This window comes from Dysidea avara, chromosome 2, assembly GCF_963678975.1.
Source record: "Dysidea avara chromosome 2, odDysAvar1.4, whole genome shotgun sequence".
Taxonomy (NCBI): domain Eukaryota; kingdom Metazoa; phylum Porifera; class Demospongiae; order Dictyoceratida; family Dysideidae; genus Dysidea; species Dysidea avara.
In genome coordinates this window covers 22,689,134-22,822,355 of record NC_089273.1, presented here as the reverse complement: position 1 = coordinate 22,822,355, position 133,222 = coordinate 22,689,134, and the positions used below count along the sequence as shown (strand labels likewise).

At 38.0% G+C, this 133,222-nt stretch overlaps 6 protein-coding genes and 3 long non-coding RNA genes across 9 annotated transcripts in view; 4 read left to right on the top strand and 5 right to left on the bottom strand.

Moving 5' to 3' along the window:
* LOC136246879 (uncharacterized) overlaps nt 1-847 on the bottom strand; it is a 4,212-nt gene extending 3,365 nt beyond the window's left edge. The window contains exon 1 of the mRNA XM_066038481.1: nt 616-847. Within this exon, the coding sequence (XP_065894553.1) occupies nt 616-814 (199 nt within the window). The 5' untranslated portion in view covers nt 815-847. The remainder of the gene's footprint in view (nt 1-615) is intronic.
* LOC136246880 (uncharacterized) lies at nt 573-2,427 on the top strand. The gene is made up of 6 exons (XM_066038482.1): nt 573-1,251; nt 1,304-1,461; nt 1,516-1,583; nt 1,637-1,734; nt 1,789-1,898; nt 1,954-2,427. The coding sequence occupies exons 2-6, from the start codon at nt 1,387-1,389 to the stop codon at nt 2,332-2,334; spliced, it is 732 nt and encodes a 243-aa protein (XP_065894554.1). The 5' UTR covers nt 573-1,251; nt 1,304-1,386; the 3' UTR covers nt 2,335-2,427.
* LOC136247932 (uncharacterized protein F58A4.1-like) lies at nt 911-1,376 on the top strand. The gene is made up of 2 exons (XM_066039751.1): nt 911-1,251; nt 1,304-1,376. Exons 1-2 carry the CDS (start codon nt 911-913, stop codon nt 1,374-1,376), a joined length of 414 nt encoding a protein of 137 aa, XP_065895823.1.
* Nucleotides 2,428-11,527: 9,100 nt separating the features above from the next.
* LOC136246884 (G2/M phase-specific E3 ubiquitin-protein ligase-like) lies at nt 11,528-105,797 on the top strand. Its single transcript, XM_066038487.1, has 4 exons — nt 11,528-11,637; nt 61,585-61,683; nt 82,299-82,572; nt 105,563-105,797. Exons 1-4 carry the CDS (start codon nt 11,581-11,583, stop codon nt 105,769-105,771), a joined length of 639 nt encoding a protein of 212 aa, XP_065894559.1. The 5' UTR covers nt 11,528-11,580; the 3' UTR covers nt 105,772-105,797.
* Nucleotides 42,624-43,572, bottom strand: LOC136243683 (uncharacterized). The gene is made up of 2 exons (XM_066035229.1): nt 42,941-43,572; nt 42,624-42,891 (listed from the first exon to the last, which is right to left on the bottom strand). The coding sequence occupies exons 1-2, from the start codon at nt 43,568-43,570 to the stop codon at nt 42,883-42,885; spliced, it is 639 nt and encodes a 212-aa protein (XP_065891301.1). The 5' UTR covers nt 43,571-43,572; the 3' UTR covers nt 42,624-42,882.
* On the bottom strand, nt 100,260-102,789 carry LOC136246888 (uncharacterized). The gene is made up of 3 exons (XR_010696895.1): nt 102,688-102,789; nt 101,407-101,478; nt 100,260-100,563 (listed from the first exon to the last, which is right to left on the bottom strand). It is a non-coding gene; the product is annotated as an uncharacterized lncRNA (long non-coding RNA).
* Nucleotides 105,798-121,960: 16,163 nt separating the features above from the next.
* LOC136247931 (uncharacterized) lies at nt 121,961-127,501 on the bottom strand. Its single transcript, XM_066039750.1, has one exon. The coding sequence runs from the start codon at nt 127,499-127,501 to the stop codon at nt 121,961-121,963; it is 5,541 nt and encodes a 1,846-aa protein (XP_065895822.1).
* A 4,164-nt stretch (nt 127,502-131,665) lies between these two features.
* Nucleotides 131,666-133,222, top strand: part of LOC136246877 (uncharacterized) — a 4,973-nt gene continuing 3,416 nt past the window's right edge. Inside the window, exons 1-2 of the long non-coding RNA XR_010696887.1 lie at nt 131,666-131,750; nt 132,020-132,075. This is a non-coding gene — a long non-coding RNA (uncharacterized lncRNA). The remainder of the gene's footprint in view (nt 131,751-132,019; nt 132,076-133,222) is intronic.
* Nucleotides 132,640-133,222, bottom strand: part of LOC136246878 (uncharacterized) — a 2,079-nt gene continuing 1,496 nt past the window's right edge. Inside the window, exon 3 of the long non-coding RNA XR_010696888.1 lies at nt 132,640-133,051. This is a non-coding gene — a long non-coding RNA (uncharacterized lncRNA). The remainder of the gene's footprint in view (nt 133,052-133,222) is intronic.

Here is a 133,222-nt window from a genome sequence, read left to right as displayed (position 1 = left end):
ATTTTTGTATACAGTATACACTGTAGCTATTGCAGTAACTGCTAAAGAAAGTGAAGTGACTAAGGAACAACACTATTTGAAGAATATATGCTTCTATATTGTCAAAGGATTAACAGTAGCTAGCTATATGTGTAGCATTAGGGGCTAACGGTATTTGACACTTAAACTTTATGTTAGGATTAATTTATAGCATAGCTGTCACATCTCTATACAGATTCTCCAACTCCAATACACAATATGCATTAGTACATGTGCTTGTATTATGACTTGTGCGCATGCACATTTCAATTTGTGGAAACATTAGTTAGCTAACTTCACATAAAATCCATAGTCAGATAGTAATTCTATGCTAAAGTGTTCTATTACCAAGAAAATTCCTCAACAGCAAAGTGAGATCTCAAAATTTACAGATTCATCAGTTGCCTTGCAGGAAAAACACAATAGCTAGCTATACAGTGTACAGTGTACAGTAGCTAGCTAGCTGTGTTCTTTGAAATCTCAGCTCTTACGTGAAATGCGAAGATTTGTTCACATGAAAAATAGGACCATTATTCAGTGTAACAGTTGGCACAGTATTATGTCATTGGTTCATGCATAGTGAGTCGGAATGTTCACCTGCACTCGAACCTGCTCCAATGACGTCATTCAGCACGACTTCATCGTGACCATCATCAAACTGTCTCTGTTTGCGTTGTGTCCAAGTGCGATTATTAAAATCATAATATTGCTCTTTATGCCTCTTGTAAACACGATGGCTAACGTCTTGATCACAATGGCCACAATGCCGTGTTCGTTTCCTAGGAAACGTCGCCATTTGTATTATTGTGGTCCGAGATGGTTGTCAATAGTAACCCCTAGTATTTGATGCCACGTGAACTCTGCACCTGCTAGGCAGCTGGACGTTTTTAAGATGGCAAGAAGAAGCTCGCCGGAAAGAACGCCAATCTTCTCTTTTAGTGATACACCCGAGAGAAACCGTCATCCGTCAAGAAGTGTAAACCCTAGGGACGCGTTACGGAGAATCGTGGATAGCTCCGAGTCACCTGCTTCGACTTCAAGCACCAGCCGCGCCGTTTCTGCTAATGGAGGAATATTTCGGCCAACTACCAGCACTAGTAGTAACTGCACAAGAAACGGGACACCTCCATCAACATCTCGAGCAACTACATCCACACCAATATCCACACCAAGATCCACACCTGGTCTTCACTCTCATGGAATAAGTGATAACGATCCAATTTCAGACTCAGGGTTAGTACTGCCATTGTAATGCTCAGTTGTCCAATGTTGACCATCTCAATAGGGACATCGATGTTTCACAGGCAATAAAAAGATCTCCAAGAACGGCAAAAAAAGCTGCAATCGTCATCAGCTAGAATTGAAGAGATGTTAAAGCAGCAGATGAAGGAAAAAGGGAATCCTGCTGGTATTAAGCTCACAAATGTACCCCGAGAACTTAGTGTGAGGTGCTATATAACAGTGTGCATTATGTAAACATGTCTCTTGCAATTTCAGACTCTTGTTCGAGATGTATATAAGAAAATGGTGGACGAAGAAGAATGTGAATGGAATTATGCAGTCAGGTATGAATATGTTGCTATCAATGTACGTCCATACTTTTATTGGATACGTATAGCTTTGATGATCAGTCCAATAAGGATGTAAACAGCTCAATAACCCGCAATGTCAAGGCAGTTGCTCAGGATTCCCAGTATGATGTTTCGTTAATAAAACGTAAGTATGATAGTGTGAATTTGCTATGGCCTTATGGACACATGATGTTGATAGGTGCTGCTAGGACATATTTTAAGTCACGAAAGAGTGCCCATCAAAGGGTACAAAGGGGCAAACAGCAATCTACATCTAAAGCTGCCCGTAGGCGTCAAAGAAAACATAATGTAAGGTTTAAAGCATTATTAGGTTTACTTTATAATTACCGATTGTTGTATACAGAAAGCACATGCAAGGCTGAAGGCTTTAAATCTGTCAAAGTCGATAGATGCTGAAAGAAAAGAGGAAATAAGAGCCGTTCTTACAGTGGATTTTATGTCATCGGATGAATCTGAAGTAGATAGTGTTTCTACTGAGCATCCGGACAGCAGTGGCAGCGAGGATGATCGTGAACAGCAATCCAGTAAAAAGAAACTAATTAGAAAAAAGCTATCATGGAGATCCCAAGAGTTGCAATCTGTCTTTGATAGCCTTGACAGAAAGTTAGAGCGTAGACGATCTGATCGTGCTAAGGCTATGTGCCTTGAGATTAAGGTGGAGGGTGTATCTGACAGGAGACAACCAGACAATGCCCCAGAATGGGCAATCGAACTGTTCTCATGACTCTAACATTTTGTACTTGATGTACAACACTGACTGTACATGTGTAACCTCCTTTTAGTGCTCATTTATAAAATTAATAATTTCATAAAATTATTTCAAATCTAATGCTTATAATATTTATGTATTACATGTATGTATTACATTAAGGTTGCTGACACATCTGGTAAAGGATTCACATTTGAGTAGTCACATACGCGGTTGAAATTTGGCCTACAAACAAAAAGACAATGGCTCACATATGTATTAAATAGTTACATACACACTTTATCACATGTGTAAACAACATGATCAAATATGACATACACAACAGATGTACAACATTTATACTGCAGAAGCAAATACACTTTTTTTTGTAGTGTGGATTAACCAATTACCTTAATGCCTGTCCGGTGAGTTCTTTCCATGCACTGCTGTGCGCGACTTGTATGTATGCCAGCAAACCAATGTGTTATTCGTCTCAGCTGTAAAAGCTTCGGAACGCCCCGCGCGTTTGGGATACTCAGTGTAGGCATGCAGAGGGTAGATTTATTTGTCTTGAGTTGTATACTAGGCATTAAATAAGGTAATCTTCGACAATAATTACCATAAACGATTGTCTATGCATGCGTCGCCGAACCGGCTCGAATGGGGGCGTGGCCCGACGCGAAAATCACGTCATGTAGTTTAGGTACAGGGTACTAAGCTGGATGTGACTGTTGTGGTTAATACACAAATAATGATTGGGCTGGGTGAGCGAAGTTAATACTGCATTACAAGCACTTATTTCAATAGAGCAGTCACACTGATATTGTAAGTAATTGTTTCCCACCCAGGTTGGCAACTGGAATTAGGGGACACGGGTATCCTTAGCAATATAAAACTTGCCAGTAATCAACATAGTGTCCACTGTATTGCGGTGGTGTAATAACTGAACACCATCATAAAATAAACTGCCGGGATTTACTATGTGCAGTACAATTGATCAAGTTACATATGTTTTTTGACAGTATAAGTCTAGCTGACCAGCAGGTGTGTTAATGGGTGCACCCAGGAATCATTTGTGCTATAGGCAATTACCACTTTACCTTAGGTGCCCAAAGGGTCCATTGGTGAGTTAACACTCCTTGGTCTCGGGGGCCCTGGGGTTTGAATTGTGATGGTCACGTGCACCTTTGTAGAACCCCTGTGTGTACCTTCATAGCATTAAATAGTGTGTAGTACAGGTGCCAGTGAGTTGGCTCACTGAGGAGAAAAAATATTGGTTAGCAATGAATATTAAGCCAGTGCTATGTGTGTTCTAGTAGTTGGCTGGCACTGGCATTGCTCTTTTATTTCTGTGTAGTACAGGTGCCAGTGAGTTGGTTCACTGAGGAGGAAATGTTGGTTAGTAAATAATATTAAGCACCCAGTAGTTGGCCGGCACTGACATGGCCCTAAGTAATTTTTTTTTCTGTGTAGTACAGATGCCAGTGAGTTGGTTCACTGAAGGACAAAAATGTTGGTCAGTAAAGAATTTTAAGGAAGTGGTGGGTGCTCCAGTAGTTGGCTGGCCCCTCATTTTAATTTTTGGATCAGTTCTCCCCTTCCACAAAAATAAATAAATAAATTTTAAAAAAAATCCTGTACTTCCAACCGGCCACATTGATCGTATGCAATCCACCACTGAATCACTACGTATTTTCTATATGTACAGTATCATAATGAATACAAACAATAGTCATTTGTATTAAGGTGCAAACAATGGGGTCGGTATGTGCTTGCAAATGTTAATGCCTCTGGCGGATTATGGTTAATGGTCTAATAATGGGAGGGTACTTCAGGTTTTCATTGTAATACCATTATACTACTTCTTGTATAATAATGTGGTGTATATTATGAAGTGTGGCTTGCTACAGTGGTATGTATTCAGCTATCTATGAGGGTATGACTTGAGCTGAGTTTGATATAGTATTAAATAGTGTGTGGCACAATGCTGTTCCAGTCTGGCACTGGCATGACCCTCCTTTTACTTTTTGTGTAGTACAGGCACCAGTGAGTTGGTTCACAGAATAAATAATATTTAAAAAAAAAAGAAAATTATTTAAAAAGGGTTAGTAAAGAATATTAAGCAAGTGGTGTGTGTTCCAGGGGCCTCATTTTAATTCCTTTTTGTCACAAAGCAGCCTACCCCTACTCCTCCCCTTCCACAAAAAAAAAAAAATATATATATATATAAATACCCCTGCCCCCTCCTCTCCACCTGGTTACATCGTATATGATCCACCGTTTAATTACAATTTTCTATATGTACAATATCATAACAAACATAAACAATGGTGCAGGAAACAGGGTTGGTATGTGCATTTGTACCATATGCGTGGGAATAATACAGTCTTCCACCCAAACTGTTCAGCTATACGCAGGTTCTATTACAATGAACGAATGTTCTATTAGAGAAGTCGATCGAAATGGTTTTTATGGATGTATTAAAGTGATTTTTGGCTAGCTTGTATGCTTTGGTCTTTAGATTGCATGGCAAATATTAGTACCACTGGTGGAGCAGTGTCAGTGGTCCAACAATGGTGAGGTCCAACAATGGTGAGGTCCTTCAGGTTTTCATTGTAATATAATTATTGTATCCATAAGTTATTGTACCCATGAAGTATCGTTAACAATGTAGTGTATATGGTTCTGGAAAGGTGACTTGTTATAGTAGTATGTATTCAGCTATATATGGGTCTATTCCTTGAGCCAAATTTAATATAAATGACGAGCAGACTCAAAAGATACGGTGTGTACAACAGTTTGTGGGTCTGCTATCTTCATCTGAAGTTTCTCCTTACTAGCTATTTACAGTTTCTCAATTTCACAAGTAACGAGTGGTTATATATTACTTGGCTTGTCCATTTCCAGTTTGATGGTTCCCCAGTTTGTAGGTCAGCTGTATTTGAATAACTCATATTCAGTGTAGAGGCCATAAGACTGGGCAACAATTATGCACAAAACAGTACATTGCACTGGTGCTGGATGATATATATATACCAGGATACCATGGTATTATCACTTAGCTGGTCGAAGGTATTCACTTTTCGACATGCGGGAGTGATGAGATGAATACCATTAGGTGTGTTATGCTGTGAGGGAAGCCAGACATCAGGTTTTTGGCATTTGATTGATTATGTGTTGATGACCACAAGCCCTGCCAAAAAGTGAACTGATTACAATGTAGTACGAGCCTACTATAACAGTTGGCAAAATACATTTGTAACCTGTTGGGTGCAGATAGCTTTCACTTGTGGTAGCTCTTAACTACAGAAAAAATTGCTGACTGTTTTGGGCATGAATAAACATTACCAGCTTGATGTAAAAGGGAGCAAAAATGCAATACCACCCAGCACTACATGATACAACACTGGTACTACTGCAAGGACATAACAACAGGGTAAAAGTACTAATAGTACTTAGAGGGCCCAGGTGAGCCAAAAAAGGAAAAAAATATATATACATATAACAGTATCTGTAGTTATTACTCAATATTACAGTATTGCAAGTATCGCTTAACACTGGGTACATATAACTGCTGTATGACATTATCCACTATCATCTTATTGCATACTATTCATACTTGGTTAGCTAATACCGCCAGGGACACGGATTATGAATTAGTGCTATCTTACCCACCTACCCCCTCCCCCTTACTCTCTGTGTCCCAAACTTGAAGAAAGCTCTCACCTTTGTGGTTATCAATGTTAGTACCACCTAGGTAAAATAAGGAGCTGCCTTGTAGGATTACTATAAAAAATTCTGGAGGCACAGCTACAACAATTATTATGTATCAGGAATGAAGGCAATCACCCAAAGTCCCACTTGGCCATTGGTGTCAGTGAGCATTCTCTTTCAAACACTGGTTACACTTTGTACGCGTGTGACACATATTCATGCACATGTAAAGTGTGACTACCATAATCAATGCATAAAGGTCACTTCATATGTACCTACATAAATACCTAACACTATATATTGATACCTGCAATCCGACACTGGCAGGAACTGTCAACATGTTCTCCAAACAATACACATACACACACTCCTCAAGTACAGATACATGTCCAATAATTGTCACCACTACCAATCTGTGTCACTGACAAGCACCCCAGCTGGTGTGTGTACACCCAATGTAGAATCCTGGTGGAAATTGAGTATGTAAAGTATATTTGATCAACAATTGACACATTATACACTACTATTTAACACTATGCAATACCAACAGGAATAGGCTATAACACTGCTGCACACAGTTATCGTTATTGAGGATTGTGTAGTTGTTTAAGTTTCCATTATTATTCAGACAAACACAGTTGACAGTCACCACTGCATATATATTCTCCGTAGCTAGCTGCTTATAATATCACATACACTATACCTCTAAATAATGTTACTAAATGCTGGGTTTATACCTCTTCCACCATTATCTCAGCAGTCAGTATATAGTACATCGCTAGTATATTGTCCTAATGGGTGTCCCACATTGATGCAAAGACACACGACATATTTAAGGAATGAACTATACCTGTCTTTGTTTTTGGAATTATTGACAGGGATGCAAGCACATGCAGTATGTGCTAGGGCTGAGTGATACTGCCATTTTGGTATCGCGATCAATACTGGGGCCACTATTCATGATGCTGAATAGTTCACGATACTTACAAATAAGTCAATCATAGCTGGTGCTACATAGTGTACTGCTCGACATTCCTGCAGGAAGTCTTTAAAGGTAACATCACTATCATCCTAACAGTTATTGTAAAACATTTTTGAGGTTATGTTATGGTGTTCACACCTCTCTGCAGGTTATGACTTAGAAAGATTCTTAGCCTAGTACTGCATAACAAATGGATTTTAGTAGCAGTGGTGTGCAGGCATGGTATCACGATGGTTGTTGGAAAAAATATTTCGATAACGATATTTTCAAAATATCGCGATATATCGTTAAAACGACAATACCGTTTGGCCCTAGTATGTGCAGTAAAGACTGTCCACCATTGGGATTGTTAGTGCTCCATAGGTTGGAACTCTGTTATGGCACTTTTGGTGGTTAGTAGTGCCAAGAGTGCTTGGTGGTGGAGGGGGGAGGAGAGTGTCTAACTCTCGGTATGATCCATACAAACACACTGCGCTCGAACCCTCTTACTTCAATCCATAAAACTTCTAGTAATAAATCAATACCTTTAAGTGAAGAGAAGACTGTTGATGTTTCCTAATTGAAGCAGTAGAAGTGCTACAACCTCCTTCATACAGCAAGCCATTTGTCACCTTTGGTGGCTATAGTTGATTGCGCAAGGTCTGAGCGCAGTGCGTTTGGTGAATCCACTGAAGTTGGACACTCTCCTCCCTACTCTATTATTATGTGCTCTTGGTAGTGCTCACTGTCAGTTAGTTGGCAGTGCTGAATTTGGCCTCAGCTAGCTGGATGGACTTTCATTATCATAGCCTTCACATGGTGTGGTTAAGAGAGTGCATATTAGTATTTTAGTCAAAAATAAAATATAATAAAAAACATGCAGCAAGTTATATTTACTCTTGCATAAAACATAATATATATATTGGCCACCATTGTGCAGTGCTTACAACACATTGCACACGATTACATGGACTTCCTATCTTCATTTCATTAACTCCGTCATCGATCCTATCCCCCCCCCCCCCCAATATATATATATACAGTAAATGAATAGTTGCAACACTCCCATCTATTGTTTTCTGTCTGTGGCCTAGCTAGTTCATGATGCCTCCTTAATAAGAATCGATACTTCGTTACCTACTCTTGGCCTAGTGAGGAATGGACATTTTCTACCTGGGACTCAGGTTCTTGAATCCTCTATCACATCATCTTGCACAATCATTCATTCTTATAGGTTACATCCCATCTCTGCCTTGTTATCAATGCAGGGATCTGTGTTTTGGCTAGTGGTGCAGTGTGGGCTTCCTATGTATGTACGGCTTGGAGGGAAAGGCTGTAGCCTTTCTATGGCCTTAGGAATCCCTGTGGCTTCAAAGTTGGGAACTCCCAGGTATTTTCTCCCAAGCCTCATGCAATTGGGAGCCACAATTTGTGGCTGATCATATCAATGGTCCTATTGAAAAATTGTATAGGAGAACTATGGAACCCTGCACAACTACCAAAACAACCACCATCATTGGACGGCGGTTGACAAGTGAACAATATCAGCTTGGAACAAAAGTCTGATTGTTTGTGGTTCTCTATTAAACGATCAACATTAATTATCAATATTTTGTAGGAATTGGACCAATGTCTTTTTCCCAAGGTGTGCTTTTCAGTTTTTTTTTACAAGATTTATGATCAATTCACCCTTGAAACTATTGCGTAACTGAATTAATTTGTTGAAGAAGTTGTTGTTCTTGATTCTTCTAGGCTATTTCATTATGATTCATGTTTCCTAGAGTTCAGTTTAGTATGTTTTGAGCCTTATATTGTGGGATAAAATGCTGAATCCCGCTAAAATGTATAAATTTATCTAATTTTATTATATTCATAAATCCAATAGCTACTTTTAGTATGTACTATTGTTGCAAAAGCAAGATTGAGATAATCTAATTGAACAGTCATCATGCAGCTACCTTTATATAAATCTAGCGATTCAGTCACCCTGTAGTGAGATCAGCTTGAAACCAATTCACCCTGTAAAGAGTTCAGCTACAAACAAATTACCCTAGTGATATCAGTTAGAAGCAACTTTACTCTGTAAAGAGTTTAGCTACAAACAAATTACCCAAGTGATATCAGCTATAAGCAACTTACCCTGTAGAAAATTCAGCTACAAACAAATCACCCTGTTGATTAGCCAGAAACAAGTCACCCTGTAGAGAGTTCAGCTAAAATCAGGTTACCTTGTAGAGAGTTCAGCTATAAAACATCACCCTGTAGAGAGATCAGCTACAAACAAATCATACTGTTGAGAGATCATCTACTAATAAGCCACCCTGTAGAGAGTTCAGCTATATAAACTAAAGAGATCAGCTACAAACAAGTTGCCCTGCACTGACTGAGTCCAACTACACTTCAAGTCACCCTGTAAGGAGTTCAGCTACAAACAAATCATCCCATAAAGAGTTTAGCTACATTTAATGTCACCACAAAGAGAGTTCAGCTACATTTCAAGACTCCCAATGGAGATCAGGTAAAAACAAGTTATCCTGTAGAAAAGAAATAATTCAAAATTTGTAGAATTACTGATAAAATCAAAAGTAGTTAATACAAAAGTCTGCTTTGAATGTCTTTCTCTATAGCTAAGAAAAAACACAGGTTAACCGGCCATAAGATGGCTTTGGTGTATACAAATACAAAATGGTGATATCTAATCAAAAAACAGCCAAGCTGTGTAGAAAGTTGTGGCCCATGAAGGTCGTGGTGGAAAATAATGTGAAATCCAAGGTGAAGGCCAAGAAATGGCTGTGATGGTGGGTTAATGGTAAAAATTTTAATATGGTGACAATTTAGCTATGAGACTTTTGTGCTGCTTGGGATATTAATTTCATGAGTATTAATGGATTGCCACAATTGAGCTTGGTTTATCGTTTATATAATCACTGCCCAGTTTTAGCCCATGGTACATTCGGATGTAGCTGAACAAAGTCTCCAATTGGACTACTTTGCGAATGTTTGCTGGGTAGCTCCATTGATCTGAAGTGTGAAATTGAAAGACTTATATTTAATCCATTATAATAAGGTAAACCAAGCACTGTAAAATAGCGTTTACTGTAGTAACAGCCAGGTACCTGAGCTAGTTGTTAAAAGGTTGCACAATATAACTCTTATCACAAAGTATGATTTTATTATTGGGTAGTCATTATATATGATTTTTGCAAATTTGCAGAAGTGCTTGAAATGGAAATTCAGAAATAACCGATATACAACACTAACAGACTGTGATGATTCTTCTGTAGTATTTACACCTCCAACTAAGTAAGTGAATCTAAAAGTATATTTTCTGGCTATGTTGCTGAATGAATACACGTCACTGTGTATACTGTGTATCATCCATGCACTGTTAACCTGTACACAAGTTTCATGATTAAAAGGCTGATTTATGCAATGTAGGAGCATGGTATTTGTATCACTTGTGTCACTTGTGCATGACTCATTCAAACATGAATCTGTTAGTGCTCTAAAACAGTAATGCCTGTGACCAATCTTTTGGTCAGCAGTGTCAAATATTGTTTAAATCACTAAACAGGAGATTATCAGGATTGGTTTTGCTCAAATAACCCCTTTATCAGGAAATGATTTAACCTGTTACAAGCATTATAGCAAAATAATATCTGATTTGCTGGAAAACAGCACCTTGCAGTGTAAGTAAGGAAATTTGCAACTAGTGGTATATTATTTAGCAACATCTCAATGAAGTCAAACTGCATTGCCCTCTAGTTGCAATTTTACTATTTCATATAGTAATTTTCAATTTTTGAATGTGCAATGTTATTGATAACCATGCAACAAAGTTTACAACATACAATATGTAATTTTACAGTGGTGCTATGGTTGCTACTGATGATACACCTCTAGCTACATTGCCATATACTAATGATTTTATCACTCCTGCTGATGCCTCAACTGACAGTTCCTCACATGATGAGCAACAATTAATAAATAATGTCATTTTGGAACCAACCATTGCTGAAGTTGACAATAATGTTTCTTTTGTGCTTCATGAGAACCATCAAATATTAGTTGATCGACTATTAGCAATATTTCAAACAAAATTTACCAAAATGCAGATATCTGCTATTTTGAATCTTGCTAAACAAAACATACAACTTGCTGAGGAATGCTTAATCACAGGTCCTACTTTACAAAAGATTCTAGAATTATGGCATACAAATTGTCAACATTTTCATTCTAATATGGTTGAAATCGATCAAAGTACAGAGTGTGCTGATCTTATTTCCTTTTACAGAAAAACCAATATTGATTTTTCTTGCCATTCAACAATGTTCCGGTTAAAAAATCAACCTGCCATTGACTGTGGTGGAGTTAGGCGGCATATATATACCTCAGTTCTGAAGAAACTTTCTCAAAATAATAAGTGTTACCTATTTCAAGGCCCAACAAATCATCTGCGACCATTTTACAATGCACATACTGCTGAAACTGAAATATTTAAAGTGCTGGGTATGATAGTTGGACACAGTATTATTCAAGAGGGAATTGGATTTCCTTACTTAAGTCCCCTTTGCTACTGGTACATTGCTGCTGGTAGAAAGGTAGCAATGAAACACTATACGGATGATGATACTGGTGAAGACTGTAGTTACTTTGTCACGAGGGTAAGCAATAGATAAGTTCACATACTAGCATGCATATAAATAATGGCAGAAGTAGTTGAGGTAAGGAGTGGGCTGAACAGAGCACAGAATGTGTGGCAGTAGGGGATCTGGGGGTCATAGCCCTAACTGGGTCATCTCTGTGGTACAAACCAATGGGCAACTGGAGATTAATGACCCTGTTTCTTAAAGCTACAAAAAGATGTTACTAACAAGAAATAACCCAACAACTATACTAGTGCTGAAATGATTATTTAGTTATTTGACTATTCGGTTGACATGACACTATTTTTAACACTGTATTCAAATGGGAAAGCCAGCCTTGAAACTTAAGATTGTGAATGAAGTGATGTGTTTACACTGCAAAAATTCTAGTTTAGAAAAGATAGAAATAGCTCTTAGACTTTACCTTGCTCTGTAACAAAAATTTTCAGTACTTATTCAATAGAAGTACAAGTTTAAGGTTACGGAATAGTTTAAAATGCATGGGTGGAACAAATTACAAAACCTGCTTTAAACCAAGCAGGGATAAATAATTTCAACAACTGTGTTGTGTTAGCAATACAACTAATTGTGCTTGTTTGTTTTTACTACAGAACAACGACTGTTCTTGGGTGTGTGGTCTACAATAGAGCGATGTTTTATAAAAACGCGCCGCCAAAAACCAAACTAACAGATTACTGAATCCTTATAATTTCAACACAAGTGGCTAAACAACTAAAATATCTAGGTCCTGTGGAAGCGATTTTTTAAGTTACTGGTAGTATAGACGTTTTATTGAACTTTTAGTAGTTTTTTCGGGTGAAACAAGCTCTTTGAAGGCTTGTATCCAAGTCACTTGGGAGAAACATGCCAAAAATGCTTCCACAGGACCTAAAAAATGTAATATACAGTATCACTATGCCCCAGAAAAGCCAATAGAGCCTACAGCTTTTGCTATATTTGGCGGTGGAAAAACATGGTAGTGACAGCTGGAGCTGAGCGATGTACTTGTGTTACTACAACAAATTGTAGTGTTCCACCTGTCTCAAACTGCACTGTAGCTACATAAAAAACATTAAATATGAAGGGCTTCATCTTCATTTAAAACTTTTCACGCTGCTAGACTGGTTTTATGGGCTTCTCAAAAAGTATTGATAGGCATTCAAAATTTTGAATGATTGCCCGTTATTATACCGTAACCTTAAAGAATAATCGAATATTCGGTTGTTCTGTTCATAACTAAATGAATAGTAAAAATTGCTGATCATTTCAGCACTGCACACAGCTGGACTTATTTGTTGCCAGCATTTTTTGGCTTGTAACTCACTTGATCTTGTCTCACATATTTACATGACAACCTGTAATTATACGGAAAAACTTAGTGTAAAGACTCTAATCATTCTTAATCAATAAAATATATAGTATAGTGTAGGTGCTGGTATTAGACAGTGGGTATTATCGGACACCTTGCTGTATTGTCATGATTCTCTCTTCATTAACATTTGTTTACGTAGCAAACATGTTGTATAAGTATGGGCTATAATACAAGTATGCAAAATTTATTGCAAAAATGGGCCTAGCTGAAGAACATGATGAGGTAGTGTAATGACTGTAATGATTCAATTTGCAAATACTACATACATGTAGGTAGTCTTGTTAGTGCATGTAAGTACTTAGATTCTATGTGGTTTATTAAATAATTATTATTACTGAGCATCCAGCACTACTGATGTACTCGGGAAAACAAAATCGCACATATATTACTACAATAATTAGAAACTTCAACTGAGAATTAGTCAAAGTCATTTAGATCAATTAGGAATTGTTGCAAAGAGTTCAAGTCTTGAGCTGTTCTGGATAAAAACATTTTTGCTAAGCTGTTGTAAATGTTGTAAGGAGTACTGTATGAAATGGTGCTGATGATATTGCCTGGTTTCTCTGGTCATTCAAAGATAATTGGTTGAAATAGATAAAAGAATTTGGTTGTGAAGTGCTTTGTAATATGTCTGCAGTCTTGATATTTTATGTCAAGTTTGAAGTTCAGGCCATGAGATATGTTGGAGTGTGAAACTGTATCTACTGTAATCTTTCAATACACATCTTGCTGCTCTTCTTTCAGTGTTTTCAAGTTAAAGTACATCACTGTTATAAACAGGGTCCTTTGCCCAAAATGCTTTCAGAAATTTCCCAAAAATTTTCACCTATTATGCTGTTCAGTGTTCCCAATACGCTTGTATTATGCTCCTAGGTTAGCAAAATTTCTAATAATTATCTTGGAACATTTTAATTAGTAAATGTTCTATTAGAGTGTTTCACTACAAAGTGACGGTTCTATTAGAAAGTATTGATGTACGGAGCAATGTGCACAGTGCATTTGAGTGAACTATTGCTGCTTAAAGTTTCTACTGACTGTTCTATTAGGGAGTGTTGATCTGTTTTCATGGAGTTAAGCTCCATAGGTTGAAATATCCACCTAAATGCTAGCATTATGCTGTCATAGCACTCCACCCTATTATGCTGGCATATTTGATGTAAGCCTATAGGGTCCCATACTATTGAAGCATATTCCAGTTGTGGTCTCACCATTGCTAAATATGCTGTGGCTTTCACTTGTGTAAAACAATTGCTTGGGTTTCCCTTAAGTAATTTTAATGGTCTGGATGCTCAGGCCTGTAGGTATAGGGGAGTTTCAGTCGAACCCCTATTTTAAACTAGAAGTTTTATTTTTACTTAAAGATGATTTTTTAAATTGTAATCTGTGTTCTGACATGCATTACACACCTTCCATGGCTTCTACCAGCTGAATCACATGTGGCTTCTAAGTATTAGGCCACTCCAAGAAAATTCATTGTTTCCCATTTCCTGCCTGCAAACAGATTCTCTTCCCACATGGTCAGTCATTATTGCTGTCAACTAAACATTTTATTCACTATTTATCCTATGATTGCATAACAGTGACTAGTTTAGCATTCAGAAATCCCATTTAGCTAGCTTTTCACTGTTCAAGCTCTTATTTTAACTGTATTCTTACCTATAATTTGGTTGGGAAATGGGGATCAAATTACAGCTAAGAATATAGTAGAAATATTTAAACTAAGAACCTGAACGTTCTTATTTGTAAGTTAGTTATGAATTTCGAAAATTAGTGCAAATATCTATAATGGATAATCAACCGCCTGGCAGCATGTATTTTGAGGCCAATGAAATGCATGGGAAACAAGGTTGGAGTGGCCTTAACCAAAGCACTTCAAGGTTATATGTGTAACTTGTAATCACTTTAATGAAACATGAATACAGACATTGATTTCGCTTAGGCTTCTATTATTCTACTTACAGTATCTTAATAATGTTATCCATGTTCATACTGCACTGAGATAAACGGAGATAATCGGTTTTAAACGGTTTCAAGATAAATAGTTTTAAAGAATTCAAGTCAGCATAACTCTCCAAGGATAGTAAGCACGCATATAAAATTTACACTAAAGATGCGTCACTCTATTACCTTTCAGACCACTTCAAGTACTTGTAGCTGTTTGTAGAGTTTCCCGTAAAATAAGATAGAAAATCTGAGCAGTTGGATGAATGAGGTAGTATCACGCGCAGCATAATTCATACACAAATACTGACTGTATTTATTCCGTCTATGTTTAGGTGTTGGAACTAATAGTCCAAATATTCTACCTTGGCTCAAACAAAAACAGATCACAGCCCCCAATAGTGAATAACATTAGAGTCATTTATAGATTTGAAGGTCATTTTGTCTTGTTATAAGGAGTTTTTGAAAATAGTTGTTCCAATACTGAATAAAGACAGGGTTAGAATATGTAGTATTGGAATGCTATTTTTGCTGTGACGAGTGCTCACAAAGAGGTAGAGGGTAGGGGGTAGTGGGGTGGGCAAGGGTTAGACCGCAAAATGGAGACAGACCATGATTTTAGTCCAGAGACGAGATTACAGGGCTGTGCTGGCTTCTAATCAACTACTATATGCAACTACACAAACAACTACATAATCAACCACTACTACTATTACTTTTATTCATTCACAAAAGAAAACACATGTACATTGTACAGAACAATAATGGCAATGCAAGCAAAAGCTTAAGTACAACCAATGTTGACAGATCGTAAAATGTTAATGGTCCCCAAAATAGCTGACTTCTGGAGGTTATTGAACAAGTTTTCATTGCAACCAGGGATTCTCTTTAAATAAGTTTGCTGGTCAACCGATGCAATACCTGAATTTCCAAAAATAATAGGCACAGTATCCACTACTACTATTTTTTTCATTGAACAATAATGACTCATTTGTACAATAGTCCAGAATAATATTGGTAATACAGGCATACGCTTAAGTATAACCAAAGTTAATAGATGTTAAGATATTAACAGTCCCAAGAATAGCTGCTTTTGGAGGTTATTAAACAATGTTTTGTTATAGTCAGGTATTCGCTTCAAATGAGTTTGTTGGTTAGCTGATACTACACCAGAATGGCCAATCACAACAGGAACAAGATCAACAGGTTGACCATAACACCCGGAAATCTCTCGGACAAGGGTTTGATACTTGTTCAATTTTTCTTGCTCCTTAGTTAGTACATTGATATCTGCAGGGCAAGCAACTTCAAAGAAAATTATTCGCTCTTCCTTCTTTAAAAACAACACAATGTCAGGCCGATTGGATGAAATGTGGACATCAGTGTACAAACCAAAATCCCATAAAACCTTTGCAACCTCATTTTCAACCACTGGCAAAGGTTGGTGATCATACCAGCACTTGGCAGATATTGGCAATTTGAAAGACTTACTGAGGTGCAAGTGAAGCACCCTCCCCACCATGTTATGCCTGCGAAGTAACTAGTTGGTGCCAGTACAGGACAGCCAGAAAGTATATGCTGGATTGTCTCTTCCTGTTCCTGACACAAGCGACACAAGATTGACTGAATCGGAGTGTGCATTATCTTTGCCTGGTAAACCCTAGTGCACAACACCTGATCCTGCACAGCAAAAATACTACTTTCAGACTCGCCATGGAGAGAACATTGCAGCCACTTGAAACTTCTCACAGCATCAATAGTTGAAGATTGTATGAAGGTAAAAAATTTACCATGTAATGGCTTGTCACATAGTACACTCTGAAGCTTCTTCCTCTGAGCAGCTATCACAGCAGTTTTCAATTGTCCAACCTCATAACTTAAAACATCAGTCAACAACAGAGAAGATACAACATCATCAGCCTTAGACAACAATGACTTATGTGGCGGGAACTGCATCATCAATTCACAACAGGCCTGCACTAAGTCATCCCTTGATGACTGCAGGTGATGGGACAATAAGATTAGACGCCGATGGTAAAGGTGTTCAATGTTTAGCAAGCCTCTTCCACCTAACTTATGAGGCAAATATAATCTTTCAATAGCTGATCGCGGATGATGGATTTTAGCAGCAGTAAGTGTCTTACGAACAGTAACATTGAACTGGGCATCTCTGCCTTGGTCCAATCCACAATACCAAAACCATAGGATAGTAAAGGGATACAAAAACTGTTAGTTACCTTGACTTTAAACTGACCACAAAGCAGAGACCCCCACACTAGTTTCAAACGCCTGTGCAATTCAGCAGTTATAATTGACTTACTGCAAGCATGATCAATACCTCCTGCCTCAGGAAACCCCAAATATCGATACGTTTGACCATAATCAAGCTCATTAATTTCACTTTCTAAAGTTGGTACAGGTCCAGTCAAAATTAATTTGCCCCTCCTTGCAGACAGCTTGGCACATTTCTGATAACCAAACTGCATGCCAATGTCATCAGAAAACCTCTCAACATGGTCCACTACTACTACTACTACTACTACTACTACTACTACGGATTTAATGAAATTCTACATGTATAACACATTGTACAGACAATAGTAATGATGTAACAAGCCAAAGCCTAAGCTACATCATACACAAATTAACATTCCTAAGAACGCCAACTGTTCCAAGAATGGCTGCCTACTACTACTACTACTACTACTACTACTACTACTACTACTACTACTACTACTACTACTACTACTACTACTACTACTACTACTACTACTACTACTACTACTACTACTACGGATTTGATAAAATTTAACATGTACCATTGTACAGACAATAATGGTGAAACAAGCAAAGCCTAAGTTACACCACACGTAAATTGATATTATTAAGAACATTAACTGTTCCCAATATGGCTGCCTTTTGTAAGTTAGCAAAAGTTAATTGGGTAAAGGCTGGAATCTTCTCCAAATGTCTCTTCTGGTTATTTGAAACCACTCCAGACGCTGCAAACACAACAGGAATAATCACTGACAGCTGACAGTAAGTTCTTGACATCTCTCCAGCTAATCTTTGATATTTTGTGATCTTCTCATTTTCTTTATCCAGTACATTAATGTCAGCCGGGCAAGAGACCTCTATTAATAAAATCTTCTCTGGAGTCTCCTTCAATAATACTACCAGGTCTGGACGATTGCTCGGGATGTGGGACACGGTGATGATTTCAGAGTCCCACAACATCTTGATGCTGGCGTTCTCAACCACTGGCAATGGTTGGTGAGAGTACTAATTATTGGCAATTTTGCCAATGTCAAAAGTATGACATAGATGCCAGTGAATCACCGATGCCACTAAGTTATGGCGATGGATATAACTTGTTGGTGCTAGCATTGGGAACCCTGCCATCAGATGTTGAATAGTTTCCTCATGACTGCTACATAAGTGACACATCAAAGTTGATACTGACAGATTCATTATTTTTGCCTCATACACCCTAGTCCTCATAACCTGGTCCTGAATAGCAAAGATGGTGCTTTCTGATTCACTATGTAAAACTTACAAAGCCAACGAAAACTTCTAGATAGATCTACAGGGTTGGAACCACACCAGTTAATAAACTTATCATGTAATGGCTTATTCTTCAAAGTCTCCCAACGAGACACCTTCTGACGATCACAGACTAAATTCTTTATTTCATCAGCTGTAGCCTCAGCTAGATCAATATCAACAGATAATGCTGCGACATAAGCATCCGCCCTGGAGCAGACTGATTTGCGTGATGGCAACGACACATCTAGCAGATGGCACATTTTAACTAAAGCATCATCAGATGTTCTCAAATGATGTGCCAGCAGAATGACACGGCGACGATAAAGATCCTCAACATTTGACAAACCCCTACCACCCAAGCAATGAGGAAGATAGAGTCGTTCCACAGCAGAGCGATGGATGCAGACTTCTAGATGTTACCATCATCTTACGTACCAAAATATCAAACTGTGTAATCTCAGCCACAGTCCAGTCAACAATCCCAAAGCCATATGATAGCACTAGTATACAAAAAGAGTTAGTAGCTTGCACCTTAAAACGTGCATGTAGAAAACTACTCCAGATCAAATTAAGCCTACTTTTAAACTCATTAAGTACAACATCCTTAGAGTGGGCATGATCAATCCCACCTTCTTCAGGAAAACCCAAGTAGCGATACAAACCAGCAGTCTCCAACTCAGGAATCTCAGGGCCATTCATTATAGGCATTGAGCCAGTCTGAACACTCTTTCCACTCTTGATGTTCAACTTCGCAACAGTTTGAAATTCCAAAACTCATTTGGATAGCATCTGAAAACCTCTGGACTGTATCCACCAACTTATAAAGACTCTCATCATTCCAAGCAAACAATTTTAAATCGTCCATATACAAAAGATGCATCAAGTATACATCAGAACTCACCTTATAACCATCAAGTCGGTCCAACAAATAACTCAGCGGGTTTAAAGTAAGACAAAACAGCAGAGGGCTTAATGTGTCCCCTTGAAAAATGCCACATCTGACAGACACAGTAGATAACTGCACTGGAGTAGTGTTTGGCATGTGAAGGAATAAAGTTGTCAGCCATAAAGGCAACAGCAGCTGCAAACAAATGATTAAAACCGGAGGAAAATTTAAAAAATGCAAACATTCAATTATCCAATTGTGTGGCACTGAGTCAAATGCTTTTTTATAATCTATCCATGCCACTGACAAGGAGCAATTCTTACTGTGTACCTGGTGCCAGACACGATTAGATAATAGCAGGTGATCAGTGCATCCATATTGACCCTTAGCACAGCCCTTTTGTGCAGAATGAATTAATTGGTTAGCTTCACAATGGTCAAACATCAACGAAGTTATACATCCTGTCCAGATCTTGTATACAATATTTAAGCAAGTAATAGGATGAAAGTTTTGTGGATTAGTTGGATCATTAGTTTTGAGTATCAACAGAGTTCTACCAAGAGGTAACCAGGATGGAACACTCTGCTCATCTTGTAGAAATCTATCAAAATACGACACAAATAAGAATGAACAGATCCAAATTGTTTCCACCAAAAACCCTGAATTCCGTCAAGCCCAGGGGAGGCCCAGTTCCTCAGCTTCTTCAGGGTCGTGGTAAACACATTACTATCAATACAAGGTGTCAGCACTGCATGTGAGGACTCCACAAACTCTTCCTGCAATTGGGACAACCAGGGAGTCTTTAAGTCTGCACTAGACTGCTTTTACTACTACTACTTTTTTCATTGAACAATAATGACACACATGTACAATAGTACAGAATAATATTGGTAATACAGGCATTCGCTTAAGTATAATCAAAGTTAATAGATGTTAAGATATTAACAGTCCCAAGAATAGCTGCCTTTTGGAGGTTATTAAACAATGTTTCGTTATAGTCAGGTATTCGCTTCAAATGAGTTTGTTGGTTAGTTGATACCACACCAGAATGGCCAATCACAACAGGAACAAGATCAACAAGTTGACCATAACACTCGGAAATCTCTCGGACAAGAGTTAGGTATTTATTCAATTTCTCTTGCTCCTTAGTTAGTACATTGATATCTGCACTATCTCTACTACTACTACTACTACTACTACTACTACTACTACTACTACTACTACTACTACTACTACTACTACGGATTTAATGAAATTCTACATGTACAACACATTGTACAGACAATAGTAATGATGTAACAAGCCAAAGCCTAAGCTACATCATACACAAATTAACATTCCTAAGAACGTCAACTGTTCCAAGAATGGCTGCCTTCTGCAAGGTGGCAAAAACTACTTCATTATAGGCTGGAATCTTCTTCAGATGGCTCTTCTGATTCTTTGAAACTATTCCAGAGGCTCCAAAAACAACTGGAACAACTACTACTGCTACTACTACTACTACTACTACTACTACTACTACTACTACTACTACTACTACTACTACTACTACTACTACTACTACTACTACTACTACTACTACTACTACTACTACTACTACTACTACCAATTTTCATAAAATTTCACATGTACACAAAAGTACAATAATTGATATGATATATCGGGCATACAGCCTAGGATAATCATATACTCCGTCCTCGAAGGATAGATGTTGTTTCCAGTATAATGTCCATCTGCAAGGAGGCAAAAAGTCTGTCTTCGTATGCTGGGATCTTCTTCAAATACATCCTAAAGTTTTAACATATATAATCAAAGGCTTCACTGCTTGAAGTTTCTCAGTTTACTGGAGTGGTATATCCCTAGTATATGGAACAGTTAATTGTTTGTTATTTTAGTAGTTTTTCACTAAACTCACATTTACTGATGTTTTACTGAGAGTTTAAAACTTATTAAAACAATTATGTTCCACATACTTAATGTTACTGATATTTTACTATCAATATAACTGAGTACAACTACAGTAAAGCAGCTTAACAAATTAGTAAACTAAGAACCTTCAAGCAGTGTTTATAACTGTGGTTGGCATGTCATGGTGTTGTGGATCATAAAGTATTCCTAAGAAAATTTTGTCATGCTGCAAAAGACAAGTTTGCATGAAGAATTGCGGCAAGTACATATTCAGGTTGACTTTAGGCCCTTTGTTGTTTAGTGCATAAATAATTTATAAAATGTAGTGCAGTGAGCAGAATTTGTATGCAAACTCTCTGTAGCAAAGTCATTACATCCAGCAGAATTAAATTGAAGAGGGTCTCTAATCCATGAATCTTTTATTAGGTGTTAGCATAAAGAAATATGTATCACTTTCACACATAAATGCCTTAATATTGTATCATGGAACTGTTATACGGGCTCAGGAATGCATTAAATAGAAATGGAGGTAATATATCCTTGAGTTGTTTTTTTAAAATAGGAGATAATTTTTGAAATTCTGTGATTACTGTCACAATTTCACTCTATAATTGTGTTTCAGGAATTCCCAGGATTCAGTAGATTTTGTAATTTGGTTCTGTATGTAATAAACACAGGATATAGATTTATGAGTAAATGTGGACTTAGGTAGGGTCCGCAACGCGAAAAATCGATATCTTCCAATCAACTACCTAACTATTGTCATGTGTTAGGCTAAGTGTAACTTGAATAACACCAGCATCAATGGCGGATCCAGGATGGGGCACTTGGGGCAAATGCCCCCCCCTTCAAGAAATTGCATACAAGATCGAGATACTCTAATAGAGCAGTCAATTACTCTAATAAAGCAGTCACAATGTTCATGAGGCAGTGTAGCTTACCTATGAAGCTATAAATAGGATTAATAGGATTTTATTTTTTATTTTACATAACAGACGTGATATAGTTGGTAAGGATAATTAGCTATTATTGTCGTGACCCTTTTTTTTTTTTTTTTTTTGGTCTTCAACTGGTTTTCAGCAAGTTTTTTTTGGTCTTCAACTGTTTTTCAGAAAGGTGCCCCCCCTCTTTCCAAACTCTGGATCCGCCCCTGAGCATGGCAGCCAAGTTTGCCACTTTCTTCTGGTAGAAAACGATACAAATGTCTTAAAATCACGTGATTTTTCGTTGCAGCAGTTCGTAGGGTTCTTCGTATGCCACGATATTCACTCTCAAAATTGTTCAAGTAGTCTACCATCAACTCAAAGTATTGGTGGTTTGATTATATTGGTCAGTTTCCGGTGGCAGCACGATATGTGCAGTTTTTTGGCGACAGACAAAATGTTTCTTGCTCTGGAGCACAGGACAAGCAGAGCAGCAACTGCGCCGTGGGTCAGCAATGACCAGTACTAGGTAAAGTACCTGCATGCAGAGTATGGTCATAATTGAAGCTTGTTAGCCATCTGGCTGAGCCATCTATATGCTGAAATTCGGCCAAAACGACGCGATTTTTGCAAACAAATACCACAATGGTTGATACAACAGTGAGACGGTCTTCAACAGCAAGGATACGAAGCTTATAAACACATAACAATACGGCCATCTCGCCCAGTAGACACATAAAGCAATCTAATGCATGAAATAGGCACTCACGTGATCGAAATTCAAATCGCCGAAATACCCATGAAATCGCTTTCATTTCTGAATAGGAACCATGCAGTGTACTCCTTTCGTAAATATTTGTGTTAATTGTTCACTCGGGCGTGGTCTGGGCCAGTGCAGGTATATTTTATGCTGTGATGGCATAATAGGGAGAGTCTCAGACTGCTGCGCTAATCGAGATGCTGAACCTAATGCACACAAACTGATTGCCACTTGATTCCAAGTGATTTTAAGGTCATTGGAATAGATTATGGTAGTATTTTCCGCGATTTGAATTTCGATCACGTAAGTGCTTATTTCATGCAATGGATTACTCTGTGCGTTTACTGGACGAGATAGCCGCATTGTTAAGTGTTTATAAGCTTCACATCCTTGCTGTTGAAGACTATTTCACTGATGTATCAACCATTCTGGTATTTGTTTGCAAAAATCGCGTCGTTTTGGCCGAATTTCAGCATATAGATGGCTCAGCCAGATGGCTAACAAGCTTCAATTATAACCATACTCTGCATGCAGGTACTTTACCTAGTAGTGGTCATTGCTGACCCACGGCGCAGTTGCTGCTCTGCTTGTCCTGTGCTCCAGAGCAAGAAACATTTTGTCTGTCGCCAAAAAGCTGCACATATCGTGCTGCCACCGGAAATTGACCAATATAATCAAACCACCAATACTTTGAGTTGATGATAGACTACTTGAACAATGTTGAGAGTGAATATCGTGGCATACGAAGAACCCTACGAACTGCTGCAACGAAAAATCACGTGATTTAAGACATTTGTATCGTTTTCTACCAGAAGAAAGTGACAAACTTGGCTGCCATGCTGGTGTTATTCAAGTTACACTTAGCCTAACACATGACAATAGTTAGGTAGTTGATTGGAGGATATCAATTTTTCGCGTTGCGGACCCTAACTTAGGTGTGAGTGCAGTTTTTATTGTATTATTGAATGAAGGTCAAACATTAGTTTATATTGCTGTTTTGATTCAGTGACAATCTATACCCAGGGTGTTGTTACATATAACACATAGTATGGTATTTAATGTACAAAGCAATGTAAACATATTCATGACTTTGTAGTTCATTTGTTATTATTATTATTACAGTACATAGAATTTCAATCGTCAAAAGTAACAGCCTAATTATAGAAATGCAATTGTGAAGCATGCTTGCATATTCCCACCCGTGCAGGTGATTCACCCAAGTGGCACATACAGAACCTTGTGATTTTCCTGATATGTACTGTATATGTGACTGGGCCTGCAAAAATAGGGCATGTGGGCACATGATTTTTGCCTACTCTTTCAAACTTCCTTGGATCATAACTTTTTATACCAAAATGCTATGGCAATGAAACTTTTAACAGTTAGTTAGAATTTAATTAGCTTTATGATGCAAGTTACAGAATGCAAATATTCTGTTTCAGTACTAAGTTACGACCTTTAGTGTGACAGGGTGTAGTTTGTGCCCACATGCCCTGTTTTCGCAGCCCCGGTCACATATTATATGGACTTGCATTTAGACTTGCAACCCTCATGCTTATATTAGGCAATCACTAGTAATAACTATTACAGTGGAACCTCTCTATTATGAACATTCTTTGATTCCACCTCGAAACCAGTGGGAATGTAACTTTTGTATAATGCGTAACTACCACACGAAAAAAGTCAGGTGAATTGTTGTAGTAGTTTGTTCCATCACCCATCCATTTACAATTCATTAATAAATTATTTATTCAAATGTGCATCGTTCTTTTTTTCATTTTCTTCATCATCGCATCCCATTGGTGCGATTTTCTTTCAACCATGAAGTCGTATTGTAAAAGGTTGCAGTTATCAGGGGCTTTTTACACAATGTATCTGTACATTTAATTTCGCTAAAAGTTGTTTGTTAGTTTATGAGATCGCTTTTGTGCTCTTTGAAGATTCAAACTTGCCGCCATGATGTCGATGTGTGAGGCTCCCGCCTCAATACCCAAACAGCGTGGAAGTGGGCAAGGTCATTAGCCATAGTGAGCTGACTGATTTGATGGACACTGTGCTGTCAACTCTGGGTTTAATTGTGAGTCCAGTCAGTGATTTGTTTTAAATTCACCTCGATATGCCTCCACTGACTCGTTATAGCGTTACTCCCCCATGCAGGGTTGTACCGGCGTATAGCCTGCTGTAGTGTTGGTTTGCAGTTGAAGTAATTTACTGCTACATTACCCGTGCATGTCTCTAATCCCACCCCAGCCATTTAGTGCCGGTGAAACTTCAGTGTTCACTAAAAGCCACCATCGGTGCATCACCTATTAGAGAGTTTATTTGTATTTATTATAGGTTTAACTTTGTTTGTGTAATTAGGTTATAGGTTTTCGGTACGCACATTTGAATTACGTGATAAAAAATGGCTACCATTTAAGTGACCTCGTGTTCATTGTGAGTTGCGGCTGTTAGTTTTCGAAGATAAATCACAACATCTGGCACTCAACGTAGGGCCCGAGTAGGATTAACTGCTGTATGACTGCAACTAGAAGCAGCCCGGAGGAAGTTGATAGGCACTTCGACTTTTGATGACACTCGGCTACCGAACACTTTGTGCAGAAGATTCCTTCGTCATTTAAAGCTGCCTTTGTCACAATCAATCTTCTGAACCACCTATTAAAATGCCGTTATACCATGGTAAACTCCTATCTAACAGTACCAGTAAAGGAAAGCCTGAATGTTCAATTAGTGCTGTTGTTTTTTGTGTTTTTAGTTTAGAGATTCGCCTTGTCTGATGATGAGAGATCACGTGCTATTTCGTGGAAGCTATCGTGGTGTCGTCACAAAGCTTGTTCATGAAGCTGAGGAAATTGTTAATAATGCAGACCCTTTAGACTCAATGCAACGGATCAGACTTAGTGTGATTAAACAGCAACTGGATGTCAAGTTGAATTTGTTGAATGACATGGACAAGGAGATTCTCACTCGTGAATTGGATGCTATTGTTAATGAACTTGAAGAATCGGAGGCAGTCACTGCTAAGATAATTAGTTGTAAGCAGAAGATTGAGGAGAAGTTAACAGTAGTTACTCCGGTTACTAGCACTCCCGTGTAACCCATGTTGCACGCTTCATTGCCACCACCTTCTTCTGTTGCCATGGCAAACCTTGACTGCCTAGATTGCAACTTCCCAGATTTAGGGGTGATGTCAAGAATTGGCCAGCATTCTGGGACTCTTTCAAATTGGCTGTCCATGAGAATACAGAATTATCGAAAATGGATAAGTTTAATTACTTAAATTCATTGTTAGAAGGCACAGCCTTAAAGTGTATTCAAGGGCTTACATTGACTGATGACCATTATGACACTGCCGTTGGTATGCAAAGAGAAAGATTTGGGACCCCCAACAAATAATATGTTCTCATATGGAGGGGTTAATTAAAATTCCTAATTGCACAAGTGATCGCTCTGGTGCACTTCGTACAGTACATGACAAGATAATGATCAACATTCGAGGCTTAGAGGCACTAGGAGTTACCTCAGACCAGTATGGAAGTTTCTTGATTTCTGTCATAATGACTAAACTACCAGATGAAATTTGCTTAAGAATTTCCTGTGAAGCCAGTAGAAATGATTGGAAGATCAACCCCTTACTTGACATTTTGAAACAGGAAGTAGAGGCTAAGGAAGCGAGCGATGGGTCTACAATTAGCACGATGAAGAACCCTGTTTCCCAGCCACCGCGGCGTGAACCCCCTTCCACAGGTAGTGCATTGATTGCCAATAATTACAAGGTGCATTGTGTTTATTGTAATGGTGAACACTACTAAGCTGCTTGTTCTACAATAACCAATGTAAGGGATCGTAAAGACGTACTTCTGAAGACTGGTCGTTGTTTTAATTGCTTAAGGACTAAACATAAGTCAAAGGAATACGATAGCCAAAGGACCTGTAGACACTGTCACCATCAGCACCACCAATCATTATGTGAATGGGCACACCCTGCAATGAACACTGGCAGTGGCAATACTGATTTATGCTTAACTGTCAAGTCAACTGTTTATACAAGTATCGAAGGTGTCACAAGTACGACTAACTCTAACAAGGCCAGTACTGGCAAGGGGGTTGTACTCTTACAAACTGCATGAGCCATTGCTGTAGGAGAGACCAAGATAGTGCCAATAAGAATACTTTTAGGTGGTGGTAGCCAACTGTCTTATGTCACTAAGTCATTGCAAGAACATCTAGGACTAAATCCAATCCAAAGAGAGAAATTATGAGTTAACACCTTTGGCAGTTCTTCATTTGTGGCGAACCCATGTGAAATTATCAAGGTCCCCATTCAGTATCCATATAGTAATGAAACCTTCAGCATTACAGCCTACACCTCACCTGTGATCTGCTGTCCACTTCCTCGTTTGGTTGATCCAAGTACTTTCAGTCACCTTGCACGGTTGCAATTAGCTGATGCCAGTGATTCTACGCAGCAAATTGATATTCTAATTGGATCTGACCATTACTGGTCTGTAGTGACAGGAGAGATAATCGTCGGTAACCGTGGTCCGGTAGCAGTGAATAGTAGGTTGGGTTGGCTCCTTTCTGGACCCTCAGGCAATAGTGATACTGTGAACTTCACACATTGTAATGTAATAGTGAACTGTGATGACTTAGTGAAAGTAAATAAGAATGATGACCTTGTCAATACTTTAAAGGGTTTTTGGGACACCGAATCATTTGGAGTATTAGATGATTCCCAGGATTTGGCTGATGAAGATGGTTTTCTAGTCAGATTGAAGTTTTGCCATGGCTGGTATGAAGTAAATCTGCCTTGGAGGGAATCTGGTCCATCTATTCCTGATCACTTTGACCTTTGCTTGGGTCGATTGTGGAATCTTCATTCTCGATTATTGAAATCACCTAAGCTCCTTGAGAGATATCACACAATTATCCAAGACCAAATGAATAAAGGAATAGTGGAGTTAGTCCCTGATGATTCACAAGTAGCTACAGCAACATGAAACACAGTACATTACCTCCCTCATCATGGGGTAATACGTCAGGACAAGCAGACCACTAAACCAAGAGTGGTATATGATGGCTCAGCGAAGACTAGAATGGATCCTTTATCGCTGAATGATTTCCTTGAGACAGGTCCAAATATGATTCCTCGACTATTTGATGTCCTTGTGAAGTTCTGTTGGCAGACAATAGCAGTAACTGCAGACATTGAGCAAGCCTTTTTAATAATATCCATCGCACCCCAAGATCGAGATGTTCTATATTTCTTATGGTTTAAGGACCCTCTTGATGCTGCTAGTGATATTATTACATTGCAATTTATTCAGCTGGTTTTTTGTCTACGTCCTTCCCCAGCTATTTTGGGTTCAGTCATATCGAAACATCTTGATAACTATCAGTCTCAATATCCTCAACTGATTCAGTCTATTAAGAACTCATTTTATGTCGATGATCTTATCTCCAGGGAAGCCACTGTTGAGGAGGCCTTTAATACCTACGTGGTTGCCAAGAAGTTTATGGCTGAAGGAGGCTTCAACGTGAGAAAATGGGCTTCAAATTCACCAGAATTGATGTCAAGGATTATCTATGCTGAATCTAGTTCATGTACTGATGCTACTACAGGCCAGTCGAGTGGAGGAGATAGTCACTTCGGTTTATTGTTGGGAGTGGTGACCCTCAGTCCAAGTTGCTTGGGGTTGGTTGGGACATCTGTTCGGATGTGCTTCATTTCAATTTTTTAGAATTGACTGACCAAGCAAGCAAATTTCCTCCAAGCAGAAGGTCATTGTTGAAGGTCACGGCAAGTATATTTGACCCCTTGGGTATACTTAGCCCCTTTGTGGTCAAGTTAAAGATTTTGTTTCAGACATCATGTTGTCAATGCACCGATTGGGATTAGCCGTTAGAGGGTGAGTGTTTAAGACAATGGAACGAATTTTTGGCTGAGTTCAGTATCTTAAATGGAGCTCGAATACCACGATGCTACTTCCAGAAGGGACTGGTTTTATGTCTTAGTGAGCTGCATGGATTCAGTGACACCTCTGAGCACACCTATGCTGCTGTTTTGTACACTGTATTTAAGAAATGTCTACATGGATGGTACCATCTCTATTAGCCTGGTTGCATCAAAGACACGAGTGACGCCAATCAAGAATTATCTTGAACGTCATAATACATTTACTTATCTTTCTCCTTTGCTGTAGATTAGGTAAACTGAGCTGGCTCAACATTCTAGAAACACAGGAAAGTTTAAAATAATTATTGTAACAAAATCTTGCAGCAGTTCTTTGGATACTTTCTAGTAAATTAATATTTAGGTGGGTGTGGGGGTCCCAGATGGTAGAGCCATATTCAAGTATTGGGCGCACCATGATCTTATAGATGTTACATTTGGCATGTGTAGGGCAGTTAGAAATATTGCGACGTAAAAATGCATTAACTTGCCTTTCCTTATTGGTTACTTTCAGAATATGTTCATTAAATGATAGCTTTTCATCAATTGTAACTCCCAGATATTTAGCATGTGTTACTTGTTGTATGACTGCATCACTGATGGAGTACTGGTATGTGACAGGATTCCTTTTATTAGTCATCCGCAAAAATTCACAATTGAGGGATTAAATTCCATTTGCCACAATATAGACTATTGATGTAACAATTTCAAATCCTCCTGCAGGTGGACACAGTCCGCTTCAGAATGTATAACAGAATATAATAAAACATCATCAGCATAGAGTTTTATTTTGTTGCGGACGCACTGTGGAAGGTCATTAACATGAAGTAGCAATAGTAGGGGTGCCAGGACGGTGCCCTATGGGATGCCTGATAATGCACTGGTTTCATGGCTAGTACAATTGTTCAGGATAACATGCTGGGATCGATTAGTCAGGAATGATTCAAGCCATTTCAATAGAGGACCACGTATGCCTTAGTGGTTGAGTTTGTAAAGTAAACGGGAATGAGGCACCCTGTCAAAAGATTTACTGAAGTTGAGAAAAAGAACATCGCATTGGCCCCCTTCATTAAGGCAGCTAGCAAAATCATCTATGGTAGAGATTAATTGCGACTCACAACATCTACGGTGGCGAAGCCATGCCGTTCATCACAAAGGACATGGTAAGCATCCAGGTGGTCTCATATATTAGAAACAATAATGTGTTCAAGGATCTTGGAACAGATACAGGTAAGAGATATCGGTCTGTAATTGCCACATTCAGTACGGCTGCCTTTCTTGTGAACTGAGACTATTGCTCCAGACGTCCAAATATGTGGCAGAACACCTTGATTAAGAAATGATTGAAAAATCATAGTTAGAGCAGGAGCAATTTCAGCTGAAACTTTTTTTTTAAAATGGGCGGGGAGGTTGTCAGGGCCCCCTAATTTGTGAGTTTGTAGTTTAGCGAGTAGATGTTAAACCACTGCAAGTCTCAGTTTTCCTGCCATGGAATACCGGACATTTTGATATCTGACAATGGCCCCGAATTTTCTAGCCGTGAGTTCAAAAACAGTTCATCAAGCATTATCAGATCGACTATGGTGCGTGCATCCATAAATGCCCAAAACTTACGCATAAGATTTTACACCATTCCATTCAAATTCTTATAACTTGACGCTCGCTTGCACTATTTCTGCAAATCAACTGCCATTTTATTCCTTATAGATTGGCAATTGCGATGGTACCAAAAATTTCTTTCTTGAACAATAGTAAGGTTTTAAAACATCGTTTTAAAACTAAATCATTTGTTTATACTTAGAAAACCAGCTATAACTTCGTTCCCTTTTACACTACAGTACTGGGATAAACTTCAAAAGATTCATCACGTCATGTCGCATCATGCGGTATGTAGTATCACGTGATTACAACTTGATAAGATGGCAGAGCGAGACGAAAACGCAATCAATGCAAAATGAATCTTGTCAATTAAGCGTGTGATGGAAGAGGAAAAAAGACCTTTCAAACTTCATGGAATTACTTCTATACAACTGTTTTGTGTTAGACAAATATCTTCCGTGAGATTCAAGAACATTTTACTGAAATTCTTGTGATCTTTATTGTAGGCCAATAGCTTTTGTATCTTGCTTGAAATTTGTCTTTATAAAAGTGATGTGAATGTGACTGAAATTGTTATAAATCAAGGCTACTGTTCTGTATGTAAAATATCTTCTGTGAAAAGTTGTGTCATAGAAGGGAATCTGTGCAAGAAAGGACAGCACCTTGAGATTTATGGTAGCACGGAAATTTCTCAAAATGTATATTTGATATTTAATCAACCACACCTCCAGGGGGTGTGTCATGACTTCACCCTTCAAGTATGTTATGAGTCAAGTTAGTTACCACTTGGTGTCCAACAATGATGTACTAATGTTTATCTAGAAGAAAGTTATGAGTGTTTCAAAATTTGGGCATTTAGGGATGCAGGCACCAAATGAACAACTAAATCTTTCAGGCCAAAAGCAACATACCACACCTCCAGCCCATACCAGCCACAGTCCAATGATATTGCTGAGAAAGCTGTGCAAGCAGTTAAAAGGCTAATAAAGAAGGTAACAATGATGGAAATGATCCATACCTAGCATTGCTAGAGTATCGTAACACCCCATGGTGAGATACACTTGGCTCACCAGTCCAGCGTCTAATGGGCAGACGAACAGAGACTCTCTTACCCACTTCCAGCACTTCGCTAAAACCGGAAACAACAACCCCAAAACAGTACAAAAAGAGATTCAGAAACAGTGAAGTAAACAAAAACTGTATTATAACTGAAGTGCAAAACTGTTGAAACACCTTGATATGGCAGACTCGGTACTGATGACGACAAAGTTGGTAAATGGAAGCCAGCCAAAGTGGCCAGTATCAACCAAATTGGCCCTCGTTCATATAATATTGTGACAACACAATGGCAACAATACCGCAGAAACAGAAAAGATCTAAGAAAGGTGACAGGTGGTGCAAGCATTAATACAAGTGTTGACGACTTCCTAGATTTAAATTTATTACTGGACAGGAAGCATTTGCCGATTTGTCCAAGGGACCAGCTCAAAGAAGAATTATGCACACAATAGATGCATACATACATACACATTTGAGGATACTGAAGTTACATGTATTGGTTCAAGTTGGCTAGATGATGAATTATATGATGCTAATTCAAGTGAACCGATCAGAGACATTATGATAGCTGCAAATCCATTCCGCCTGTTTATATGTTTATATTAGTTATTATTAACACTTTTAAATCGCTGTTAGATAATTATTTTGTAGATTTTAGATATTTTACTTTTGTATAACACATTGATCGGGTATAAAGGCTTTGCCTTTACCCGTATTTAATCATAATCATATTAATCATAATTATTATTAGCAAAGCCCTGCAAGGGTAACACGCTAATGTACAAATACACAATTATAAATTTGATAATAAAGTATGTAGGGATTCTTTAAATGGTTCAAGAGTCAAGCCAGTGATGTTGCTAATAGGGAGATTGTTCTATTGGGGATAGTTCTTGGGGAAAAGGAATAACAATATAAATATGTCGGTGGATACTAGATAGTGGCGATACTTAACAGGATGTTGAGATCAAGTACTAGAGTATGATTGGCAGGGTAGGTAATTTATTTATTTATTGATTAGCAAACACCCGACAGGGTTTTTACGCTAATGTACACGGTACATACACATAAGTGCCTAGTTTAAGTTACAATAACATAAGTGCCTATAGTTTAAGTTACAATAATGATTAGTACTAAGTTACAATAAGTGCTAAGTTACAATAGGTGTTAGGTTACAATTAGTGCTAAATTACAGTAAGTGGTAAGTTACAATAAATACTAGAATTACATTGAGTACTAAATTACAGTGAGTGCTAAGTTACAATAAATACAATAAGTGCTAAGTTACAGTTATAAAGTAGGAGTAGTTGATTGTTTAAATGTTTTAAGATCAATGGTAGATAGATTTGGGATACATAGATCGTTCCAATGGGGAATAGTTCTGGGTAGGAATGAATAGAGATACGTGCTTACTGAAGATTGTATATGTGACCCGGTCTGCGAAAAGGGCTCTTATAGCCTTTCCAATTGCATATATATGGTAACCCATAACTTGACTGGTGAATATGGTACAAGCCTACAATTTGGTCACTCAACAACCCTAACCTGGCAGTAGCTGTGGGTGTAATTACATGGTGATAGCTTTAGTAGATTAGGAGTTATGATTAGCCAAACATGGATAATTGGAAAGGCTATAAGAGCCCTTTTCGCAGACCGGGTCACATATGATTAAATTTCTGATCGTTATGGGCTCTAGTAGCAGTTTGATTTAATGATGGCAGATAGCGATTTGGGACTAGTAATAAATGATTAACTATCTTGTACAATAGGATGAGGTGTGCTTGCTTTCTGCGTTCTTGTAAAGATGGCCAATTTAGTTCATTTAACATGTCTGTGATACTGTCACGGTAATTTAACGGGACTTATCGATTCCAACCATGACATGTTCCCAAAGAACTATCAGAGCATCAGTCCGATATGCCAATCAATACTCGTAACTGTAACTCATACACATTACACACACTAAACAGCTTCATTCAAAAATGATCAGAGCATTGTAAGGAATTTTGAATTTATAACACATAACACACTTACTTTTGTAACAATGGGAGATGTAATGTAATTAGATGGACATGTGATATTTGTATGACATCTCATACGTTTTAACATGTGATCATTCCAGAACATTCGCAACACATTGTTACAAATTCCACTTTAAATCTGAACCTCATTTTTAAAAGATCCTGGCTACGCCTCTGATTGTACTACGTATGTTCCGAGTTACATATGACAATAATAATATACAAATACAAAAAGAAGTGAAATCTAATCCAAAACAGCCAAGCTGTAAAAAAAAGTATGCTGCCCTCAGAAAGGCTATGGTGAAAAAAGATGTGAAATCCAAGGTGGCGGCCAAGAAATGGCTGTGATGGTAGGTTAATGGTAAAAATTTTAACAGCGACAATTCAAGTGAATTTTGTGCCAAGACCAAGCGGCACCAAAATTCACCTGAATTGTCGTTATTAAAAATTTTACCATTAACCTACCATCACAGCCATTTCTTAGCCCCCACCTTGGATTTCACATCTTTTTTCACCATAGCCTTTCTGAGGACCGCACACTTTTTTTACAGCTTGGCTGTTTTGGATTAGATTTCACTTCTTTTTGTATTTGTATACCCCAAAGCCATCCTATGGCCGGCTTTGGGGCTTTTTTAACCTATCTTTTTTATTTACCACAGGAAGAAGAAAAGATGAATCAGATGTTAAACACTTTAAATATTTCTGAATTTATCAGTAAATGTACAGATTATATTAGTGAATTAAAAAAAATGTTAATTTAGAAATGGAAGTAGGGATCAAGCCATAAAAACTACTGAAACAAGTGATTTGAATGATGGCAACTATTACAACATAGCTTTGTGGGGAAATCCTTACATTGGCATCTCACCACCTCACCATATATGTTCAATGCCAAAGTAGGAATTTCCCCACAAAGCTATGTTGTAATAGTTGCCATCATTCAAATCACTTGTTTTAGTAGTTTTTATGGCTTGATCCCTACTTCCATTTCTAAATTAACAATCTTTTAAATTCACTAGTTTGTTAACTTTTTTTGGTATAGGTATATAGTTATTATTGATCTTTGGCACTGACTGCTCTATTAGAGTATCTCGATCTTGCTGCTTGCTTTATGCAAGCTGCTCAACTCTCTACAAGGTAACTTCATCTTTCTACTGGGCGATTTGTTCGTAACTTAATTTTCTACATGGTGATTTGTTTGCGGCTGAACTCTCTACATGGTGGTTTCTTTGTTGCTGAACTCTCTACAAGGTGAATTCTTCTAGCTGATCTCTCTACAGGGTAATTTGTTTGTAACTGAACTCTGTACAAGGTGCTTTTTTGTAGGTTATCTCTCTGCAGGTTGATTTGTTTGTAGCTGAACTCTCTACAGGGTGATTTGTTTCTGCTGATCTCTCTACAAGGTGATTTTTTGTAGCTGACCTCTATTCAGGGTGATTTGTTTCTAGCTGATCTCTCTGCAGGTGGATTTGTTTGTACCTGAACTCTCTACAAGGTGATTTGCTTGTAGCTGAACTACTTACATTGTGTCTAGTTTCTAGCTGATCTCTCTACAGGGTGATTTGTTTGTAGCTGACCTCTCTACAAGTTGATTTGTGTGTAGCTGATCTCCCTGCTGGTTGATTTTTTGTAGCCGATCTCTCTACAGGGTAATTTGTTTGTAGCTGAACTGTCTACTAGGTGATTTGTTTGTAGCTGATCTCTCTGCAGGTTGATTTGTTTCAGCTGAACTCTCAAAGAGGTTATTTTCCTGTAGCTGAGCTATTAACATTGTGTCTAGTTTCTAGCTGATCTCTCTATATGGTGATTTGCTTGTAGCCGAAATCTCTACAGGGTGATTTGCATGTAGTTGAACTCCTTACATTGTGTCTAGTTTCTAGCTGATCTCTCTACAGGGTGATTTGTTTGTAGATGATCTCTCTACAAGTTGATTTGTGTGTAGCTGATCTCTCTGCAGGTTGATTTGTTTGTAGACGATCTCTCTACAGGGTAATTTGTTTGTAGCTGAACTATCTATAAGGTGGTTTGTTTGTACCTGATCTCTCTGCAGGTTGATTTGTTTTAGCTGAACTCTCTACAGGGTGATTTGCTTGTATCTGAACTCCTTACATTGTGTCTAGTTTCTAGCTGATCTCTCTACAGGGTGATTTGTTTGTAGCTGTACTCTCTACAGGGTGATTTGTTTCTAGCTGATCTCTCTACAGGGTGATTTTTTGTAGCTGACCTCTCTTCAGGGTGATTGTTTCTAGCTGATCGCTCTACAGGTTGATTTGTTTGTAGATGAAATCTCTACAGGGTGTATTGCTTGTAGCTGAACTCCTTACATTGTGTCTAGTTTCTAGTTGATCTCTCTACAGGGTAATTTGTTTATAGCTGATCTCTCTACAAGTTGATTTGTGTGTAGCTGATCTCTCTGCAGATTGGTTTGTTTGTAGTCGATCTCTCTATAGGGTAATTTATTTGTAGCTGAACTGTCTATAAGGTTATTTGTTTGTAGCTGATCTCTCTGCAAGTTGATTTGTTTTAGCTGAACTATCTACAGGGTAATTTGCTTGTAGCTGAACTCGTTACATTGCATCTACATTCTAGCTAATGTCTCTACAGGGTGATTTTTTGTAGCTGAACTCTCTACACGGTGATTTGTTTCTAGCTTATCTCTATACAGGTTGATTTGTGTGTATATGATCTCTCTACAAGCTGATTTGTTTGTAGCTGATCTCTCTGCAGGTTGATTTGTTTCTAGCTGATCTCTCTACAAGTTGATTTGTTTGTTTCTGATGGCTCTAAAGGTTGATTTGTTTGTAGCTGAACTCTCTACAAAGTGTTTTGTTTGTAGTTGATCTCTCTACAGGGTAATTTGTTTGTAGCTGAACTCTCTCCACAATGACTTGTGTGTAGCTGAATTCTCTAGAGAGTGACTTAATTGTAGCTGAACTCTCTACAGGGTGCATGACTTGTTTATAGCAGAACTCTCTTCAGTGTGACTTGTAATGTTCTGGATCTCTACAGTAGCTTAACTCTCCACAGGGTGACTTGCTTCCAGTTGAACTGTCTATAAGAGTAACTGTTTGCAGCTGAACTCCCTACAAAATAACTTGCAATGTAATAGAACTCTATAATGGAGTAAGCTGAATGCTCTATTAGGGTGACTGTTCTATAAGAGTATCTCGATTTCGCATTTGCTACACGGAGTTGGCTTTCGAATCATAACTCAGTGGTTTGTAATCCGATTCTTCTGTACTATTGCAAGGACTTTCTAGGATGAGTATTCCAGCTACATACCGATTTTCAGGTCACTGCTCTGAGCGGTTTGCCTGGTAGACGTGCAACTTTTTGGTATTTTTATTCACGAATCTCGACCTGGTAGACGTGCAACTTCTTGGTATTTTTATTCACGAATCTCGATCGAACAATTGTTACACACCTTAGGTTTCGTATCATATCACCGTGATCTTTATTTCGATTGCTTTCAAACCACCAAAAGGCACTCCTGCAATAGTTGATCTATCCACAAACCGATTTTCAGCGCATTTCATGAAACGGTTTACCCTGTAGGCGTGACAATAAAACGATCTTGTTTTACGCGAATAATTGGTCATAAATCCTAAACCGTTCATCGAATTTGCATCAAATTTGATAATAGGATTCGCTTTTGGACTCCCTTTCTCTGTGCCAAATTTCAAGAGAATCAGAGTACGTGCTTGCGTTTTATAGCAATTTTTGCAAGTGTGCGAAATGACGAAGAAAAAAAAACAAGAAATACCTAAACTTTGGCTGCGCGTATCTCGGAAATGGCTTGCGCGATTTCCTTCAAATTCTGAATATGGTCTCCCATAGCTGGCGGGAAACACTGCAGTAAATCTGATTCCAATCGGATAAGGTATCACCGAGATACAAAGGTATGAAAATGACGTTTTCTTTCTTCCTGTCAATATACTCACAGTGTGGCGCGCCGGATTCTTGGGCCGCACGACACACTATCGTGTGTCTTGATAAGTATTATTATTATATAACCAAGTACTAAAATTAATAAGAAGTTGCGTCATGATACGTCATAAATAATATACGACTAAACTGTAAGGTATAGAAGCGTAGTATCACTCACCGGTATTGAATTCAATGACAGCAAAAGGGAAGAATAAAAGAAGGAATTGACTCTCCGTGCCGTACTTTAAAAAGGAAGATTTCCATATAGCGCCTTCCTAGTTGTACTAGCAACTATTTCGAGTCCTTAGTAACAACTACGAGTTTCTCGTGACGATAAATTTTAATACTCGGAAAACTTCCCGCTGTTTACTAGGTACGTATTTTTGTTGCGATAGTTAAGTTAGCGTTCTATATAATGATTTGTTAGTCATGTTGACTTCTGGCGTCATTGAAACTACCTAGTTGGAGGCCTCTGTATGTGCTGAAACAGTCATTTAACTACTGAAATCAATGTAAGAGGCCTTGTAAACACCAGGAATAGTGTATCTTCATGCATCCTTTCGAGAGTAAAATGTGGATGTGTTCTCTTTGTACGAGAACGAAAATAACAGCTGCCTTGAGGCTTTGTCTAGGAAATTTTCGTAAGATAACACTATAGACAAACTATGAAGTAGTTAAGAAAATGCTTTTGTGCGTAATTTGTATTTTAAAGTGGTTTGTTCGAGATACGCTTTCTTAACAATTCATAGCAGCCATCGATTGCAACGTATTTGATAAAATAGGTAATAATTAGTTAATTACAAAATACTGCAATACTAAATCAATTCGGTGTGTTATTGAATAAATTTTAATAAACATGCTGTTATTTATTTATTATTTGCTTAACAGCATACATACAACAAAATACGTACAGTATAAACATTAGTAGTCCTTAAAATCTAGTGTATGCTGAAGGTCCACTGGCATCCAGTGCCAGTGGCTTGGAGTAAGTAGTCATTAAGAATAGCTATAGTTACATTAAATAAACTCATTTAAAGCAAGGATTACAGGTGATCAAAGTTGGGAGGTTTGGGAGACTTATTACAATTACAACAGGGACAGACAAAAGAAAAAGTGCATGGTTGTCAGAATCAAAATTCTGTTCAGTTTGTTAATTATTAGGCACTTGATTAATTCAAGCTATAAAAATCACAAGCTATTGAAGAGCAATAGCCAGCAGATACAACTCTTTTCAGCTGTGGTACCATGACTCGATCCTCTTGTATTATGGTAGACCTACCTATGAAAGTTTGCTCCCCTTTTTATTGGTTTTGTTGTTCTTTTTCTGTTTCAATGTAGTTGTGTGCATCTATTAGAATAGTCACCATTGTTGCATCTATTGTAATAGTCACCATTGTTATGGCTAGTGGGGCTATCAAACGCAAGGAATTAGAGAATTCACCGTCACTAACTGATTGAAGAAAAATTAGGGAGGTGATATTATGTGGTATGTGTAAGGCTACAGTTAAATGAGTATACCTAGCTCCAGCTGAGAAATAGCACAGAAAAAGACATGTGAAAATTAAAATAAAAGTGACAGGGGTAGATCTAGGATTTCCCAAGGGGGGTGCTAAGGCCTAGCTGTATAGCAAGACCGTAAAAAGGAAAGTACCTACCTGCTAACAATAGATGCCCTCCAATAACTATATCCCCTTATTTATAGCTATAGCTACAGAACTTGCTATAATTCTCTAAATACTGTGACTGCTCTATTAGAGTATCTGGATCTTGACTGCTCTATTAGAGTATTTTGATGTTTGGCACCTCATGTTGATTTCTAGGAGAGTTTAGCACTTCTACTATCTTTTTTGCTAGTACAGAGAAAAATTTTAGGGGGAAATGCTTTAGCCCCATACACCCCCTAAATCAGCCTTTGAGTGTAGATGTAGTTCTCAAAGTCCATAGCCACACCACTGATGAACTGTATTTAGCTACCTGTGACTTCTAGTTGATGTTGATACTGTGTTGTATCAAAATAATTTTCATCTTTGGTGATGTTGCCAATACTGTATTGCTGCATACAATACTATAATGATGTATAGTTCCCTCTGGTATGTTTTGTATGTATGTACTGTGTACACATCATTGTGCCATTGCCACACCAATGATGTACCAGCACTTGGCCACTGGTGGCCTCCAGTTATGATGCCACTATTGCATTATATCTGTCAATATTGTTACATATTGAGATCATAATTGTTTTGATTGTGACTTCACCACCTAGTCGCATGCATAGCCCAGGGGCGTAGCTAACCAGAAGATGATGGAGGGGCAGGCATGCCCCCACGAAATGCTCAAAATCATTCATGATTGCAAAAAGGACTAATGACCCAATGGTGGGCTAGCCAACATACGGTGTTGTATTATTACAGCTCACACAACTAGCTACGTAACTACTTCAGTACTGATTGCTTATCTTTTATCAATGATTCAATGGAGGTATAGAGTAGTGGTGGTAGTTATGAGACACTTAACTTCAAAGCATTGCTATCACCTAAAATTATAACCCTGGTATTTCACAACACTAATAGGAAAAAGTATACCCATATACTATATTATCCTAAAATTTCAACAATTTTCATACCATTTGGTGGTCCGTAAGATCATTTTTCTGGAACACCGTTGGTGTGTGTATTATGAGACATATGGGGGTATTATGAGACGCTGTGCTTGTAAGTTGACTATTTCATATTTGACTATGGCAAATTTTATATGTAAAGGGTAGCAGGGACACTGCAGACAGTCAAAGCAGATTAGTTCACTTCATAATGTACTTTACATATTTGTACTCTTAACAACATAGTGAGTGGTACAAAGACAATCATTGACAGTCTTTCAATATGATATAGCAAATTTTAGGAGCTATATTATCCCCTAATTAGAATTGTGGTTGACTTATAATCACTGTATGTGACGATCTGAATAGGTACTATCTCTTTACTGCTAAATCTGCAGGATTTAACCCAGTATACTTGTTTTAAGCTATGTGACCCATATTACCCCCTGTCCCATAATACCAGCCTCTACTCTATTCGTCGAGCATCATCGCACATGCCACCACTGTAATCCAACAAATTCATCCACAGTCCGGTAGAGCTATATTGTTAATATTTTAGTGCTAATACAAGTTACTTTACGTTAGCCACAGCTTGTGTTGCAGTCCTAGCACACTGCTGACAGGATGACATGTTCACTCACTTAACTCGGCGAAATTCAGATGCCACGTATTGCATGAAATCCCACCGGTCTTTCTTGCTAGCAGAACTTGTAAGCTTGTGACTGATCCAGGCCCGTAGCTAGGGGGTTCTGAAGAACCGCCCTCTTGGAATAGGCCGACTGCACTGGCAGTACTGCCATACAAAGATCTTGTATGATCGACTCGAGAAAATAAACTTGGTACATTTAATACTTTATGACCTCATAGGCAGTAGGTTCTTAGCGTCATCTGGTCTCCTTTGTCACTTGTAAGTAGAGATTACCAACTAAATTAAATAATTAACATTTCATACATTCATTGGTATGATAAATATTGTGCATTGTTTCAGGGTCATTTTAGTGCAAACCCCACCCCAATCAGTGGTTCCTATCAAAAGATATAAGGAAAAGAAGTTGACAGTGTGATGATTTTTGTGTACAGCATTTCAATGCTTTTTATGTATATTGCATGGCACCAAACACAATATACAAAGTGTCATAAATCTAGATAGGAAACTAATAACGACATGAAATTTTCACCACATTAGGCCTGAGCCTATTATGCTTTTGAAATTGCCTATTATGCTTTTGAGCATTGCTCCAAAATTTCCCCTATTATGCTCCAATTATGCCCAGTTGTGTACCATTATGTCCAAATATGCTCATATAAAATTGTGTCTTGACTGCTCTATTAGAGTACCTAATGCATCTGTGAACGTTCTATTAGGATATTTCATTATGCGGTGACTGTTCTATTAGAGTATATCGATCTTCAACTAACCTTTTCTTCACAACGTAGCTGTAAATCTGATTTTTACCATGTTTGCACACTATCCCATTCTGCATCATGCAAAGTTTCAGCTTCTCACATAACCAATGCACAAAAATTTTGCCTAATATGCTGGCATTATGCTGATGCTTTTGGCTTCCTATTATGCCCCAAATTATGCTGGCATAATCGGCGCAGGCCTACACCACATATCTATTTTATGAAGAAAAGCATATGAACTAAGTACAACCTCTCAAAAGTGACCACTTCTTTGTAGACTGACCACTCAGAATATTACATGAATAAAGCAAGTGATTCACAAATAAAACTGTGTGTATTGTGTAATTCTAAGTATACACAGGTACCCAATGCATTTTCTGGAACAGCTAACTAGAAAAATTAGTAATATTTTATAAATGGCAAGTACTGGCATCACAAGTCACAATTAACACGTACTTTGGAAACATGCATGACAATCAGATGTAAGAGCAACATTATTTTTAAAATACATTTGTTTGGACACTGCTCAGCTTTATTTGTCACATTGTAAGCACTAAGGATGATAATTATTATATAACACAATGACATCACTATACTACAAAGAGGAATTATAAATAGTTTCTGATCTAAAGTACAACCACTAAAGCTGCTATAAAATGGATCAAAACAGCAGTAAATACACCAGAATATAACAAAAGGTACGTGTGAAGCCATGTAAGGTTGGTATCACATGCCAGTCTCCACTTTTGAAAAGATTATGCTCAACCTTGAACCTTATTTTGCAATTCCGCGCAAGACAACAAACTGCTCACCTTCAAACTATACTTGCATCGATGCAGGGGGATGTCTTGAAGTCCAGGGTGATTGTAATGCTGAATTCTGAGCAGTGATAGATGGCGATTTACCTTTAAAAGGGTCATATTTCCATCGCAATCCAACATCAATCGTCCTCCAATCAAAAAACACATGGCATAATCGAAATAAGCATATACGGTTTGCCCAGAACCACTTTCTTCGTCCTCATCAGCAGCAGATTCACGCGGAAACACTCGGAAACTTCGGCTATCACATGTGCCGCATTCTTTAAACGAGCATACAAATGAATACAATAACAAATGAAGCCATAATATTACATACTGAAAACTACAACATACTACTACTTATTACCTAACTATATACTTATTACTACCTATACGTACTTAACTTAACCAATGTCAAAGTCAGGAAATTCGTCCTCAGCAGTAAGCGAATACTGGCGGAGTATCATTTTTGCATTGTACCTCCAGAAAGTCACAGACAGTTGCTGGAGAAGTTGGCGCCTAGCAAACTTTCGTGGTAAACCGTTTCTAACAGTTGTTCTGTCAGCTATGGATCCTAAAATTGATAGGGCATATGGTGACCAAACACCAAAGGTCTCACATACAAGAGGGATAAAATCTCCTCCATTATCATTTACAATGTCCTGGTATTGGTTGTCCTTAGCTATCTCACCAACAGCAGCGGCCACCCCAGCCTGAGAAGAAGCAGAAGATATGACAGCAGACTGAGTGGTACTCCTGACGGAGAGATCAAAATAGGCAGGACGACCAAGATGAAAGTCAGGGTGGTATATGTCGCCAGGACGAGATCGGTCAGATGGAATGCCTTGCTCCCTAAGAACACCAGGGTGATCTTGGAGCAAGGCATGGTGTACAACAGACACTAAAGCATTATGACGCTGGATCCTCAAGGGACCATGAGAGCACCCCAGCAGATGATCACCAAACTGGTCAATGACAGATAGACAAGTACAGAGTGGTAAAGAAGGGAACAAAGGAATGCCAAGCCACAAACGTAAAGCAATAGTAAAATCGTGAGGAGGAATAGCTAGACCCAAAGCAGGCTGTGGAAGTGCTTTAAGCCAACCACTGCTGGTGCCAGAAGAATGTGATAAAGCACGCAGACGTGCTTGATCACGAATGGTGGAACTGCTTACAAGCTGTTTAAAAAGTGAATCATCTAAAATGGCTTGAAGGTCAGTTTGAGAGGAGTTTTGCAACACAGAAACAGACATACCTTCGAAGAAAGCAGGGAACAATCCTCCCCGGGAAATGGCATAAAAACATCAAAAGTTTCCACTAAACGCGACACTAAAATACGGGAAGAATTACAGGACCCCACAAATGCAGGAGCAGCAGAACGCTCAGATTCACGTAGGCCCAAGCCTCCTAACCTAAATGGCAAGGTGGCTTGTGTCCAACTACTATCAGAAATTCCACAACACAAGATTCTACTAAGGCATTCTCACAACCTAAGGTCAAAATGTGAGGGAAAGGAACCCAAAGAGGAAGATGGCACACAACGTAAAATGTGAGTGACCTTGCAAACGTTAAGACAGCTCCTAAGCAGATGCAACTCTACTTGAGGGTCCTCGAGGTCAACCAATTTATCCTGAATTGCAACTATTTTATCAAATTGAACAGATAAAAAGGCATCGTAAAACTGTGGAGGTCCCCAAATAGGAGATCCAAGAAGCTCCAAACCACTGTTCTTGGGGTTGATACGCTTGATGGCAGGATGAAAGTTAGGAAAAGAACTGTCACCAGAAGGCCAGTATAGTTCACACTTGGATAGATTGATGTAAAGACCAAAACTGGAACCCGACTCAGTAAAATGTGAAAGTAATGCGTGAAGACAAGATCTAGTACCTATAAATGTGCCATCATCTAAATACCACAGGTTAAGAAGACATGTTTCACTAAAAGAGATGGAACGAAGAAATTGCACCAACACCAAAGAAAAAAGTAAGGGACCAAGAGGATCTCCCTGTTGGACACCTGTGGCAGCAAGAATACGCCTGTGGCCAAACCTCAGCTCAGCAGGTTGACCGTAGCACCAATACACCCAGGGGGAAATCTCTGGAAACTCTTTACACACACCATCAAGAAAAGCTGAGCGATTACATTCATTAAATGCATTCTTCATGTCTATTTTGAGTAGAGCTAGAGATTCATCATTGCCAAATTGGGAAAGAGAATGACGGACAGCATGGATAGCTGCCTCAAGACCACCTGGGATACCAACACCCACTTGACCATAAGGTAGGAAAAAGTCAGAGAGAAAGGGACGAGCAAACTGACAGCACAGACGACTGGCAAGACGACGAAGAATTTCACCAACTGCAATAGGGCGAACACCCCCGTTCTTTTTCAGAAGAGCTGTTAAAGGGGCACCACACAACCAAGGGGCAAGCGATGGAGAAGCTTTTCCAGAAAGCAAAAAGTTTATCAGACGAGTGAGGGTGGTAAGGCAAAGTTCAGCATTCTTCCAATTAGAATTACGTACGCAATTATTTGTATCGGCTTCTTATGGGGATTTTTATTTCTCAAACTTTGATTTGCTATATTTCAATAAATGTGACTGGGCCTGCGATAATAGGGCATTTGGGCACATAATTTTTACCTACTTTTCATATTTTCATCACTCATAACGTTTTGTACCATTATGCTATGGTTTTGCAATTTTCAGCTCTTAGTAAGCATTTCATTGGCATCATGATGCAAGTTACAGAATGCAGAAATACTATTCCAGTATTGAGATATGACCTGTAGAATGACGGGGTGTAGTTTGTGCCCACATACCCTGTTTTCGCAGGCCCGGTCACAAATACCGCATGGATTTTAATCCAGTAAAATGCATTACGAAGTACGAAGCATTGGCTACCTTTTCTCTGGAACGGCAGCTTGTGAAACGTTTATTGAAGGTGTATAATTTAAGTAGCAAAAATATGTGTGAAAAATTGGTAGGTTGGAAATCGCTATTATAAGTAGTGACTCCTGCTGCAGCGAGGTCCTTTGAGCGGGTCACTCTTTAGATTCGAAAATGCTCTATCACGTGAGTAATCTAGGCTAAATATAGAAGTGTGTCTCTAATATTTTCGTTCGGTGGATTCACGAGCGAGATGAATGTTGTGTGTGCGCGTTCACTAGCAACCCCGCGTGGTAACGCGTAGTAGCGCACATAATTTATAGTCATTTGCGTGTCAGTTTAATATTGGTAAGCTTGTGACGGAGGTTTAAAAAAAGAAACGGTGATGAGGGGGGGGGGGGGGGCAAATGCCTCCCCTTGGCTACGCCTCTGGCATGGCCTCACCAGGTGGTTGTCACATTGGTGTATGTACTTGGTTGTGTATGACACGGTCCTAGTTATACAACCAAGTACTAAGAATAATACAAAACGGGGTTAAAATTACGTCATTAATAATGAATGAATAAATAAATTAATAAAAATAGTTAATAAATAATAAATAATGTTTGAGAAAACTACAAGGCCTAAGGCTTTGCACTCACCGGGAATAGAATCCATGTTGTATGAAGAGATAATCGTATAATGGGTGAATGTTTCCGTGGAGGTGATAGAAACGTACGACAATTCTATTTAATGCCGATCAAAACAGCACGTGATATATACCCACTACCAATCGAGCAGATTCAAATGGCTATTTAGAAGAGCGAATTGCTGTTCAATGGTGTTTGAAACTGTTGCCAGCTGGCACACTAAGTCTCAAGTCGCCATGCCAGCTGCCAGTGGATGCGCTCCGTATATCTATGGCTGCAGGACACCTGAATAGGTTTGACATGCCAGCTGCACAAGGATAGGTATGTTTGTTTGTATTGTAATGTACATAAGTCTTGTATTTTATATTTTTTCTGGGTTTCTAGGCTCTGGTTGGTTTGGTTGTCTGTTTGTACTAATGTATTGTAAAGAGTGTGGTGTGTTTTAAATGTTTTCTTGTATTATTGTACATTTTTCCTTTACCTAGCTTACTAGGCTCTGGCTGGCTTGGCTGTCTTCCTTTATCTGGTTCACCTGGCTTGTATACTCCTACAGTATTGTGCATCTCCTGTAGGTTGTGTATGCATATACTGTGTACACATCACTGTGCCATTACCACATCAATGATGTACTGGCACTTAGCTACTACTGGTGGCCTTTAGTTACGATGCCACTATTGTGTTGTATCTGTCACTACTGTGACATATTGAGTTGATTTGGGGATCGTGCCTTCACCACCTAACAACCTCACCAGGGGGCTGTCACGTTGGTGTATGTACTTGGTTGTATGTGATGTGGTACTAGTAATAATAATAATAATAATAATCCATTGTAACTGACACCTCATTGCAACACAACTACCCTGATATCAGTATGGTATTAAAAGAAACAAATGAAGTCTACCTAATTGATATTGCTATTCCTGGAGATTCTAGACTTTCTCAGAAAGTTGTTGAAAAGCAAACAAAATAAAATATTATAGCTATGGAATTTAAAATTGAAGTTGTTAGAGTGGAAATGTAGAAAAGTATTCACCATTCCTATAACTGTTGGGTGGTAGGCTCCATATATAATTAGTCATTAATAAAGTGTGTGCATATTAATAACTATTATTTCATCGATACCGTCCACGCGTCATTGGAAGCTCTAGTCCACTGGATGCAGCTAAAGCGTCCAAAACTGACTTCATCTCTCGTGCTCCACAGTGGTTTCAGATTTTTTCTAAAGCACTATTATGTTGCAAAATATTCAAAAATAAACTGAAAAAGTACGAAATCTTTCATTTTAGAATCGAGCTAGTTAGGGGTCCTGGCGATCTGCTGGAATACTACATCATATGAAATCATAGAAACAACTATTACTACTGCTAAGCATTTTGGTCCAACTTTTATCATTTTTCTAAACAAAGTTAGGTGATCAGTGCGGCAGCAAAAATGTTGGAAGGGACTTCAGCATCATTGATAGAATTCCATGAAATGAAGCACAACATTTTTAATACTCGTCACCCAGATGGTGAGAAGTCTCAGATCGTTTTCACTCTAACAGCATAGATAGACTATGCACCCAACTTTGTCAGAATACTGTAAAGAATAATTGGCTTTACTTGTCTTGGCTGGTAGGGCAGCTTGAATTTGAAAAATCATGCTTCATTTTATGATTTTTGAAAGAAAGTAGCCCTGTGCTGGGAATCAAACAAATTGTTTGCTTACTGTTATGTGTACTTTTTAACCACAACAACCATAGATAAGATCTGGCTAAGTAGCAAGTTTCATCTGGTCATTTGTGTGGAGCACAAAATTTTTAAATAAATTTTACATCTCGTGAAATATAAAAGGTGGGGTCTATTTTATGGAATGGAACGGAATGATGGACTAAACTATGGAACGGAATGCTTTCTCAAACTGAAACTTGCAGCTTGCCATTGCTGTACAAATTATTGGTGGCAACTCCACCAGGTAATCAAACCTACCCCAAAGAAAGATAAAATGAATTTAAGGATCGATTGTGGGTGTTTGTTGGTTGTCATTAGTAACAAAATACTAATTGTGGGAATAGCTGACTCAGTGTGTTCATCTTCAGATGTATCAAGTAGGAAACTTAATGCATGACTAGTATGTCAGTTTTTTTTTGCTTATTTTGACTTTACAATGTACAGTCTGGGGCCCAGCCTTTCTAATCAGCATAAATCAGTAGTATAGCTACACTACAATGGAAACAAGTATGGTGACTAGCTGAATCAACCCAGTCTAAGCAAAATCTAAAGGAATTTTGTGCAGTGCATGAGGAGCAAACATTCAGATACCTCAAGGAGGTTATATCATTAACAATGTAGTGGACTAATGCTAGATATCTCAGCCTGAGTAGTGAGTTGAATTTAGGATGGGGTCTATTTCACAGAATGGAATGCTTTCTGACTCAAAACTTGCAGTTTGGCTAGCTGCTATCTTTGCTGAAATTGTATTTTATCAGTGGAACCTCCAGGGAAATGGAATAGGATAATAAAATATTGATAGCTGTCTCATGCAGTGATTGTTCTCCTACCTGATATACCAAGCAGATCTCTTCAATTCATTTATTGCATGACCAAGGCAAGTTTTGTTACTCAGTACAGCAGCCAATTGGATGTCAGTTGCTTCTGCTGATCTTGACAAGATAAATAGTTCAGAAAATCACTCGATTTCTTCAGTTTCAGAACATATAATATCCAGAGAAACTAACTAAAAAATTACTGGTGACAGGAAAAGGCTAGTTGATCATGACTTTATTCAGTCTAAAAAACATAATATGGTTGATTGAGAGAGATATCACTTTCAGAATGTTCAGATGACCAGCGATGAGATGCATGGATTCATTGAATTTTTATTGCAGTTGGAGATATTAAATATCCAAAAGCAAACTGATTTTATAATATTAATTCACTTTCTTTATATTTTCTCAATTTTGAGCCTGTATATAAATAATTAAATTTTTCTTAGTCAATAGAAATCCTAGAATAATATGGGAGAGAAAATCTATCTTTGTTTACTTATAACAACTTCTACAACTTCAAAGGAAATGAAGAAAGCATACAGACAAACCAGTAAAATAGTGAATTAAAGACATAAATACTTGATATGAATTAGAGCCTTTAGATAATTACTGTATTGCTCCAAAGCAAAGTTGTAGATGGAAAAACAGACTGGTGAGATCTTGTTTAATTAACGACAATGGTTGGAGATTAAAAGGGTGGTAACTTCTTGTTCTTGAATATGTTGCAAAGTGGAGGTACAAATCAAAATGGGATATCAATTTCATTATGAAAAATTTGTATAAATAAATAATCTAGCACTCCTGTTTTCATTTGACCTCCACTTAAATATGCTATAACAGTGTTGGTACATTGGCAGTCTACCTTGAAATCTCAACTCTAGAATAGATCCAACACAGAACAGCCCACACTGTAACAAATACATGTGATCCCACTGTAATTTCATGGACCAGCTGGACTGGGAATCACTTGAAAATAGACAAGCAAATTTAACCTTTGTTTGAAATGAAGCATGTGAAATGTTATACTTATAAATCCTAGGATTCTTAGGTGATATGTAATTAATGTGCGTGTTCCATTTCAGGTCTGACTAGATACATTGAAATTATACACACACATCTTGGTCCAAATCACGTTTGCCTGGTGACTATATATATGGGCATGATTTCACATGCGTAGAAGGCTTATAATTGAGATTTAGTTGGGCTTGGAGTTTTGACATTTAGCCTGATTCAAGGCTAACAGTCAGACACATCCTTGAATTTGTGCAACAGAAAAAAAAATCAGCTCACTATTGAATACCGCATTAGTCCACTGCACCGGCTGTTAATAACTCTATGCATACACTTCAATGTTTGCAGAATATAGCCTCCTTGCGGTATGCCAAAATATTTGCTCCTTACACACTGCACAAAATTTTTCAAGATTTATTTCAGCTGGCTCTTTCCTGTTACCAGTGTCTTCCAGCTTGCTTTACTGTATTTGTACACTGACTTATGACTTGAAAAGCCACCCCAGACTGTTTACTAAAGTCAAAATAAGCAAAACAGCTCACATACTATTAACTTTGGTAAGAACAAGTGTCCTTCTTGATATATCCGTAGATGAACCATGGATGAACATCACTGATACAGCTCATTCCACAATTAATACTTCATTACTAATGACAATCAACAAGAACCCATGATTGATCCTTTAATTCTTTTTATCTTATGTTTAATCACCCACTGGAGGTGCCACTGATAATTTGTAAGGGCAGTTTCAGTAATGATCAGTTGCAAGCTTCAATTTGAGAAGCGTTCCGTTCCGTGGTTTAGTCCATCATTCCGTTCCGTTCTATTCTGTTCCGTAGAATAGACCCCACCAATATAAAATTCGATATTTCTCTGATGACAACAATCGTCCTTTCAGTTTGATGGTGGATCTAGCAATGGTAACTATGCTACGATGAACATCCCACAATAGTAGGGGATTGATTTGTAAATGTTGATTTATTGGTTTGCAGGTTCTAAAATTAATAGTGTTGAGCATTACTATGTCTGCATGAAAAACATCAAAATACTCTAATAGAACAGTCACTGCACAATAAAATATTATTGTAATAGATTAGTCACATATAGGTAACTTAAGAGGTGTGTAAATTGTAGGGCAATTACCATATCTATATCGGTAAAAATTCACTGCTAAATATCAGTATAAATGGATCGGTAGGTATTTTCAGTATCAGTGGAACCATACCTAATTGACACATTGTAATAGTGCTGCAGTGTAGCAAAAATGTAGAATTACAGAAATGCAGTACTGCAGTGTAGCAGTAATAGTGTAGTATTGTAGTAGTGTAGTGTAGTGCAGTGTCACATGTGTAGTGTAGTGTAGTGTAGTGTTGCATTGAAAATCTGTGCTGTTATAAGGGTCCAAATTCATTCTTAATATACCACTATCAATTTACAAGGCTACTTGTTTTAAATACTGTAAATACAACCCTCAAACAAACTTTAAGGATGAACAAGAAGTTGACCTTGCTGAGCATAAACAGGCCAAAGACACAGTTAGCGAATCTATAGCCATACACATAATCTCCAATGGTGGATCCAGGATTGGGCATTTGGAACAAATGCCCCCTCGCTCACTAGTGGAGGAGCCAGCCATGCTTATTATGAAAATACTGATATTTATGTCAGGCCAAAATCAGTTTAGCTATAAAACTCATGAAGCATGCAAATTTTGCTAGCATTTATCAAGACTCACGTTAGTGAGTCGCAAGGCCAAGAAGCACAAAGCTCACACCCACAATAATAATAAACACGCGACCACTACTGTGAGTCATTTACATGAGGGATTGATTTTGCAATCTTTTAAAATCCGCATGGCAAAATCTCAGCCTTACTAAACGATTCTGCCTCGAAACCAGGGGCATGTAGCCTTGTATAATGAGTAACTACCACATGAACAGTCAGGCAGATTATTGGAGTAGTTTGTTCCATCGCCCACCCATTTACAATGCATTAATTAAATTATTAATTCAAATGTGCATCGTTCTTTTTTCGTTTTCTTCATCATCGCATCCCATTGCAGCAATTTTCTTTCAACCATGAAGTCATATTGTAAAAGGCTTCACAGTAAAAACAACCTAGTTAAGGTCACTACTAAATGTAGTGAACGTCACTACTAATGTCTGCCACAATACTCACTCTTTTTGTGTAGTGACGTTCACTACCAATTTTGTAGTGAACATCACTATATACCATGTAGAGATATTCACTACTATGTAGTGGGTATCATTACAAAAAAGTAGTGAAGGTCACTACAAAAGTAGTGAACATCACTACACAAAAATAGTGAGTATTGTGGCAGAAATTAGTAGTGACCTTCACTAGTTCATTATTACTGTGTGCGGCTATCAGGGGCTTTTTACACAATGAATCTGTACTTTTAAATTCTCTAAAACTTGTTCATTAGTTTATGAGATCGCTTTTGTGCTCTTTGAAGATTCAAACTTGTTGCCATGATGTCGAGATGTGAGGCGTCCGCCTCAATTCCCAAACCAAACAGTGTGGAAGTGGGCAAGGTCATTAGCTATAGTGAACTGGCTGATTTGATAGACATTGTGCTGTCAACTCTTGGTTTAATTGTGAGTCCAATCTCTGATTTGTTTTAAATTTGCCACGGTATGCCTCCACTGACTCGTTATAGCGTGACTCCGGCCCATGCAGGGCCGTACATAGCTATAGCCAGCTGTTTCATAACCGCTGTAGTGATATAGTTGAAATAACTTACCACTACATTACCCGTGCACGTCTTTAATCCCTCCCCAGCCGTTCAGTGCCTGTGAAACTTCAGTGTTCACTTAAAAAGCCAGCATCAGCGCATCACCTTTCATCACTTAACCCACAATTATAGAAACTCTTTAATGATAGCATGAATATACTGTAATAGTAAAGATTTACATTATGATGAACCCATAAAATTTAAAAAATGACTACAATAGCACAAGAAGTCAGATACACTAGTGTTTGGCTATGAAGTACCACCAAGAGTTCATAATAATATGTGACCGGATTTGACAAAACCAGGCTTCCACACACATCCAATTCTTTGACTTTAATCACTTGTAACTTGATCACTCAGTATGCTATTGACCTACAATTTTCACAACAGTCTTTCATTGCATTATGTAATAACAGATAAAACTTTGAAAGTGATAGCTTACTCCTACATTGAGTTATGGTCCTTCAAAGTCACACATCTGGATGTGTGTGGAAGCCTGGTTTTGTCAAATCCGGTCACATATATAGTAGTGGGGTCTTGGTACCACATATGAATTTTTCTTCACCATTTGCATGATTTGTCCATTGACCATAACTTCACCCGCCAACAGTCACGACATCAGTATCCACCCTACAAATACAGAAAGGGATACAGTATGGTAAGGCACAGCTAACTAGAAACATGTACTCATATAGTCAGACTAACATGTCAGCAAACACTTAATTCCACTATTATGGTTATTGTTAAAGTGAGCATCCCACATAGCCATTCCCAAGATGTATTCAGCTTACTGCAGCAGTTGATGACCAATTTTGGAATATATTACTTGACTTGTTTTGTGGTTCTCACCTACATTGTTGACATAACAATTTTTGTTGCTAGGAGACATATAAACTAGGAGTGACTAATGGTTATAGCATAATAGTAAACAAGTGACACAACAGCACAGGAAATTTTAATAAATTAGCAGTGACTGGATGGTTGATATGTAAAAGTAGAAGACAATTTGTAGTTTTCCAGTCCTGATTGTTTGAGAATAAGAACATTAGCTGCTATAAGCATGAAAAAAGCAAGACAGACTAAATTTTAACACAAGGTTTATGATGCAAACTCATTATGCACCTACCAATGTGTTACCCCACCATCCCCCTTGGATGTAAAGCCTGTAAGTGGGGAATTACAAGGTGAATTGACATGAAACTGATGTTTCACTATGGGGCATTTGACAATCATCCATTAAGCACCCAAATATTTTTTCTACACTATGTCAAATCACCCATGTTGCAACTGGAGCCAATGATGGGGATTTGACACAATAGGTTTGTCCTACCATGGGGCATTTAACATTCGGTTGTGCCCACTATAGCCCTATATATTCCCAAAGGGGGAGCAGTAGTAGGGCAATACATTGATATGTGCATTATAATATATGGTGCGTCTACTGGGGCAAGTAAATTAAGCCTGTACCTTGCGGGCCTAAGCATGTTCCTCTCCTGTTTTGAAACATAATCTTTTATTGCCTGCCCCTAACTGGAGTTTGTCTAACACCTTCAACATCACAAAAACCTATCTAAATTGATTAATTTGACCACTGACAAACTACAACACTCAACAATTATATCAGAGTATACATAACTCTATATTAGTGTTTTTCTAGTATACTAAAACTAGAACTAAAATTAGTTTTAGTACAGCCTTTTCTTTTTAGTTCTAGGAACAAGAACTACACTATAATTCCATTACAGTCTATTTAAAAAACTGGAACTATACTAGAAGTGTTGTTTTTATGTTTTTGAACAAGAACTAAACTAAAATTTATAGCTTTATAGTACCAATACTAGAACTAAACTAAAACGTTTAGTACTACAACTACTACTGCAATTGCTGTTTGAGGAACCTGATTGGTGAACTGACTATCTGGCACATTAAAGCCTGACTCTGAAGTATATATTAACATAATCATAAGATGATTAAATATAACCTTTGTAAGAACAAAGGCAACTTTCCATTACTATCTCGAGTGGCTTGTGACATTTCAGCAACCACCGCTCAAATATTTTGTTCCGGTGCATGGAGAGGTGACAACAGGGAAACAAAACAGGTGAAAGACAATAATTTAGAGAGATCATCTTATGGAGAAACATGAAGTATATTGTTTAGGTAGGATGTTGTTTAAATCTTTCATTAAGTTCTACTTCTCACAGTGGTATAGGATGATAATTCTAATACACCTAGTTAGTGTTCAATTTTTTTGTAAAAACAATGAATAAGTATGACAAAGTATTTATATTCTTAGCATCAGTACTGTACTATAACTAATACTACCTAAATTTCAGGTACTCTAATACTAACTAAAATTGTTTCAGCCATGCATACTAGAACTACTACAAACTATTATTGTTTCTAACAAGGTATACTAGAACTAATACTAACAAAAATTGTTTTAAACAATCAATACTAGAACTAATACTAACTTAAAATATTTCTGGCAACTGAACTATAACTAGAATGTACTAGAACAGTATACCTGTACTAGAAAAACACTACTCTATATATCTGCCCAGTTACTATATAGTAGGGTCCATGGTTGTCTCAGATCTACTTATATCAAGACTCACGGTAGTGAGGCTACCGTGAGGCGTGCGGCCAAGAAACTACAAATCGCACGCCAATTAAAAGACGCGTGGCCACTACTGTGAGTTATTTACATGTAGGGACGGTTTCACAATATTAGTCCTGAATTATGCAACATCTCTCAATAGTTTGTATTGCGTTACGTAATTAAAAAAATCTTTTTTTGTAGTAGTAGTAGTAATTTTCTTGCGACCAGTATTAAATGCGTATTTAGACATATTTCGCTTTATTTCTCAACCTTGTGTTACACCTAGGGTCATCTTATACCAGTCAACTTACCCATGTTTGTACAGTCCATCTAGCACTGACATTATCTAATCCTGGTTTGTTCTTACACGTATTTTCTTCGATCAAACCTCTAATCCCTACAATAACTTTTAAAGACACGATGTGGACACAAGCCCTAATGTCTGATAAACAAGTTGTAAAAGCGTGTAGAACCATAAGTTCCCTAGGGAATGTGTTTTAAGCAGAAATCTTTTAAACTCCATTTAGTGCCATGCCTCATGCATGCGTTGATGATTGGTAGATGTCTTACAAACAAGTGTGAAAGCGGCAAGAACGTAGTGTCACTAGAGAAGGTGTTCCAAGCATAATTCTTGTTGCCACACCACACATGGTGTATTGTGTGTTCTGGTGGTGCTCAAACCAGCTTGTTACATAGCATTACCCACCCTAACAGTAAGTAGTTACTCCCATTGTGGCTTTCGTCATGCATGTCATTTAATTAATACATATGTTACATAACAAAATATATCACATTAATTGTTTGTGACATTAACAATAAAATTCTGACAACAAAATGAGATACAGTGGCAACTGTCTAAGCCAGTCACCTTCGGACCAAGATTTCTTGGCCTTAATAGGCAGGTGGCTGCTTTAGACAGGTAAATTAGTGTATAAACTTCTCACTAGGGAAATTTAAAGTTGGTCTTTTTAAAGAAGTGGCCTTTCTATACAGGTGGCCGCTAAGACAGGTTCCACTGTAGTTAGTCCCATCGCAACTGTACGCCTCATCCTGGAAATTCAGAAGATTGTATATAATCAACTGAGATATAATGCCAAGATCTTATCAGGCCTCATCGTCCATGTACACTTGACAATTGAGAACTAAAGAACACACATAACGTTATATAATTCCTCTGTCTATATATATATAAACTTACTCCCCCGAACCTTGATCTTTACATATGTACCACTGCTAGTCAGAGAACCGCATGTTATGACCAAGTACCCTGTACCGGCAAAATTGACAGGGCATTAAATACAATACAGCTAAAATCTGTCACTTTTTACGCAAATGACAGATTTGGAGAATTGAAAATTCATCACATCTTGAGGTAATATGTTTGAGGATTCACAAGTTGGCCCAGCAGTGACCTTACTACACAGTGTCCTGATTAGACAGGTTTCACTGTACATAAAGACCAGTATGCAATGTGAAAGAATATTTTTTTGTACAAGCATCATGTAGATTACCTTACTTCTTCCACCTAGTTCCAGGACTTCTAAATTGGCACTACAGTGACAATACTGAAAGCTGTTTGGTCTGTACGAGTACACCTTGTTGACAATCCATCCATGAGATATAATTTCAAGCCGGAAAATAATGGTACTTGCTGCTACTCAACTTGGTACCATCACAGAAGTTTTCAGCTTGGTCTCAGTGAACTTACACTAGTCAGTGGAGACGTCTTACAGTCTAAAAACCAATTGCATACACGCGGTTAATCAGTGTGAATAGATGTGGCACTTTGTACACTAGCCTCATTTTTTTCACCTCCCTTTCGTTGCTGAACCTCCACTCCTCGTTTCATTACTGAACCTCCACTTCTCTTTTCGTTACTGAACCTCTACGAAGAGCTGAGTACATCAGTATTCTCGCCGGTGACTCTTTAATATCCACTCGACGTTCTTCTTCAAGCGGTGTAGACTCTATGTATCTTAGTTTCAAATCAGTTAAGTACACTTCGCTGCTCCATTGAAATCCAGTTACAATATAACAAATATTTAGCAGTATTCAGTCCTCTCAAGACATGGACTGCCATCAATAATTAATGTAAACCGCGTATCACGTGTATTCACTTGAGGTGTTACAGGGACTTTCCAAGAGATTTCCCCTAAATAGGCCATGTGATCATTGTCAGTCAAGTGGAACTTGTTCTTGGTTATGGCTCTACAATGCGGTACTCGTACTTTAATGGATTTTAGTGTTTAATAATATTATACTTCTCTCTCAAGACATATATGAACTGCCATCAATAACAATATAAATTGCGTATCAAGTGTCATTCACTGTTCACTTGAAGTGTTACTGTGCAGGGTCTTTCCAAGGGATATCCCCTAAATAGGTCACGTGATAATTGTCAGTCAGGTGGAACTTATTTATTTCCATTAATGCACCATGGAGCTTGTGTTGTGGCTTTCATTAATTGATCATTATGCACATACCATAGTGCAACAAAGTTTGTAACAAATTGCTGGAATGTGGTTTGTGGTTTGCTGGCATGAGCTTGTGTTGTGGCTTTCAACTTTTGTAACAGATTGCTTGAATGTATGTGGTTCGTGGTTGCCAATGATTGTGTATATGAGTTGGGGTTGTTCCACACAGCTTGCACAATATTCAGATGTCTGCATGACGACACAAGGTTAAGTGAGACCTGTGAAAAACAAGCAGGCATAAATTAAACACACATGCAACTAACCTGGAACATCAGTCGCAACACCAAAGACACTTGCTTGGATATCCTCATGGCTTAACTATGGAGTGACATGTGTAATTAACCGGCACTAAACAGTATCTACAACATAATTTTCTTTTCTGCAAGAACTTTTTAGCACCAAGTAAAGGCATTACCATCTCTCCTACAAGAGCATTTCACAAGAGATGTGATATTAACTTGAGTACAACCAATATGTGGTGTATGTTTGTGAATATGTGTGTTTGCACATTTTGCGTGCATCTTGTGCTTGTATATGATGTAAGCGTGCATTTGTATGTAGTGAAATAAAAATAATAGTATGATGTTTGTGATCTCTTTCATAACCCTTAGCAAAGCATCTAGCTCTACGAGTGGCAAACCAAGTTGATAGGTCGTCCTCAGGGCACTTTGGCAGTGGTCATAGCAGGTTTTATTCATTGACAAGTACAGAATGATTGATATACTCCAATAGAACAGTCAAGCAATAAATACTCTAATAAAACAGTCAGGCAATAAAATACTCTAATAGAACAGTCATTGAACCATATAGCTGAATATTTACATCTCTGTCTGAAAACACTCCCAGATCCCAAATGCTATCTCAGAGTTGCTATTTCAAGATGATGGCATTCCCAAGATCACCTAGAAAAGGATGCTTTGCAAATAAGTGCTTTACACAGCTTGAACATTGGGTCTGTAAATGTGACTGGATTTGCGAAAAGGAATCTTCCACAAACATCCAATTTTATGAACTTGGAAGACTGTAACTTTGTGTTCAAAAACAATACAAACCTGAAATTTACTCCACCCATTAGCCTATGTTGGTGCTCACTACGGTCCAAATTTCAAGGCAATAACGTATTCCATTCACAAGTAATGAATTGCTAAAGTTCATAAATTGTATGTGTGTGGAAGACCCCTTTTCACAAATCTGGTCACAAATTATATAACTGACAAAAATTTGTGATATCCCCCCAAAAAGCACCTTTGCTGTAAAAAAGAGCGCGTCCAAGAAACTACAAGTATCTGTAACCCATGTAAAACAGATAAGCTGTAGAAAAACACTCCATGAAATTAATGGGTAACTGAAAGAGCTGATATCTAGAGCAGCCAAGAATCAATAATGTTACTACAACTGACTATGATTACCAAAGAATACCTTGGCTGTAGAACAGGTAAATAAAAGTAACTGGCAACCAAAACAGCTGATATCTGAAGCGGCCAAGGCTAAAAGTTAAATTCATACAACTGACTACAATTATAAACTTGCAACATTGAATCCTAATCATTCAACTGTGTTCTATACATTCACCCTTGCTACATCCTAAATTAATTCTTTGTAACTCTAATTGGCTGGTAATTTGGCCACCTTTTTCAATAGTCAGAGTAAAGAAAAAAGGTGGCCAAATTACCAGCCAATTAGAGTTACAAAGAATTAATTTAGGATGTAGCAATTGTGAATGTATAGAACACAGTTGATTGATTAGGATTCAATGTTGCAAGTTTATAATTGTAGTAAGTTGTGTCAACTTAACTTTTATTCTTGGCCATTTCAGATATCAGCTGTTTTGGTTGCCAGTTACTTTTATTTACCTGTTCTACAGCCAAGGTATTCTTTGGTAATCATAGTCAGTTGTAGTAATATTATTGATTCTTGGCCGCTCTAGATATCAGCTCTTTCAGTTACCCATTAATTTCATGGAATGTTTTTCTACAGCTTATGTGTTTTACATGGGGTTACAGATACTTGTAGTTTCTTGGACGCACCTTTTTTTACAGCAAAGGTGTTTTTGGGGGTTATTATCACAGCTATCAATCGATGCATAGTAATTACGGCCTACTGTATGTATGCATTGAGCTGAGCCCTCAAAAATATTAACTCATTTGTAGTATTGACTTACCCACTAATCATTCAAATACCTAACACATTATTTATAGCCAAAGTTTTCACCATACATTATAGGAAGCCATAAAGGTATATAGCCTATTAACCTTTCCTAAGCTGTTGGTGGAAACACTTGTTTGCTCTTGACATCTTTGTTGTCATCACCAACCATCTTGGTTGGTTGAAATGTTCAGAAAATATCCTTTCATTTTTAGCTGTTTTCTCAGGGTTCAGCTCAACTTGTTCATGGTCTGACCCACACAGCTAGAACACGCCAGCTACAAGGCTCTGGCCTATACAAGCATAGTATTACCAACCACCTTGTCATCACGCAATAAATAATTTTATGTATGCATGTATGTGTTAAATGTTTTTTTGTTTGTAATTACCTGGGTCAATTATCAGCTATGTGGTCTTGACCCAGTATATAATCATAATCATAATCATAATAATCCCAGGAAGCTACTATGACATGGAAGATTCCTGTCTAAAATTACGATGGCAGTTATATAGCCGTTTACACTGACTTGGCTATACATGAACTTACCTGGCAATTTGCTGGTAGAATAGTGTGATGCATTCAGTGCCATCAGGCTTCATGTCCATTCCGAGGCATACATTCAGCTACATTCGCAGATGATTCAGCTCCACTTGTCACGCACAGATTTCAACTAGACTAGTTATATCACCAACCTTCTACTTCAGCAAGAACAGTTAAGACTGTAACCTTGACTTTGCCGGTTCTTATTTACGTGAAACATCACACAAGATATCACTTGAGTCCTTGCTGGAATTTGAACATTAATTTCAGTTTGAATGAATTTTCTCTTAACAAGTCACTTTTAGTAGCACTTCTAAACACTGAACTTGGAAGCTTTTGCTACCAATTTAGCTAGCTAATCTGTTGCTGAAGCTGTTATTATGCATGCATGCATGCAGTGTCTCCTATGTAATAATTATAATACCTAACTGTATGTTTTCTATTCAACAAAAAGTAGTGATATCCTGTGCCAAAAACAGCCCAGCTTTAAAAAAAGGCAAGGCCAAGAATGCACAAGTACATGTTCTTGGAGTAACCAAAAGACATGATATCAAAATCTGGCCAAGAAAGCATTTACAGTATAGGCACTTTTGTGCATTCATTTTCTATATGGTTCACATTATCACATCCAGCTAGCTGTACATCTGTGCTTGCAATAAAAACAATACTACTGAGATGATAAAAAATATTACACTGCATTGTTACCAAAATAAATTAAACTAAAAATTTACAATTGGCTTCTACTTGGCCATCTTTTTGCACTGTATATTAAAATAAAAAGATGGCCAAGTAGAAAGTATTGTAAATTTTTAGTTAAATTAATTTTGGTAACAATGCAGTGTAATATCTTTTATCATCTCAGTAGTATTGTATATATTGCAAGCACACATGTATAACTAGCTGGATGTGATAATGTGAAGCATATAGAAAATGAATGCACAAAAGCGCCTATTTTGTATATGCTTTCTTGGCCAGATTTTTATATCATGTCTTTTGGTTACTCCATGAACATCTATTTGTACATTCTTGGCCTCACCTTTTTTTACAGCCGGGCTGTTTTTGGCACAGTTACTAATTTACCTGAAACCAAAGTGAACCAAAGTTAAACTAAATGTAAAATGTCACACAGCACTTTTATGCATACCAAGTGCCTGTTAAAATAATTATCATGTTTCTGTTCTGCATAGATAATATACCCCTGGGGTATATTATCTATGCTGTTGTTTAAGACATTCAGAGCTTTAAACAGCATTAAGGCTTCGCAACCATCTTGCAAAGGCCAAAATGGTAAAAATCAATAGTGAGACACTAAAGAGGTGATTATTTGCTTCTTCAAAAATGCTGTAACTAACAAGAGATTCTGGCTCTCCCCAACCACCTACAACTTACCTGTTTGCGCCCCTCCCCTAGCCAACCTGGATCCACCCCTGATCTCACACCACACAAGACAAACGCCAGTGTAAAAATGTGACCAGCTTAAAGAACACATTATTATGTTACACTTGCATGTGGTATGCTTTTGGCTGGTTTGTACCATAGAGTTTCACCCCATAGGTGACAATCACCCTCCAATTTCCAGGGAGAATGTCTGCTATAAATGCTACCAAAAATTTCATATGAGCATACTAATTTCTGATAGGCATGTATGTAATATTATGAATGACTCTGCTGTCCATACCAATTATTGATTATGTAGTTACACAATGCAACAAGTATCGATGAAGTTACTGAAGCATGTGAAACTGACAATGCACAAAGTTTGTTGGAATCTGCTGGTATCAATTGGCAAGTAAAGGTGAGTAGTGACAGTAAAAACATAAATCTGTTTTAAAACATCACAAAATTAGAACTGTTCTTTGCATAATAAAGTAATTAAATGAATAAATAGTTACTTTCAAATGCATATTAATATTTCTCCTTGCTGTTACCCTCCTCAATCACTGTGCCTGGACACAGGGTAGATTCTGGAGTAAGCAAGCATGCAGTCAAATTATTAGGTGCGTGTTTAATAGGTATACAGGAGGTTCCAGCTGCATGGGCCTATTGAATAAAGTAAACTGCCTACCAACCAGGAAAGGAACATAATGCCTAGGTGCTATAGAGGCTATTTTGAGGACCTATGTATGTTTCAATAAATTTATTATGCTAAAATAGACCTTCTTTTAGGGCACTCTGATGTTTAATTGAATCTTGACTGTGCTGTCACATTCCAAGGAATGGACGATATACCAACTGCAAAACAATTCCTGTCACCATTGAGAGCTCTCCGCCACAATTTTTGTCTCTATAGACCCTTTCTACTGCTATGTAGGAGAGAACAGAATATGGTATTTATTATTTATTAAATAACTGGGTAGTAGGACTGGTAAAACATGTTCAAAATTTTGCTCAAAATGCTTTCAGGAATTTCCCAAAAGTTTCACCCATTATGCTCCTTCAGTGTTCCCATTATGGTTGCATTATGCTCCTGAGCTAGCCACATTTGTGACAGTTATCGTGGAACATTTTAATCAGTGAATTCTTAAAAGCATGGTTATTTACAAAAGCATTGTTATAATATTTTATGAAAAGCATGGTTATTCATGTTATAATATTAAAAAGCATGGTTATTTACTAAATAAAGTATGGTTGTTATTTTTTAACTTAGATTTCTTTAATTGTCCATTACTTAACAGTGATAATAACATGGGGTGGGCACCACCATACTACTCTATACCAGCCTCAGCTACGCGGCACTCTTGACTAGCATGGCTAAGGAAGTGATTTAATTATCATCCCTGGCTAGATAACCATATATATAACTTAGCTATACATAGCTACCTACAACAGGGTTGAATACATGGGGGTCAAGGGGGGCTCTTGACCACCCTCCAGAAATTTTTAGTGTACAAAGATCATGATATGTATACATTTGTTAATGTACAAACACAATCATGAGCATATTTGTACAAAAGTATCTAGCTACTTATTTACAAATTTATACAATTATTAAATAAATCAAGATATGGAGCTTGGATAATATGATCATCTAGTTGGCTCCATAATTTACTGTAAAAGGAAAGAAGGAGTTCTTATAAGCATCTACCCTTGTTGGCAACTGCAGAAAACTTTGAATGATGACCTCTAGTTATGGTGTTGCTTTGTCTAAACTGTTGGTGCACATTAATATCTACCATGTCATTAATTATTTTATACATTAGTGAGGCTCTCAAATTATTTCTTTGCTTCTCCATTGTGTGCCATTGTAAACTGTTTAACATTCCTGTAACACTAGCAGTTCTATTATAGTCGTACACTAGCTGTTCTATTATAGTTATTCATCACAAACCTTCACAGCAAAAATAGTGTTCTAATACTACCTATTCTAACCCCGTCTTTATTCAGTATTGGAAAAACTATTTTTAAAAAAAGTCCCTATAACGAGACAAAACGAACCTCAAATCTATAAATGACTCTAATGTTATTCACTATTTGTGACCGGGCCTGCGAAAACAGGGCATGTGGGCACAAACTACACCCTGTCACACTAAAGGTCGTAACTTAGTACTGAAACAGAATATTTGCATTCTGTAACTTGCATCATAAAGCTAATTAAATTCTAACTAACTGTTAAAAGTTTCATTGCCATAGCATTTTGGTATAAAAAGTTATGAGCCAAGGAAGTTTGAAAGAGTAGGCAAAAATCATGTGCCCACATGCCCTATTTTTGCAGGCCCAGTCACATTTGAGGCTGTGGTCTGTTTTTGTTTGAGCCAAGGTAGAATTTTTGGACTATTAGTTTCAACACCTAAACATAGACGGAATAAATACAGTCAGTATTTGTGTATGAAATATGCTGTGCTTGCTGTTCTTCTCTGTACAATTTCTAATTGATTTTATAGATGTTATTTCATGGCATGGGGACCACACTGTACAGATATATTCTAGAATGAGGGCAAACAAATGTAATATAGCAGTAGCATTTAACTGTTGCAGGACACTTTGCTACATTCCATTTTAAAAGACTTCTTACTGAGATTGCTTTAGCAGTGATCATATGCATGTTCAAATGTTGTGTCCGTTTAATCGATAATGACACCTAGATACTTTTATGACTTGCTGATGGTATTAAGGCATTAGATAGGTAAAAGGATGATTCAACATAATTAATTGTGACCGGATCTGCAAAAACCTGATATAATGGTCTATTTTTCAAATTCTTTATTGTTGAATATTTATAATCTACTTAGCCAAGTGTGTGCTCTGGCCAAGTTTCAGCCTTGTATGGCAAAAACTTATGGAGTTACAGCCCTACAAAGTAGCAACAACAGAAAGATTGATTTGTACAGTACGCCTATAGACATAATAAAGTTTTACATATTCTGGCATCCAAGCTAACAACTCTCTTTGCTGACTGTCATGATGTCAAGGTCCACGCTGACCTACAGGGATTTCACTCCAATGATTCTCCACCTGAAACCATTCCTTCATCTGGTTTAGTCACCTCTATAGACCTGATGTTGTTTTATACAATGCTCATTCCTCATTGATGGATATTGTAGAACTCACATGTCCACTCGACTCAGTTCAGCACATCGAATCAGCTTGTGACAGCAAACAGTTTAAACCAGAATATCAGCAACTTTTGGCTGAGCTGGATCATTTGAATATTTCTACCTGCTATAGAACTGTAGAAGTCAGTGTTTTGGGTCACTTTTTAAGTCTATCCATGCAATCAAGGACGTAACTTGTTTCACCCAACAAGTATTCTCTTTGTCTAAAGCTAGTATTAGAGGACTTTTGAATGAGATGGCCGGAGCCTCAATATCTGCTTCTCAGAGAAGCAGATATTCTTTGGTCAAAGCTCAAAGGAATGGACTGTCAATCCGGACTGCTTTTAAATTTACTAAATCTGTTTTGTAATTAATTTTTGTGTGTGTAATAAATTTTTCTCTATTTGTGTGCGTGCAAATAGTCTTTCTTTTCCTTGCCATGCCCGCATGCTGACCCAATAACCAGTGAGTTGTGTGGTCGCATGTTGTCTGAGGATCCACTTGCTTTTATTTTGTATACACCTTGTGTATCATAATTAATTTTGATGGTTAATAATAAATAAGTATTGGGAAAATAAATTACACGCGCTTACAAAAACGGCTGTAACTTATATCGCCATGAATAGGGGAGTCCATTACTGGGTAAGTTTTTTCTTCTATTACCATTCTTCACTGCATACAGAGACGAAATCAGTGAAGAAAAATCAATCGCGTACGATCATTTCGATGTGACGTAAACAAATTCCCATAACTTACGTATCCTTTAGTCTACTGCAACGAGACAAAGAATTTTTGAACTCCTATTGAGTAGGCGAATAAGATGTTATCCACGTTTTTATGATAGGTAGGGTCCGCAAACCAAAAATCGATATCTTCAAATCAACTTACAAACTATAGTCATGTGTAGGGGTAGGTCTAACCAAGAAAACACTACAGTGGCAGCAAATTTTGTCCATGTCTTTTAGTGAAAATAACACAAAATACCTTGAACTCGATCAATTTTTTGCTGTCGTAATTTACAATGTGATTCTTTTGGGTCAAAACTCTCTCTCAAGCTTTGAGAGGTTGTCCACTCTTATTTTAGAGTATAGGTAGTTTAATATAATTAATATTTGGTAGTGGCGTCGTGTGCATCGCCAATCAGCGAAAAAAAGACATTTCGTTATCTGGAGCACAACAAACTTGCAAGAAATACTGTAACATTTACTGCAGTGATCACCTCCAAGTCAAGTGCCTGTGTGTGGAATATGGTGTGGATTGAAGTTTGTTGACCATCTGCCTGAGACCAGCCTTGCCCGATTTAGCAAAAATTTCCTCCATGATCCAACAAATACTGCAGTTTCATGCAACTTAACACCTTTAGGTGTGCTGAAGTATGGAAATGATTGCTCAGAGCAAGTATAAACTAACAGCAATGGCTTGATTACTGACGGAAAATTTTAAAATTAGCCGATAATGCAATTTATTTCCGGTGCAAAACTAGAACTCTTGTAATGAAAGTTCTACAGAATTCAGCATAATGTTACTGACTTGATATGATTATAAATCACTGTGAGCACAGTAATATGATCATTTCTGTAGCAAGGATGGAGTCCAGAAGTCTTGAGTGCATGGCCAGATCTATATAGCTATAGCTATGCAGGTCATGCAGCATAGTTATAATTATGCACACCTATTTGATAGTTAAATTAGAGCTTATAATTATCTGATCATTTATTGTTATGCACTACTCAGATGCAGTAGCATGCAAAGTCAAATGGTATGCTCCGCAGACAAGTCTTTACATGCCTTGAAATCACATCTGCATGGAAAACTATCATATAAAGCCGTGATATTTCCTGGTAGCTAATTTTGTACCAAAACACCAATTGCAACTTATTCAGTCTCAATCATGTCTATCCTGTGCAAGACATTAAAAACATAGTGTTACTTCCATGACACAAAATCTCTAAAAATGAAACTTAAATATTTGTGATTTGGAAGAAATTTTGATTTTAATTGTTATAATGAAATGCCAATTGGATGATTTACCGGAACTTAAAAATTGGCATAGTTATAATGGATTAGATCAACATTTAATATGAGCAGTAGTCACATGTCACTGAATTTAGAGTAATTATCACAATGACCTTGTCATACTCATATAGATCTGTTCACAAAATTCAAATAGTTGAAAATTTGTCCTGCACTGGGTCCTGATTTTGAAGTTTTGGAGGTAGGATTTTAGTAGTTTGTAACATTACATGGAATGTATAAGAGTGGCCCACACAGATAGGATTTACAAAATGTACGTAGCTACATTAAACTGTTGATTACTTTTAGGTGCATATCTCAACTTTTGAATTTATTTTACATATCCTTACAGCAGTCAGCAGAGCCACTCTTCCCTACCATCAACTATGGAATTGGAGCAAACTCTTAATTGGTTTCTGCTTTTGATAGTTGCTATAATTATTGCTAATACTTCCCCCATGCATAAGTGGGATGAGCATATATATACCAAATAGTACATTGCATATCAAAATGAAAGTGCAGATACTATGTCTAGACTATACCTTTAACCCTGTTGAGTATATATGAGGAAGAAGATTTTCAGAAAAAGCACAAAGATTTTACTATAGCATGCAATATGCCAGCATTAAAATTAATTATATAGGTCAATTTACACCAACGCCACATAGCCATAATATGTATAACTTGCATGAAGGAAACTCTCAAATAGAGCAGTCAGATACTCCTATAGAACAGTCAGAAATTGATTTTTATACATAATGTCACTGAAATTGATTAACAATTACAAACATGCTTATTTAACTGCATGCACTCAGAGTAGTTGTCAAGTATATTTCACAATATTTTTGTAAAATTATATATTAGTTACGAGAGCCTTGGTTTTGTGCAATAAATCGCATTTCGCATGCCATAATTGATTAAAGTGTTCGTAATCTAGCATTCGCTGGAAGTTTGTACTTGTACTGAGTAATCATTTCCATAATTCAACACACTTAAAGGTGCTTATGTGCACGAGACTGTAGTATTTGTTAGATCGCAGAGGAATTTTTGCTAAATCAGGCGAGGCTGGTCTCAGCCAGATGGTTAACAAACTTCAATCCACACCATATTCTGCACACAGGTACTTTACTTGGAGGTAATCACTGCAGTAAATGTTGCAGTACTTCCTGCAAGTCTGCTGTGCTCTAGATCACGATCAGTCTTCCTGATGTTAGTGTCGTTGGTGGCTCAGTAATACTTGGTAAATCATTGCAAGTTTTATATACTATTGCTGATCAATTTGTTAATAAACGTGATCTTTTGTTAGCTCAAATTGCAGGGAAAAGTTCTCCCAATATGATTGTTTTTACAGAGATGCTCCCAAAAGCTCCAAGCTCAATCATAAGTTCTTCTTCCCTTTATACAAATTTTGATCATGACAACTATAGTTCCCTTTCAACTAACATATGCGGAGTAGGAATCTTTGTTTCAAATAAACTGGAATCTTCCCAAGTGTTTTTACAGTCTACACCATTTATGGATCATGTATGGGCCGATATCAAATTGCAAGGTTCTGATTCACTGCTAATTGGTGGTGTGTATCGTAGTCCCTCGTGTCACCTCAATACAAGTGTTGATTCCCTTTGTAACTTGCTATCCACCCTTGACAACTACACCCATTTACTAATTTGTGGAGATTTTAACTTTAGAGAGATCTCTTGGTCTGAACTGTCAGGTTCAACAAACAACTGTCATATCGAGCCCTTTTTGGATGTGGTTGATGATTTATTTTTATTTCAACATGTATGCCAACCCACAAGGTTTAGACAAAATGAATCACCTAGTTTATTAGACTTAATATTTACTAATGAACCAGACATGATCAATAACTTGTCTTATCTCCCACCTCTTGGTAACAGTGACCATATTTGCATAGAGTTCAACTTAGTGTGTTATTCGGAGCAAAAGAAGTCTGATAATGTTAAGTACAATATAAGAGCAGCAAATTTTGATTTGATGAGACATTCTCTTAGTAACATGGACTGGGCTTCCTTTCTGAACCCTCTTGATATAGATAAAGCTTGGTCACTGTTTAAGTTAATTTTCCAAGACATCATTGACGATTGTATCCCTACTTACAAACCTAGAGAAAAGAAAAACCTCTATACTAATTCCAATGTGTTCACTTTAAAGAAAAAGAAAAATAAGTTATGGAAGAAATATATTTTAACTCACTCTGCTAGTGATCTATCCAATTTCAAGTCTGTTAATAATCAACTGAGGAGCTTAACCCGCAATCTTAAGAAAGATTATGAGAGACAACTAGCCCACTCTGCTAATTCAAATCCAAAAGCTTTTTGGAGTTACGTTAACTCAAAAATGAAGATCCGACCAGTTATCTTTGAGTTACTTTGTCCTGATGGTTCCTCGGTGAACTCTGATAATGATATGGCTGCACTTTTCAATAATTATTTTTCTAGTGTTTTTACAAGTGAAGATACCACTACTATCCCTACAACTTATCCATCTAGTACTCCTCCTATTACTGATTCTATTGATATTACTCCTGAGATTGTTTTAAGTAAAATTACTAATCTTCAAAACAGCAAATCCCCAGGACCCGATGGCTGGCCCATCCAAGTAATCAAAAGTATGGGTGATTTTATTTCCATTCCATTGTCTATTATATTTAATAAATCATTTAACAGTGGATCTTTACCGCAGGATTGGAAGTGTGCTCATGTTACACCGATACACAAAAAGGGAGCACGAAATTTGGTTTCTAAATAATAGTTAGACGTCAAGAACCAGGGTTCTACGGGATTTAGAAAACTCGAAGGCCCTGGGCTCTACTAAGGGCCTGAGGGTTTTCTAAATCCCGTAGAACCCAGTGGTTCTTGACGTCTAACTTATTTAGACTACAACTCGTTATTGTACGTTGAGTTGACAGCTGCTTGTAAATGAGAAAAGTATGGCTAATTACTAGAAACAAGCCCTCTACACCTCCCTACATGGCGGGACCTCAGCGTGGCTGTTGCTACCCATTTAAACGCCCATGCATTGCCAATGTTACAGGCGCGTGCTATGTATCAAAGTACTGGACTCAGCGACTGGACTCGAGTGGACTACAACTCATTGTTGCTGTTGTTGTGCCTCGACAGCTGCTTGTAAGCTAGCAATGTAGTGTTGATTAGTACAAACAAGCCCATTACACCTCCCTCTAATTCAGTACGGCTGTTACTAGCCATTTAAATGTCCACACATTGCCAATGTTTACAGGCGCGTAATTATCATGTTTCGTATCACCTCAGAGCGTGGTCTCTATTGGACATGAGTGTGGCTCTACGAGATTTAGAGACCATGTTTTCAGCCAATCATATTTCAGTATCAAACTTGTTGTAGTCTAATTATAGACCAGTCAGTTTAACTTCCATTTTTAGTAAGATGATGGAATCCTTGATTAAGGTTCACATTATGAATTATTTAACCAGGTATAATTTAATCTCACCTTATCAATTTGGTTTTACACCAGGTAGATCATGTGCTACCCAATTACTACATGTATTAGATTATCTTATGAAATACTTAGATAATGGTTACTCAATTGAAATGATTTACCTTGACTTTAGGGAAGCATTTGACTCGGTGCCACATCAACGTTTAATACATAAATTGTCATCAGTTGGCCTACAGGGAAATATATTTAAGTGGATAAAGAGTTTCCTTACCAACAGGACACAACAGGTTGTACTGAATGGGAGAAAATCCAGCACTGTACCAGTTACTAGTGGTGTCCCTCAGGGATCAGTTTTGGGGCCCTTGCTGTTCTCAATATTTATTAATGACTTGCCCTCAATAGTATCAAACCTTACATTTATGTTTGCCGATGACGCTAAGATATTTCGAGTTATATGAAATGAGGAAGACCACTTAGCTCTCCAGAAGGATTTAAACTTACTACACGAATGGTCACTTTGGTGGCAGTTGAATTTTAATGTTGCTAAGTGTAAACACCTTCACTTTGGAACAGCACACAGTTATGGTTCTTTTTACCTTAATGGTACTCTGGTCGACAGTGTGACATCTCATAAGGATCTTGGTATTGTATTCGATAGCCACCTAAAGTTCCATGATCATACCATTCAGATTACTGCTAAGGCTAATCGTCTCTTGGGGATTATTAGGAAGTCCTTTGAATATTTGGAGCCGGATATGTTAGTGAAACTGTTTGAGTCAATAGTACGGCCCACACTGGAATATAGTAACTCTGTATGGGGGCCACCATTTATTTTGGATCAGAGAAAGATTGAAAAAGTCCAACGAAGAGCTACCCGTTTGTTACCAACACTGGTTGATAAGTCCTACTCTGAAAGATTATCCTTATTACAATTGCCATCCTTAGCTCATTGACGCTAAGAGGAGATCTTATTTTGTTATATAAAATTCTAAATAATTATTTTAGTTCAGACTTTCGCAACTTCTTCACTTACACTAATACCATCACAAGGGGACACAATTTAAGTTATTTAAATCATTTTCAAGATTAAAATGTAGATCTGATTATTTTTTTAATAGGATTCTCAATGACTGGAATGGCTTACCTGACTATGTTGTAAATGCTAATTCAATTAATTGTTTTAAATCATTGTTAGATTCTCACTTAGCTAATTCTAGATTTATTTTTGTATAGCCATCTTATGATTGTACTAATTTTGTGTTGACCCGGTATACAGGCAGTGCCTTTACTGGTAATTAATAATACTAATACTAATACTAATCCACAGTACCAGGTTGGTCGTCAGGTCTGGGGTTAGGATGTCAACTCCGTCACTGAAGTCCGCTTGGTTCTGAATGCCGACTACGCCAGTGTAGCAATAACTAGTTATCGTTATCGAATCTGACAGCACTGATATCAGTAGTTCTCCAACAACCAAAACTAAAACAACTCTGTACAATCACACACTCCAAAACTATATCTATTGTGTCCCTATTACAGGTTTTGTGTTTCATAAAATGCATAGGTATGTGTTAATAAATAGCTATGTGGATGCATCCAATATATAAGTTGAATGACTATGAAATACAGAGAGTACAATCAGCAAAGTACCTTGGTCTAACAATCTCAGGTAACCTATCTTGGTCCACACGTATATCAGGAATCATTGGCCGAGCAAATTCTGCCCTGTCATTTTTTCGAAGGAACTTTGGTCAGTGTACACAAACCATTAAAACTAAATGCTATCAAACATATATCCGCCCCATCTGTGAATATACCGCAGTCATCTGGTCACCCCACTTACAGTCTAACATCCACCAATTAGAGATGATTCAAAGGAAGGCTGCTAGATTTGTGTTCAATGATTATTCTCGACATTCTAGTGTTACAACAATGTTAAATGAACTTGATTGAAAATCATTAGAAAAGCGAAGAGATGACTCAATTTTAGTTATGTTTCACAAAATCATTAATCAGTATGTAGATATCCCTTATGATCATATCCTTCATAAAGTCCCAAGCACCACCCATAGTAGTAGCAGGAAATACCTACATTTACCCTCAAAAATTGATTCCTACATGCAATCATTCTTCCCTAGAGCAATTAGACTATGGAATCACTTACTGATCACCTCGTGGAAACTGATAATGTTGATACTTTTATATCTTTACTATTATAGTTACATGTAATTAAGTTTATTAATGTTTAGTTTGTTAACTACACTGTTAAAAATAAGGAGTAACTGTTACTCCCCTAGGGGAGTTTCCATTGTAGGGAGGATTTAACACCCCTATATTTTTGTGGAGAGTAACTAACACCCCGCAAATGAGTAACAGGAACCCTTTGAAAAATCTATTGTAGGGAGTTCTAGTTACTCTAGGAGAGTTCACATAAGTATGCAAGGTGCTTCCTTTGCTCCATTAAATTCTGCAAATAGCTCCGTGTAAAATCTCTAATGATGTTACAGACATACAGCAAAACTGTAACAAAATGTTTACAATATCCAGCTTTATAATATTGGAAAGTCACTGAAAAAAAGAAATCAGTAGCAAGGCTTCATCATCAGCAAATGACGCTTCATCATCAGCAAATGACGCTTCACTGCCACTTCACTGGACTTACTTCCTACCACATGACATGTTATCAGCTGTAGTAAATAGCAGTATAGTAAAGAAATATTCTACAATCATATACTTGTTACCTTTATGGCTGAAGGTACGTCACACACAGTTGTAAAAACAATTCTGTCAGACCAGCAGCATTGGTAGTGTAATCTAAAAAGGCACAGTTGCTATCATGCAAAACAGCACTTTTTTGCTACCTGGAGTTCATCATTTTGTTTGTCTATTTGTTCACTGATTTCTTGTGGCACCTGTAATATATGTTTACAAATTGATGCACAGTCACTGTATGTTAACACACTTACTGGATGTTGTAAAAATTCTATGTTCTCAGTGACATTGAGACATCCGTGCTAAAAAAGTAAATATGTGTTTACGTAACTATAAACATTATCTCAAGAACAACTTGGAAAGTTGATGAAGTCGAAGACACACAATGTATATTGTATCAAAGATTCTTTTAACTGCAGACGATACATCTTTCTAGTTAATTCCAGTGAATCTGCATGTAATTATGTAAAAAGACAATGATACAGGCTACTGACCTTACCAGGCAATATCATTGTGTCCGGCTGCTAACGTCAACTGAAGGCAGACGGACACGATATGCCATGTTTAAGCTAGGTGGCTTTCCTCTCCTCCCTCAAGTCTTCAACTTCTTACACACTGACTACTAGTAGCTAGCAGTGAGCTTGGATGGGCTGAATACTGTACGTACCAGTCAGTGATACGACTGAGTCCGCCGAATTTTATTCTCTTTCCCTGAGTCTTGAACTATTTCTGCCGTGTCACAATATGGCGCCTAAACCCTTACGAGCAGTGGTGACTTCCATTGGAGCCAGTTTAATAAACCGGTGTGTCACACGAGACGACTCAGGTATGAGCTCAAACGTAACTAAAGAAACAATGAATGAGATAGACCCTAGTGAACGTCCAGTAATTATTCATGAACAAGTAAACACTTTAGTATCATCTTTTAAGCACTACGATTCCTCAGAGAAGCAAACCGCTTTCAACTACTCAACACGGCTCTGTTGTTAAAGAAGCCGTTTCTATGGTAATACTCTTCACTCTAAACAATACGTCTGTAATAGAAATGGTATTTAATAATTATACATACGTATTTCAAAATATTCTTGACTCTTGAGTAATAATTCGTCCTCCTACTTTCGTACTGTCTGTTTCCTCACTATGTCTTGGTTGAGCCTGTAAAATAAAACATGAGTAAATGGCTGCCATTGAAAAGGAAGCCTAAATAATTACTTTCCTTTTTTTACATTGAGTGGCTAGAATTGAACTGGTTAGTTAATGGAGAAAATAACATAGTGAAACAGCTATAACCTGCATGTGGCTCATTCATATCATGTGGCCTCAGCCGTACTGGCTCACTGAGTTCACCTTAGCTACTAGCTAGCTGGTAATGGGAACTCTTCAGTTTGGTGCCTTCACTTACTTGGAGTTCTCTTTACCCTTAGTGGGTTACTGTTACTCTCCTAGTAATCCAAACTCCCCTTTCAGAGTAAAATATTTTACTCCCCATAGTTACTGCTACTCCCCTGTTTTAACAGTGTAATCATGCACATTATACTCATGATTGAGGTTTGTACATCATACAATAATAATAATAAATAATAATACATTTCATACAGTTAAGCCTATTACAATTACAGATATTTCTACACCACGATATTCACTCAACATTGTTATAGTAGTCTATGATCAACTCAAAGTATTTGTGGTTTAATTTTATTGTTCAATTTCTGGTGGCAGCACAATCTGTGCGGCTTTTTGGTGATAAATAATATGGTTCTTCTTCTGGAGCACAGGACAAGCAATGCAACAACTATGCCATGGATCAGAAATGACAATTACTAGGTAACGTACCTGCATGCAGAGTATGATCCTGGTTGTGGGTATTACGTGAATGCTTCCAAGTCCTGGTTGGTCGTTAAAGAAGGTTATCATGACACTGCCTGCACTTTATTTGCTGGCACTTCCCTGTGCATTACAACTGAAGGTCGTCCCTACTTGGGAGCTTCTCTTGGTTCCCCTGAATTTAAATCCATCATTCTTCAGGAAATGGTATGTCAATGGCAGAATGACTTTATTCAGCTTTCCAATTTTGTCTCCAGTCAGCCACATGCTGCATATTCTGCTATGATTCACGGCCTGTCATCTCGTTAGACCTTTCTAACTAGGACTGTGTGTGATTTGTCCTCTCAACTCGCTCCTCTTGAGGAGGCTATTCATCTGCACGTGCTACCAAAGTTATGTCTACATGCCCCTAATGACTCTGAAGGGGCTATGTTTACTTTGCCAATCCATCAAGGGGGCCTTGGCATATTTGACCCTTGTAAATCTTCCCAAGACAACTATCAGTTTTACACATCTGTTACATCCCCCCTAGCATCTGCCATCTTGAATCAGCTTTCTTGTTTTGATTCCTCCATCCTACAACAACAGCGTGCTCTTAAACAAGAAGCTCTAACCATCAAACGTCAGAATCTCTCTCAAAGATTTTCAGAGTTTTTCTCAACTTTGTCCAACAATCTCCAACTGTCCCTGAAACTTGCTGGTGAGAAGGGTGCATCCTCCTGGCTTTCCACTTTACCTTTGGAATGTCATGGATTTGCTTTCCACAAAGGTGACTTGTGTGATGCATTAGCTCTCCATTACGGTTGGTCTCCTAAGAATTTCCTGTCAGCTGTGTCTGTGGCAGATTCAACAACGTTGAACAGGCTCTCAGCTGTCCAAACGGAGCCTTCCCTACCATCCGCCACAATTACATCCGAGATTTGACTGCAGAATTAATGTCAGAGGTTTGTCATAATGTATCTACTGGACCTCCCCTTCAACCCTTCAGTGGTAAATCTCTCTCCCTACATGCAGCTAACCAAGATGTTGGTGCTCGCTTGGACATTAAGGCTTCTGGGGTTCTCGGTTTGAACCTACTGTTTTTGATGTTAGAATATTTAACCCTTATGCCCCTTTAAACCATTGTAATCCCTATCACCAGCATGAAACTTCGAAGCACCGTCAGTATAAGCGGAGAGTGCGAGAGGTGAAACACGGTAATTTTAGCCCTCTTGCTTTTTCAACTTCTGGAGGCATGGATGCCTCCACCACTGTAGCTTACAAGCGCCTGGCCTTCCTCCTATCTTGTAAGTGGAAATCACCCTACTGTAGGGTGATGAGCTGGCTTCGCTGCCGTCTTGGCTTCTCCTTATTGCACTCTGCCATCATGTGCATAAGGGGTTCTCACTCCTCCTCTGGTCATCCCTTTAAGGATCAGTTGACCTTACACTGGGGGAGGGGCGTCTTGGGGCTGTTTAAACCCCATTTCCTTTTTTCTTTTCTATTCTGTGTTCTGTAGGTTTTGTTTCAGTAGCTCTGTAGGTGTAAGGATAGGCTAAACCTATTTTATAGAACATCTTAGCGTAGAGTAGAGTGTGGTGGATGGGAGTGCCAACTAGGGCTGGTTCTTCTTTCTTTAAAAAAATTATTGTGATTATGATTAAATACAGGTAAAGGCAAAGTCTGTATACCCAATCAATACATTATACAAAAGCAAATCTAAAATAATAATTATCTAACAGTGATTTAAAAATGTTAATTGAAGTACTTTTTACAACAGAGGTAGGTAAACTGTTCCAACCATTAATCACTCTGTTCATAAAGTAATTAGATCTGCATAATAATCTTGAATGTTACTTGAACTATTTAAACTGGTGCCCCCTGGCAGTAGTAGTGGAGTAGGTGTATAGATTAGTAAAGTCAGAGCTGAAGTAGTCATTAAGAATTTTGTATAGTCAGAGCTGAAGTAGTCATTAAGAATTTTGTATAGAAAAATTAAATCTACCCCTGGCGTCTATACAACAGTGATGGTTTGGATAGTATTGACAGACTCAGTATAGGATTTGTCATGTAATGATGGGAGGAGATGGGTAGCTCAATGTTGTACCTTTTCATCCTTTCTCTGATCAAGGGTAAATACTGGTCCCCAAATGGCATTACCGTATTTCAAGATGGGTCAAACTAGTTTGGTAAACAACTTGGACAACATACCCGAGTGAAGATATTGAAAAGGTTTCTTGATCGTGCCAAGTATTCGATTAGCTTTGGTTGTAGCTTTAGTGGTATGATCATGAAACTTAAGCTTGTCATCAAAGAGAATTCCGAGATCATTGTAGGATGTAACTGTATGAATTGGAGTTCCATTAAGATAATAGAAGCCATGATGGTGAGCTGGGCCAAAATGGAGTGGAGATGTTTACATTTGGAGATGTTAAACTTCAATTGCCAGAGTTGTGACCATCTGTAAAGGCAATTTAAGTCATTCTGTAATGTAACATAGTCTTCTTTGTTTCTTATTACACGGAAAATCTTTGTATCATCTGCAAACATGAACACAGGCTAGACACAATTGATGGAATGTCATTAACAAATATAGTGAAAAGTAAACACCTAACAGTACGGCTATCTCACTCAGTAAACGCATAGAGTAATGCAATGCATGCAATAGACAGTCAACAGTGGACCTAGTTTGTGTGGAGAGTTGCTTGGACCTGACTGGATAATTTAATTTATTTTGGTTGTTATTGTGCATTGTTGGTTGTTTTGAAAAAAAGGTGTCTTGTTTTGTCTTATTAAAAAAACAATAAAATAGATAGTCACGTGATCGAATTTCAAATCGCGGACATATCCATGAAATCACTTTCATTTCTAAGTAGGAATCATGCAGTGTGCTCCTTAGTAAATATTTGTGATAACTCTCCTTACAGCAGTTAATTTATGAAGGTGGAACATCCCATGTAATGCAAAATGTACATTGCGTGGCGGTACCCCGTCTACCACTATATACCCATGTTTTGGGTGGCTGTCCCAGTACTTTGACACAGGGCCGCTACACATATAGGCACAACCAAGTTTTGGGCAGTTTGATCACTAAACTTTCTAAGGTTTTGGCTGATCAGTGTAGGATCTTTGCTGACTTACTTGAATTGCGGGCAAGAGACTCTCACCAGGCAACAATTCCGTCTTCTCTTCTTATTACTCCATACCACCATGATATTGTGGTTCACAGTCAGAGAAGTAAATCAGTGGCCTAACTAGAGCTTACCTGTCCTTTGGACTCTGTCCATCATCTCAAATCTGCAAGAGACCGTAAGCTTGGGAAGGAAGATTATCAGGCTACTCTTGGCTGAATTAGATCGACTCGGGATTGCTAGCTATTACGATACAATTGAGATGAGTGTACTAGGCCACTATCTACCAATTTCATTGTCATCTATTACGAACTGTGTGAATTTCATTCAAATGAGTTTACGATGACTAAATCTAGAAGTAAAAGGATCTTTGATTCAGTGGCAGCGATATCAATCTCTTCCTCTTGTAGGATATTTATGGCAAAGGACTGTCAAGAATGGTGTGTGGAGACTTGAGTGTTGTATTTGTATAATATAATTAACTTTTCTTTTTAATTGAGTGTATATGTAATGTTTTTTTTTTTGTTTTTGTTACCCTTGCCATGCCCACTTGTGGGGCTTATATTGCCCTATTTGTAGTAGCATATGTCCGAGGATATAATTATACTGATACTGTGATTTTCATCAATAAAACTGATAGTATTCTCTCTCTATTGTTCACTCAGGCATGGTCTGAGCCAGTGCATGTGTGTTTTATGCTGTGATGGCATCATAGGGAGAGTTTTAGACTACTGGGCTAATTGAGATGCTGAACCTAATGCATACAATCTTATTGTCATTTGACTTTAAGTGATTTTAATGTCATTGGAATAGATTATGGGGATATTTCCACGATTTGAATATCAATCACATCAGTGCCTAATTCATGCATTGGATTGTTCTATGCGTTTACTGGGCTAGATAGCCATATTGATAGGTGCTTATAAGGTTCGTATCCTTGCTTTTGGAGACTGTCTCACTGATGTATCAACCATTTTGGTATTTGTTTGCAAATATTGTGTCGCTTTGGCCGAATTTCAGCATATAGATTGCTCAGTCAGATGGTTAACAAGCTTCATTTATATCACCACACTCCCCATGCAGGTACTTTACCTAGTTCTGGTCATTGCTGACAAATGGCGCAGTTGCTGCTCTGCTTGTCCTGTGCTCCAGAGGAAGAAACATTTTGTTTGTCGCCAAAAGCCACACAGATCATACTGCCACCAGAAAATAACCAATAAAATAAAATCACCGTGTGTATTATAGACCGCTACTAGAATGATGTTGAGAGTAAATATCGTGGCATACGAAGAACCCTATGAACCGCTGCAACAAAGAATCACTTTATTTAAGACATTTGTATCGTTATCTACCACAAGATAGTGACAAACTTGGCTACCAAGCTGGTGTTATTTAAGTTACACTTAGCCTAATACATTACAATAACTATATAGTTGATTTGAGGATATCGATTTTTGGCTTTGCGGGCCCAAGCTAAACTTAGTAATCCATCTTGTCCAGATCTGTCAACGCACCAATGGTCTGGGAAAATAAGGTCGGGGTGGACCATTTATGCTATCATAAAATGTCCGGTCGTACCGCTTGTGCCTACATACTTGGTCCCCACGGACCACCCATGCCAGTGCATAAATGGTTTGGGCTGAACATAAACGGTCCGCCTCCAGTTTGTCATGCATGCACCCGATAATTATGCTGGTGTGAATTTTGCAGCTAAGTTAACATATCTGAAGCAATATGGTTGAAGCTACAACGTAAATATTAAACCCTTGCTCACGGCGTAGTTCCTGAAAATGCATGCTGGTATACGAAACTTGACCCCCTCCAAAAATTTTAGTTTTCTAAGATCAAGATACTCTAATAGAGCCTAGCAATCACTCTAATAAAGCAGTCACTCTATTAGAGTAGTGTGTAATGCGTTATGTAAGGATTTTTATGTACTTCATCAGCGATAAATGCGTGGAGATTTGTCAAATCCCACACCCCAGGTAGGGAATTGACATTGCTTCTTGTTCCCACCCCTGGGGCAATTGACAGTTGTCCAATTCACTGACCGATTTTTGGTAGTTGCATTTCTAAACAATAAAATTGCACTTGCTATAATTTACTAGCTACAGGGAAAGTTTATTACTAGTGGCATGCATGAAATATGCACTTAGTCATCCTTGAGGTGTTGTCAAATCCACTACTATGGGGATGGGGACATAGTGGGGATTTGACAGCCGATTTTGCCCCAGTAGTAGGGAATTTGACACCACGATTTGTCAAATCCCCTGTATTCCCCAACCCCCCCGGGGGTGGGGCATGAAATTGACAAGTGCATGACGAGACTGCTGTAAGGGGACTGTTCTATTAGAGTATCTCGATCTTGATTTATTATAGTGTATAATAATTGATTCCGCCTGGCCTGGGACCCAAGTGGCCTGGGTTCTGGCTAGTTACGCCTCTGTCAAAGAGACGCGAATGAAACCGTGTACAGTAATAGCTAGCTATATTATTATTTGTTAATTGGTATAAGGAAGACAAAGTCTTATAAAAACCAATCTCAAATACATCTAAATAAAATCAAACTATAAGTTAGCAATTAGTTTTCTAGGCGCCAACTTCTTCAGGAACTGTCTGTAACTTTGTGGAGGTAGCTACAGTGCGAAGATGGTACTCCGCCAGTATTCGCTAACTCAGTGCTGAGGACGAACTGTCTCCAGACTTTGACTTTGGTTAAGTTGGTAGTAGCCTCGGTTAGGTAATTATTTTGTCACTCAGTATATCTAATCACAACAAGAATAGTATTGAGTGGCTTAGCTTTAATAGCATTGACATTTATACCAGGGACCAGTTTTGCTCGGGTAGGACCATTTTTGCTGTCATAGCTGGTCCGGCCGGACCGTTTATGCACCTGTACCAAATATTTTGTTACAGATCAATGACGACACATGCTCTCACATATGTTGAGGCCCTATACGCGTAAATAAATGCCATAAATTCTTGTCATAAATAAAGGCCGGGGCATTACTTTACCAGGTCCATGGTGTGAGAGACATAGAGGAGATATGAGGCCATTTAGGCTGGAATATAAATAAGAAATTAAAATAAGTAAATACAGGTCTGAAGTTATAATCCCTTGAAATATATATAATTTATTATGTGATTGTGTCTGGGAATCTGGTATTATCACTGGCCTACTTTATTCCACGGACTGGACTGGACTAGCGGACTGAGCTGGAAACAGCTTTTAAACAATAATCCAGGAATTATGCATCTCTTGCAACACTGGAGATACCACTATCGAGCTATAACTGCTGGTACTGCTATTCCTTACAAGTCAGATGACACTAGCGCGTGCACTAATCAATTAGAATACACTTACAATACATGTGTACTTGCAGTGATAAATTTTGACAGAGGCTATTGTTGTAGCGTACATGTTTTCCTTTGTTGCTTCCATACTTAACACTAGTGTTAGGGTTGTAGTAATGAGCCAGATTATTTGCATAGCCCCATCACCTTGCCTGGTGGTGCCACCTAGCTACCTGCTAAGAATAATTACTGGCTCATCTCTACAGCTGTAACACTAGCTAGTGCTAAAGCAACAAAGGAAAATATCTGTGCTACAAGAATAGCTTCTATCACGCCATATCACTGCTGGTACACATGTATCGTAAGTGTATTCTAATTAATTAGTGCATGCACTAGTCATGACTTGTAAGGAAGAGCCAGCAGCAGCACAGTTGTAGCTCGATAGTGGTGTCTTCAGTGTTGCAAGTGATGGATAATTCCTGGATTATTGTTTAAAAGTTGTTTCCAGCTCAGTCCGTGAGTCCAGTCCATTCCACGAGTCCAGTCCAGTGTCCGTGGAATAAAGTAGGCCCTTATCACTAGCTATTGTGCTTTGAAAATTATCCTGTTATACTTTTGAGCTGTACTCAAAATTCAACCTAATTATGCTCAACATTATGCTTTCAAAATCAAGAATGCACAATTGTCTAATTATTGTTGCATAATAGCTACTTGAATATGTTAAACTGGCATTTGCAAAGAAGTGATAAGTAGGCTTGCTTCAATTATGCTGGCATAATCTTGAGCATAATAGGCTAGCAAAAGCATCAGAGCATTGTTTGTGTCAATTTTTCTCATGTCCTTATCTTCCAGTGCATTCAGTTGACTGCTAATTTTCCCTCTCTTTAAACTGACATCAACTATATCAGACAAGCTTTAATATTGGCAGTGGGTGAGGCAGAGGTGAAAGTAAAAAGTTTTAACAATTAAATTAAGAAAGCACCGGGATAAATTAGGAGACATTATGGTCATTCATGTCTCTATTGTGAATAAAAGAAAATGAACTTTACAGTACAAGTCTTTATCAAATATCATAGGCTATTCAACCACACAGAGTAATCTCCTGTTTGGCCAGATCTCCATAAATCCATAGGAACGCTTGTACAATTGGACTTGGAGAAGCAGCCAACAGAAGCAGACCACTAAATAATCCTGGATGATGACAGTGAAATTTGATAGTGTGTTATTGATGCTTTGTGTTTGTAGCAAATATCAGGCTTGCTTTCATGGCCAATAAGACCAGTTTCCCAGACACAGTTACAGATACAACTGGATGTTCATCGTCACCAGATTGGGATCATTCTGTAGCTTAACTGGTAGATATTTCATTTTGGTAGATATCTTGCTCTACCAGATTTTATCTAAAGCATTTGAACAACTTTTCAATTGCACTTTTATGTTCATGTACGTATATACTTCACAAAAGTGTAATTTTGTTATTTCTATATAGCTGGATAACAAAGATGTAGTTGTTCATTCAGTAAAAATGCATGAAGCACTTTTTAAAATACAGCTACTTCTTGACCAGTTCAAAGAAGGTTTAAAAGTTCTGAAAGTGCTTCATTTGATACAAAGCTTTCCCGATGTGTTTGCTCCATTGTTTACATGTACTGAAGATACAAATGCCGAGGATGTAGTAAAGGCATTAAACTCTAGGGGTGGTCAGGAAGATAATGTTGCAATGAGATTCTTGCAGCAGTATATTCGAAGTTTGTCACAAGCAGGTATGTTGTCAATGCCTACTGTATAGAGGGACACTTTGACGGGGAAACACTTTGAGGCAAATTTGGGGATTTGCTACAAATTCACCAAAGTTCAATCTGCCAATTACTTGTATAGTGCCTGATATCAGCATTGTCATAGCTAAAGATTGAGATCAAATTTGCCAAAGTTTATTTCCCCAAATGTGACTGAATTTGCGAGAAGGTGCCTTTCCACACACTTTATGTACTAGCAAACAAAATGATGTAATACTTGACTCCTTTTGCTGATTTGTGTTCCCATAATATCAAAATGCAGCCAGATACTGTTGCTACAGTCATGGAAAATTTCAGGCAATTATATCCCATGAACAAAGTTATAAAAGTTCAAAGTTCAAAAATTGGATCAAATTTTCTGCGTGAAAGGTACCTTTTTGCAAATCCGGTCACAAATGCAATTTAGCTGGCTATACCAAAGTTATCCTTGCCAAAGTTTCCCTCTATACAGTATATTATTATACATGACAGTTGTAAATGTGACTGTATTTTGAAAAATCGTGCATATGGGTGCATTTGACACCTAATAATCACATCACAAACTTTATAGTGCAAATCAATTTGTTGATGGCTGTAAGCCATTCTCAATACCTTAAATTACAAGAAAATTCTTGAAATATTTTCAAAACTGTACACTTCTCTTATTAGCAATCTGCTAAAAATGAAAATTCTAATTATTTCATGCATGCCCATAGGAGTGATTTTCCAAAATTCGGTCACAAATATGGCAGCAAAGTGAAGTAACAGGGCCCATAATGTACCAAAAGACACAGTACCACCGAAATATTTTTATGCTAATGCTTCTCTTACATTCTATCACCACATCATTATATTTCAGTAAGTCTTACATTATGGTGAAAATAACACCATATTCCGGGGCATATAATAGCCAAGATTTTTTTGAAGGGGTTTCGGATTTCAAGTTAAGTGGAATGTCTTAAGGGAAGGCCTGGGTGCTTTCCCTACACCATGTTTGAATGAGAATGATGCATACACAAAATGTGCCCTTAGGCAGTAGCATTAAAAGGTGTTGTTTGTGCATCTAACTAGCTAAAACCTACACACTGCTGTTTATGCAGCTTATAGAAACTAATTGAAACCTATTGAAAAACTAACTAATTTTCACTTCCAGACAGCACACTGACAATACTGACAATTTCCTAGCACATGGAAGCCCTCCACACTCAAATCCCTTAGTTGGCAATACTTCTTTCCAGCTATACATCATTCTCAGCTGATCCTCCTGTTGATGACTTGGCTTATATTCCAATATGTGTGAGACATCACGTGCCTATAACATGTCACATATAAACAAACCATTGATCAGATAAATATACATCAACAATTTACTGTTTGTGCTAACCTAATTAATGTTTGAGAAAACTACGAGGCCTAGAGACATAAACTAACCACGGATCGATTCGCCTGTGAACGAAGGCACAAACATATAATCGTTGCGCCCATTCGTGCTGATGACTTGACCATACTTGTAATTCTATATAACACCCAGTACCACACTCTTGCTTAATTACAGATTGTGCGAAGGAGAAGATTAGCGAATGTCCGTAAAGTGACTTCAGGAGAGCGAGAGGCCACTTTACACCTAAACAAGAAGATTACAAATAAGTGTTTATGTTTGTAACGTCTCAAGTCTCCATGCCAGTTGCCAGTCACATAATATATTTCATTAATTAACAATACAAGAAAACATTAAAACACATGCCACGCTCTTTACAATATGAAATGCAAATAAACAATCGTGTCTTGTGCAGCTGGCATTGCAAACTTCCTTTGTGTTGGTGTCAGGCAATTCAATACATGCTTAATCCTTTTGCCTTCACCTGGCTTAGCTACTAGGTTCTGGCTGGCTTGACTATCTTCCTTTATCTGGTTCATTTGTCTTGCATACTACTACTGTATTTTGTAGCTATCTCCTGCAAGTTGTGTATGCATAATTAGGCCCTATTCGGTGATTATTAGTTTCTCATCCAGCCTTTCGAATTATTATGATGCGGGCGGGAGGGTATTACCATTATTCCATTATTTTATAATATTAACACACTGATGTACAGACCTTGTCCAAATTGTCTTTCTTTCTTACTACAAACATTTCCTCACCAGCTTATTCTACTTTTCGTGATCGCTAACTGTTTTTCGACAGTCAACTGAAACCCTGCTTTAATGAAGTCGATAGAGCACAATTGCAACTGGCACTGCAGCAATTTGCCAAGGAAAACAACAGTTCTCCTTGTGATATATAGCGCATTGTAGCTTTCATCAACAAAAATTATAACAGTTTGGTATCACGTGTTCTTCTGAGCATGCGCAGAGTAAATAATGGCTTACAATGAGGTAGCTTAAGAAGGATGCGGGCGGTGGATGAGAAACTAATAATCACCAAATAGGGGCCTTATAGTGTGTCACCCGTCACTGTGCCATTGCTACACCACTGATGAACCTTATTTAGCTCTAGTTGATGTTGATACTTACTGTATATTGGCTAATAATTTTTATCTGTTGATGTTGCCTATAATGTATCGCTGCATACAATACTGCAATAATGTATAGTTCTCTCCTGTATGTTTTGTATACATAATTACATATACTGTGTACACATCACTGTGCCATTACCACACCAATGATGTACTGGCACTCAGCTACAGGTGGCCTATAGTTACATTGCCATTATTGTGTTGTATCTGTCACTACTGTGACATATTGAGTTGATTTGGGAATCGTGCCTTCACCGCCTAATAGCCTCACCAGGGGACTGTCACATTGGTGTATGTACTTGTTTGCATGTGACGCGGTCCTAGTAATAATAACAATAATAATAATAACAATACAAGACCTGGAAAACGACAGTGTGTAGTAACACATAATTAACATACATACAAGACTTGGATACAGGTCGCCAGCGCTTAAATTACAAAGCGAATACCACAACTAAAACGTCAGTGTGTGGAATTACAAAACAAATGACAAATCTACAAGATACAGTTTCCAGTGGGTAAATACAACCCGAATTACACGTCTAGTTCACCTATTCAATCGCAACTTTGACGATTTCCACAACACTGACACGTATATGAACTGAAACACAAACTTGATTGTCGACTATTGTAATCTGCCTTGAAAAGATGGTTTAATACGCCCAACAGCACTACACCGCATCGTATTTTTCATCCTTCATCCCAGCGGCACTAAATAGAATGGTTTCATAATGTGTTACGCACATAATCGTGCGGCCACCAGGCGGGACACGCGGCGAGACAGGAGGGGAGACACAAGGTGGTCATCAAGAAATAAAGTATGCTGATCTGTAAAGCTTTACGGATGAGCAGATACTCATAAAAGAGACATCTCAATATCATTGTTCACAACATTGATGAATCATCTGCTACATCTGGTCCAGAAAGAAAATCTGAGGACATTGCTAAAGTTTCCAAAGTGTTACAGGCGGTCATAAAGGTACCGTGTTCTTTTACAAAGGCCTTTCGTATTGGTAAAAAGAAAGATAAGCCTCGTCTCCTGAAAGTTCCTGTTCAATATCTTGAAGAAAAGACTAACATACTGCGAAACAAAAGGAAATTGAAGGATTCAAGCAACTCAGAGAAGGTATGTAAAGTTTATATCACCCCAGACCTATCTCCCTCTGAACAACCAAAGAACAAGGCTTTGAGACAACAGTTGGCAGACATGAACAAGGTCTCAAATGTTTACATGATAAAAAACGGGAAAATAGTGCGGAGGGGTGGGAAGTAGATTTGCAGCCCCTCCTCCGCACTAATGCCACTAGGGATGTGCCAATTATGAATATGTGCAGTGTGGATTCTGACTCTACCCCTTTACCCATCAACAATACAAACCCTATTACCACCCCTGGTTTTAGTATGGCTGTAATGAATTGTCAAAGTATTTCTTCAAAAAAGGCTTTTTTGATAACTTTATTTCTGATCATTCACCAGATATTATTGCTGGTTGTGAATCATGGCTATCTCCATCTATTTCTACTTTAGAAGAAATCTTTCCAGCTGGATATACAGTGTATAGAAAAGATAGAAATGATGGATATGGAGGAGTTTTTGTAGCATGTCAAAGTGGCATTATCATTGAATAGCTCAATCTTGACACTAATGCAGAGGTAGTTGTTTGTCATATTAATCAGAATGAATCCCAACCTTTAATCATTTGCTCTCTTTATAGTCCACCTAATAATGACCTCATATACATGAAAACCCTATGTGACATACTGGCCGACATTGCAAAAAACCATCCTAACTCTCCTATATGGATAGCTGGTGATATTAACCTCCCTAATGTTAACTGGGAAAGAAGTTGTATCAGCGGAAACACCTACACAGCTGCATTATGCAATCTCTTCTTAAATTTTATAGAAGATTATGGGCTTACCCAAATTATTGATTTTCCAACTAGAAGACAGAACATATTAGATATTTTTGTCACAAATCGTCCATCATTAGTTACTACCTGTAAGCCAGTACCGGGAATAAGTGACCATGAGACAGTCTTAATTCACTCTTTAATAAAAGCCAATCATCAATCACCAGCTAGAAGAACAGTATATAAATGGAATAGAGCAGACTGGGACAAAATACATGACAGTGCTAAATATTTTTGTAATATTTTTACTTCCGATTTTTCAACTGATACCCCAATAGATCAAATGTGGAATGAATTAAAGAATTTCTTCCTGTCTATCTTAAATACTATCCCTTCCAATGTCACAAGTAACAAATGTACCGACCCTTGGATCACTCCATTTATTAAGAGATTATCTAAGAGGAAGTAACGTTCATACAATGTGGCCAGGCTTAGTTATCATCAAGATGACTGGGCCTTGTACTACCGTCTCAAGAAAGAATGTCAACATGAGTGCCGCAAAGCATACAACGGTTATGTAATGAGTTTAATTGATGATAACAACAATGTATCTAAAAGAATGTGGTCTTATGTTAAATCTAAAAGAACTGACCACTGTGGAATTGCTCCTCTTAAACAAGATGAAAAACCTTTACTACCCCAAAAACACAAAGCAGAAATTCTCAATAATTATTTCTCCTCAGTGTATACATCTGAAGACGTGTCAAATATTCCGACTCTAGATTATGCCAATTTTCCAAATATTTCCCCAGTAATTATTCACAATGAAGGTATTATTAACTTGTTATCTAATCTTAAGGAGCACAAAACCAAGGGCCCAGATGAAATCCCAACTATATTACTATAGAGGCTTTCCACCTCAGTAATTCCTGCTCTAACACTAATCTTCCAAGCCTCTCTCCATCAGTGCAAAATCCCAACGGAATGGAAAACAGCAAAATTTATATTGCTCCTGTCTTTAAAAAAGGTAACAGAAGTAACCCAGGAAATTATAGACCGGTGTCCCTCACCTCTGTGTGTAGTAACTTACTTGAGCATGTTATATACTCACATATATTTTCACATTTAAAGAAGTACAACATTTTGTGTGAAGAACAACATGGATTCCAACAGAACAGATCATGTGAAACACAATTGATCAGAACAGTGAATGATATTGCGGAAAATATGAATGCAGGTAAACAAACTGATGTAATTCTGCTGGATTTTGCCAAGGCATTTGACAAAGTTCCCCATGTACGTCTTTGCCATAAGCTGAGCCATCTTGGGATTAATGGTCCCCTCCTTGAGTGGATTAAGAGTTTTTTTAACTGATAGGACACAACAGGTTATAGTAAATGGAGAAAAAAGCTCTGTATCCACGGTGTCCTCGGGTGTTCCACAAGGAACAGTCCTAGCTCACCTTTTATTTTTGTGCTTTATTAACGATATCACCAAAGATATTTCTTCCTCTATAAAATTATAATTATGCAGATGATGTGTTAATCTATAGATGTATTGATTCAGATGATGATTGCAAAATACTCCAAAGAGACTTACTTATCCTTGAAAACTGGGCACATAAGTGGAACATGTGTTTCATCCCATCCAAATGTGAATTCTTAAGATTTACTAATAATAAAGACATTGTCAAGTTCCAATATTCCATTCTAAACTCACAGATTAGAGAAGTACAGCAAGCCAAATACTTAGGTGTGACACTAAACAACAAGCTTACATGGTCTGACCACATCCAAATTATAACTAAAAAGGCAAATTCATCGGCTTTATACGACGGAATTTCAATACTTACCCAACCAACATCAAGAGTTCACTCTATTTAAGTCTTGTAAGACCTACTCTAGAGTATGCATGCAGTATTTGGTCACCACATTGCAACAATGAGATCCAACTCATTGAAGCTGTCCAGAGAAGAGCAGCTAGGTTTGCTGTTAACTGTTATTCAAGATATCAGAGTGTTACAAGCATCCTATAACAGTTAGACTGGCCCACTTTACATGAAAGAAGAGATCAGATGAAATTGATAATGATGTACAATATCATTCATGGACTAATTTATATCCATCACAATTTACCACTAACCTACTCCAACTTAAACAACATCTCCCTAGGCCATCTTCATAGATTCATTCAGCCAGCTACCAGGGTTGACTCATATAAACATTCATTATTTCCATCAACTATTTGTATGTGGAACAGGTTACCAAGTGTCGTGGTAATGTCAGAATTCTTGTTTCAATTCAAGAACAGTTTAACGCTTTATAATTAATTTGTACTTTTACACTCAACTTGAGTTCTGTACAATAATCACTAATAATAATAATAACAAATGTTGAGTACCAGATATGCCACTAGTAGGTTGTCTGCCATTGTCGAGGCCGTTGTAGTGGAAGGCTCCATATCATCTATTTGTGAAGTGACATCTGGTGTCCCTCAGGGGTCTGTACTTCAATTCAATTCAATTATTAGCTTTATAGTGCAATGTTACAGGTGTACATGGTTGTACAACAATAAAAGTGAGTTTGTATACAATTGCACTAAAGGTAATCTGGTAAGTACCAGATCCCATAACTTAAATTAAGTACTGATCATTACATATATAGGGACCCGCCGATTATGCTGGCATAATTATGAGCATAATAGGTGCCTGAAAGCATTGAGCATAATGCTAGCATAATAGGTAGAATATTTGTGTAATAGTATGAATTCTTGCTTATCAAAATAGCTATCACAAAAAGATCGATATACTCTAATAGAACAGTCAGTAACTCTAATAGAACAATCATATAACTGACTGTTCTATTAGAGTATATCGATCTTTTCTGTGATATACATTTTGACAAGTAAGTTTGTGCTTCAGCCACTTATTATTTATCCATAAATTGGAAATTATTACTAGAGCATGGGAACTGAGGCGTTATTATTATTATTATTATTATTTAATGGGCTTGTAGATGCCAAGGCAAGCTAACTTGCCAGGCTAGGCCGCATAAATAATTGGGCATAATTTGAGCATAATGGGTAAGTAATGAGCATATATTTAAGCATAATAGGTAAATTTTTGAGCAGTGCAGCATAGCATAATAGGTAAAATTATGAGCATAATCGGCGGGTCCCTATTAGGGACCCGCCGATATGCTGGCATAATAATGAGCATAATAGGTGCCTGAAAGCATTGAGCATAATGCTAGCGTAATAGGCAGAAAACTTGTGCAATGCTATAAATTCTTGCTTATCAAAATACATATCCGACAAAAAGATCGGTATACTCCAATAGAACAGTCAGTAACTCTATATAAAATTATCAGGTAGCTGACTGTTCTATTAGAGTATATCGATCTTTTCTGTGACATGCATTGTGACAAGCAAGGATTTACAGTCCGTGCTTCAACCACTTACTGCTTTTCCATAAAGTGCAAAGTAATTAGAAAAATATGGGAACTGAGGTAAAAATATTGAGCATAATTTGAGCATAATAGGTAAATATTGAGCACTAATCTAAGCATAATAGGTAAATTTTTGAGCAGTGCAGCATAGCATAATAGGTAAAATAATGAGCATAATCGGCGGGTCCTTAACAATCATCAGAACAAACCTTGACGCAAGCAATTGAGTAGCTATCCCAGAGGATGTCCCAGCTCGAAATGGGGATAAACCAGCAGGGCATTAACAGACCAGACTACAGTCATAATAGCAAGCCATTGAATCAGCACCCGCAAAGAGACCTGGTGCCAAGTGTGATCTGCTACCGATGTGGGAAGGAGGGGAATTATGCCAGGAGCTGTGCCCTGCGCCGCCATTTAGACAGGGAAACTAGAAACCTCCTTTGCCTTTGGCCAGGCAGGGGAGGGTTACTCAAACATGGCCAATAACATTGTAGATTTGTTTGCTTTCAATCCACATGCTACTTTTCTCATAAATGGTGTTATTAACTCTTGTACTGGATTTTATGCTAGATATAGGGGCTGCTGTGTTACTAATGGTCACCAACACATGGAATACAATTAAGGCACCTCATTATTAACACCTTGGAAAAGTCCAGGGTTGATAGGAGTTGGGGGCGCCCCACTCAGAGTTAGTGGCACAGCTAAGCTACAATTGGAATTGGGTGGAAAACAGTATCAGGTAGAGATGGTAGTGGCTGATTTGAGAACAGAAGGTATATTGGGACTCGACTTTTTGGAAACCCACCAATGTGCTATTGATCTGTCCCATGGGACAATGAAACTAAGTGGAAATAACCAGACAATCTCATTGTATAGGGCTAGAAATTCAAGTCATCAAACTAGAGAGACTGTGAGTGTAGTGTTGTCTAATGACATATCCATTCCAGGATGTACAGAGATGGAACTTGAAGCAGTAACACAAGGAGACGTGGCTGAGGGTACCGTGATGATTGAGCGAAAACCTCTCCCACAGAAGTCATCTCTTCTGCTGGCCAATTTAGTTGTGAGCATACAAGAGGATACAATAAACCCACTGGTGCCAATATGGCTACTTAATCTCTCTGCAAATAGTATCACTGTACGTAAGGGAACTAGAGTTGCATGCGCACATGCTCTGGACAGAAACTCAATTATGTTAGCAGTTGTTGAGGATGACTCTCCTACACAGTGTGATGTGTCAGATGTTAAACTACAACAACTGTGGCAAGCAGTGGAGCCTACAGCAGAGAAGCTCACTGAGTCAGAACAGGAGCAGTTGTATGCTGTATTGTTGAATTATGCTGATGTATTTGCAGATGACTCAGGTGATCTGGGAAAGACAGATAAACTGCAACACAACATTAATACTGGAGATGCACTACCAATAAGACAACCTCCTCGACGAATACCTGCAGCACAGCGAGAGGAAGTACGAAAACTACTCAGGGAAACGGAAGAGAATTATCTGGCCATCAAAGAGCCCCTGGGCATCACCAGTTGTACTTGTGAAAAAGAAGGATGGCTCTACCCGGTTTTGTGTAGACTACAGGAGATTGAATTCAGTGACACATAAAGATGCGTATCCACTTCCACGCATTGATGATACCTTGCAATCACTATCAGGCTCCAAGTGGTTTAGTCCTATTGACTTGTTAAGCGGATATTGGCAGGTGGACATTGCAGAGAGTGACAGGAAAAAGACTGCATTCATCACACATGATGGGTTGTTTGAATTTAATGTTATGCCATTCGGCCTCTGTAATGCCCCTGCCACATTTCAGAGACTGATGAACCTTGCTCTTTCAGGCATGCTGTGGAGTGAATGTTTGGTCTACTTAGATGACATTGTAATTTTTGGCCGCACATTCGAAGAACATCTCAGCCATTTATCATCTGTACTGGCACGACTGAGAGCAGTCAATATGAAGGCAAAACTGTCGAAATGCAACTTTCTTAAAGAGCAAGTTCTTTACTTGGGTAACGTCATCTCTCCAGAAGGAAGTTTTACTGACCCTAGTAAAACACAGAGAATCACAGAGTGGCCTACACCTCAAAGCGTACAGGAAGTCCAATGGTTCCTTGGATTGGCAGGGTATTACCAGAGATTTGTACAGAACTTTGCTGGAATTGTCAAACCATTGCAATGCCTTATGGAATGAGGCAGAATTTTCAAACGGACTATTGAATGTGAGAATGCTTTTGCTAGGCTTAAACTGCTCTTAAGTACTAGCCCTATTCTATCATTTCCAGATTTCTCATTAACATTCATTTTGGACACTGATGCCTGCCAGTGTGGCATTGGAGCTGTACTGTCTCAAATTCACAAGGATGGTACTGAGCGAGTGGTAGCTTTTGCCAGCAGAGCAATGTCCAAGTCGGAGCGAAAGTATTCTGTAACGCGGAAAGAATTACTAGCAGCTGTCACTTTTATCAATTATTTTAGACAGTTTTCACTTGGAAAGCACTTTGTGCTGCGTACGGATCATGGTAGCCTTCAATGGTTGCACTCTCTTAAGGAACCTGAGGGACAGTTAGCAAGATGGCTGGAGTGTTTGCAAGAATATAACTTCAACATTCAACATCGGAAAGGCAACCACCATCAGAATGCTGATGCATCGTCTCGATATCCTTCCCACCACCTTGATTCCCTAACAATGGAGAATGTAACAAGCACAGTGCACAATGATTGCCCTCAAGTTGTATCTCCAGTCATCAAAGAACCCCTTCCTGGACTATGTGAACACACTATCTCAGATTTGAGGAAGCTACAGCAGGAAGATGATACTATTGGTCCCCTGCTAAAGTCTGTGGAAGATTAACAGTGCCCACCTTCTCGTGCAACGAAAGGAACCAGTAGGAAATTTCAGCTACTACTACAACAATGGAAGCAACTCTATGTTAATCAAGGACTTTTGTCCCGCCGCTACGAAGACTGTCAGGGTGAAGAGAAACGGCACAGTTGGTAGTTCCAGAATCCTTGAAAACAGAAGTACTGAATAGTCTACACAGTGGAGTTGCTGGTGGCCATCTAGGAGAGGACAAGACATTAAACCGGTTGCGAGAAAGATTTTACTGGCCTGGCCATACAGAGGATCTACACAACTGGTGCCAACAATGTCTACAATGTATGCAGAGAAAAACTCCAGCTCCCAAGAACAGAGCACAACTCACCAGTATTCATCCAGGTTACCCACTCCAGCTAGTAGCAATGGACATCTAGGGACCACTACCAGAAAGCTGTCACAAGAATTCTTATGTTCTTGTTGTTGCCGATTATTTACAAGATGGACAGAAGCATATGCACTTCCTAATCAGGAACCGGAAACAGTAGCACGCAAACTTGTTGAAGAATTCTTCTTCAGATTCTCTCTTCCAGAACAGTTGCATTCTGACCAGGGAAGACAGCTCGAGTCCACCATCATCAAATAAATTAGCACCCTTTTACAGATTAAAAGTCTAGAACTATGCCATATCATCCACAATCAGATGGTCTGGTTGAGCGGTTTAACCGCACCCTACTATCTATGTTGTCCACTACCATAGCTGATCACCCATTGGACTGGGAAGACAAATTAAGGCAACTGTGTTATGCTTACAATACTAGTGTGCATTCTAGTACAGGTTATACACCATTCTTTTTAATGTTTGGACGACAAGCTAGACTCCCAGTGGACCTAGCATTTCAACTTCCCAGTCTATCATAGTAACTATGTTGCACAGTTGCAGGACACTTTAAGAGACTCCTACAAGCAGGTCCGGGAGAAATTAAGACACAACCTACACAGACAGAAAGAACTTTATGATCACAGAACCCATGGACGCCCATACACCAAAGGTGACATTGTGTGGTTATATACTGCTGCTACCACTCGAGGACAACACCAGAAGTTCCACAGGCCATGGTCTGGTGCTTACACCATTGTGAAGAAACTTTCCGAGTCTGTTTACCGAATACAGCACACCCAGAACCGTTCTAAGCGTAGTGTTGTGTATTTTGATCGCCTAAAGCCATTCACTGGAGTTGTACAATCAATGCAGCACAAGCCTGACAATGGCCAATCCCAGAACTCTATTTCAGACCCTGCAACATCACAGAGCATGGAGCCAGCCTTACAGCTGTTTGAGGATTGAGACAGTGAGAATGAAGATGATCAACAGGCAAGCTCATTGCCTTCTAGCCGTTATCCATCTCGCACCCGCCACCCTCTGAGTCGTCTTACCGACTATGTTCGTCACTGAACTCCGGACGAGTTCTCTTGAAGGAGGGGATAGTGTAAAACTGGACTATTATTAATAATGATTTGTCCTATATTCTATATGATGCACTGTTGTTGTTTGCGCATGCGTAGAGTGTGAATGAGAAATGTTACCTCATGTTGTTGAAGCGCATCCAGTTGGCTTTGAACTGGTTATTACATATAATACAAGTAGAAGAGAGACCTGCATCAGTTTTCATGGTGTGTAGAGTGTGGCACCAAAGCTGCTGATAGTAGCGGAATTAGATAATGGCACTAGAGCAGACAATGTGATGGTACGTGCGAAATTCTTAATTATCAGACTATATAGTAATGTATCCTGTTTAGAATTTTTGAGATGAAACGATTTACACAAACACAGAAAGTGGTGAATACAAAACAGGTATGTTGAGAGTTGTTGCATTGTAACATTTTCAATCAATGCACACTAGAATCGAAAGAAATTGGGAAGGAAATCCGAAGGATAGTGAATACTGTATGAAAGAACTGACAGAAGTGAATATGAAGATCAGAATTTCATTACTTTTCATATATCTGACAGTCTCAACAAAAACCCGACTTGTTTGCACAAGCATGCATATTGAGAAAATCGAAATTTAGAAATAATTCGTAAAATTACGCATGTTACAAAAAAATAAATCAACCCCTACACTCTGCATACCGACGTCATGACAAGGAAAAGAGTCGTGAATACCAACAACGGGTTCACGAAGTAGAAAGTGCCTCATTTACTCCCTTAATTTTTACTACTACTGGTGGAATGAGTAATGCTGCTACTCAGTTTCATAAGAGATTGGCCAACCTTTCGAGTGCAAAGCACAGTCTTTCTTATGGAATAGTGATGGGATGGCTGAGATGTAAATTCAGCTTCCCTTTGTTGAGGTCTGCAATTATGTGCATTCGCGGTGCCAGGTCCAGTTTGCGCTGTCCCATTGCTGAGGCACCGATTGCTGTGCAGGTCGCTGAGGCCCATATTTAAGATAACTTGTTTTTGTTTATTATGTACTGTTTATCTTATGTCATTAATTAAAAAATAATAAATTTCCGCAAGTTATTATAGGGACAGTACTCGAAGAAGGAAGACTGAGATCAATTAAAACTATATACCATCTTATTAGCCTGTTCATGGAGAGTTTGAAAATCTTTGTTTTGTTTTTCTAGCTTCAACAGTATGCGTGTCACGTGCGTTTGGTTACGATGTAGTAAACGTAAACAAGATTGTCATCGTATTTTCTACAAAACCGCCTTTATATCCATATGCGCAAGTATCTACAGGGCTAATACTATACCTTTACTGATGTGCTAATCCATGGTGAACGTTTTAAGCCAAATTTTACCTTTGTAGACTAATTCAAACGCAAGTTATGGTTATGAATGTAAGCGCCTGTAGTTTATTTTCAGTATAGTCGCTGTATAAATCGATTACCTTGCTCTTCCTACTGTCTATCACTATAATTCCAAAACTATACATCACGGAAGGCTGAAACTTTGGTGATCCATTGCTTGGACACTGCTGATATTGCTAGGTGAATTTTTTTTAAATATTGTGCGAACAAGTCGGGTTTTTACTGAGACGGTCACATATTTTTTTATATTTAAATCAATATCCGATTTTCGTACCTACAGTACCTTCAGGATCACGTGCACGGTTACGTTACGGCACTTCTATCACGAGGCCTAAATAGGTAGATACGATGTATTATGACGGGTAACCACGTCTGGACATATTACCACAAATTACCACGAATTTCGTCATGGGGTTACAGACGTTCCCCGTGGTTGACACATGTCTTCATTAATATGGGAGGAATTACGGGCGAATTTTCCTCCGTAATTGTAGCGAATTTAGCTGTGATTGAACATCAATGGCAACCTTCAGAATCAAAAATTGGGTGGCACTATTATTATTACCAGACTATTCCATTACCCTGGAACTTATCCACCTCACTGATGAGTGTGCACATGATCTCCAAGCACCCAGGGGCTCTATACATAAAGGGGAGAAACGAAATAATAGAATCAGGGAAGAATACTCTCTGAACTTAGCTAACTCTGCAGAGTTTGTCAGCCGGCTGGCACCACTTTCAGAAGTAAATAATAAGATGGGGCCAGGGTGTCTGAACAGGTAAAGTTCCAGAGCAAGGGTAAGCCCCGTGACGAAGGAATCAATGACATGTCATCTGGCCTCTTACTATCATTACGACACACACCAACTGGCTCCAAAACAGCAGGTACACCTCCAGACACCAGAGCACAATGGATAGTATTTATATCTTATATGTGGAAGTTATAGTCATGGGCCTTAATAATAGTACATGGTCTTGTTGCTCCTCTGAAAAATATTGCGTCCGAAAATACATGGTGCATGGTTGGAAATACCTGAGCTCCTCTAGCTGCTGCAAGAAGCTAGATGTTGTCCGCTGCTAAGTACTAGCTATTACTGCCAGCTGTTGCATATATACTCTGCTGATGCAAGATGCTAGCTGTTAGCTGCTGCTACATCCTACACAGACTTATCCGCATCTACACCCACCAAATTTTCCGTACTAGCACCACTCCATCAGCTTCCAACACCCACCTATACGCCTCTGTCACAGGGTGCCTGTGCGGTCCACTGCTCATATTCCTTTTCCATTAACGCATATAGGGTCTAGCTACACCTGTTTATTTAGTCTGGTAACTATACTTTGCAATGTTTACAATTTACACAAAACATAACACTGAGTGCGCATGCAAATAATCATCCAGTTAACAATCTGCAATGATGAAACTTTGTGATGACAAACTATGAAGACTGACAGTCTGTCTTCAATCATAGATATCGCACCCCTGTAACAATCACTACTAAAATAGAACATAGAAAATACAGTTCATATTCACTTCATGCTGCCAAGATGACTGATGATGTATGACAGTGAAGTCTCCTATTTCAACAAAGCTATCACATTCCTGTATAACAATCACTATTAAATGAAAATGCAGTTCATACTCACTCCATGCTGCCAAGATGACTGAAGACGTATGACAGTGGAAATTCTCCTATTTTAACTATCAAATTCATCAACTCCTGTAACATTATATATTATCAGAACACAAAAATACAGTTCACACTCAGTACATGATGTACATCTAAAGCCTCTAATTTCAACAATCAAAAGTTATCACATGCCTGTAACAACCACTATTAAAAATAGAACATAAAATCAATACAGATCATACTCACTTCACATAAAAGTCTTGAATCCAACAATCAAGTTGCCACATGCCTGTAACAATCATAATAAAAAATAGCAAACAAAATTACAGTCCATGCTCACTCCATACTGCCAAGATGATGGAAGAAGTACGACAGTAAAAAATCTCTTATTTCAACAATCTTAAGTTATCACCCTCCTTTAACAATCACTATTACAACAGAATGTAAAAATGCAGTTCATACTTACTCCAGGCTACCAAGATGACAGAAGATGCATGGCAGTGAAAAGTCTTTTATTTTAATGATCAAATATTATCACACTCCTGTAACAATGACTATTAAAACAGAATACAAAAATACAGGTAATACAGTTCATACTCACTCCATGTTGCCAAGATGACAGAAGATGTACCACAGTGAAAAGTCTCTTATTAAAATGATCGAAAGTTATCACACTTCCATAACAATGACTAAAATAGAATACAAAAATACAAGAATACATAGTTGGTAGAGCTTGATTGCTGCATGAGTGCAGTAGTGATGACATAATGATGTAATATCTAGGACAACCATATGCACCTCATGTGCAGAATTATTCTTTTAGTATAGTACACTGCATATGAATCTGTTGAATAAACAATTTGAATAACTGAATATTGACCTCATTGTATGATATCACAGAGCACTACACTGTTAAAAATGAAGTGCTATTATAGCACCTAAAATGCTATGGTAGCACCTAAAAGTGCTATATTTTGACTGCTCCAGTCCAAAAATAGCACCTAGAGGTGCTACCATAGCACTTCATTTTTAACAGTGTAGCAAATTAAAAGATCTGCATGAGGGTGGTACAGTGTTTTTGCTGGCTGTGTGCCATTTTGATAGTAAACTGACTTGGAAATTTTTATGAAGTTCAGTAAACTTTCTTAGATTGAATTTAAGGACATTTTGACAGTTAAGCATAGAAAAATCTAATTACCTGGGTAAACTTGGGCCCACATATATTGAATAGCCATCATCATGTAATTTTTATTAGATGTATACCCTGCATAGGAGATTTTATATAAATAGAATGATCTGATAGCTACTGAATCTGAGAGTATGATTAAGGTTGCATTTGTAATTTTAACCTGGGAAAATTTTACATATTAAACACAGTGAGATTGAATCTAATAGCATTTTTAATAAGTTTTGCGTGCCATTTAATAACACACTTAACCTATGTAACAGTCGTTCACAATTATAGGGGGTGAGTCTGAGATTTTCGGGGGAAGTTCCGCACTAACAACTCTAGAATAAACACTGAATGACTTTCTCATTCATTATTGTAAACAAATTAATAGATATTTTGTGATGAAAATCAAGACTCACGGTAGTGAGTCGCGCGGCCAGTAAAGCAGAAACGCGCGCCGCATACAATAAATGACGCGACCACTACGTGAGGATTTTACAAGAACGAACGTTGTCAAATTCAGCCTTCCTGTAATCCACCCGTCACTTACGCTATCCCTCTGAAACTCAGGAGTTGAACTCATCGTGTCACTAGTTACTACCACACAAGCAGTGAAGCAAATCCATGCCGATTGTTTCGTGATCGAGGTTACCGACATCAAAAAGGAAGTTTCATTTTTTATTTTTTATTTTTTATCGCATGCGGTTAGACACAACCGCAGGCGATAAAAAAAAAAAAAAAAAAAAAAAACCGCAGGTGTATGCCTTGCGTTCCTTTGTGCATTCCGAACATTGATCGCCCTGTTATCGCTTCAGTATTCACTCAATCACCTCAAGATTCACATCATCGATTTCACCATACATGATTACCCTACAGTCGTGATTTCAGCACCAAACGAAGTTTCAGTCGTCCTCAGTCGACCTAGAGGCCAAATACAAATCCCAGATTGTTGTTTTCCGCAATACTCGCTTGGCATGTAGGGCAATGTGTCTTTAAACTGTTCTGAAAGTTTCGTTCAGATTGAAACATATGTTTTCGAGAATGGCTAGTTTGAAATTTGAATTTAGTCGCCCCCACGTCATTTGCTCTCTCAGAATTTTACTCGGAATTTAAAGAATGCATGACGCAGAGCATAACTGCGGTCACTGGGTATTGATGAACTGGCGCTCTTTGTAGTTAATCAGTACATATAGCCACCAAGAAGTGTGCTGCCATAGCTTATAGTCCATAGATATAATCTATGGTGCTGCATACCATCCTTCGTTTTGATATTAGTCGCCCCCAAATAATTTGTCCTCTAAGGGCGCGGCTTAAAGAATGACACAAGAGTACAACTGTGATTACCAGTTGTTGACACAAGCTGTGAGTAATTAGCACATGTAGCTAGCTTAAAAGGAAGTGTGCAAAATCGCCTAATACAATTTTCACCATGCATTATTGCATTTTATAGCACCCCCACACAAAATTACACATGTAATTACAACATACAGAGGAGACACATGAATACCAAACACTTTTCACAACAATAATGTAAGAATTGTACAATAATGACTGTAATATAACTGCTATGCAAATGTTTTCCAGTGGCCTGCCATGGTAGCAAGTCTCACATGACGGCATGCATATTCATCCAAACACAATGGGAGTAACGAGTAAGTATGATGACAACAAGTTGGTATGACTCCATTTGTAGAATCCAAATGAGTGGGTGTGGCTCCAGTATGTCTAAACAGTTAACAAACATTCCTGTTATAAATACGTGCTAGAGTTGCAATATAATAGTATAGTATTTAAATGCAATAATACATAGTCTCCATTGCATCACTATCAAACGACACTAAGTGGAGGATATTGTTGCATCTCTAGTATGTACACTCTATCAGTACAACCTATCTTAATGGCCACTAGTATAGAAAGACAACCACTCTTGAAAAGCCAATTCCAATTGAGAATTTATACACTGTTACCTGCTGAATGAGTGAAGGTGGCAATAAACAAGTTCCACCGTAATTTATACACGTGATCTGATCCTGTATATTCTGTCAGTGGATGAGATCCACTTGGCCAGGACAAAATGTGACTCAAGTGCCCTGGATGATCCATACTCAACCAACTTATGACCCAGTGGCACAATGGAACTATACAATTATATTTACACTGTGAAAAAGGTGGGATATAAGATGATATTTCCAGTGGCTTATTGAATACAAATAAGCCTTGATATAAACCCTGTATTATACTCATGTTATACTTTAGTATAATACGTACTATACTATTACATATATGGTTTCAGTTTATTTAACACATTACCTGAAATAGCTTATATCTAGTGTAATGTCCACACTATACCATCACATATATGGTTTCAGCATGTTTAACACATTAACAAAAACCTTACATGAGATTGTTAGTATAATACCGTTTATATCAAGCTTTTTTGTATTCAATAAACCATTGGAAATACCATCTTATATCCCTCTTTTTTCACAGTGTTATTTCTAAGATGTGTGCATGGACGTGTGGACACATTACAACACATTACATGTACATACAAGACATGCTACGTACTGTTTTAGCATTTCAAGTCACCACATTATACACGTACCAGTCAACAATGCTTCATAGTGCCCATCAGTAAACCTGAAGAAAAGTTACGAAAAATAAAAATTCACATAAGTACAATGAAACCTCATTAATATGGCAGGCTGTGGAACCAAAAAATTTGGCCTGAATAACAAGGTGGCCTTATTAATGAGGTCATAAGTAATGCTTAGCTATATTTGGGACCTACTAGAGGTGGCCACTAAGTGAGGTTTCACTGTACATATAGTTCACAATATTGTGAACAATATTAATGGTTAAGAATATACACTGAAACTTGCAGGTCACTTCTTGTGGAAGATTGCTCTCTACACAAAATGACACATTCAGAGATTGTATTTAGATGGATGATACAGTAACGCATTGTGACTTCAATACTCGTGATGTGTCACTGCTAGGCAGCAACCATGTACACGGCACTGTCACATCGCACTTGCTCGCACACACAATTTTGCTAAAGATTTTACAAATTGATAATTAAGGCTGTTTCCCTTCTGTGCAAATGGCCACCAAGACAGGTCCACTGTGGATGAAAGCCAGGCATTAGATTTTTGGTATTTCATGTGTTGAAGACATTCCAGGGCTTCTGGTAGTCTCAAATCTCACCACAGTTTAACTCAGGCAGTGTTGTGGTCACCACTAAACTACTGGAATGCTGTGTTATGTTCAACTTAAGCTTGGCTAAACTGAAATGGATACTCTGAAAAATATATCCTATGGATAATGACTTCATCACTTTCTTCATCAGGAGCTTATAAGGACCAATAGTGAAACTTTTTACACTTGGGGCTGACAGCCTATGTCTGAAGCAGTGCTTTTGGTGCTCTAACAGATTGGCTGCCCCCTTGCTGCCAGCACTCACTGTCTCATACACTGTCATACACTAAATCCATCTCTATAGCCAGTTAGAACAGCATGCTTCTTACCTTTTTTTAAGGCCGCATAATGCAGCCACCTCTTTAAAAGGCAAGGTTAGAAAATTTTGTCCCTACGGCCTGAATAATGACCAGTTTTCACTGTACTATTAGTGATTAGTGATCATAGGGGATTATTTATTAAGATACTACGATATACAAACGCTACAACCTCTTAATATAGCAGTAACTTTTTTTATCCTAGTCCAAGGTCTCGTAATAATCGTGACTTTGTGAGAGACTCTACTGTGACAAATACATGTTTATCATGATATGTGCTAATCGCCTTTTTACAATTAAGTTTTAACACAAATACATGTATAGTTAAACTCACCAATTGCGACTAAATCCCTTCAACACGAAAAGACAAGTAATGAGACAACCTTGGAGACAACAGCCACACAAGCCTATTCTGGTGCATTTATTTAGTAGTAATTTAAAATTTAAAGGCGTTTATTTACAACAGGACATAATTACGCGCCCCTCTATTGTCTCTGTACATACTTGCCTTTTCTTTACTATTCTCATTTCATTTCACAAGATCTCTTGGCAGGAGCGTAGCTTCTTCACTTGAATTAGTCAATGCTTGAAGTAGATCGAGATACTCTAATAGAACAGTCACATTTCTACAAGTGCCATATTTTTATATTGTAAAGTCTGTAAGTAGCTAGTAATTTAAACTATACAATCCGATGCTAAGCAGAAGTTGTAACTATGCTAAATATTGATTGCTGCGTTACAGCTGTTTTGTGACTGCTCTAATAGAGTATCTTGATCGTTTCAATGCAGTACAAGATGAAAGGCAAAGTGTTGTTAAGGGTTTACTAGTTAAAATAGGTGTTAGTTGACTGCAGTTGCATGCCACTAACAGGGCCGTCCAGAGAAATTAGAGGGCCCAGGGAAAAGAGTTAAAGAGGGGCCCAGGGGCAAGGAAGGGTCTAGATCCTGACTGCTCTATTAGAGTATATCGATCTTTCTTTAAACAGGTATTCAAGTGGCCCCTTTCGGGCTGTGGTAGGGGGCAAAATACCTCAGTTACCCCCAATGTGGGCGACCCTGGCCACTAAAATTACAGTTATATTTTAATATACTGTCACTGTAATCTGGGGTTTCTGTCAAAACCATGGAAACTCACCTACTGTTATCAACAGTGCATTGCTTATTCTAACAAAAAGTATTGAAATCCCATCCAAAAACAGCTTTTAGCTGTAAAAAAAGTGCGTGTCCAAGTAAAGCAGAGTTACTGCTACAAAAAGTGATGATATCATAATGCGGCCATGTGCGAGGTGTGCAAGTTGTAAAATTAATATTAGCTAATCAGATAATACAATGTTATTGTTAAAGTGTTAATGAGAACTATGTGATGCTGCTAGTTTTTAAGTGTGTGAGCATCTTCATAAATGCCACATAAATTTAATTCTCAATAAAGCAATGTGTATAGATTCTCTGATAGTAATAAATAGTTTGAGTTTGGCCGCCTTTCCTGTATACAGCAATGCTACGAACAAAGGAAAGGTGGCCAAACTCAAACTATTTATTACTATCAGAGAATCTATACACATTGCTTTATTGAAAATTAAATTTATGTGGCATTTATGAAGATGTTCACACACTTAAAAACTAGCAACATCACATAGTTCTCATTAACACTTTAACAATAACATTGTATTATCTTATTAGCTAATATTAATTTTACAACTTGCACACCTCGCACATGGCCGCATTATGATATCATCACTTTTTGTCGCAGTTAACTCTGCTTTACTTGGACGCGCACTTTTTTACAGCTATAAGCTGTTTTTGGATGGGATTAATTTTTACAATAGATGGTTAAAATTAGAGGTGCGTAATATATCAAAAGTTATCGACATTACAATAAATTTTTGATATGGTTAGCATATAGATTTCGATATTGTAAATGCTGATTTTGATATTTGTGGTCAGATCTGTGAAAAGGGGTCTTATAGCCTTGTATTTGCAATCCATATCTTAATGTGTCTTTATGGTACCAGCTTGAAATTTGGTTGCTTTACACTCCTAACATAGCACTACAATGGGTTAAACTTATGATGAGTTATGACTCATCAAACTTGGAAATTTGGAAAGGCTATAAGACCCCTTTTCTGAGATCCAGTCACATTTTATCAATTAATTAGATATTAATCAATATAATAAAAATTTTGAAGTTGCTGTATTTTGGTCTGTAAATATGCTATTGCGCTACAAATGAAGGTCAGTTTTATGCAATTTAGCCGTTTTAAAAGATTATCTACTAGTTTCATAGGTTTGTTAGTAGTGCTGTGTAATGGTTTTAGTGAATCTGTTGAATGTGAAACATAATAATTTCTGCCACCCACACAATTAAACCAATAATCACATAGTGGTTTAATTTGCCATACATTAGTCCCAATAGTAGGAGTGCAATTAATCCCAAATCGCACGACCTTGTTTCTGTAATTGCACTGTAAAGTAGCCAATAAAATAGCAGCATAACAGAAGCCTTTTAAGTGCAACAAGAAAGTGATATAATGAATAGCCAATCAAATAAGCTGACAATAGAAGCCTTTTAAGTGCAACATATGTAGACCTTTTGAGTAGCCAATCAGAATTGCTGACACGCGAAGCCTTTTAAGTGCAACAACAAATGATGTAATACAAAGAAGGATGATGCAATCACCTGGTAGAAGTTAATGGCCACATAGAACTGGATAGATGTGTACTACAAACCACGAAGAGTGGTCACTATGTAATTAGTAGGCAATCACACGCATTTTCGTGCAATTATGGAATAATTGTACTCGTAACAGCCAAAATTACACTCGGCTTCGCCTCGTGCAATTTTGACTGTTACTCGTACAATTATTCCCTAATTGTACTCAAATGTGTGTGATTACCTATACTTATCGAAATCGAACTGATATCACGATATTTTACTGATTATCAATTAATATTGTATTGAAATCAAAATCCTGATCTCATACACTCCTAGTTAAAAGGACCATATATTATAACAAGGTTATTTCAAATACTTAACTAGAGATCAAAGAAACTATGGGACATCTGGGCACAAAGTGAAATAAACAAGTAAATCTTTGGTCATTACTACCAAAAATGGGTCATTTGAATTGCAGGTAACACAACCCAAAATTTTGGATCATTTGTACATATTTGAAATTACAGTGTACCAATTCAAACTTTTCTTTTCACAGATCTACAAAGTTTTATGATCTGTGTAACTGGAAGCACGAATATATCAAGGATAGCTGTGAATTTTCAATGCAACACAGATCAGATTAAAATAAGCACATGTTCCAAAGAAATCTGCATGCCATATGGAGCTTTTAAGATTGATGATTATGATAACTTTAAGAGTGTGATGACTGCTGTCATCACTGACACTAGTTTTAACAAGGCGTAACACTATAATTATTACTGTTTTGCTAGGAGTGCAGAATTTAGCAATCACATACTGTATGTTTGCATATCATATACTTTATTTGATACATATATGTGCGTGCATTTTATTTCTACATTATAGCTATATATACACATCAGTATTAAGCAAAATATACAGTAATAGTCTGACAAGGTCAATGTATAATAAGGTTACTTATTCATGGTGGCTATTAAAGTAGTCTGCAAATTAGCTGCAATGTGCTATATTACTTGTTTGAATTAACCTGTCTTCCTGATTTAATGAGTTTATCAAATTTCATTCCAAATGCAACTTGAATAAACTAACATTAATTATTGTAAATATGCATCTCTTTAAAAACCATTATTGTTTATTCCATCTGTTCTTATATGCCTGTGCATCCATTTACTTAATTCTTCATTATTCTATAACTTTCTAGAGGCTGTGGTTGCGAAGTCAACTTGCTTATCTTTTTACTTGGAGAAATTCTTCTCATACAGACATTTTAAGCTGATGGATTTTGTTTACACTCATCGCTAATAAGATGATACTAAAGTAACAAAATTTCATATAATCTATTATGCAGGGTTATACAATATGCAAATTCTGTCTCTATTACACCCTCACTCAAAACAGCCATTTAAGCTTATTTGATATGAGTCAACCTATATATGAGTAATGCTTTAAATTGTGAGAAAACTTGGCTGTTTGTTACCAAAATTAATACACTCTTTATTAATTTTATTTTATTACAACTACACCACCAACTACAATGTATATAGCTTACTGTCTTCAAACACTTCACTGAAAAAAATAATTTTGCCACTGTAACAACACTGTATAACAGTGCTACTAAATCTCTAGGTTATCTACTGTCATCTGTACCAAAACAGCCAAACTGTGAAAAAAGGTGCAGTCTCCAAAAGTCTCTAGGGTTATAATCTGTTTAAAGCAGTACAGACTCTTTGCAAGTGAATTGCTACCATAGCAACATCTGCAATCTTAGAGTACAACATGTTAATAGCACTGCTTTCTATAAGAGTAAAACAATACCCAGGAAGTAGATCAAGAGCTGCTTCTTCCACATTCTATGGCAAATATTGACCGAGTTAACCTTATTTATCTCCTACGCTATCAGGATTGCAAAATGGATTGTACTCCAAAATGGTGGATGTTGCTATGGCAGCAGTTCACCTGCATTGAGTCTATATAGCACTACATGTACATGGTAGTTAGCTAAATAAAATTCAAATATGAAAGCTTGGCTAACACATAGCTGTAGACACTATAATATAAGCTTTAATAACTTTTAAGGTTATGTTTCTTCCTGTGTGCAGTCAAGTGCACATTATGTTACCTTGTTAAGTGAAGCTATACAGTGTAATATCCTTGATCATGCCATCTTTGATTTCACAACTTTTTAATATAAGAAAACTATCCCTTTAGGGACTTGCAAGGAGGCTAACATTAAACCTAGCAGGGAACCAGAAATTTGTAACTGATAACTATGCTGATTGGTCAGAGTTTTAAAAACAGAACTTTTTGTGCACTTTTAAATAAAAGCATGAACTTGGCTCAACATTTGTGTGTATAACAAAGATTATTTGTTAATAGGGAGCCATGTGAAATTTAATCTTTGTTGACCTTACAGGTAATTTAATGTTCAAAAACTTTCAGTTTCTCTCTATTTCATATTTGTATGATTCAAAATCCATAAACTTGCTGTAAAATTGAAGCTTTTGCCCTAAAGAATACATTGGTTTTTACAGAAAGTCTATAGCTTACTTTCTTCTAATGTTACAGTGATTTTATACCAAAACCACAGCAAAAATAGTGTTCCAATGCTACCTATTCTAGCCCCATCTTTATTCAGCATTGGAACAACTATTTTAAAAAACTCCCTACAACAAGACAAAATGAGCCTCAAATCTATAAATGACTCTACTGTTATTCACTATTGAGGGCTGTGGTCTATTTTTGTTTGAGCCAAGGTGGAATGTTTGGACTATTGGTTCCAACACCAAAACATAGACGGAATAAATACAGTCAGTATTTGTGCATGAATTATGCTGTGAAACCTGTCACTATTTGCTCCCACCCATATACCTGCTTGAAAATATGTACTGAAAAGTTTTCAATACTTTTCATTTACCACGCATGTTAAATAAGTATAATACTTAGGGATACTGTTGAACAATGAACTACCATGGGTTACATACCCAGGTCATCTTTCTGAATGGTGGATTTATGTACGAGGTCCAATTTGTATGAGGTTTGCAAACTGAAACTTGATTCACAAAATTTGCATGAATTTCAACTACTAAACTTTCGGGTCTGTCTATGTGTATCATGTTCTTATATTACATCATTATGATGTAATACTAATACCCTGTGGTAATAAATGGTATTATATTGGTAATATGGGTAATACTGGTAATATGGGTAATATGGGTAATACTGGTAATATGGGTAATACAGGTAATATGGGTAATTCTGGTAATATGGGTAATACGGGTAATATGGGTAATACAGGTAATATGGGTAATACAGGTAATATGGGTAATACAGGTAATATGGGTAATAGTGGTAATATGGGTAATATAGATACTCATATTACCAGTATTACCCATATTACCCGTATTACCTGTATTACCCATATTACCAGTATTACCCATATTACCTGTATTACCCATATTACCCATTTTACCAGTATTACCAGTATTACCCGTATTAATCATATTACCAGTATTACCCATATTACAAGTATTACCAGTATTTCCCATATTACCGGTATTACCTATATTACCAGTATTACCCATATTACCCATATTACCAGTATTGCAATACGGGTAATACTGGTAATACTGGTAATATGGGTAATAAGGGTAATACGAGTAATATGGGTAATACGAGTAATGTGGGTAATACTGGTAATACGGGTAATACGGGTAACATGGGTAATACAGGTAATATGGGTAATATGGGTAATATAGGTAATATGAGTAATATGAGTAATACGGGTAATACTGGTAATACTGGTAATATGGGTAATACAGGTAATACAGGTAATATGGGTAATACTGGTAATATGGGTAATACTGGTAATATGGGTAATACTGGTAATATGGGTAATACAGGTAATACGGGTAATATGGGTAATACTGGTAATATGAGTAATACGGGTAATACTGGTAATATGGGTAATATGGGTAATACAGGTAATATGGGTAATACTGGTAATATGGGTAATACGAGTAATATGGGTAATACGAGTAATATGGGTAATACTGGTAATACGGGTAATACGGGTAACATGGGTAATACAGGTAATATGGGTAATATGGGTAATATAGGTAATATGAGTAATATGAGTAATACGGGTAATACTGGTAATACTGGTAATATGGGTAATACAGGTAATACAGGTAATATGGGTAATACTGGTAATATGGGTAATACAGGTAATATGTGACCGGATTTCACATAACAAGGCTTCCACACACACAAAATCAAACTTACGATTTTTACCAGAAATGGATTGCTGGTCTAATACACTATCATATTTCACACTGTACTTCCTTCAGCACTTACAACTCTGGTTTCTGTAGCAGCTTTCTTCCGACCCTGTCAAAGCCACGAGTGTGAGATTGGCACCATTAAACGGCCATGGCTTTGTGATAATGGTGTGCAGTGAGCTGGGACTTCACAGAGAGCTGGCCAATAGTGTTCTTAGTCAATTTGGAGTAATTTGAGGGCCATGGAGGGCCATGGAGGGCCATGGAGGGCCATGGAGAGCCCAAACTTGGCCACTGGATTCCAATCGTCTTCTTACTTCATTTTATACCCGTATATTAAGACCACCGTCCACCCCCACCCTCCCACCCTATTACTATCACCTGTGATATTATTACCCGCTCGAAAAAGCTGCTCAAAACAGGGTATATTTTGGGTATCAGAAATGCATACACCCACTCAGTGATAGCTAGTGAACAGATGAACAAGTGGTGCAAATTTTGTTTGCACAGCTGTAGGAACTGGGAAGTTATTACACAATGATTTTTGAAAATCGCCATATCTCCTAACAAAGCTTTGTGCGTCGAAGGCTTGTTTTGTCAAATTCAGTCACACATGAATGCATTATAGCCCATATAAGTGTAACTTACCAATTGACGCTTGAAAACAGGGCCACACTTTAATACCAACCCATGGAACACAGGGAATAGCAAGAGGCAGCCAAACAAGCAATCCGTATTGTTGTTAGATCACGTGATCTCACGCGATGCCTCTCATAATATTAAAATTGAATGCATTATAGCCCATATAAAGTGTAACTTACCAATTGACGCTTGAAAACAGGGCCACACCTTAATACCAACCCATGGAACACAGGGAATAGCAAGAGGCAGCCAAACAAGCAATCTGTATTGTTGTTAGATCACGTGATCTCACGTGATGCCTCTCATAATGCATTATAGCCCATTTAAAGTGTAACTTACCAATTGACGCTTGAAAACAGGGCCACACTTTAATACCAACCCATGGAACACAGGGAATAGCAAGAGGCAGCCAAACAAGCAAACTGTATTGTTGTTAGATCACGTGATCTCACGTGATGCCTCTCATAATATTAAATGTGACCGGATTTCACATAACAAGGCTTCCACACACACAAAATCAAACTTACGATATTACCAGAAATGGATTGCTGGTCTAATACACTATCATATTTCACACTGTACTTCCTTCATCACTGACAAGTCTGGTTTCTGTAGCAGCTTTCTTCCGACCCTGTCAAAGCCACGAGTGTGAGATTGTCACCATTAAACGGCCATGGCTTTGTGATAATGGTGTATAGTGAGCTGGGACTTCACAGAGAGCTGGCCAATAGTGTTCTTAGTCAATTTGGAGTAATTTGAGGGCCATGGAGGGCCATGGAGAGCCCAAACTTGGCCACTGGATTCCAATCGTCTTCTTACTTCATTTTATACCCGTATATTAAGACCACCGTCCACCCCCACCCTCCCACCCTATTACTACCACCGTCCACCCCCACCCTCCCACCCTATTACTATCACCTGTGATATTATTACCCGCTCGAAAAAAGCTGCTCAAAACAGGGCAAATTTTGGGTATCCGAAATGCGTACACCCACTCAGTGATAGCTAGTGAACAGATGAACAATTGGTGCAAATTTTGTTTGCACAGCTGTAGGAACTGGGAAGTTATTACACAATGATTCCTTAAAATCGCCATATCACTTAAGTCCTAATAAAGCTTTGTGCGTCGAAGCCTTGTTTTGTCAAATTCAGTCACACATGAATGCATTATAGCCCATATAAAGTGTAACTTACCAATTGACGCTTGAAAACATGGCCACACTTTAATACCAACCCATGGAACACAGGGAATAGCAAGAGGCAGCCAAACAAGCAATCTGTATTGTTGTTAGATCACGTGATCTCACGTGATGCCTCTCATAATATTAAAATTGAATGCATTATAGCCCATATAAAGTGTAACTTACCAATTGACGCTTGAAAACAGGGCCACACTTTAATACCAACCCATGGAACACAGGGAATAGCAAGAGGCAGCCAAACAAGCAATCTGTATTGTTGTCAGATCACGTGATCTCACGTGATGCCTCTCATAATATTAAATGTGACCGGTTTTCACATAACAAGGCTTCCACACACACAAAATCAAACTTACGATTTTACCAGAAATGGATTGCTGGTCTAATACACTATCATATTTCACACTGTACTTCCTTCATCACTGACAAGTCTGGTTTCTGTAGCAGCTTTCTTCCGACCCTGTCAAAGCCACGAGTGTGAGATTGTCACCATTAAACGGCCATGGCTTTGTGATAATGGTGTGTAGTGAGCTGGGACTTCACAAAGAGCTGGCCAATAGTGTTCTTAGTCAATTTGGAGTAATTTGAGGGCCATGGAGGGCCATGGAGAGCCCAAACTTGGCCACTGGATTCCAATCGTCTTCTTACTTCATTTTATACCCGTATATTACTACCACCGTCCACCCCCACCCTCCCACCCTATTACTACCACCGTCCACCCCCACCCTCCCACCCTATTACTATCACCTGTGATATTATCACCCGCTCGAAAAAAGCTGCTCAAAACAGGGCAAATTTTGGGTATCCGAAATGCGTACACCCACTCAGTGATAGCTAGTGAACAGATGAACAATTGGTGCAAATTTTGTTTGCACAGCTGTAGGAACTGGGAAGTTATTACACAATGATTCCTTAAAATTGCCATATCTCCTAACAAAGCTTTGTGCGTTGAAGCCTTGTTTTGTCAAATTCAGTCACATATGGATAATGTAAAGTAATATGGGTAATGTAGGTAATGTAGGTAATATGGGTAATATAGGTAATATGCCATGTGGGTAATATGGGTAATGCGGGTAATGCTGGTAACATGGGTAATGGAAGTAATATTGGTAATATGGGTAGTACGAGAAATGTAGGTAATATGGGTAATATAGGTATTGTAGGTAATAATTAAGAGTAATACTAGGTAATACGGGTCATATGGATAGTTCTGGTAATGTAGATAATATTGATTATGCATGCAGGTAATATATGTGACCGGATTTGCAAAAAGGTACCTTTTCCACACATTTTACAGGCAAGCAAACAAAGTAATGTAACTTTTGACTCCATATACTGATCAACTTGGTCTTAGTTTCAACATGTAGCCAGATACTTTAGTTGCATGCATAGAAAAGTTCAGGCACTGTTATGCATTGACTAAAAAGTTATGAAGCTTCAAAAATGGGTCAAAATTTGTGTGTGTAAAAGGTACCTTTTTGCAAATCAGGTCACATATGTAATATGGATATGATAGTGTGAGAAATACTGGTAATATGGGGGTAAATAATAGTTATACGGGTGCAATATCGGGTCTATGAAATTTATATACCCATGCAAAGGTCTGAATCTGTAGCGCACGAACAAAGCAAAGGAGCTATTACATGCTATAAGGGCCTAAGGGTTTATAAGTTTTATAGACTACCATATTATATATAAATAACTGCTTTAGACTGTATTTTACATTACACTCAGATTACTTCCTTGTCCATGAATGGCTGTTTCTGCTGTAGATGATCAAAAGTGGCTGGTTTTCTGCTGGCAAATGATGACCCATTACACTTCGTTTTCAGCTATGCTCCACCCGTAACGCAGCATTACAAATGAAGAACAGTATGAGAAGTATTTCTGCAATCAATACAATTGAGATGGAAAATAAATGTGATAAGTATGCTAGCTAGCAGAGCAGGGGCTAAAAAGGGGGCTAGTTGTGACCAAAAAGCTACTTGTACGTAAATGACTGGATAATGTTGTCACTAAGGAAATGACAGAATTTAAAATTTCAAGGCAGTCTCAAATAAATTTTTAGCAAATATCACAATAATTCAATTATGTCCCAAATACCTGTTTAATGCCCACCTTGTGATCATCTGAATTTTCAAATGGCACTTGTCCCCTTTTGCCGCTGATCCCTTCAATGTACTACAGGAATTTGACTAAAAGTACCACAAGATCCAATCTTGAGATAGCTATTTTCAAAACTTTTCTGGCCTACACTTTGAATTGCCTTAAAATCCAAATAGTTTTAATTTTCTTTCTTACAGTCCACTATAAAATTTTTATTCTAATAAAACAAGGCTTGCATGTACACAACTCTTATTCTTTAATTTTAGTCCCTCCAGCTTGCTTTTTATTAAAATTACTTCCAGATCTCAATCATTTCTCTAAAATTGCTTCCAAATTCAACGTTGCCACACTCACCTATGTTTCAAAAATTCCCTCCTCTAGACCCCACTATAGTCCCTACAGTTCTCCTCTTTACTTGCACTTTGTCACACAAGCCCTCTCCTTTTTTACTTTAACTTTTTGGGCAATCATGGCAATACCACTCCCCTAGTCTCAGATTAGCTACAGCTGGCTAGTTGTAAAAATAGTTTTTAGCCACTGTAGCGGAGGGAATCTGCATTGCACTATCATGAATCAACACCTTCAGCACTTTTGTTGTAAAGCCTTAACAAATGAACTTGGTTCCATTTGGGGTTGAAGGCAATAGGTCAAATACATGTGAAGTTATGATCAGTCAAACATAGGAATATAAGACCTTTTTTACAGATTTTATCACATACACACTTTATGTACTCATGAGGTGTACCTTGATGATACACATGTGATACATTTTCATGTACTCATGAGGTACATCATAATGACACCAAGAGTCTAAAATAGAGAAGAAAGTGTCTGATACAGCATTTGTCCATCAATAATGAGTCTATTAAGTTAGAAATATTAATTGTTCCTGTATGACCACATTTATTTATATTCATTTCAAAGAAGCCTTGTTATGAAGGGAGGAAGGGTTTAAAGGGCTTCTGTCAAAACTCACTAGGCTTCTTTGAAATGAATATAGATAAAATGTGGTCATACAGGACAGAGTAGACATTCTCTTTTCTTTCATGGACTTTTGATGAATACACATGTGATACACACTTCATATACCCATGATGTGCACCTTAATGATACACCTATGATGCACTCATGATGTGCACCTTAATGATATACATGTGATGCACACTTCATGTGCTCATGATGTGCACCTTATTGGTACTCATGTGATGCACACTTCATGTGCTCATAATGTGCACCTTAATGATACACCTATGATGTATTCATGATGTGCACCTTAATTTTAATGATGCACATGTGATACATACTTCATATGCTCATGATGTGCACCCGGCCTTAATGATACACCTATGATGTACTCATGATGTGCACCTTAATGATACACATGTGATACACTTCATGTACTCATAATGTGCACCTTAATGATACACCTATGATGTACTCATGATGTGCACCTTAATGATACACATGTGATACACATTTCATGTGCTCATGATGTACACCTTAATGATACAAATATGATACACACTTTATGTACTCATGATGTGCACCTTAATAATACACATATGATACACATTTCATGTATTCATGATGTGCACCTTAATAATACATGTGTGATACACACTTCTTGTACTCATGATGTGTACATGTGATACACACTTCATGTACTCGTGATGTACACCTCAATGATACACACTTGATACACACTTCATGTGCTCATGATGTGCACCTTAATGATACACATGTGATGCATACTTCATGGCCTCATGATGTGCACTTTAATGATACACATGTGATGTACTCATGAGCTTAATGCTACAGATATTATGTGATACACACTTCATGTACTCATGAGGTATGCCGTAATGACACCAAGAGTCTAAAATAGAGTAGAAAGTGTCTAATACAGCATTTGTCCATCAATAATTAGAAGTGTTAATTGTTCCTGTATGACCACATTTTATTTATACTCTTTTCAAAGAAGCTTTGTTATGAAGGGAGGAAGGGTTTAAAGGGCTTCCGTCAAAACTCACTAGGCTTCTTTGACATGAATAAGATAAAATGTGGTCATACAGGACAGAGTAGACATTCTCTTTTCTTTCATGGACTTTTGATGAATACACATGTGATACACACTTGATTTGTACCTTAATGATACACATGTGATAAACACTTCATATACCCATGATGTGCACCTTAATGATACACTGATGATGTACTCACGATGTGCACCTTAATGATGCACATATGATACACATTTCATGTGCTCATGATGTGCACCTTAATGATACACCTATGATGTACCCATGGTATGCAGCTTAATGATACATCTATGATGCAGGGGCGGATCAAGGGGAGGGCTTTGGGGGCTGAAGCCCCCCTTTCTTATTTAGGCTTTACTTGATCAATATGCTGAGCATTATAATGAAATTTTGTCTTAGCATAATTATATGATCACTAATAATACAAATACTCATAAAACCACCTTACAAACATCTTTCCAAGGTATTATCAGTGGAGTTATGCTAAAGTTTATGCAACAAGGACCCGGATCAGCATTGGAGGTGTACAAGTCAAGATACTCTAATAGAGCAGTCAGCTAACTACTCTAATAGAACATTCACTGAAAACATGTAGTTGGTTCTGTTATGGAATTTTTCCAAAGCTTCCTGCACCTATACATACAATGAAGTGCATTGGTCTGTTTAAAGTACTTCATTCATCTACTTGTGTAGTTAATATGTATGGCAATACTTAATTCAAGTACACAATTTCCATTGAAAATGCTCTCAGATTCAATCTTGTATTGTTCAAATTTCAAAATTTTCCACTTTCAACATTGTTAATTCTAACATGCACCTATTCAGTGTCATGCAATTGTGAGAGGGGTGCATCATGTACTTGGTTGTCTGTACCTACCCAAACTTTTCCATTAGCAAAATGCTTTCGCAGAGAGCCATACCTATAATCTAAAGGCAGTATATAAAATATCTACAGGCAGAAAATATTATGAATTTTATGTGGAAATGCCTCCAAATTGCAGTATTTTAGCATCTATTTTTCAAAATTTTCCTGGGGGGGGGGGGGGGGGCATGCCCCCAGACCCCCCTAGTTCCATCATGCTTTGCATGCTGGAAGTGTGCTTCGTACATCTCTACCCAAGAGATTAGTACCTTGAGTTAGCCCCCCTTTTATAAATGCTAAATCTGCCCCTGTGATGTACTCATGATGTGCACCTTAATGATGCACTTGTGATACACACTTCATGTACTCATGATGTGCACCTTAATGATACACATGTGATACACACTTCATGTGCTCATGATGTGCACCTTAATGATACACCTATGATGTACTCATGATGTGCACCTTTATGATACACATGTGATACACACTTTATGTACTCATGAGGTATACCTTAACGATACACATGTGATGTACTCATGAGATGTGCTTTAATCATTATACATGAATGGATTTATAAAAAGTTAACAAAGTAGTGTAAGAAATAATTTTTAAAATTATAACATGGGCGGAAGTACTGAGAGATTGCTGAAAAAGTAAAGAAACAGGAGTCAAACAATCCAGTATGTTAAACACTCTGAGATCTCTATTTGAATTCAATTAAACATTTATACATTGTCAGTATTTATCTCACCTGATTTATGGAGAAACTACTATTTTTTCATTAGTTTCTACCATATATATATAGCTATATACATTGAGTCCAAAATTAATAGAGATCTCCGTGTGTTTACATGCTGGTTTCTTTGACCCTTGTTTCTTTACTTTATTCAGCAATCTCTATTCCTATGTTTCAAATTATTACACTAGTAAGTATGCATGTGGTGCAACCTACATGTATCACTGCTTGAAGGTTCTTAGTTTACTAATTTGTTAAGATGCCTTACTGTAGTTATACTGATAGTAAAGTGTCAGTAAACTTAAGTATATGGAACATAATTATTTTACTAAGTTTTAATCTCTCAGTAAAACATCAGTGAATGCGGGTTTACTGAAAAACTACTAAAATAACAAACAATTAACTGTTCCATATACTGGGGATATACCACTGTAGTAAACTAAGATACTTCAAGCAGTGTATGAGATACAAACCATACATCATGTCACTGACTTATAGGTACACAATACATATAGAGGACAAGTTTAGTACTAATGTTTTGCATGTCAAATCAAATTTTTGCATGCATGACTTTACATATTTCAGTAAAACACACTTGCTGTTCTTCACAACTACTATACACCGATTTTCATGTCCGTTGTTCTGCTGATCGAAACACATGTGTGTAGCACAAATATTTTGAATGCGCACAGTAACAGCAGCTGCTAAATCTCAGCTGCTAAATCACAGACATCGTGTCACATGTGCATGCATGAATTTGAACAGGACAACGAACTTCAAAACTGGTGTAATGGCAGGGCATTTTACATTAATTTTATAGACTTGTACTATATTCATAGTCATTACTGTAGTGCATTCATTGTTTATCTCCTAGCAACTTAAGTAAGGTCAATTATTGTTAGTAATCAACCAAATTAGCACACTACAACCCATAGGTTCCATTTTGATTTGACAACAGTAATGTGTCATACCAAAATGCTATTATCCTAACAAATCCTGGATGACTGCCCATTAGCTACAATCATCTCTGAAGAAATGTACATAAACCCATAGATATTTAAAATATATGAGAGTGCAAAATAAATGTGTACAATGAAATACACACCACAAGCATGTACACAGCATTAGGTACATACTACATGTAATGTTGAAGTACATGTACATGTGCCATAACTTTTGTATTAAAGAGAGACACTACTAAGTTTGCTTCACACACAAAGTGTTAGTGATGGTTGTTTTCTGCTTCCACAGTTTTTGGTTTAGATGTGTTTGTGGTCGCTATACAGTGCTTACATAAAACTGTCTTTAGGACTGGTTCTGATCTATCAGTTAATTTAGATATGTTTGAGAAAATTGCAATTTCTACAATTTTGTAATTATTTTTTTTTTAATTTTTGTCCTACAACTTTGCAATCTGCTATGTAATATATCAAAAATATGGTCGGAGTATATTTTCTTCAAATGAAATCATACTAACTGGCTCAGTGGCCACTGATCTGTACTTACCATTAGGTTGAATAAAGGCAACCTGCCTAGGGCTTCAGTAAAGGGGCCCAGAATCATAAGTTCATAAGTTAGAAATACTACAAAGCCAACTGTTTTTCTACACAGCTACATATAGTTACTGTGTGTTATGACAACCAATTGTAACAGGCCCGTAGCCAGGTGGGGTTCGGGGGGTTCTGAAAAACCGCCCTCTTGGAAAAAAAGTCCACAATTTCAGTAAAAAGGTTCATAATTTAACCAAAAAAGTTCACAATTTTAGTATACAAGTCCAAATTTTCAGGAGGAAAAGTCCATTAGCTACAGTTTACTAGATACCACTAATAAAAAGCTAAATTAAGTGCTCCGAGTAACTCATTCAGTGCTTCTTTACATGCATTGCAAGATCGAGATACTCTAATAGAGCAGTCAACCGCTCTAATAGAACAATTACTCTAATAGAGCAGTCACAATTACATTTTCTTTTAAAAGCTACTTAAGTTATATGTAGATTGTCTAAACCGAGCTTTCATTAAAATATAAGATTTTAGTGGACAAGTTCCTCCATGCAGAGCCCACGAATAGCATCCATGCTTCAACTCCATGCAATGTTTAAATTTCATTGTTTAAGACACTCTTTGTTCTGCTCCACTGCCCCTGTTGATCATGGCAGAGTGCTCAATCTTTCCCATTCTTATTCACTGTGATATTTCAATATATACTACTCCTTTATGACTATATATTGTAATATAGTTAGCCATATGCAGTATAAGTTATATATAGAAAATAGTCAGAAAATGCCACCAGTTTCAATCTCCAGACTCCAATTTTCAAAAATTTTCTGGGGGGAGGGGGGCATGCCCCCAGACCCCCCTAGATTGGGTGTGCTTTGCACACCCAGTCTCAGTACCTTTATTAATCATCATGCAAGTAAAGGTACACTTTTGGTCAAAAAGAACCCACCTTTCAAAATCCCTGGCTACGGGCCTGTGTAAGTATTTCAAGACCATAGTAATGCAGCTATGAATAGTTTTCATACAGCACTGACAGTGTAGCTACGTACATATGGACAGTCTTCTACCAAGCAATGTCTCTGTATGAAGTAATATGCAATAAGCATTGAATGGTTACTCAGGCCCCCTAAATCTTGTTCACCTAGGGCTCCAAGGATACTATACAAGACCAGCCCAATATCTTTATCATATTACCATTAGTACCAGTATATCCCAGATTACTCATGCTAGTAGCATTACCAATGTCACCAGTATTACACATGTTGCCAGGATTTTACCTATATTACCCATATCACCATTATTACCCGTATTACTAGTATGCATGGGTTCACCAGCCATAATTCAATACAAAAAGTTAACAAACAAGTATAAGGAAAACATTAGTTGGATTAGGGATCAAAAAAGTTGTGAAATAAATGAATCACAAAAAGTTGTGAAACAAGAGAGGTTGCCTATACCTGCAGACATACTAGTGGACATTAATCCCTAATTCTATCATGGTAATAATAGACTGAATTGGGGAATAAACGTCCACTAGTATATATCTCTGCAGGTATAAGTGTAATTGTATGGTTTGGTTTGTTCACTTTGGATTGAGCAGCAGTTTTCAGATAGGTCTCAATGGCATCCTGAATAGAAGCTAATTGTATTACTTGAGATAAAGGCCCATGTAAGTCTAGAAGTTTCTTTGACACTCATTTCAACTAGTGACGAAGAGTCATGAGATACAGCAATAAGTACACTTGATGACAACCACATAATTCAATTTTTAGAATATTTTTGTATAATAGAATGTCTTGATGTGAATTTTGAAGAGAATAATTTATTCCAAAATTACATACCCTTCAAAAATAACCCACTATATGGTATACTGGTAATCCTAGCATTACTGTACAAGTAGAAGGAAAAATTAAAATAGAAGTAGTGAAACAAGCGAATATATAGTGAGGTTGCCTACAGGAGTTCAACGGTCAAGATTTGCTTTAGCTCATGGAAATAAGGAATGATTCATCATTTTACAAAACAGCATTGTGTGTCAGGATTCCCAGAAAGTTCAGTCAGCACATGAAAGTCCAAATATACTGAATCAAAAGCAAAATGTCGGAGAGTTTGAACCCAATGAAACTCCAATGTTATGATGTTCAAGGGATAATCAATGAATGGATAACAAACTTCTAACTAACTGTTTCCAAAAAGTGTTACTAGATGATGTTGTGTCTCTGTTTGTACTAGTGTCCCAGTTCTAGACTCACTACTTTTCTTTATTTACATAAACGATTTGCCAGATGTTGCTAAACATAGTACTATGCGACTATTGGCAAATGCTGTATTATTTCCAGACAAATGTGAATAAGACTCTTACCTATTCCAAAAAGATATAAATGCAATTGCCAAATGGGCCTCCATGTGGCTCATGAAATTTAATGTATCTAAAAGTTGTTTTCTACAATGTACTGAAGCTAAACTGTACCAAGTGGATACAACATACCATGTACCCACTAATATCTGCAGATCACTGCAAGTACTTAGGGGTTACTCTACAATCAATCTTATCTTAAATTGGATAAGCACATCAGAGAGAAAGTGATAAATGCCAATTCTACTTTAGATTTGATACATAAGAATATTAAGGTTTCTTCAACTCACGTAAGAGAAGTTGCCTAAAAAGCTCTGTGTGAGAGCCAAATTAGAGTACGCATCTACTGTGAGGTCACCATGACAAAATTATCTTATCAATGATTTTGAAAATGTTCAGCGTCACTCAGCTCATTATGTCAGCAATAACTATGACTATACCTCCAGTGTAAGTGAAATGATTGATTCCCTGAAATGGGAAATCTTGGAAGACCAATGTCTAAAAGCCAGTTTACTTATGTTCTATTAAATCTTTCACAAACTTGGCAAGAATCCCATTTAACCATTATGTTCAACTATCTACTGTAACTACTACACAGCACAGTAATTTTTACAAGTTGATACCAATGTCTAGTAAAAAACATTCTACCAAGCATTCAGTTTTATCAAGAACTATCCCTGTGTAGGATCAGTTTCTTGAAGAAATAGTTCAACTGACTCCTTTAAATGTATACTAGATAACTTTAAATCATTATTGTAATTGAGCAAATTTTCTCTTTCTGTGCACAGTCTTTGGTGAGCGAATAATAATAATGGTTCATAATATACCATCGGAAAGACAAGGTCAGCCATTCTTACTAGGTGCGGATGAACTGGATGAACAAGTGAAGTGCTATGCTAGGGATGTCAGCTGGAAAGAAAGATGCATAGACATTTATTGCTTGTGCAGAAGCCATGGTCAAAAGTGTTGCATGGTGGAATGATTGATCTCTCAGAGAGCTGGTCCAAGTCTCTCCTTGGGTGTATTGGGTATTGTTGTGATTTATCTTCGAAAACTAACAGCCCGAAACTCACGACGAACACGAGGTCACTTACATGGCAGCCATTTTTTATCACGTGATTGAAACATGCGTACCGAAAACCTATATCCTAATTACACTAACAAAGTTAAACCTATAATAAATACAAATCAATTCTAACACACTCCCCCTGTTTGGTCACAGATGGGAGCAAACACTGTCAATGTCCAGTCCAGGTTCTTCGTGTCTGTTCCCCCCTGATTGCAGCTTGTCTACGCAGCCTGGAATTGTCATCCTGTTGAGGGACTTCAGTATCATTTGCACCTTCAGCCATTTTATCCGAATCATTAACAAGCGAGCCATCTGTTACAACTGTGGGAGGAACATCAGATTGAATTTCTTCTGAACAAGCAACCTCAATGGGAATTAGATGACGTGTGCTCCTCTTCAATATCTTGGGGGGTCCACTTCCTGTTGACACATTAATTAAAGCTGCTCTAGCAATTCCATCCGATCCCTTTAGAAGCTCAATTACCTTAGCAAATTTCCAAAAAGCTCTTTTAATATGTTCGTCCTTTAATATTACAACATCTCCAACTCGAACAGAAGAGCCTGATCCACTGAGCTTACTTGTCCGTACTTCACGTAGACTAAGTAGGTAGTCTTTCCTCCAACTGTTTATTATCTGATTGAGTACGTGCTTGTGATTCCTTGACCTTCTTGTCAGAGCAGCATTAGTACTAACAACTTCATAGTGTCCTGCACATGGGGAAACAGCCATCCGTCGCCCATACAGTAAATGTGATGGGGTCAAGGAATAACTCACCCCTTCGTTGTCATCATATACGAAGGTCAAAGGACGACAATTAATCACAGACTCCACTTCAATAAGGATGGTGTTCAGTTCATCATATCGCAAATTTGACCTTCCTATTATCTTCCTCAGGGGTCTCTTCACTGTTTGTACCATCCGTTCATAAAAGCCTCCCCACCAAGGGGACTTGGCCACAATAAATTTCCAAGTGGTACGCTGGTTACTCAAGTACTGCAACACCTCAGCAGCTCGACAAATCGAACTGATTTCTCTTGATGAAGACTTAAAGGTCTTTGCGTTGTCTGAGATTAAAGTAGCTGGCAAGCCACGCCTACCAACAAACCTACGAAACGCCAGCAAAAAAGTGTCGACATTAAGAGAACGAGTAAGCTCCAAGTGAATTGCACGGGTAGATGCGCACGTGAACAAACAAATGTAGACTTTGGAAGAAACGTCTGAATTTCTTAACTCTCGAACATACAAAGGGCCTGCAAAGTCTAGCCCGGTGTGAGTAAAGGGAGGACTGTCTGATACTCTGAACTCTGGAAGATCAGGAGAGGGCTGCAAGCCATAAGGAGGACCTTCCATCCTTTTACACATTACACATCTTCTTATGATTCCTTTAACCAACTGCCTACCCTTCAAGATCCAGTACCTCTCGCGTGTGGCTACAAGAGTAGTATTCACTCCCCCATGCTTCACTCGACTATGTACCTCCATCACAAGTAGCTTGACGAATGGGTGCTTGGTGGGTAACAAAATAGGGTGCCTCTCAGTCGCAGCTAATAATGCATTGCCAAGTCTCCCCTTGCACTTCAGAATTTGTTTATCTAGATAGAGACCAAATTGTTCAACATACAATGGCTTACCATGAACAGAGTTGCTCTTCAAGTACTTAATCTCATTCTCAAAGGCCTCCCCTTGAATGGAACGAATCCATAGTGTTTCAGCCCTCTCCAACTCTGCTGCCTCCAACTCAGAATCATTACTATATTGTACATTGAGAGCCTTGAGTGGAGTACCCTTACATGTTTCTATAAATCTCAGTACTCGAGCAGTAACCCTGAGTAATACACTCCATTTGCTGAATTTCTGGCAGTCAATTATATTGTTCAGGTTTAGCAAGCCATTGCAAGCAACAGTAGTCAACACATGTGTTGTATCTTGAGCCGGGTTCTTGGCCAGTTCAGCAAGAGTATGATCATTAGGTTGAGGGTTGATAAGTTCAGGCCACTCACTCTCTGAGGACTTCAAATATGGTGGGCCTCCCCACCATAGGGCAGAATCCAACAACTTCTGAGCCCCTAATCCATGAGATGGAAGATCAGCGGGGTTAAGAACTCCTGGACAATGCTTCCACTGACTTGGTGAGGTATGAGAACGAATTTCAGCAACTCTTCTTGAAACATACTGCTTCCATGGTCTGTGATTTTTAATCCAAAATAGAGCTGCAGTCGAATCAACCCAGTAAGTAGGGGTTAGCTGCATTGGGAGTTTCCCAAGCACGGCGTTTACTAGTCGTGTTAGTATCAAGGCACCTAACAATTCAAGACGCGGAATCGACTGTTTCTTGACCGGCGTCACTCGTGTCTTTGATGCAACCAGGCTAATAGAGATGGTACCATCCATGTAGACATTTCTTAAATACAAAACAGCAGCATAGGCGTGCTCAGAGGCGTCACTGAATCCATGCAGCTCACTGAGACGTAAAACCCGTCCCTTCTGGAAGTAGCATCGTGGTACTCGAGCTCCATTTAAGATACGGAACTCAGACAAAAATTTGTTCCATTCTCTTAAACACTCACCCTCTAACGGCTGATCCCAATCGGTGCATTGACAACACAATGTCTGAAACAAAATTTTTAACTTGACCACAAAGGGGCTAAGTATACCCAAGGGGTCAAATATATTTGCCGTGACCTTCAACAATGATCTTCTGCTTGGAGGAAATTTGCTTGCTTGGTCAGTCAATTCTAAGAAATTGAAATGAAGCTCATCTGAACAGCTGTCCCAACCCACCCCAAGCAACTTGGACTGAGGGTCACCACTCCCAACAATAAACTGAAGTGACTTATCTCCTCCACTCGACTGGCCTGGAGTAGCATCAGTACATGAACTAGATTCAGCATTGATAATCCTTGATATCAATTCTGGTGAATTTGAAGCCCATTTTCTCAAGTTGAAGCCTCCTTCAGCCATAACATTCTTGGCAACCACGTAGGTATTAAAGACCTCCTCAACAGTGGCTCCCCCAGAGATAAAATCGTCGACATAAAATGAGTTCTTAATAGACTGAATTAGTTGAGGATATTGAGACTGATAGTTATCAAGATGTTTCGATATGACTGAACCCAAAATGGCTGGGGAAGGACGTAGACCAAAAACCAGCCGAGCAAATCGCAATGTAATAATATCACTAGCAGCATCAAGAGGGTCCGTAAACCATAAGAAACGTAAAACATCTCGATCTTGGGGTGCAATAGATACCATTAAAAAGGCTTGCTCAATGTCTGCAGTTACTGCTATCGTCTGCCAACGGAACTTCACAAGGACATCAAATAGTCGAGGAATCATATTTGGGCCTGTCTCAAGGAAATCATTCAGCGATAAAGGATCCATTCTAGTCTTTGCTGAACCATCATATACCACTCTTAGTTTAGTGGTCTGCTTGTCCTGACGTATTACCCCATGGTGAGGGAGGTAATGTACTGTGTTACTTGTTGCCGTAGCTACTCGTGAATCATCAGGGACTAACTCAACTATTCCCTTACTTATTTGGTCTTGGATAATTGTGTGATACCTCTCGAGGAGCTCAGGTGATTTCAATAATCGAGAATGAAGATGCCGCAATCGACCCAAGCAAAGGTCAAAGTGATCAGGAATAGATGGACCAGATTCCCTCCAAGGCAGGTTTACTTCATAGCGGCTATGGCAAAACTTCAATCCGACTAGAAAACCATCTTCGTCAGCCAAATCCTGGGAATCATCTAATACTCCAATTGATTCGGTGTCCCAAAAACTCCTTAAAGTGTTGACAAGGTCATCATTCTTACTTACTTTCACTAAGTCATCACAGTTCACTATTACATTACAATGTGTGAAGTTCACAGTATCACTATTGCCTGAGGGTCCCGAAAGGAGCCAACCCAACCTGCTATTCACTGCTACCGGACCATGGTTACCAACGATTGTCTCTCCTGTCACTACAGACCAGTAATAGTCAGATCCAATTAGAATATCAATTTGCTGTGTAGAATCACTGGCATCAGCTAATTGCAACCCTGCAAGGTGACTGAAAGCACTTGGATCAACCAAACGAGGAAGTGGACAGCAGATAACAGGTGAGGTGTAGGCTGTAATGTTGAAGGTTTCATTACTATACGGACTCTGAATGGGGACCTTGATAATGTCACACGGGTTCGCCACAAATGAGGAACTGCCAAAGGTATTAACGCGTAATTTCTCTCTTCGGATTGACTTCAGCCCTAGACGTTCTTGCAATGACTTAGTGACATAAGACAGTTGGCTACCACCATCTAAAAGTATTCTTATTGGGACTCTCTTGGTCTCTCCCACAGCAATGGCTCGTGCAGTTTGCAAGAGTACAACCCCCTTGCCAGTACTGGCCTTGTTAGAGTTAGTCGTACTTGTGACACCTTCGATACTTGTATCAACAGTTGACTTGTCAGTTAAGCGTAAATCAGTACCACCACTGCCAGTGTTCACTGCAGGGGGTGCCCGTTCACATATTGATTGGTGGTGCCGACGGTGACAGTGTCTACAGGTCCTCTGGTTATTGCATTCCTTTGACTTATGTTTAGCCCTTAAGCAATTAAAACAACGACCAGCCTTCAGAAGTATGTCTTTACGATCCCTTACACTGGTTACTGTAGAACAAGAAGCTGAGTAGTGTTCACCATTACAATAAACACAATGCATCCCGTAATTATTGGCAATCAATGCACTACCCGTGGAAGAAGGTTCACGCCGCGGTGGCTGGGCAACAGGGTTCTTCATCGTACTAATGGTAGACCCTTCGCTCACTTCCCTAGCCTCTACTTCCTGTTTCAAAATGTCAAGTAAGGGGTTGATCTTCCAAGCATTTCTACCGGCTTCACGGGCAATTCTTAAACGAATCTCATCTGGTAGTTTAGTCATTATGACTGGAATCAAGAAGCTTCCATACTGGTCCGACGTAACTCCTAGTGCCTCTAAGCCTCGAATGTTGACCATTATCTTGTCATATACTGTACGAAGTGCACCAGAGCGATCACTTGTGCAATTAGGAATTTTAATTAACCCTTCCATATGAGAACATATTATTTGTTGGGGGTCCCCAAATCTTTCTCTTAGCATACCAATGGCAGTGTCATAATGGTCATCAGTCAATGTAAGCCCCTGAATACACTTTAAGGCTGTGCCTTCTAACAATGAATTTAAGTAATTAAACTTATCCACCTTCGATAATTCTGTATTCTCATGGACAGCCGATTTGAAAGAATCCCAGAATGCTGGCCAATTCTTGACATCACCCTTAAATCTGGGAAGTTGCAATCTAGGCAGTCGAGGTTTTGCCACGGCAATAGAAGAAGGGGGTGGCAATGAAGCATGAAACATGGGTGACACGGGAGTGCTAGTAACCGGAGTAACTACTGTTAACTTCTCCTCAATCTTCTGCTTACAACTAATTATATTAGCAGTGACTGCTTCCGATTCTTCAAGTTCATTAACAATAGCATCCAATTCACAACGAGTGAGAATCTCCTTGTCCATGTCACTCAACAAATTCAACTTGACATCCAGTTGCTGTTTAATCACACTAAGTCTGATCCGTTGCGTTGAGTCTAAAGGGTCCGCTTTATTAGTAATTTCCTCAGCTTCACGAACAAGCTTTGTGACGACACCACGATGGCCTCCACGTATAGCACGCGATCTCTCATCAGACATAGTATTACCAGGCGAGTCTCTAAACGAAAACACACACAAAAAAAACAGCACTAATTGAATGTAGTCAGGCTTGCCTTTACTGGTACCGTTAGATTAGAGTTCGCCACGGTACAACAGCGTTTTAGCAGGTGGTTCAGAAGATTGATTGTGGCAAAGGCAGCCTTAAATGACGAAGGAATCTTCTACACAAAGTGTTCTGAAGTCGGTTCAGCAGGAGTCTCATCAAAAGTCGAATCGCCTATCAACTTCCTCCGGGCTGCTTCTAGTTGAAGTCGTACAGCAGTTAATCCTACTCGTGCCCCACGTTGGGCGCCAGATGTTGTGATTTATCTTCGAAAACTAACAGCCCGAAACTCACGACGAACACGAGGTCACTTACATGGCAGCCATTTTTTATCACGTGATTGAAACATGCGTACCGAAAACCTATATCCTAATTACACTAACAAAGTTAAACCTATAATAAATACAAATCAATTCTAACAGGTATGTTAAACAAAAGTCAACACATTAAATTCTCAAAGCTATAGAGCCTGTCATTTCAAGGAACTTAAAACAGCAATACTATCTTGACAGAAGGGTTGTAGTACAGATAGCACATCCTTTGAATACTGCCTTGGACCAGTAACTCAGCATACTGATATGGCACACAATTAGATTTACATTTTCCACAGTACATGTTCTATGTACTGTACCATGCATGTGGGTTCCACTCATCACTGCCACAAAAGCCTGTATGATTAGTATATAGTTTCTGGATAATATATTATTATCTTTATAAATACAGTAGCCTCATACCACATCATTAATTGAAAATGCTATCCTACTCAATGCCATCATGAATCCTGGAGGTCATTCACAGTGGTAGCATATGACAGTAAATACAATCACGTGATGGTGATCCATCATATCAAGTGCCATTGGGGTTTAGGCATTCCAGTATCCGAGCTTTGTAACAGGAAAAGTTTCTGTAGATTCCCCAATAGCACTCTGGCACAAAATAACAAAGTGCATTTAACCTGTGATTGTACCTGAAACATTGTATAGGATTTCTGATCATTGTGAAAACCATAGTTTTTGTGTGTGCAAGCTCATTACTTTCTTTGTGTCGTATTAAACACTTCTAAAGTTTTGTAGTGTATGCAGAAGAGTACAAAAAATGTGCAGTCAGACTGAAGTACTGACTAATGCTCAATTCAGGTGGGTAGTTGCTTTGTACAGGCTGGAAATTTTCAGGTACACCCACATTACTTATATTACGCACCCGCAATACCCATATTACCTGTATTACCCATATATATATTATCCGTGTTACCCGTATTACCTGTGTTACCGATATTACCAGTATTACCCTCATTACCCATATTACCCGTATTACTCATATTACCTGTATTACCCACATTACTAGTATTACCCACATTACCAGTATTACCCATATTACCTGTATTACCCATATTACCCACATTACCAGTATTACCCGTATTACCCACATCACCAGTATTACCCATAATACTTGTATTACCCACATTACCCATATTACCATTATTACCTACATTACCCATATTACTAGTATTACCCACATTACCAGTATTACCCATATTATCTGTATTACCCATATTACCCACATTACCCGTATTACCCATATTACCCACATTACCCATATTACTAGTATTACCCACATTACCCGTATTACTTATATTACTCAAATTACACACATTACTAATATTACCAACATTACCCATAATACCCATATTATCCATATTATCAGTATTACCCATATTACCCACATTACCCATATTACCACATTACCTATATTACCTGCATTACCATGCATATTACCTGTATTACCTGTATTACCCATATTATCAGTATTACCCATATTACCTGTATTACCCGTATTACTTTTATTACCCATATTACCAGTATTACCCCTATTACCGTATTACCCGTATTATCCGTATTACCCATATTATCCACTCTACCCATATTACCGGTAATACCCTTATTATCTGTATTACCCATATTACCCGTATTACACATATTACCTGTATTACCTACATTACTCGTATTACCAGTATTACCCACATTACCTACATTACCCATAATTATTACCAGTATTACTCATATTACCTACGTTACCCATATTACCAGTATTACCCATATTACCTACATTACCCATTATTACCTGCATTACCCATATTACCGGTATTACCCCTATTACTGGTATTATCCATATTACCCGTAATACTCATATTACCCGTATTACCCATATTACGTATATGTGACCGGATCTTGGAAAACCTACCTTTTGGGCACAAGTGAACTTTTTGGGAAAACTCAAATGAAAATTTCATTAATATTTTTTAAATTAATTTTTTTGCACATTTGGATAAAGCAACTATTAAACCTTCTTGCTGTAAAGTTTCATACCCATAGCTTCTTTTTCCTAGGAGATATGGATGATTATATCAGACCATGTAGTAATTTCACATGCGTGGGACAACAAGTAACTTACAAATTGGGTGATTTGTTCAGGTGCTGGAATGGCTAAAACTTAGTCTTAGACAATGATACATGGCATTTCATTGCAGAAACGTACCAAGAATACTTCATTAAACTATCAGAAATGTCTTTTAAAGTATTTTAGATGGTAACAATGGAATTTTTAGTAAACAAAGTGATTTGTCACCATTTGTTAACCTTAATCACCCACAGAACTCAATACATTACCATAAAAGTTAGTTTGTAATGTACAGTACAGAAAATCGGCCATATCTCAGGAATGCTTAAAGATATTAAGCTGAAATTTTAACACAAGATAGATGAGCACCTAGTAGCTCATTTAAGTTATAAAACAGAAAATTGACCCATGTGCCAAAAAGGTAGGTTTTCCAAGATCAGGTCACATATTACCCATATTACCCGTATTACCAGTATTACCCATATTACCCACATTACCCGCATTACCAACATTATCCATATTACCCATATTACCCAAATTACCGGTATTACCCATCTTACCTGTGTTACCCATATTACCCTTATTACCCGTATTACCCATATTACCAATATTACCAGTATTACCGGTATTACTCATATTACCCGTGTTACCCATATTACCAGTATTACCCATATTACCGGTATTACCATATTACCAGTATTACCCATATGTGACTGTCTCTGGGAAAACCGGTCTTATCGCCCATTTAAAAGTATCGAGAAACGTCGGTTTTAAATATTCTGTGTGTTGTAGCTGGCCAATGGTGGTAGCTACGCATAACAAATTTTCACACGTTTCACAACAATTTCTTACCTTCCTGATCATCCACTGAAGAAGTAGTCAACAGCTAAGTTTCCCGCCATTTTAGATAGTTTTTAAACCGAGGTTGTCTGTATCAGGCGAGCTCCAGAAAGGTGGGAGGCGGGGGCCCTGGAAGGCGGGCAAGATGGTGTTCAAAAATTGAAAAGAGACGTGCTGGGATGAATTAGGCCAAGTTATAGGCCATCCAGGGCTCAGAACTGGCTAAAATGAAAGGAAATTTACAGCACAGGTCATTGTCCAACACCACAGAGCTGTACAGCCACACACAGCCATCTCCTGGTTGGCCAGGGCTCCATCAAGACCACAGACCACTCGTACGGCTCGCCACTGTGCTCTAGAAAAGCAGCCAGCAAAAGCAGACCACTTTAGTCTGGCCGACTGTGGAAGTGAAACTTGATAGTGCATTCATTAAGCTTTGTGTTTGTGTGAAAAAATCAAACTTCCTGTCTTGGGCGATAAGAACGGTTTTCGTAGATCCAGTCACATATTACCTGTGTTACCCATATTACCCATTATTACCCGTATTACCCGTATTACCCATATTACCAGTATTACCAGTATTACCGGTATTACTCATATTACCCATGTTACCCATATTACCAGTATTACCCGTATTACCGGTATTACACTGTTAAAAAGCCTGTGCGCATTTCACACCCAAAATGTATGCATTTCATACGGAGTTGTTTTAGTAAAAGGTGTGAACTTAAATAGTATGCATTACACGCTAAAAGAGTAAGTATATCATACGAATATGCAATACTGTCAAGGTATGAACCGCTAGAATGTTATGCATACCACTACCCATCAGTGATAAGCGCCTCTTACTAGTTATTTGGGTGCGCTTAATAAGCCATTATGTAGACGCCTCAAGCAAACTCCAGCAAGTTCCGTGTGGATGCCATGAACGGGAGGACGATCTCCAAGGTGAGTTCTAATTCCACTTCGTTTACTTTGTAGCTAACCTCGTTCGTACTGGCTCGAGTTTGTATCTAGCTACTACTGTTCATCCGCTTTCATCTGCACAGACTCTCGAAACAGATTGTATAGGGCGCGAATCTATGCTATCTATTTAAGATCACTTGTATTTGTTTATTATGTACTGTTTTATCTTATGCTATCTATGCTTGAACAGTCAACGTTAACAGTAAAGTTTGAATCTTATCCAGTTTGTATTCTAATTGTTTCGTTTTCAGGTGCTTAGTGAAGGAAGAAAAGACGGATTTCTACTACAAGTACAAATATAAGACTGGTAAGCACTAATTTAATATACCTGAATCAGCTTTTATTAAATGCACCTGTGGTCCCACAGGGGTGGGACCATATTTGCTGTCTTTACAGTATAAGTTCAGATTTTACTTTGATGCGGCAAGATATTACTTTTGCTAATCACTGCCTCTGCCCAATTTGGTTAGTTGGGACATAACATTGATAGATACATATCATTTTCTACATGCTAAAAGCATTTTACAATGCCACTAAGATGTTCTTGTTCTTCCAGTAGACTTTGTGACAGATATGCTCTGGCAATGAATTTGTATTTCTGATGAAAGTAGCTAGCTTAAAAGTAATAGCCATAAGATTGTATGGGTTATTTTAGGTGATTCTAAAGGGAGGGAGGCTATACCAACTTGTTTAAAGCGTTTCGGGGCAATCTGAAAGCTTGTTTGGGCTTAGTTTTACCTCACCAATACTGCCTCATCGTCGTCAGGGAAAATTAAGGCCGGTTTTTTGGTGATATTATTTTGTGGGCCACACCTACTGCTTTGTGGTCCCTACTATACAGTTACTATCGTATTGTATGATTAATTGGTGATACAATTATAGCATATATCAATTGTTTCAGCAAACAGTTCATATGTTGACACACATACATATTTGGATTTTGCATGGACTTAATTTACTCAATAACATCATATTTAACTGTTATAAAGCTTTTGTCAGCCAGATGTTGATTAAATGACTTGCTCATGGTAAGTGGGTGGTAATCAGCCAAATCCTGATGCTTACAAATTATGTGTGTATGCTTCAGTGAGTTGACTTCATAGGAGTTGCAGTGCTTGTTAAAACAGTTTGTGATGAGTGGTTCAATGATGAACAAGCATGTATTTGATTCAGTTATGATGATGTCAAGTATCTTTCCAAAGATAGGCTCATCTTCACGTAGAGTGCATATTACAACAGTTCCCTTAGAATAACTGGTGCTGTTGTATTCTGCATATGAAACCCTATGAATTTACATCACAAATTAACAGCTGAACAATGTACAAATTACTTTCATAGTAGTATCAAGAGTTATCTCTTGGTATTTTAAAATGACCTGCATTTAATTGCATTTTGTTTGCAGAGAAATCAATGGTTTTACTGTTTGTTTGTTGGTGTACACAGCTAACATGAAG

Coding starts and splice junctions, on each gene's coding strand:
- LOC136247932 (XM_066039751.1), top strand. CDS start 911: ATGGCAAGAAGAAGCTCGCCGGAAAGAACGCCAATCTTCTCTTTTAGT. Junction 1,252..1,303: donor GATCCAATTTCAGACTCAGG/GTTAGTACTGCC, acceptor CCATCTCAATAG/GGACATCGATGTTTCACAGG.
- LOC136246880 (XM_066038482.1), top strand. CDS start 1,387: ATGTTAAAGCAGCAGATGAAGGAAAAAGGGAATCCTGCTGGTATTAAG. Junction 1,462..1,515: donor ATGTACCCCGAGAACTTAGT/GTGAGGTGCTAT, acceptor TTGCAATTTCAG/ACTCTTGTTCGAGATGTATA. Junction 1,735..1,788: donor TGATGTTTCGTTAATAAAAC/GTAAGTATGATA, acceptor TGATGTTGATAG/GTGCTGCTAGGACATATTTT.
- LOC136246884 (XM_066038487.1), top strand. CDS start 11,581: ATGAAACACTATACGGATGATGATACTGGTGAAGACTGTAGTTACTTT. Junction 61,684..82,298: donor GTATCAATTGGCAAGTAAAG/GTGAGTAGTGAC, acceptor ATTTCTATATAG/CTGGATAACAAAGATGTAGT. Junction 82,573..105,562: donor TCGAAGTTTGTCACAAGCAG/GTATGTTGTCAA, acceptor TTCTTTTCACAG/ATCTACAAAGTTTTATGATC.
- LOC136243683 (XM_066035229.1), bottom strand. CDS start 43,570: ATGTCTGTTTCTGTGTTGCAAAACTCCTCTCAAACTGACCTTCAAGCC.
- LOC136247931 (XM_066039750.1), bottom strand. CDS start 127,501: ATGTCTGATGAGAGATCGCGTGCTATACGTGGAGGCCATCGTGGTGTC.